Source organism: Lepisma saccharinum, chromosome 27, assembly GCF_977018435.1.
Source record: "Lepisma saccharinum chromosome 27, izLepSacc3.1, whole genome shotgun sequence".
Lineage (NCBI taxonomy): Eukaryota > Metazoa > Arthropoda > Insecta > Zygentoma > Lepismatidae > Lepisma > Lepisma saccharinum.
This window is the reverse complement of record NC_139255.1, coordinates 31,845,110-31,963,479: the sequence shown is the minus strand read 5'-3', so window position 1 is coordinate 31,963,479 and position 118,370 is coordinate 31,845,110. Positions and strand designations below refer to the sequence as shown.

General features: G+C 37.8%; 2 protein-coding genes across 4 annotated transcripts; both read right to left on the bottom strand.

Moving 5' to 3' along the window:
- Window positions 1-7,121: 7,121 nt before the first annotated feature.
- LOC145980283 (uncharacterized) lies at window positions 7,122-65,371 on the bottom strand. 2 transcript variants are annotated; one of them, XM_083113293.1, is made up of 9 exons: window positions 65,264-65,371; window positions 55,332-55,393; window positions 37,738-37,866; window positions 35,103-35,269; window positions 28,417-31,990; window positions 20,354-23,605; window positions 17,554-17,749; window positions 14,460-14,782; window positions 7,122-9,242 (listed from the first exon to the last, which is right to left on the bottom strand). In XM_083113293.1, the coding sequence occupies exons 3-9, from the start codon at window positions 37,862-37,864 to the stop codon at window positions 9,184-9,186; spliced, it is 7,698 nt and encodes a 2,565-aa protein (XP_082969419.1). In that variant the 5' UTR covers window positions 37,865-37,866; window positions 55,332-55,393; window positions 65,264-65,371; the 3' UTR covers window positions 7,122-9,183. The 2 variants fall into 2 exon arrangements, with proteins under 2 accessions (XP_082969419.1, XP_082969420.1); XM_083113294.1 differs by lacking the exon at window positions 65,264-65,371 and adding an exon at window positions 64,458-65,181.
- Window positions 65,372-90,687: 25,316 nt separating this feature from the next.
- On the bottom strand, window positions 90,688-117,592 carry LOC145979991 (cytochrome c oxidase subunit 6C-like). Of its 2 annotated transcripts, none has more exons than XM_083112935.1 (4): window positions 117,455-117,592; window positions 101,800-102,019; window positions 92,912-93,014; window positions 90,688-91,017 (listed from the first exon to the last, which is right to left on the bottom strand). In XM_083112935.1, exons 2-3 carry the CDS (start codon window positions 101,955-101,957, stop codon window positions 92,942-92,944), a joined length of 231 nt encoding a protein of 76 aa, XP_082969061.1. In that variant the 5' UTR covers window positions 101,958-102,019; window positions 117,455-117,592; the 3' UTR covers window positions 90,688-91,017; window positions 92,912-92,941. The 2 variants fall into 2 exon arrangements, with proteins under 2 accessions (XP_082969061.1, XP_082969062.1); XM_083112936.1 differs by having other exon boundaries at window positions 117,451-117,586.
- Window positions 117,593-118,370: the final 778 nt, after the last annotated feature.

Genomic DNA, 118,370 nt, shown 5'->3' with positions numbered 1-118,370 from the left:
TCATTTTCAGTCCATAAGATTTAAGGTTACGATTTTCTTCTTATCAGTTCTTTATATATAATGTCGTGTATATCTAAGGTTAGATTAATCACGGACATGGATAATTGAATATCATGTCAAGAACCTATGCACCGGTGCCCACAGGAAGTATTACTTGACCAATATGAAAAAAAAACCCTGCTTGGTCATTATATGTTCCTTCTCATATAATATTACCTTTACCTCTTTCTGTATTTGTATCTTTTCTCTAGATTTTCGTCTTCCTTCGTATGTCTTTGAATATGTTCTTATTAGTACTTTCTCTCCGATCACTGTTTTTACGATGTTTATTCTCTTTCGTTTTCACCTTTAATCTCGTCCTGGACTCTCTCTCTCTCTCTGTTAATTGCTTTTGCTTCTTCTTTCGGTCAGTGTTGCCAACCACACACGCATGTCATATGGGCTTAATTTTGTCTCCTGGACTGTTGTACAGTGGGATTCATGAGTATTACCATGCAAATTGTCCATCAAAATTTTCTTGCACTTTATTTGACCCAATAAGAGCTTCAAGAATTAAATACTCAAAACAAAATGTTGACAACTTCTGCACCAGCATAAACAAAAACCCATCGCTTAAAAACACACAGAATATAAGATAAAAATTAATGAAAATAGTAATGGACAATTTGCACGGTAATACTCATGGATCCCACTGTACGTACACATCTACGTGTTGTGGTGCAGTTTGTAATTTTGTCTTCGAAATTCAGTTCTTCAAAGTAATACATTCAAATGTATTTATGTGTCCCAAGAATTTCGGTTTCGACATTATTTCGAACTCTCACTCGCTCTTATTTCTGTTCCTTTTTCTCATTCTATCTCGAAACTTTTCAATTTTATGATAACCAAATTCAGAATACATATTTTATAATTAAATTTGGAATTACATTGAGTATATTTGAGCACATGCATTGCTTTTGCACAGAAGAGAGAGATAAAAATAATAACAATTTTGTTGTAGAGCAACGCGTACTTCAAGACAAAACTGATACAATTTTGGTAGAGATTCCTCCATGAGTCGAGGGGAGGTGAGTCGCCGAATTTGGTGCTATTCTCACTCCCGGCGCTGATATCTTTATAGCTATGGCTCTACAGGAAAGTGGCCCATTAAATAGTACAATATTTCCGTCAAAGAACGTCCTGAAATACCACAAGAAATATATTTTTAGGCTACACACTTAATTTAGCCATAACGCAAGGTTTTGCAAAAATTTCCAGGGGTTGATTGAATTGATTTACTTTACTTCGCTTTTCTGTCACTTCGAGCTAATCGTGCAGATGAGGATGAGTGGCGAAGGGACTCTCACAAAGATCGCCCGGGCCAGAATTCGAACCCCGAAACCCTAGTGTCCAGGATTTTCGAAGGGGGTTTACATATACCTTTTTAGTAGTCAGCCCTCATTTTGCCAGCTTTTCCTGCCTTTGACGTGACGTTCTTTCTTTACGAATACCAGGCCCGTAGCTACAATTGATCTCCGGGGGGGGGGGGGGGGGCCTTTGTAAACCAATTCCATTTTTCAAAAATTTAACAGTGTTAACCCTAGCAATGCCAAGGTATTTTTTTGTTACACGGATTACCAGGGGGGGGGGGGCTCAGAGGCCCATGAAAGAAAGTTCAATTGAACTGGACTGATGTGTGTTTTCTGTCATTTGTACACATAAGTTAACTAATTAGACACTACTTTCATGTTTTGCTATGGATTCAGGCGCGGCTCGTGCATTATTTACCCGGGGGTTCACTGAAGTGTTGTGACATATATTCACTTTCCGCAAAATATACTTCCTTCGCCCAACAAAAGGATGGGGGAGGGTTTAAAAGCTTTGTCAAGAATTCTTTTTATCTGGGAGTATAAGGTTTTGTTGTAGGGGTGTGCGAATAAATTTAGGGCTGAAACTACAATAAATTGTGCCTTTATGAAAAAAGTTGAGTTTTGTTGGAATATCATGGACGTCCTCAAGTAGGGGCAAGTAATATATTTTTTCCCCACGAGGAGCAAAAAACACTCCTTCAGTCTGAAGTTACTGCAACGCTTTTATAATAATTACCAAAAATTACTGTGACTGAAATTAAATTATATGCGTGTAATATATAATTTTTGGTTTACATTCAATTTCCATGGGGGGGCGGCCCCCTTTTCCCCTTCCGGACGTCCATGCTGACCAATCAGAACTGGTCCTACATTTGTTAAAGGGAAATGGCAACTAATGACATGCGCATACTAGAAATCGAACCTGAGACCCTTTCATTTATACGCGACAGGTTTGTTCAAATTTTGGGCTGATCGACCAGCACACGCTTTTTTTCAGTGGACAAGGAAGTTTGTTTACGTTAATTATGTGCATTTCTATCGGTCATTTCTTACCTGCGCGGACAGCAACGCCTACACTGCATCAAATGACATAACCTAGGTAAAGTCCATCCCTCGTTTCACTCGCAGCATCACTTAATACTTTCCAACAAGTATCCAAGCACTTCAAAAACTAAAAAACTTGAGACTTTGACACCGAGCGACAGCGAGTCACGTCTTCGCGCCATTCTTTCTCTTTCGCGAACCCGAAGTGTTTCCACCTTTAAGGAAAAACCTCTGAATGCATGCACAAGGTATTTTGGTAATGTATCTCCTTTATTTTAATTCATCGCATCTAATTCCAGCTTCTATTTGTTTCCACTCATCCATCTCTGACACAATCTTGCATTTATTCCAAGAAGTTCGGTGCAAAAATGATACAAGAGAAGATTGAATATGTAATGCGTGCGCTTCAAACTTGAACCGCACACAGCAACACTGGAAGGGAGGAAGCAGCGAGAAAGGAGCCTTGTCCCGCGGCTTCTGCGAGAGAACGAACTGCGCATGACCGTTGGGTAGAGACATAGGTTCTGGAATCTCATCTCCCATGTATTTTGTCCTATACCCTCCTCGCGCTTCTGCTCCCGCACGAAGCTTTCACAATGGCACGAGCTGTCCTGTGGGGGTTCAACTGAGGGTCTGTATCAGGGCGGCCGATTCGCGGTTTCTTCTTCTCAGCAAGAGAGTTCGCCGTGTTACGGGCACAAATACATGACTTATTGTGGGGAAAACTTTCCAGTTACTTTGAAGAAATGTCTTCCTAATTTTTGGGGATCCTGAATAGTTGGTAAATTTTGGTCCATTAAGTGTGCTTATAATTCTTTGTTTTCTCGACACTAAGCGCTGGAGTTTTCTTAGAAATGGTAAGTTTCTCACTCTCCTACTTGAAACACATGGTAGTGTTATTAATTCTATGTTTTCAATACTATCCCTTAAGGGTGGGAGTCCCAGACCAATTTCATTCCGGTACATTGTCGGAAAACCTCTCCCGAAATAACACACCCCAGGTGTTCTGTGGCAGTACTACATCGACTGAACCACCAAACAGAACTTTATGCTTTATTGAAAATACAATAATCGATTTTATAATGTTGTCCTTGTAAAAATGTTAAATACTGTTGTATTACACGGTATTAGGCAAATTCCTATGGTCATCCTGCCAGCGAGGGCTACGTCATTTGAACAGTGTTGGCAATGTATTAGCATACCCTATTCTACCACAGAAGCAATCAAGGAAGCTCTGTCATCGGTTGTGGCCGACATGCTTGGTTTCTTGCACGCACATAATGTAATGGCTAACACAGCACACTACGGCACCAGGAGTACTGGGTAGACAATATTAACAATTATTTATAAATATAAAATTTTGTTACGAATCTTGAGGTTGAAGTGGTTGTATATAACCCACACCAAAGAGGTCATTTCCCCATTTTCCCAAAAACCTGCAGTCCCCCCCCCCCCAAAAAAAATGTACGTCTGGTAACCTGTCCTGGGCGAGTCCCCCTTCATAAATGTCATTACTTAAAGTAACCTGTGTCTAGTCTAAGCATACCAATAGTGATGGAATGCTTACTACAGAATGTCTGCAATTACTGTTTGTGAAGGGGACTTGTGTGTTAACCACACATTTTAACTTTTGAAGTTTTAACTCCTACCATTGCAGTTTACTTAATGGTACAGTTGGGACACTTTTGGGTTGCAAAAACAATTCTGGAAGTCAACAAGATCATTATATTCCAGAAGTGTCCAAGAATATCCAAACGTTTCCATGAAAATTTTTAGAGGTCATAAAACGTGAACAATCATATCTCCTGGATACCTCTTTGTCATGAGCATATATGATATTATGTAACCTCCCCACACCACTTATAAGGTGCTACAAACATTCAAACTACAGTATTTTTCTCCAATCCAGACAGATCCACCAATTACACACACTGTGATCATACTGGTCAGGAAAACTTATTATTTTATCAACGGCTGTGATCAGACAACTCGTTCTCATGCCTGAATTAACATTTGTGTTACATAATACCCAACTTGTTAACATTTCTGTGCACGAGTTCCTGTTTCTTTACATTATATTCTCATCCACAAGATAAGAAGATGATAATACAGTGTTTTTTTTAAAAGGGCTGCAGGATTCTAAAAAGCTATAACTTTAAAGTAATAGATTACAATGAAATATTGTTGTTTTAAACAAGACGAAAATTTAAAATTTTGTTCTGCCCACACTGTTGATTGACGTATGTGCAGGTGATCACGTGATTCCAAGATGGCATCAATGCAGGAAAAAGCTCGGTGCATATTATGGCTTGAAGCTGCGGTAACTCAGTCATTAGGGCATCTGACTACCATGTCAGAGACCCGGGTTTGATCCCCAGTGGGGGGAGAACCAGGATAATTTCCACCTGTTCAAGCAGCTTCCGTGCCCACCCAACGTTGTATAAAGTGGGTACCTGGAGGAAACTCTTGGTGGTAAAGGTGGCCAGGGCCGTAGTACTGATCACATCACCCCTACCTTCAGTCGTGATCAAGAGAGTGTGGGGCCCTAAACTCCACACCCCCTATATGCCTTCATGGTATGGTGCAAAGCGCAGGGGAACACACTTGTGTTATGGCTTACCAAGTTAAAATCTTGTGTTTTGGTGCAGAGAAGGTTCCAAATGTTTGGAAAAACACATCCAGCGGAGACATGTATCTAGAGATTGTACGAAAAGTTTAAAGGTACGGGAAGCGTAGCAGATTTGCCACGTAGTGGGAGGGCAAGAACGAGTGATGTGGTGGATGCATTGCAGGAGAGCATGCAATGGAGTCTAATGAAATCTCTTAAATGAAGATCCTTGGAACTGGGAATGGCGAGGTCTACGTTACATATCTTACACAAGAAAGTGAAAGCCCGGTCCTACAACTTCAGATTTGTGCACGATCTGATAGAAGAGGACTGTGACATGAAGGATGAAAAGTGGATACACACAATTGTCGAATTTGAGTTGGACACAAGTGGGATAGCCACAAGGTCAATGTATGGTGTGTCATTTCCATGGACCACCTCATTGGTCCATTCTTCTTCAAGGAGAACACTGAACGGCCCCAGCTACCTGAACAGACATTCCTTGTCCTGGACCTTCCAAGGTTAGGCATCATCAATGAGGTTAACCCCCCCCCCCCCTTTCCTTGCCCTTGAAGTTCAAGTGTTTCTTGATGGTCAATTTAGGGAGATGGGTTGGTCGCAGAGGACCCACACCTTGGTCCGGAAGGTTAGCAGACCTTATGCCTTGCAATAGACCCAGGTGTATGCACAGAAACCGAGATATCTTGACAAACTGAAGTTCAAGATATGTGATGTGGTTCACATCATTCCAGACGAGAAACATAAGAATGCAATTCTCGGATTCAAACAAATATTGTAAGTGTGTTTAGACGTGAATGGTGCCCAGCTGACAATGAACCAAACCACATCGAACAATAATTTTGAAGTTTCCTCTGTATAACAAACAATATTTCGTTGTAAAAAACCTATTACTTTAAAAGTTAGAGGTTTTTACTATCCTGCAGGACTTTTAAAACATGCCGTATTATAACTTAACCAGTTTTATGTCATGTTCACTAAGTTCTATCATTCTGCAAGTTACTTGGAGCCAAGGCATCAGGAAAATGGGTTACTTACATTCCGACGACTCTTTGCACAAGTAATTGCTTTCACTAACAGCAAACACCAATGGATGAATCAGTCAAATTATATAATCCTGATGGAGAGGGGGCAGATTAACCTGAGAACTATTTGTGTATCAGTAAAATTATGGAAAATTTTGCAAACTATAATTCTCCTCTGCAGTTTTGCACAAAATTCTGCTTGTTAGTTTTTAAAAATTTTATGTACTCTGGTATCGTAAAGTAAAAATGTGTGTAAATAAAAGGAAATTCTGCTTGTTTTTAAAAAATAAATAAGCTCTGGTATCGTAAAGTAAAAGTATAAAATATCTTCTAGCAAGGCAAAAAATTATTAGTCACTGGTTACATAAGCAAGTTAATTAACAGAATGATCCATTCAAATTATTCGTAAAACATTATTAATTTTATATTGGATCAGTAGAATACTAAGTATTGGGAAATTTTATATTGTTACTTATTGGTATTAGCAAAAATGTCATACCAGTTTGATTATCATGACTAAAAAAGTTAATTTCTTGCAGCAGTGAAAACAAATTTAAACCTTGTGGCACAACAGCACGTTGAGGGATAAGGTTTGCTTAGCAACTTTTCACTGGTCAACTTATGGTCAGCACATCCAAGTCCTACTGCTGCAGACTTTCTTGACCAGAACTTCCCAATTGGTCTCACGATGTTGGGTCATCACTGAAATTTTTGGAGAATAACCACTAAAAACTGACAAAAGTATGCATGTGTTGCCAGATTCAAATGCAGGACTTGCAGCATCTAGGATTTGATGCTAACCACATAATCCTGCAGGCTGCACAATACTTCTTTCCTATTATGAAAAGATAAAAGTACCTTAGTTTCAACAATTCCCTCCTGCAAATGTGTGACATACATTGCTCTTCCCGTCGTCCATCTTTCTTTAAGCATTTGTGTAACTATGACTTACCTTTCTACCATCAGTAATTACGCACACTACTTTCCCCGGTGATACAAAAACATAAAAAGGAAAAAGGTTAAGGAACTCAACGTTTTTAAAAGACAATATATTTAATGGAATCTTGTTTTCTTGCTAGATGAGATTCGTCATTACCATCCTATAAGGATTTAGTTTTCTTGTCATGGCTCTAACTCCCCCAACATATATCGGAGGATTTGCACCTGTTCAATCCATATTATAAACTGCATATTATGTACTCCACATTTATACATGCTGCTGTTATTTAAATAAATGTACCGGAAATCTCAAGCAGATACAGCCATCATCTTTAATCTCAATACACACTTTTTTATTTCAGTGTTATATAAAATTAAATTTAATGTGCCTAAACACAATTCACATTCAAATATCCTAACTGAGATTTGAAGCTGTACCGCTACGTAAATATTTAAGATAAGTAGCCAAAAATAGTGAGGTGGACAAGCAAATTATTTTACACAAATTCTGCACAACTGTGACTAGATACAATTTTGCTGTGGCGAAGGAATTTCAAAATACTGATAATGTTTAATGATTAATATTATTAACGAATATCTTTTTAACATATGTACAGAAAAAGAGAGGAACAAATCTGGCAAGAGACTGGAGTGAATCCAAATTTAACTGGTAATTAATATGCAAAAATTAATTCGCACATGCCAGAGGTATATTACACAATAGTCTACATGTATAGAAAAATACAAAATACAGGTTCTGTGGAGACATTCTTGAAATAGAACTACAGCTGAAGAAATGCTTCTTTTAAACATTGGTACAAATCACCAAATCAGGGGATAGGAGGAAGTGTCAACTGAAACAGACCAAACTGATTCATATACTAAAACTATACACAAAATTATACATACAGTGTCTGTATTGTTACAATAAATCACCTTTCCAATATACAAACAACTGTTACAGTAAAACTTGCCCATACGAATTTGGAAAAGGCAAGTCCATAAAATAGATTGAATATAAAATTCAACTACAAGTCCATGGTCTGGTCTAAAGTTATACCCAAGACACAAAGAATGTCTTGTATACCAACAGCATGGTAAACATGTCAATGTCTGTAGCCAAAAGATTGGGTAATTACACATTTTTTCCTCTATTAACAGGACACTATAGTGAGGTACTGCAGCACTTTGCAAGAGTAGTCTTGATTTCATTGAATCTACAGCAGTACTAAAATACAAATACCCTAAAGTTTTTATCTGTACATTATACACTAAAACTAGTCATGAATATTTACAACAGTATTTACAATTTTCACAGACTCTTTTTTTTCCATAATAAAAATTGCTGTGTGGAAAAAGTACAATCTCCTCCAGATAGGGGCAACAGCTGGAAAAAATGCACTGGTTCCAGCAAAGCACTTTTCATACACAAGAATGATTGTTTCTGCAGAAAATATCACAACTGGAGGTGGGTCAAAAGTTCAATGAAAAAGAATAAAAATTAAAGACATTCTTAACATTCAATTTGCACATGCTTTTTTCCCTTAAAGCAAACGTATGCGATAGTTAAACTCTCTTCTCTATATAAACAAGTTTTCTTTTGTCACTATACACACTCCACTCAGCAGACACTCACGAAATATAACAACATGTAATCCATAGGGAAAATATTAAATACTTTTTTTTTTAATATTGCAAGGCAGCACAGAATTTATCAGGAGATAGAACAAAAACCTGGGAAACAAAGTAAATTCATCTGTCTTATGCTGTGTCAATGAACACAACTATTTCCTTGGGAAGTGGTTGTATTATGAATACAAAATACCCCCCAAAATAAACCCCCAAAACTCCATAAATACAATCACAAAGCACCAAGGATGCACTTTGGTAAAAATCATCTTGCTTGAAAATAAGCAACATGAATTTGTCACAGGTAGCCCTTGTACTGTACTGGCCAAATGTCTCAAACTTTTATACCAACACCAAGCAACCTTTTTTTTAATAACCTTTCCAGTAACACAATCAATAACTAACATATGTGTAATCCAACAGCCAACGTAATACAGCATTTCATACACCTTTGATTTCCAAACACCTCTATCAATATACTTTGGTACGAAGCACTCTCCACCGACGAGACTTCCTCACCAAATTCATTGCACATAGTAACTTCAATATGAAGCTTTCATGGAAATATCAATCATTTGTTATCCTTGGACAGCCTACGCCTCTTGTTAAGTGGTAGTTCAGACTCTGAAACTAAGGAAAAACAAAAATATATTAAAAATTGCAAAATATGATTGAACAAAAACTTGAAATGCATTTTATCAAGTAAAAGGAATGAGAATGATTAATTGGCAATCAGAAACTAATGTGAGAACTGATGAACGGATTTCCTTAAGGCACGGCTGGACCTTTGGCAGCCTTAAGGGTGAATTTTTTTTCCAAATTTTCCTCCCATTCAAAAAACCTCTTTGATATTTCAAAATATGAAAAATTACATACGCTTAGAATTCCTTCTAGAGCAGCGGCTCTTGAACTTTCCTAGGCCATGGACCCCCTTCAGAGATCACTCACCCTCGCGGACCCCCAAGAAATAATTTTCATTCTTTCATAATTCATTCTTAGCATAAATGCTCTTGTCTTAGTATTTTTCCGAGAGTTTCACGGAACAGTTGAAGAACCGCTGTTCTAGAGCATTGACTTGAATTTTCATGAAGTTTGCTTTCAGTGTTATCGAGATATGATAATAGTTTAATAGACTTACGTAATCGCGAAACTTTTGAGAATTTCTAGTTAACAGCGAAAGCAAACTACACAAAAATTCACGTCAATGCTCTAGAAGGAATTCTATGTGTATGTAATTTTTCATATTTTGGAATGAAGGGGAAAATTTGAAAAAAATCACCCTTACAGCTGCCAAAGGTCTAGTCAAGCCTTAATGCAAAACATGCTGCATGTGTCTGCCACCAGTCTCGGCACACTTTCTCAAATGTTTCAACTTGAATTCTCTTTTAAAATGTGAGTATCCAGACCAGCCGTTGGCCCTTGTTGTTGTTATCCCTTCCCACAGAGCATATACCTCGATTTTCAAAATCCCCCATATGTCAGTCCATGGGGTTGAGATCAGATGATCATGGTGGTCATTCCACAGGGGTCCTTTTCCCAAACTAGCAACCCGGGAAACCTATTTATGGCTGCTATGTATAATGATTATGACATACTGGTGCATGTTTGTATGTGTAAAATTATAATTTTACTAACCTAATATTTTATAAACAACATTCCGAGAAAACAAGTTGGAGCATGTTTACTTTGTAAAGGTGTTCCATTAGTCCTAATAGGAAACTAACAGACCAATCAGGTTGATTTGCTACAAAAAAATAATATTTGGCAGGTTTTGCATTATATCTACTTTTTCCTTTATATATGCATAATTTCTGAGAAATCAATAAGTAGCCTACTGCTGCATTTGATTGTCGAAATGAATGAAAAATAAATGGGTCAGTCAATAATATTCATAATCCAAATTCAGTACCAAAAGTTAAATACAAGGGGATGCTGAAAAGTTCATAGCCCGACCAAGTTCCCAAACTGTTTAGAGCAAGGTCGGATTATATCTTGAAAGTATATATCCTTGTATGTACATATACCAAAAGGCATTGCATAATTGACAGGCTTTCTTGTTGTTTCAGGTTTATTAAGTGACCATGTTTCTCCATGACAATGCCCTTGCCCATCGAGCAGCAGCAACACAGCAGAAATTGCGAGACCTGGGTTTTTTCAGTGTCTTGATCTGGCTCCATCAGACTACTTTCTTTTTCCTCAGCTCGAAAAACACATGAATGGACACAATTTTGCCTCAGATCAGGAGGTGATTGCTGCCACAGAACATTGGTGAGAGGAGCAAACTTCAGAATTTTTTTGAAGTGGTTTGCAAAGGTTGGAGCACCGGGCCAGAAAGTGCATTGAGCTTCGAGGGAGGTATGTTGAGTAACTATGAAGTTTCATCATTCCAAGTGCATTCCTTCTACGTCGGGCTACAAACTTTTCAGCATCCCCTCGTATATATTTCAGCTCGAGATGAAGACAGCATTTTTGTCAAATTTGTTAGTTAGTTCACAAAATTTCAGATTTGTATCTTGAATACCTCCAGAAATATTGCACCCTTAACATAATCCTTTATTGTCTTTTCAATGCTATGGAACCACAAAAAGGGACAATACCAAATACTAAACTGGTAGTACTTCCTAAGTTTTCAACTTCACAAAATTTTATCCCTACAGTTATATACAAGTCCCAAGATATTGATAGATCTCATACAATCAATTCTCTCTCATGGCCAGATGGTGTGATCAAATTAATTTATATTGAACTGAGTTTTATTCGGCACCAAATTTTATCCTCTTAGCATTTTCTGAGATTTGATAATCAACGTCGACAAACTCTCGGACACAATTGTTGCATACAGATACTTTCAGAGGAGATAATACAGTACGCATTACGAAAAATCTTCAAGCTTGGAAGGGCATTGGCACAGAATGACAGAAGATGCAGGTCTGATCAAAGTGAGTTGAGTTGATTTGGTGTTTTAAGTCCACTTTATGCAAAGTAAGGCTAATCGGACTGGACCTACAGTTTAAAGAGTTTAAAGTGGGATCCGAACCGCTTGTGCCTCCACCGGGTATCAAACCCGGGACCCCTTCTGATCAAATTGAGAAAGCCACAATTTAAGATCTGAAAGTATACCAATTAATCTGAATCTGCTCGATCTTCAATTTTTATTGTAAGGAACATGAATTTATTACTAGAACTGTAGGCATAGTTGTATAATTTTCTTAGTGAACCCACCAAATGATTCAGACTATAGCATTGTCATACTGCACCCATATCACTGACTACTATTTATGTTTGACATGGTCCCCCATTACTTCAAATGTAAAAACATGCCAGCAAGTACATAGTCTTAACTACATCAAAAATCAGGAAACAGGAATAAAACACAAAACAGAACAAACACAATAGTCTGTAATGAACTATCAACTGTTCCTGAATAAAGTCCCTGCCTGATTTCATTCTTCTTATCCTTACAACAAGGATGAGATATTCCTGAAATGTTGATAGCCTGTTGAAGATTTTTATTAAGTATTGTCTCAACTTTGTTTGTTTCCTCATTATAATATACGGCAATATATTAAACTTGAATATATTATAAGGTTCAGTTTGAAATTACATATATTTTTGCATACCCAAGATGGAAATTGTAGTATTTTATTGTGCAAATCTGATTATGGCTAATCTATCCTTCTGTGTACAAGCGTGTAGGTGAATTTCTTGAAAATTGCAAACCAGCCAAAATATAAGATCCCTCTTCCAAGCACGCATGTTCATGTGTTACTGAGCTATTCTGTTAATGGTGGGGTTATAATGGGAGGAAGAATAACAAACTGTGTAAGATTTGCAGATGACCTGGCCTTGTTGGTGGAAGTTGAGCAATGTTGTTTGAGGAATTTTGAACCTTAGAGTATAACCAAAATTTTGTTGGAAAAAAAAATGAAATTATGCATTTCGCAAAGGTTCCACGATAATTTTAATTTGCAATGTCACGTGGTAAATTTGTGGACCTAGTGAGACACATGCACTACGGAATAGTATCGGCTAATATCGATGAATTAATTCCAATCAATATTTTTGGACACAGTTACCAATACATCAGTATCAGCTCAGATCTTGTTCACTATGGAAGAATTCACACCGAAGAGACACGTGTCACTTGGAAGCCAACACTCAGTAATCAATGCAACCATTCGAACCGAAGAGACACTGCAAGATGCATGTGTCGCGTGTCGCTTCAGTTTCTTGTTCGCATATGCGCAGTGAATGCTTCATTGCAACAAGCTATATTTAGACTCTGGAAGATAGCCCAGCTGGGATCATATTTGAACCTCTAATTTGCTGATATAATAAAGTATCGATGTGCACAATATTTTAACAATGTTTTAAGATTTAAACACAACGTCCTTTTCGCTTTATCAAGTTTTTTGATGTAGTTGTCGGCTGTAATTTGCCTTCAACATCGTGTAAAGAGGTCGTGTTTTGGCAATTTACCTGACTGCTTTTATTTGAAAAAGCCAGCATATGGAGGCACTTTAGTCCAAAATATATTAGTCAACATGGTAAAGTACTCTAGTGCATTGTTTCTCAACCGCTGGGTCGCAACCTGATACCATGCCCTAGTATCAACTATACTTGCACAAATTTTACAACATGTAACAATGTATCTTGTTATTTTTTTTTCCAGGTGACTAATAAACTGATTAATGCAATTATATCTGTACCATCATGCAAACTGAACAAAGAAACCAGTGTTGCTTGCCGCGTGCATCTTGTCTCTTCGGTGTGAAACTTTCGTGTCGCATGTGAATTCTCCCTAGATTTAGGGATGGGTCGATATGAAATTTTGGCAGATACAGATATAAAATTTATGGATACTGATAACCGATATTCTACCCATCCGATATAAAATTCGATAATACATGGAGAACCTGAATGATTCATGAACTTCCTTAATAAATGCATTTTTCCAGGTGACTGCAGAAAATGTATATTTAGGCCGTGTCCTGATTGGCAAGCGCTCCATCCCGTTCTCTCCCGTTGCTTTCGTCTGATGTCAAAGTCGTCCGAATCTACATGTACCCTTGCAGTATGATTGTCACTTTCCCGCCAGGTGTCACGCCAAACGTCACTCACCATGCTCTAGGGCGTAGGAGTACAGAATGGAAGCAGAAGGCAGATGCCTAACACACGTTTCAATGATTTCCACCTATTTACTACTAAGATTAGAAATGTGACATAATTTCTTCATTTTCAATTTTTCTACATTCAGTTTTGTCGATAAAATGTCCAAGAATCACGGAGTTTTACATCATCTATTCAGTAAACGTTGTCTCCGCAAAGTGAAATTGCAATATGGCTGCCAAGCGCAGGGCCACAGCAAGCTGGAGCATGCATCTGTCGCGCCGTTCGTCTCTCCCCTCAGACTCCATGTCTGCAGCGAATTCGGACAACGAAGGTACCCGGATGGAACGGTGCTCAAGGCGACATCTGCTGCCGATTCAGACGCGGCCTTAGACACTTACTTTTTTAAATGTAAGGCATGGAGATTGTCCATAAAAATTATAACAAAATGGCACAATTTTGCACTAAATTATAAGATATTTATAGATATATCAGATTGGTAATTTTACCGATACACCCATATGACTATATCGGCCGATAACGATAAGAGTACCTATTAATCTGTCCCATCCCTAGTGTGATTTAAACTTATGCAATACTACTTTGTTTATACAAGAATTTGGTATTTCCATCCTATCCCTACAATGAATTTTATATCTGTAGCTGCTTATGCAGTTGTATTATATCTAGATGCCTTTTAACCCAATGATTAAAAACACAAACATATATACAACGTACCACAAGGACAATTTCCTGATGACCCGCTACTTCTTGTTTTCCTCCTTGTGTTAATTTCCAAATCAGGAGATTGCGCTGAGGGTGGTGGCTTCTCAAATGTCTCTTTAGTTCTGTTCCCTGCCCGTGTTTTTGGCGGAGGCGATTTCTCCTTCTCTTTCCCACTTTTAACGCAAGTCTGTCTGATAGATCGTCTTGTAGGTGTTTCGTCACGACACACAGAATCTACTCCACTACGAATATCGCGGGCACGCACTTCCCTTTTCACCGTCACTTCTTTGTCCTGGGCCTTCCCTTGTATCCTGTTGTTCACTCTGCTATTCGGTCTACAAACGAGAGATATTAAATGTGTTAGAAACCATTACTAGGAAACAAATACATAAGTACACAATCGGTTAAAACATTCCCAATTACATTTGTAACACCACACACAAAGCTTCATTTTCTTTCTTGAAACTATTTTTCTTAAAAAAATAATATCACTAACATTTATCTATTTATTAAAAAAAAAATAATATCACAGAGTTCAAACCAGTTCATATTGAACAGAAATAAATTTCCAGCATGCTAAAAAATGAATGACATTTCTTTGTATAATTATAAAAAGTACTGTTAGTGACCTTAAAAGTCTCAAAAACGGCATTATAATTTAAAAAAAAAATTATTAACGTGAAGTTTTAATTTTTCATAACTGACAAAATAAAGCCATGTAAAACTTGTGAACGCAACTGTACTTTTTATTTACATCTACCTGTAATGTTAAATCTTCAATTCCTACCTATCTTGGCCATTATCCGTACCCTAGCACAAAAAAAAGATGAATGCTGTATTTTGCCATTGAATTTGGAGTGAAATATTGATTTTCTGTTGTAGAATTTTAGAAGCTGCAAATACAAGTAAAATGTCCCTCACTGTGGCTGTGTGATCTAAGGTGTCAGGTTTTGGGCTTGGGCTGGTTCGAGTCTCCGGGGGAAGTGTGACAACTTTTCTCCTGATATTTCGGCCAGCGTATGGGAGATTGTGGCCAGCCAACAGCATGATGACACTGAAGAGCTACGAATGAGTAGCATAACCCAGTCAAGGAAACCTACAAGAACTAGGGGTTCATTGTGCTGACCACATGTCACCCTCTTACTGGTTGGATGATTGCCCACCTCTGCTGAGATGTGTTGGAGTGAAGCCGACAACGGTATGTAGGCCCTCGCCCTTTCAGACTGTTGCACCATGAGTTACATGAGTTATTATTAAATACAAGTAAAATGCCTGAGATAACCATGAAGGAGCAAAATGAGTCTGAAAATCCTCAAAATGATACAAAAATGTACAAAACACTGGAGCTATGACCATGAGTCCAAAAAAAGTCTAAAATTGTCAAATAAATGAATTTTAAGGTAAATAATCAATTATTTTCAAAAATATTTGTTTTTATTAGTTTATTTTATGCTTCCTATGTCCTTGTAATATATCATTTTACAGTATGAAATGCTCCAGTGATTTATGCTAATGGTTTTGGTTGCGTTGTTTATTCTTTTTATTTTAGGCTGCCAATCAAAATTGAATGTAATGCAGCAGAAAGTGATCATAATACCAACCATGCATTTGACCAAAGAATGGCCAATGAACATACAGCTCAACAATGGATACAAAAATATCAAAATGGAGATGAGATACTTGAAGAGGAGGATGGCCTGCAATTGGTGGCACCCAATTGGGGCCATTATTGAAGCAAACCCATAAGAAACTACTATAGAGGGCATAGGGGAGGGGAACTTAACATTTACCACTCAAAAAGAACGAAGAACAAAAAACTTCACTGCCACAGTCTGTTCTGCATTTCATTTCCGCAACAAGAATGATCCATTTCTGCATCACATTATTAAATGTGGTGAGTGTGACTGATAACCGAGTGTGTTCTGTGCAACTGATTGATTAAAGTGACAAATCAAAACACTTTCCAAATTCAAAGTTATACCAGAGAATCCAGGTAACCTAACATTACGTAAAAATTTCCAACACACACTACCAAACCATAACAACATTTTCCCCTCATTCCTGACCAAAAGATAACATGCAATGTTTTCATCATTTTTTTATGCAGATCGGAACTGCATACCTACAAAATACACAGTGTGGCAATTTGAAATTGGAACTGATTTTTCTTTTTCTGTGCAAGTGTTCTGTGGTGAGAACAAGTGAGGGATATCTCACAAATAATCGATGCAGAACTCATTGATCTTGGTACTGTTGAATGTGAGCACGTGCCGTGAAAGTGCGTCGTGATTTCAATGTGGAAGAAAAACCAAATAATCATGTTTTGTGCACACCTGGGTAAAATTGCTATGGATACATTTCACTTGTTGCAGCAATTTTATGGTGACAATTGCATGTATTTCAATGGAAGAAACTTTTAAGTGAAGGACGGGAGCAAATTGAAGACGACGAGCATCCGGGTGCAACAAGGACAGTCAGAACACTGGAATTGGTTGAGAAAGTGAGGACAATCATCACTGAAGACCGAAATTACAGACAGACTGTTACTGCTGCATTTTATCTTGGGGTTCTGAAACGTTTGATGTAAGAATAAAAAGTGTGAGGCCAAAGTATCAGGACGATGGCAGCTGGTGTCTGCTTCATGACAATGCCCCACGTCACAAGGCTGTGCTTATGAAGGACTTTTTAGCTAGAAAAGGAATCTGTATGTTGTCACCCTGCCTATTCATTGGATTTGGCTCTGTGTGATTGTTTTTTATTTCCTAATCTGAAAGGTTCCTACCTTGATGATGTATCAACAATCAAGAAGGCTACGACAAGGATTTTAAACAGCATTACATAAAACAAATTCCAGCAATCACTCCATGCACTCGTGGGCAGGGCACAATGATGTGTGGATGCAGAGGGTCCTACTTTGAATGATCCCAAGTAAGTAACTTTCTGTGAACACTTGTTTATTTTTTACAGCACCAGTCCCAATTTCAAATTGCCGCACTGTGTATAACAACCTGATTTGACATTAAGCACCAAATTAAAAAGTGCAGTCACATTCTGCAACTTGTGACGGCCAATCACTGTTGTAACTACACAGAAAGGGACAACTTACTTCATATCTTTCACTTCATTTCCCTCCTTGGAATCCTCCTCCTTCACTTGGTTGCAATTTCCTTTGGATTTTGATGACACTTTCCCACCAGACCTATCATCAGATGATCCTCGGCCGTTTTTTGATACTCTGTTCTTCCCAGCTATTTCTATCAAGGGCTCATCATCAGAGGACTCCTCTAAGGTCATGGAACCCACTGTGAAGAAAATGTTAAAAGTCATTAAAGTGTGTGTCAATTTTTGGAATAAACATATTTATTAACTACCTATGATTTTAGTATATGCAGGGTATAGCCCTGCCACAATTAAAAAAATTGTGTCAAATTCCAAATCTAAATTGTGAAACATTACACCTGTTCTATTAAAATACAAGGCAATAGCATTAACTTGCATTCTTTTAAATTATGTGAACATGTAAAGCAGTTGCACAGTGTCTCAAGGACATGAACTGAGTTGAAGGAGTGGATAAGCTACCATTCCTAAATTAAGATTGGAACTATCAGGGTGAATTGAGAACCAAGGTAAAGGTAGTATGACACAAATTTAACTCAATAACTTAACCTTTACTCTGCCGAGGGGGTCGTCAGAAAGTAACCCCGGTTTCGCCGAGGACTTTGATGTGAATTTTAAATTCGTACTTCTTTGACAAAAAAGGTTATAACTCGTAGACTATTTGACCAATCTACTTCGGGCAACTTTTGTTTTGCAGCTAAAACATCAGGGCATGCAACCGTGTAGAAATCAAAACGCCAAAGCCAATAAGAGGGGTTGGGTGGGCCGTGGCCCCTAACTTTCAATTAAAAAAATCATAAAAATGGGGAGTTTGTTTCACATATTCGATAATATAATGCACCCAGGAACATGAAATGACTTTCATTTGGTTGAGAAAGGACCATTCTTTGAAAATAAGGCTAAAGTTTGCGTCCCCTTCTCAAAATAGCAGGGGAAGAGGGGGCAAACTCCCCATTTTTATGATTTTTTCATTGAAAGTTGGGGGTCGTGGTCCACCCAACCCCTCTTATTGGTTTTGGCATTTTGATTTCTGCACGGTTCCATGACCTGATGTTTTAGCTGCAAAACAAAAGTTGCCCGAAGTAGATTGGTCAAATATATAACGAGTTATAACACTTTTTGTCAAATAAGTGTACGAATTTAAAATTCGCGCCATCTTCCATACATAAACTTCGGGGGGGGGGGGGGGGGGTGCATTCACATGACGTGCCAAAGCTTTGTTTCCGACATAACAGAAAAGTATCAAGATAAAAAAAAAGAACAGGAATTTTGTAATCAGCTGCATGGTCGAAAAATCGACCATAATACCAGTAAAGGTTAACCAATTATTTTCTGAAAGGTGGTCAAAAAGTGTTTTTTTTTTTTAAGTACTGATACTTAATATTTACTACAAATATAATGACGGAGAACTAGAATTAGAGATTTCATTGCACTAATTAGGATTAATTAGAGAGTTTGCAAAAAGCGTAAATTAGCACACACAATATATTCATTGCTGTCCAAAAGTAGAAGTACATGCTCTGCAATCAATACTTCATAATCATTTTCCACTAAAGAATGTGTAAATAATTGCTACTTAAATTTTGGTTTAAATTTAATTAGAACATTTTTTAGAGCTAATGTAACACTGAATTGTGTAATACATTTATCTCATGATATTCATAGAACGATAAATCAAGAAGACTTCGGTGCGCACGCCATGTAACATGCATGGGAGAGAATAGAACAGTTTACAGGGTTCGTGTTGGGAACATGACAGCAAGATACCTGTGGGAAGGTCATGAGCAGATTGGCCTTGCCCAGGGTAGAGACAGGTGGACACATATGTTGCTGCTGCAATAAAAATCTCAGGTTCAGGAAAGTCAGAGATCGAATTAAGAGTATCATTAGTAGGCTTAACATTTTTCCCGGTTTTCATTTTTTCCTCAGAATTTTAAAAAGGCACAATACTGTATTTCAGGGCATAATTGTCACAGATTTTATGCCAATTCTATTTGTAAAAAAGTGGGGTGTGACCCCTCTTTTTATGTAAAAAAAAATTGTGCTGGTATTACCGGTACTTAAAAATTATTTATTACTAATCTGTCTTTGGTGCAAGATTAGGATGCGTGGAACACTCGTGAATGTACATTAAAACTGAACAGTCCATTTTAGTTTAGTGAACATTTTTCCAGTCTGCAAAACAGAATTAACATGTTAGTTGTTAGCATTGTAATCAAAATACTACACTCGAGAAAATTTCCTAGTGTGTTGCAAAGTATGGATTTACATAATTTAACCTTCTGTGTCCAACGATTCTGTACTACTATTATTGGTTTTGTTATCTGGTATGTCGATTGGATTGGATTGATTTGGTGTTTTAAGTCCACTTTATGCACAATAAGGCTAATCAGGACTGGACCTACAGTTTAAAGTGGGATCTGAACCACTATGTGCCTCCACCAGGTATCAAAAATGGGACCCCTTCATTACAAGGCAACGATGCTACCACTGCACCATCAAGGCATGTTGATGTCACGATTATGCAATGAAAAGTTACAAACCAATTTTTTGACTAAAAAAACAAAACAGGGTGTGATGATTATGTGGTGAAATACAGTATATTTGGCTTTGAAGGTAACAGGTGAAGCAATGTGAGAGCAATGCAATGATGGGATAAACTAAATTTTGTGCCAAAGGACAATTATGACTGATAAATTTTACCATCACCATATTTCAAACTGCTCAGATGAAAAGTAACTGTTAATCAAGTAATAAATGGTAAATAAGTCAGAAAAACAAGAACTCACCTTTCTTTGGTCTCAGAACCTTCCTATCTGTATCCAACTTCTCGTCCTTCCACCCGGAGACTTTTCCCTTGTCGTCCTCGTACCTTCTCACTATGAGGCCAGACCGTTTTGGAGTATCTTCCACACCCATGCAAGCTTTGATGAGCTCCGCAGCATTTTCCGAACATTTCCTTTTAACAGGTCGAAGAAGGGAATCAACTTCCGGTGTTCTGCTTCTCCGTTCTTTCTTAATGTCGTCCGGTTCTTCTTTTACACCTGACGATGCACTGCTCTCAGATTCTTGTCTTTTCCGCTTGACATTCTTCAGCAGAGGACTCAGCTTGCTTGTTGTGGGACTAGCTTTACAAACTTCCTCGTCAGAATTAGTTTTGAATCCACGGGCGAACTCCTCCTTCACCTTCTCGCTTTTTACAGAATCTGGGCTAACTAGTCGTGTGGATGACCTTGTATTTCTCGTTTTCCTCTTATCCTCATTTTCTAATTCTGATGGAATTTCTATTAGAAGCTGTTCTAATTTCCTGTCTTTGGTTTTATTTCTAACGATAAAGGCATGATCACCTACAGCATCCTCATCAAATTCATCCTTTATTAACACATCCCTTTCGCTCTTTATACCCAAGATCTGGTTTGAATTATCTATTTTTTCTTTGGTTCTATCCTCTTCTATACAATGTAGCGTTTCTAAAGGTTCCTTTTTTGGAGACATAAGCTGCTCAGTTTCCAAGCTCAAGTCTAAGAGGTGTTGTCCGTCCTCTAAAGATGGTGATGGAGTTTCCCTATGTTTCTCAGGGTTGGAGTATGTATATAATGGTGGTGTGATTCGAATTGGCTGAGGATCTTCTGTCGTTGGAGATGAGAGAACAGAAGGAGGAGATTTTATTACTAAATCTTTTGCTTCACTGTCCGTATTCTTCTCACACTTAACTTCACCACACCATTGCAACCCTGACGAACTACTAGATTCACTGCATGCCGGGTGATTTCCAGATCTTTCATTTACATCCGTAGACTCAACATTTCTTGCCTGATCACTGCTAATGTCTCTTTCCAGATCCTTGTCCACTGCCGTGGAACTATGGGAAATTACAGGTAACTGTTCAGTGTTCACAGTCTGTGGCATGCCTAAAACAGATGGTGATGTTACAACAACCGATTTTACAACCACGGCAGCAACACCCACATTTGCAGATGGCGTTGCTTGCATAACACCTGGTTTCATAGGTGAAACTTTAGAAACTAGCACTTTGACAGGACTGGCAGTGGTTGGCAACAATTTAACAGCTCCAGGGCTTCCTTTTGGTGTGTCTGTCTGAGGAATGCTAACTTCTAACACAGTTTTACCTGATGGATTGTGTCCCTGTGGGTTTTTTGGAAGAGTAAGAAGTTTTATGGGCACCATCTTTGTTCCGGGTGGAACGTTGAAAGGTGTGCTGACCGACAGTGACGATGATGCTGTTATCATGGCTGGCTGGCTGATAGTACTACCTGACTGAATGGCGAAAACGGTTGTTGGCGTTAAGGTTCCACTTGTTCCAGACGATGACTGCACTGAAACTGATGTCAAAGATGAAACTTTAGTGTCTCCACCATCTGAAGGTGTTTTGCTATGAATCGAAGTAGACATTTCATGCGCTGATTCACCAACTTGTTCCTTAGAAGACAGGTGAAAGTTTCCTTCTTCACGAGATTTTGTTCCACTGCTTTCAAGCTGGTTTGTTGCTTCTCTCCTTGCTTTGTCCAAATCTAAATGATCACTGTTGGTCTCATCCGCTCCAGACTGCACCATTCTCTCACTTGAGACATGCGATAAACTATGTTCCGCTGCTGTTCCTCCCTCACTTGCTTCTACTGTGACAGACGATGCTTCTCCACTAACTCCACCTGAGTGATTACTAATTTTGCAGACAGTATTGGACTCTGGACTGTCTCTTACAGGTATACCACTATTCATAGGCACAGTTGTTGCTTCTTCGCTAACTAAATCTTGTTTTGCTAAGGGTGATTTATTGGATTCATCTGAAACACTACAAGGCACTATACATTTTGCTGATGTAACACTATTGCTATCATTTGATGACTTATCACAACAATTTTCATTATCTTTTTCTTCTTTTCTGCATGGACTCTCCCCTTGGTTTGGGCTTTTTTCTGATAAAGCGTCCATGGATTCTATACCTGAGTCTTCCCCTTGGGTATTACCCTGTTCATCCCGTGGGTTTCCTGCAGGACTCTCCACATGTTCACCTTTTACTAGAGCCGACAGTTCAGCAATTTGAGATGGCACTGTACAGTGAGAAAGGCATCTTTCTCTTGACGTTTCCAATTTATGACTGCACAAATCACTCCCTTCTCCAGGCACTGAACAATATCCATCACCTGCATTCACGTGACATTTCCGGCACACTTCCTTCCTGACATCTTCCACGAGAGTACTCATATCAGGTTCTTGCTTGAGTTTTGTACTTGAAATGCAAGTGTTCAACATGTCATCCGTCATTTCTAGATTACATTTCCTAAAGTTAGAATCGTCTAAAATTTGCTGCTTGTTCTTGGCCTCGAAGGTTTGGATATCACTTGGTGGTAGCAACGAGGTCCCTGAGGGTTTAACACTAGCACTGGTGAACGTAACAGATGATATATCCGGCTTGTCAAGAGTCACCGTGTTAACAATTGACACTCTACCGACCGAAATAACACTTGCTTTGTCAGTCAAGTTTTTCAAATTCCCCATGTTCTTTTCACTCAAAAAGTCACCTTTCTTACTTGGATAAGCGTCCAAGACCGACTGCTGTTCGTGCAGGTAATCTGAGAAAGCTTTATGGGTAATATCATTTGGAATTTGAAGTTTACTTATTGTTCTGTTTGATGCACTGGGTAAGTTATGTTTGGACTGCAAAACAATGTTATCCAATTTACAAGGTTTAGAATCACATGACCTTCCACTGGTACTATCTTCACTAGATATGGGCACTACAGTATCCAATCTGTCAGTCTTGGTTGAACCTAAGCTTTCCTGCACTTCCTTACCACTTTTCTTCTGCCATTCACTAGCATCAGAAGACACATGTTCTGGTATCACAGATTCATTTTGCAGTTTGAAACGTGATGGCACATGAAAACCTTCTTTCCTCAATGGTCCACTGGTGACAGCTGTTGATTCCTGAGAATGACTATGACTCACAACTAGGTCTGGACTAATTGCTGCAGATCCTCTGGGCAACACTTTTGTGGTTAACAACGCACCGTGAGAATCTGAAATAAAATAAAATTTCAGTAAGTACAAATTGTCTAGTAATAGAGTTCCTGAATATGGAAATGTTTTTCCTGGTTCTCAAGTTCAATTTTTTCACTCATTATAATGTTTCCTCTATATAAAGAACTTTGCATCCAGTTAATTCAGGTTACATATATAGCTAATTAAATCTTCAGCAACATAATGTAAGAAAACCCATAATATTTATTATAAGGATGGACCGATATGAAATTTTGGCCGATACCGATAAAGTACCAATATAAAATTTACCGATATTCTACCGATCCGATTTAAGATTAGAAATGGTCCTTGAAGAACCATAAAGGTTCATTGGCCTCCTTAATACATGTGTGTTTCAAGGTGACTGCAGTACAAAAGAAATTGCATATTTAGATATTTACTTTTTTAGAAAGTCGGGCATGGAGAATATCCATAAAAATTACAAAAAATGGCAGAATTTTGCACTAAATTATAAGATTTTTATCGATATATCGGATCGGTAAAATAATCTGTAATTTTACCGATAAACCGATATGCCTATATCGGCCGATACCGATAGAGTACCGATCAATCGGTTCCATCCCTAATTTATTACATGTTGCTTATGGATTTTAAAATTTTGAAGATCCTCCTCCACCCAAAAGAACTGGAAATGTAAATACACAGTCTGTCATTCAAGTAATGAGACAAATTTTCTGTTATACCAAGTGTGAATTCTACCTGTGGAGAAACATGTTCATAATGTGGTGTTCTGCATGATTCAGGGGTAGACGAAAATAGAAATAGTTGTGCCAGCCCCTTTTTCTTAGGTTTTTTGGTGCAAAAAAGGCCAAGAAAGATATGATTCCACCTTAAGATAAGCTATGAAATATATAATTTATTAAATAATACAAGATTGAATTAAAAATAATTAATTTTTGCACCCAAATGGGATTCCTAAAGAAGGATGAACTTGTAACAGCATGAATAATTATGCAATGCATTCTAACATATGGCAGACACAACCATATTGCTGCAGAATTTAAAATTCGGCTAGCAACAGTGCCGAATGATACACATGGTAAAGAAATCACACAAATATTTTTTTTCTAAATGCATACAGTACTCATTATTTTAAAAAAAGGTAATGGAAATTTTGGCAAAACTTGAAATATTTTTTTAAAAACATTTTCAAACTCAATTTAAAAATTCAGGCACCTGTTGAAAATATTTAGGTGCCATGATGAAAAGGAATCCTTTATTTTTCTACCCGTGTGCATGATTATGGAAGAAAATTATCTGTGTCCAACTTGAGTACCCTGAACCAAGCGGTTGATTTGATTACTGCTCCACAATTATGCATTTTGTCTGTGAGCAGTGTAAGAAAGGCACGGGTGATCCCACCACCCTCTAGTCTTCAGACTAGTGTTGTCAGCCTGTGTATAAAGATTACAGATTCTAGGCTCCATGAATACATACATAAAATTGTATTTTTGCTCAAATAAATTAAAACCTCTTCTTACAGCAAATAGGTTTGCTTGCTGAAAATATGTATCAGTCACAAGTTCGTATACTTTGAAGAATGTAGTTATGCATGTGAGAACACAGGGCAGTAGGTAGTGGTAAGATAAATCACGCCAATTCTCTTACCACAGGCACTGAAGTTCTGCTTCAAAGCAGGTATTAATTGTGTATTTCCCTGCAAAGACAGTTTAACGACTTCAACTGGTATAATAAAAAATAACATGAAAACTTATCTATTCAGAGCTAGTATAAAATGTTTATGTGGGACCTACCCAAGACAACTCGGGAATAATAGGGGAAGTGGCTGAAGTTAGGCTAAGCAGAATTTTGAGGTTATATCTGTGTTAAGGTGGCGACACTGCACATACTGACTCACAGTGACAGCCAGCAGTTTCCACGGTTCAACGGACATCGCTGTGCCACATTCATCTTTACTCCGTTGGATAAAAATCTGTATAAAATCGGTTTCGCAATGTAAATTGACAACGATGATGGAATTTAAAAACATATGGGAAGAGATGCAAAACAATACCAATAAGAAGGTTTTATTTACCAATTTTAAAGATCTGAAGCAGTTTAAAACTTTTCTGCCTGCACCAAATTAAAATTTCACACCATCGGACCACCCTTATTTTCTTTTTTAAAGAGAGCGATTCTTCGCAAAACTAAAAAACAAAAAAAAAGAAACTTTTTTGTTCTCATGACAATAAAAATAGAAAGCATTCTGGGAAGAACAATTGGTTACCATAGATTAATGCAAAATTAAATAAGCTAAATTTTGATGAAACTAGTTTTTATGCAGGTCTACTCGTTAATTTTTAATTGGAGTCCAAACTCACTTATCCATAATTTTTAATCAGACAGTAGGCAGTAGCAACCATCACAGCCATCATGTTATGATGAACATTCTTACCACCATTGAATGTCTGTCTGTGTGCAAGTCATAAGTGGAGGGAACGGTCTGTATTACATTGGGCTGCAATAAATGCACTTGCATGCATTCATAAACATCCGAGTATGAGTATATCTGTAGAATTACACATAGAACGTTTTTCAATTACAGTCTTGCTGAATTGAAACTGAGAGTCACTTTTGAGACAACCAAAAGTAATCTGATAAATGTAACCTACACTCATAATTTGTTTATTTCACTGGAAACATGAACATTAACATCTGTTAACATTATTCTAGTGAATATTGCACAGTAGTTGGCACCAGAATAAAGTAAGCTATAATACGAATTTGTGTTTGTGTGCGCGTGGGGGTGGGTGGGTGGGTGGGGGTGTGTGTGTGTGTGTGTGTGTGTGTGTGTGTGTGTGTGTGTGTGTGTGTGTGTGTGTGTGTGTGTGTGTGTGTGTGTGTGTGTGTGTGTGTGTGTGCGCGTGCGCGCGCGCGCGCGCGCGCGCGTGCATGTGCATCCAATCACACAGAAAAAACCCTGTTTATCTAAATTTGATAAAATACATGCCAATTTAAGATGAATTCTGGAGTATACTGAAGTGAGCACAGTCATGCCAACCAGAGCAGTTCACTACTACCTAGTCATATCATAAATTCTGTTACAAAGTTTAGACGGGATGACAACACTGGTTGGCAAGGTAACCCTGCAATGTTGGATCAAACAACAACCAGTATCATTGTGTGTTTCGTTGTGGTAGCGGATAGGTGAATTTCACTGCGAGTCGAATGGAGTGTGGTGTATACAAGAACCGTGTGGCAGTAATCGCACTGCACAAAGTTGGCAAATCACCATCGGACATTTTCAACACCCTGAAAAAGCTGAATATCAGCAGGATGTTCGTTCATCAGACCATCAACAGATACTGTGACACAGGGGTAATTGAGGATCGCCCCAGGAAAGGTAGACCTCGCAGCGTGAGGAGCCAGAAGCTCATGAAAGCAGTGGCGGCCTGGATTCGACGACATCCTGTAAGGAAACAAGCAGTGATGGCTCAAGAGCTGTCGCATGTGCTCCGAAGTGACCTAGGACTCCGCACTTATCGGCGAGGTATTGGTCACTTCCTCACTCCACAGCTTAAGGTTTAGTGGGAGCAGAAAACAAAGAGACTCCTTCAGGGTTACGCAAATGGTGGCCACAGGAGGATCCTTTTCATGCACGAAAAAATCTTCACGATTGAAGTGTCTTACAATCGTCAAAATGACTGTGTTTATGCCTCAACATCCCAGGAAGCTCGTGTAAACATGCCATGATCCTCAGAGGCAGTCATCCTGCCTCAGTGATGGTTTGGTGGGGGGTTTCGTATGATGGCACAACTGACCTCCACTTCTGTGAACATGGTGTGAAAACATCTGCAAAAGTGTAAAAAGTGACAGTGTTGGAGCCACTTGTGAAATCGTTGACCCGCACCATGTTCAACAATGAGCCGTCAGCTTCCAGCAGGACTCAGCACAGGACCACAAGGCAAAGACCACACAGGAGTGGCTTCAGAGGAATGTGCCTGATTTCATTGCTCTGGCTGATTGGCCCTCCAGCAGCTCCGACCTCAGCCCATTGGACTACAGGCAGGTTGTGGCCAGTTTTGGAGGGCATGGTCTGTAGGAAGAGGCATCCAAACCTTGTGAGTCTCAGGCGTTCCCTTGTGAAGGCAGTGGTGGACTTTACCCTCGAGACCATGCATGCTGCGACTGGCATCAGAAACTTTGGGCCTGTGAGAAGGCCAGAGGTGGCCATTTTGAACAGTGATTGGTGCTCTGTGCTGGCAAGACCTGTACCTTTGTAACAGAATTTATGATATGACTAGGTATTACCGTAGAGTGTGATTACAGTTGACAGATGTCACAATTTTTGAACCCTTTTTAATATTGATACTCTACCGAATATGTTATTAATAGGATTACAGTATATTTTACTTGTATTATATCATGTGGAATCACTTGTGAACCCTATTAAATATTAATTATAGCAATACAGAAATGTTTTTGTGCATTTTTAATTATTTTTTTTTAAAAAAAAAGAAACCTTTGGATGAACAAGTTTTTCAAGGATACACACAGTGGAACTCCTATTTTATGTTCCTGGACTTTACATTTACCTTTATTATACATTAAATCTTGATGGCTCCAACATAGCAAAATGTTATAAAATTTTCCAAGATTTTACATTTTCCTACATTTTGAGTTTTTCCAACTTGGTCCCCTGAAAAATGTAACATCGAGGTTCCACTGTACATACATTTTAAATAAACCATACGCAAAAGCTTGCACTAAACTACAGATGTGATGTAATTTATATCTATATTCTAAATTGTAATTATCATGTTATACAAATACCAAGGACGTTACTAACCTGCATAACAGAGATCCTTATCAGGTAAATGACTTTTCACAGGCTGCGAAGGAGCCATCTCCTTCTCATCCAAAGATCTCACTTGAGAGGACACGGTGTCGTTCCCGTGGGATCCTTTCCTCAATCCTGATACAATCCCATCTTCAATAGACATTAACACATTGTAGACTTGGTCACGCGATCCACTTTTTGTTCCGCAATTTTCCGCACTCGTCTTTTCTGCTGTCCGCTGCAAACTTTCACTCTTAACTTCCCTCTGTGACATTACACTTGAAGCCTGAGATGACCCGCTTCTGGAATTTTTCACTTCATGGTCACTTTTGTGTAAATCGAGAGTTCTATCTGCATCACTCTTATTATGCCTTACCTGAGGAACCTTAACTCTGAGATCACTACACACATCACCTTGAACACGGGAAGAGATAGATGAGGATGTGTTCACCTTGCTTTGACTTCTTGACCTTGAGGAACTGGAGTCACGTTCGCATTCATCACCTATTAAACCGCCACCAGAAAGTAGATTCTGTTCCCTCTGAGGAACGAATGGACTGTCTGGTCTCCTACCAGAAAGTAGATTCTGTTCCCTCTGAGGAACGAATGGACTATCTGCTTTCTTTCTGATGTCTTTCTTCTTTGTCTTAACATGTAATGATCGATATTCTAGCTCGCTTCTTGGACTGTTCGGCTGTGCATCGTCCAAACTTCTTGCCATCCTAGAAGACAAGTCTGTTTCTTTGAATTTATTTCGAAACGGTTCACCAACGTCCCTTTTAATTCGAGTTTTTAACGGTACGTCATCTAAATCTTGACATTCTTTGTGTTTCGTCCTTACTTTTACACTCTCTATCCTTTCCACATGTTCAAATTCTCTCCTAATATCATCTAGGTCTCTTGCACTTTCTCTACTACCCTTGAATTTAAAAGGTTTTAAAGGCTTCTTCAACCTTACACTATCCCCACTATCACCTTCTTTAATTTTTGATCGAACAATCTTATTACGCTTGTTAACTTTTTCGGAATCCCTATCCAAAGTACTTTTACAACTTTCCATATCACTCCTACCAAGAAAATCCTTTTCCCGAGATTTCTTGCTTTCTTTATCTTCCTTCCGTGAGCTCACGACCACTGCAGCATTTCTGCCCCTTAAAGAAATGTGCAATGGAGGCACTCTAGGTTCATTGCTCGAACTTGATGACGGGTTGCTGTTTGAGCCACCAAACAACCTACCACTTCCGAGTTTATCCACTTTCTTAACCGGTGGCACATTGACAAATGACACATCAACTTTATATGCAGGTTCGCTTTTCTCCAGCTTCAGGCGAAGCTTAATCTTCTCCCCAGGACTTCCGCTAGACATTTCCCTGCCAATGATCCCTGAACTGGACTCCTGAGATTTTAATATATCTTTCGAAATCATCCTCTTGGATTCTGAACTGGCAGATGATTTTGTTGTTGCCTCCGAATCAGACTGGTCAGTTTCTTTACGAGACATTGTACTAACGTTAGATTCATCTTCATCCGAGAAAACTGAGTTTGATCGTTCATTGAAAGGAAAGAACGGTTCATTCTGCAGTTCAGATTCACTTTCTGAACTGCTATCGCTTGACATTGGCTCCAGATGACCAGTCAGTGGATTGATCAAATATTGGCGACGTTTCCCTGAAGATGTTAAGGGAGGGGAAAATGGAGGTGGTGTCGGCTCCTTCTTCTGACTAGTTTCAGTTTCACTCTTGTCACTGGTTACACGCGATGAAGACGACGACGTGCTACTTATGAGTGAGCCTGCGGCATTTGCACTACCTTGTGATGTGATACCCATGGGTGAGGTATACCGCCGTTGCTGAGAATTTTCTAACCTTGCCTGTAAAGTTCGTACATTGGACAGCTGGTTCGGTACACTCGGATTTCCAATCCGCGAGTCAATGTTCGCATTTGCATACCTGTACTCTGCAGTAACCCCACCAAACACCGAATTTTCATTCTGGTGCGACACAATAGCATTCTGAAACGTGTTGCTTCCTGACGGTTGGGATACCACGTTTCCGGTTGCAGGTGGCACAGAATTCGCCGACTGCGCTCCACTCCCAGGACGGGCTACACGAGTAACTTGTTGCTGCAAAATAGGGCTGGATCCTTGCTGCTGCTGAACCCCTGGATACGGTGGAGGAGGAGGTTGAAGCAGGGTCTGGGGAGTCCCACTTGCAAGCGCTTGCTGCTGAAGAGCAGGATGTCGTAATGTTGGTACGGCAACAGTTCGTGTTACACTACCTGGTCCTCCTACAGCATTAATTGCGGATGATGCTGGTCGATTAATACTGTGCACATTCTGCTTCTGCTGTGCCACTAGAGCAAGCTGCTGTTGCTGCGTTTGCAAACTTCCAACAGCCTGTCTAGACTGTACAACAGGTGACTGGTATGCAATGTTCCTCTCAGCAACCGATGCCACAGATTGTGATGTAGAATTCTGAGGGAATTTCTGTAGATTGGAAGTTACAGAAACGAGGGAGGGAGCCTGGTGAGGTACACTTTGCTGTGCTGGCACTGCTACATTTTGCTGCACGTGCGATGGTGCAGTTCCTATTTGATGGGATGGATTATCAATAACGTTTGGTCTACTTTCAGGAGGAGGTGGCGAGAGATTTAAATTCGGGATGTTAGGCAATGAGATATTGAATGTATTTGATGGAAAAGGCTGCGAGTCTGATGAAGGGGTAGTGGGAGTAGAAGGATTTGAGGAAGGAGAATTAGGAGACATTAGAGGAGATGTTCCAGGGGATAAACCTTCACCAGGTTTCCCCGAATTCCTCTTCTTTTTCGTTTTCCTCTGCTTATCAGATGGTGGAAGCATCTTGCTGCTCTGAGGCACGGAACCTCCTTGGTCATTCTGCAACAAGTTCACTAACAATGGACTTGACAAAGCTACGTTTGCAGAATTTGAAGATCTATCCGCAGGCAGTTGAGTCGGAGTACTATTTACAGCAGCAGAAGTTGTACTTTGTTGGTTCACTACTTGACGCACACCTGAACTATGAACACCACTTACACTTGCACTAGCAGTTACATTCTGGTTCACACTTTTAAATCCAGTAGCAGCACACGATGCCTGATTAGAAAACTGCTGAACAGAAGAATTCACACTCACGCTACTTGTGCCTGGATATGGTGGAGGGGGTGTAAACGGAAACCTTGAAGAGCTGCCCTGCACGCTTGAAGTTCCTTGGTGATGAGACTCCCTGTTTTGTATAGCATGAGCTGCATGAGTCATGCTTGCAAATGGAAATGGTCCATAGTTTCCAGCAGGTCTAGCTGCAGCGGTGCTGTTCTTTGGTGGAAAGGGAATAGGGTCACTGCCGGGAGCCACGACATTTGGACTTCTGAACTGATTCACTTCGCCACTTGATCCAGCAGCTTGCGCCAACACCTGCGTCACATTATGGGCAACGCTGCTTCCACTTGGGCCTGGATCTGATGGTCCTATTGACGAAGAGCTACTGCTGCTTCCAGCACTATTTTCAGTTTGAAGTACTATTTCCTGTGGCTCACTGTAGCGTCCAGCGATTGTAAGGGAGATCACCTGAAGTACACAAATGCACTTATAAGTTGAGCTCCATTAATCAATAATATAATAAAGAGCAAAAGCATTCTCCTCTCAAAAACATATATGTTGTTCTTAAAAATTTGCATAACCACTTTTTGTAGATGCAAAATAATCTAACACAGTTATTTTAGTGGTTTTTACTTTATCTGCGACGTTTCGTCCTGGTTTCCCAGAACTTTAGCAAACTTACCCAAGATACGTATACAACACATACCACCTCTCATGGCTAGTCACTTAGGAACTTAGGATAAGATAAAAACCACTAAAAATAACTCTTAGATTATTTTGCATCCTCTCAAAACTAACATATATTTTAAACTTACAACAATTAAATGTAAGTATTAACAAACTAAAAACATTGCTGTCCTATTCATTACTAAGTTATAACTTATTGGAAAAAAGTAATGATTTAATATGGTAGAAAGGGAAGAGCTCATAATAGAATTTCAGCATGGAATTTTAAGTTAAAAAAGTACTAAGACTTGCATTGTTGCAAATTCTAGACTTCTACATATATCTACATTTCCTCTTTAGTTAATATGATGAGATTTATTTACATTAAGTCACATTTTTGTATTAAGAAACACTGACACAATGTAATTATTTTTGGATATGAAAAAATACTGATAGTACCCATGGCCAAGGACGTCCGCAGGATTTTTTCCAGGGGGGCAAAGGAGACATATTTTTCCCCATAATAGTGATGCCCCCTCAAAAAAAAACTATTTCAGTCTCAAATTATCACGTTTCTTCAATGAACTTATAATAACTAACATATATTACTGTGACTGAAATAAAATTATGTGTGAAATATATAATTTTTAGGTGGACATTCATTTTCCAGGCCTTGGCCCCCCCTGCCCCTGCCCACCTTCCAGACATCCATGCCCATGGCTCGCACTATATTTCTCACGCTCTAGGAATTGCCATATATTTATTAGTCTTTTATTTTAGAGCAGCCAGATATCTTTGAAAACTGGTCTGGTATTGCATATAAAGAAAACTAATCAATGCATTTCACATGTCATACCATGTTTCATGAGCTGTAAACAGAGGATTTTTTATGGATTCAGATTTATATTTGAGTAAAATAGACCCATTTCAATATGGTGCATTTTACAACCTACAACAATCAAACTTCAAAAATACATTTAGTGTAATTGGTTTGCTGATTAACACTCCATAAATACCAGTTATTAAATCTTGCACTGCAAAAATTATGTTAAAAAATTTGACGAATCAATGGTAAGTAACAGGCTTTAACTCATAGGGAAGGAATACCGTATTTACACGTGTATAGTGTACGTATAATGCACATCCTGGTTTTTGATGGGTAAAAGTTACAAAAAATTATATCTCGTATATAATGTGCAGTACAATCCAGTTTCAAGAAATGGCTTCTTAGTTTTAGGTCTTAAAGCTGTTGCTATGCTGATCAAGAGTGAATAACATTATACCTATTCAATGAGTCAACTGTTGCTATGTGGACCAAGAGGAGAATATCCTCTTGTGTAAACAATAAGTCTCCAACTCATGACACCTCCCCCTTCTCCCTCCACTGTATTTAGCATCCCAAAGCTTTCACTCTTTAAGTACCTTATTTATTCTGTAATAGTAGAAAGAGATCAAAATTATGTTATGGATTTGAGTGCTCAGGAAATTAAATTCTATTCTTTCTCACCCAACAAATACTGCTGATATGCATCCCATGTGACGGAAGGTGCATGCTCGAATTCTGCCAGAGTTGCCTGGCTTTTCTTGGTGTCTCAGAACATTACAGTACAAAGTGAAAAATTGTGTGAAATGGCCTTCAAATTTTTATATGTAGTTTTGCTCATTCCTTCTTTACTTTTTCTAAAAGAACTTCAAAATGTATGCTTTTTCCGTGACTAATGTAACATTTGCACGAGGCACATTCAGGACCTTCAAACTAGCAGTTAGCAGCACAAGATTTCATCCATTAAGGAATTTATATATATATATATATATATATATATATATATATATATATATATATTATTACTTGGCCAGTAATACATTTTAATTGTTGTTTTCTTTTTCCTTATGTTTTCTTTCGTCCAAAACACCATAGAAATCAGAACATTCATTCATTTTGTGATGAACTTATTTCAACCACATTTCACATTAGTGTAATTATCTTGAATGGAATACTGGTTGTCATATTCATAAACTGCAGGATTTAAGCTTTACAACGATATATAACATGATAGGGTTCCGTAAACATGAAAAATCTATGGAAGTGTCCCAAAATCATGGAATGACCCTGTAGTTTCATGTTGGCTGTCTGAATTATTCTGTGCATAATACACACCACAGTTTTCGGGGGTACACATTTTGGAAAAAAGTGCACATTATACATGAGTAAATATGGTATATCTGAATTTCTGTTATTTTGTCACATTTCTGCCACTTTTGGAAAATTGCAGCCATGAGGATGAATGTTGATTAAATGAAATTGATGAAGGAAAACACAAATAGCACCTATGCCCAGGGTGGCAAACTCAAAAGTCTACAACTTACGTGTTTGACAATATAGAATGCTACAAAATGAGTATATATAAAAACTTCTGTTAAGTCTATTGAAGCATTATGTTTGTGCATATAATCTCAAATTGAGAAGAGTTCAATGAGCATCTGGTAAGTAATTACTTCCCCTTATCATCATCACATAGTAAGGTGAATACATGTGTTGGTTAAATGTAGCTGAAAATACAGTATGTATTTTTACTGTATTTTCTAGCATTGTCATTGAAACATACAATATTACATATACTGACAGTTTATTCTGCTTCTGCACTGCATTGCACATTCTACAAAATGTAGCCTTTTCGCTTAAATGCATCCAAGGGCATGTAGAGATGATATGTAAATTTTCCTTTAATATCTCTCATTAAGAAGTTACGAAAAAGTAAAATTTATTTTTGTTTCCAAATCCTAGCAATTCCAAAAAAACATTTCACATTTCCTTGGCTTGAAAACCTGTACTAGCATCAAAATAAGGTGGTACCAGTGAGCCCTACTTCGAAGAAATCCTCAACAGTTATAAAAATAATTAAAATTGCATTACCTGATCCCCTTCCACCTGAACAGAGAGGATTCCCAGTTGTCTTAAGGCATTGTCACCCTGCTGGGCCAGTATCCTCAGACGCTGAGCAGCCTCCCGAGGGATTGTAAATGTGACACGCACAGAGTTCCATGGTTCCACTTTAGACACCCGAAGTGACTCGCCTTTACCTGGAATGAAATCATTGTGTGAAGGTTTACAAATTAATAAGTTAGGAACTAATTCTATGTAATGTGAATGGAGATATTACAAATAATTTATTACTGCATTTTACTTACACACACACACCAATACCAACAGAGTACAGAGTTAGCATATCATGTCATGTAATACTTGGTATACATGTTAAATGAGGTTTAACCTTTAGCGAATGGAGTGCTGCACGGTTTATGCAGTGGATTTGGAGTTATAGCAATGGACTCCTTTACACAGAAATAAACTTGAAAATACTCTGATAACTACATAAATGTGCTAGTAGAAGTGAAATGTTAATTTTGTGTAATAAGTGTAGTTTTTAAATCAAATTTAGGTTATAATTCACCATTTTAACACCGATATGTATTTTTATATACCACTTTTCATCCAATTTTTAACCGCTATAACAACAAAATTTTATTTTATTTACCACTTTTGAACCCGAAATTGACTCCATTTTTGTACCGAAATTTTGCTTTTTTATTTACCAAAAATATGTACCTCTAATTATAATATAAAAGATCATTTTTTTAAATTTGAATTCGAAGCTGACAGACTCCCTGACCTCATTGGAAAGTATATTCCATGCTCTGGAGAGAGAAAATATAAATAAATTTCTCTAAAATGATGTCTTATGAGAAGGAATGGTTAGTGGAGTGTTTGTTGTCTCACAATGCATAGCGTAAGATTGGGATGTGCTTAAAGGCTGGAAGTATGAGTGAAGGGGATTCTTGTGAATGAATTACTTTATAGAATGCCAACAGTATGGAAATGACATTGTGTGCAACTTAAAATGGGGAGATAGGTGGTCAAACATTTCATACAGTCACTAAATTGAACATATGCACACATGCATTTTGTACCATTGCAGACATTTTGTAAATTGACATCAGATCCATGAACATTAATCATTATGTGACAGAACTAGTGATTCTAAGAGTCATTTCTTGATCTCTTGTGTTAGCCTGGTATAATAATATTTACAATAAAGAAAGTCAAATGCTAATAATAATAATAAATAACCCAAGACTTTGTATTCTAATATAGATCACCTAAATATCAGTGTTGGATAGTTACTACATATTGAGAGATAGTGGAGTAGTAACACATTTGGCTGTAATGGTTGAATGTCCCATCTTGCCTTCTCCCCTCCTATTTTCAGTGAAGATATGTACTGTTAATTTTAGGCATCTCACTTAATCTAATGGAACTTTCACACCAAACTTACAAGCGAGATAACAACAAACTGCATATGTGAACCCCACAAACCAAGTGCACATGATATATGCAGTTGACTGAGTGACATACAAGAGACATGTAGCATTGCATGTACAGCTTCTTGTGTCATTCCAGTATGAAAGGCTGCATCTATTTCTGAAGATTCGTTAAGGTATAGGGTATCTGAGCACATATCATAATCTTGAAGATGGCTTTAGAAACATACTGTACCTCAGATAATGTTCCAAAGATTTATGTTTGAATTGATTTAAGAAATTTAAAGCATGTCATTAATAATTTGATTGTTGTCATTGTCATAAGACATAACTGATGCCCCTTTGCATCAACGTTGTACTAACTCTCCTCCAGAACGATCATCTTCTGTTGCACCAACGTGTAAGGTGCGATGAACATAGCAAGTCACGAAACTCTGGATTAACCCTAGGAGGGTAGCTAGCCTCAAAGGAAGTGCCTAAACATCATACAAATGGCTACTCCTTTCGAGAAGGCATAGTTGGCAGGGTTCTACACGAGGTGTAGTAAGGAAACAAGGAAAGGAGGTAAGTAACGATACCTAAACAGTGACAAACAACGGGCATGAGAAAATTTCAAGCACGGATTAAAGATGGGGAAAAACATTAACGTGAATAAATTATGATATATTAGTGCAGTTTGCAATCGTGGTAAGTAGTGTTACAGTTAAATTTGTAGTAGATTTTTATATGTATCTATCTGAACGTAGCATTCACAATAGTTCTTTATAGCTAATCAATCTGAAAGTAGCATTCACGATTGTTTTTTATAGCTAATGTTTACATTGCTACGGGCAATTTTGCAAACTATGTACTGCAGAATATATACAGTTAACATCTCCCAAAGTATATACATAGTAAAATACTATGCGTATATATTTCTTGCTTTTGAGATGCACAGTTTGAATCTATTACTGCCTATTTAACATTTATTTAGTTTTGAAATTCTGAAGTGATGCATTGCCGGTTGCAGATGGCAGCCATTACTCTGCTGCGCGTGGGTTAACTCCGCTTATACTTGTTGATCTCGAATGGTAAAGTTTACCCTCTTCTTACTTCCAGTTTACCTGGCGTTTCTGCAGATATAAAATTTCCTGTCCCCTCCATGATTTCAACGGTAAGACATTCCCCCACTTCATTATGAAAAGATATGAAGATAAAAACAGCAGGACGAGCAAAAAATATACACCTACCAGTACACAAAAGTCCTCGCAACTTCTGCACAATAAATTTGAATCGGCTGGGAAAGTGGGGATCTTTTAAATCTCCTTCACAGGTGACAACAGTTTCAATTAGATCTCCATCACTGTCTGCGGCCATCTCTGGAAGAAAAGAAGAACGATTTGTACATCACTCATTTGTATTTATGCTATCTTCTCATATACATATAATAGTCACAAACGTCAAAAACCATAAGAAATTTAATATAACACCAAACCACATAGCATCAGGCAAGCACTGCCACAAGCAGAAAGCACAATCTTAATTTTAAATATGCAAAATTGACCCCCTCTACATAAATTTTCTCTTCTCTTCAGAAACATCAAAATCACAATTTTTCTTGGAGGAAGAGGAGGTGGATTATTACTATTTCCACTCATGTAAAACATTAACAGAAATACATTCATTGATTGATTGAACTCATGAAAATTAGGAGGGAATAACAGATAATCAAGATTACTGATAGAAAATTGTACACTGCAAAAAATATACAAAATATGGAAAGCAGTGTTATTACAAGAATTTTGAACTGCTAAATAATAATAGGGACACATTAATTATTTCTAAGCCAAACTTAAATTTTGACAATGGCTCTTTTGGGGGAAGTGATTATGTGATGAAATTAAGGAAAATATATTTCACACTAAATCACAATATCCTGCCAATCCTTCCACCTTTTTACCTATTTCACCAATGTTGGTTTTTTAAAACATTTTAAACTTCTCAGAATGTTTAGGAAACAGGGCTGAAATATGGTTTGGATTTTCTTATGGTGAAATAGTGGTTATGAGAACATTCAAGAAACTGAAAGCATATTTCATAATCTAATGAGCTTGCATTTAACATATAAACTGAATATTTTGAAAATCTATTCATGTGGCAACACTGCATCAGGCAATTTGTATGGTAAATGTCAATTTCTATACCATTAAACAAAATGACACATCTTAACAATTTTAAAATTATGAAACTGTTATTTCTTTTCAAAAATATAACCAAGGTTAATAAAATAAGTGAAACCCATCAATATTACACTTTTATAGGGCTAAGTAGACACTGGAATCAATTCAAAATTAATTACAGATGGTGGTTAAAACTTTTTTCGCAGCCCATGCAATCTGCAAGATGTACAAAATAAGTACCATCAATTTCACGGATTTCAAACATTTCTAGAATTACACAAAATCGACAATTATCATTAATTTTACAGTAATTGTGTGTGACAAACTGGTTTCTGTAATTAATATGTGACTATTTAATTTTTTTTTTGTAAGAGAAGCTAGAATATATTCAAGCAAAATTCTGTTCTGATTTAGAACTGTTACAATGTAGGGTGGGAGACATCCAGTACACAGTGCTGTAACCAGGGGCAGACAACACTAAAAACAATTCAGGAGCCAGTATATATATTTTATATATATATATATATATATATATATATATATATATATATATATATATATATTAATATGGACTAAGGAAGCCATGAATCCAACTAAGATACTCTATGAAATGTGATCTTAAAACATTATTAATTAATACAAGATTCGATTAAAAGTAATTAATTCTTGCACTAGAGTGGACTAGGGATGGACGATATTGGAAATTTGATATCGCGATGTATCATCACAGACTATACATATGATATTTTTTTCCGTATTGTGACATTGGCGATATTTTGTCTCCACGATATATATTGCCAAATAAGGTCACGATATATTGTCTGGACGATATATCACCCAACACTAGAGTGGACTTTCTAAAGAAGGCTGGTAACAGATCAATAACTATGAAATGATATATGGCCAACTCTGCCACATCGTAGCAGATTTTAAAATACAGGTACCCACAGCGCAAAAAAATATAATGACATGTTTACTTTTCTGATTTAATGGTACACGTGATACAGAAAACCCACAAAATTGAAAAACACAATACTGTACTATAATTATTATAAAAAAGTAATAAAAAAATTCCATAACCAATCTCGAAATATATATATATTTTTTGTTAACAGAATGTGAATTTTCAGGTGTCACAGCAGCATCAGGAAATACAAATCTTTTTTGTTATTGGTAGTAACAGTAGCTCAAGGATCCATGCAAGTAACTTGCTCACAACTATTTTCATTCACTACTCTTTGGAGGAATGGAATGAAATTATACAGATTAGCAATCAGGTATCTATCACTAAAAGGTAGATCATAGGAATATGTCTATAAGTTTGCATCAAGATAATAAATTTGAGTCATTGGACAGGTGTATGCTTTAGATTTGATATGAAATGCATTATTACTGTATTTTAGTTACTTTATGGTAAATTGCCTTTCTATCCTTAATCATGAAAATGTTGATTGATGTATAATTTGGTGGTCCGATCTAGTCTGATAGCGATATGTAGTTTGAAATGCACATAATTTTATTGGTATGTTGCAAAATGAAAACTCTGTTCAGATATGTATCAGCTCATGCCAGAGCCACCCAAGTATGGTCTGCCTTAGTAGTTACTTAAATCTCTTCACAATCTTTCAATCTATAATTTTTGTGTAAATATATATTATTATTAGGGGTGTGCGGAATCCTGAAGCCGGGACTGGGAAAAAAATTTCCCGTCCCGATCCAAACTTTGGGAACTGACTTCCCAACTTTTCAGGATCCCGAGCAGCCAGAAAATATTAAATGGTCATTTTAAAAAGTCGTTAATTCTCGACATTTTCTACATTGTAAGTGTCTGGAACTTATCACAAATTGTTAGTTTTTATTCCAGAAAAAAAAAATTGCTTAAAGTGATGATGACTTTTAGAATTCGAGATTTCCAGAGCTTAGGGAAATTTTGAACATATCTTAAAAATTTCCAGTCCAGAGGAAAAAAAAATCAGTCCCCCACAAGCATAATTATTATATGCGTCAGTAGTTATTAGCCCTGGATGTAAAGAAGTTTGGATGCAATTGGTCTGCACTATCCAAGCAGAAGGTTGTAGCTACTGGCACTAAAACATCACAAAAACTTTATTTAACTTACATTTATTCTAGAGATGGGACAGATTAATCTGCACTCTATCAGTATCAGCCAATATTGGCAACCAGTTTATCGATAAAATTACCGATAATTTATCGATCCGATATATCTATAAATATCTTACAATTTTGTGCAATATTGTTCCATTTTGTTATAATCTTTATGGATATAAACATATAATCTCCATTGTGTAATTTTTTAAAAAGTAAATGACTTAATATGCAGCTTCTCGTGTGTAGAACAAAGTTGGTTCAATTGCTAACATACATTTATTAAGGAGGACAATGAACCAATTGAAGTTTTATATCAGCTCAGTAGAATAGTAGTAAAGGAAAAGGTACAGATATCCCTGAGCAGGTGCAGACATGAAATGAAGGCATATGAGGTGATGTGTAGGTAGAGCTCCACATATTCTTGAACTTGGCCATAATTTGGTTGATCATGCCCGGCCACGTTTACCCCTTTCCCCTCAAAACCATTGATAGAGGCTGGGTGAGCCTCAGAGCCACGTATAAAAAAAAAGGTAAAGTGTTCCCCTGTGCATAGCACCACGCCATGAAGCCACGTATAAACAGGGAAATAATTGGAAAAATTCCTGGTCCAAATCAGCTGCCCCGGGATTCAAAACTGGGTCTTCCGCATGGTAGACAGATGATCTACCAACTGAGCTACCGCAGCCCAGTTATTGGTATCGGCGAAATTTTCATAGTGCCCCATACCTTATTCAGTAATATTGGTAGGTATACTCTTCTGGCATAGTACAGCTACTATAGCTCCTTTCTACTCTTATGGTGGCCAGTCCTAATTCTGGCAAGGGAAGTGGGGAACGGGAATTACGTCGCAGACCAACCAGACAACAGCGGTGGTGCCAAGAGTTATGATGAGGCAGGAAGAAGTACTATGCGAACCTCGTTCTACTTACTGCTGTGTTTCTTATCATACTGATTGGTCGATTCCCCGCTCCCCACTTCCTTGCCAGCATTAGGATCGGCTGCCTTAACAGTAGAAGAGACCTTTAATACTAGTGAAATAAAGTATATGGTTCTCAGTGTTTAGTGTCTGCAGTTGAGTAGGATGGCTAAAGATATCAATTCACCTAAAGTATCAACTCGTGTCAAAGATGCAATTTTTTGCACCTCAAGAGCTAAATTTTGGACATCAAATTCACACACTAGTGGAAACCCTATACAAATCACAATAAAAATGCAAGTGTAACATCTGTCAATGTTAGGTGGCTCTCAATCATCTGAAGTTTATTCAGCCAATTTTCTTATCTCCTCTGTTTCAAAGAAGCTTTTGCTTCAAGTACTTACTGAACCTCGAAATACAAAAAAAAAAAAAAAATTGACCTTCAAATTGATTATTTGTTCTTGTTTCCAGGATGCAAAATGGCCGTATGTGAAGATGGAATTTTCGTACTTATTTTTAAGACTTTCGCCGGACAATACATTGTGAAAGGTACACTCATAACTTCTAATGCACAGAGAGAGCATGCACACTTGAATTAAAATAAAGTATAATATTTTTATATTTTACTTGAAAATACAAAAGTTATCTTGAGTTACTATAGGTTTGGCCACGGTGGCTCAGTCGGTAACGCGTCTGACTACTATGCTAAAGGTCCCGGGTTCGATCCCCGGCCGGTTCAAATCCAGGAACTTTTCTAACGGTGGAAGCGGCCCCGGCGCACACCCAGCGTCGAATAACATGGGTACCTGGGGGAAACCTGAGGGGTAAAGGCAGTCAGGGGCGTGATGCTGATCACATCACCCCCTCTCATGACCGGATCAAGAAAGTGTGGGGCATTACCTCCACAACCCCTATACACCTTCATGGCGTGGTGCTATGCACAGGGGAACACTTTACCTTTTTTACCTTTTTTCACTGCTATGTCCAGCAATGATATTTATAAAGCAAAGGATACTGAAAATATTGTGAGACTAGCATGGAAGAAAAGGTTTGTTACTTTTGGCTAATTTAGTTTCTATGTGAATGCATGGTCCAGCTGTTAATGGATCATCTTGTAGCCCAGTCGCAACATGTAACACGTCCATGGGCATTGTGAAATGGGAGTTCCCTATTTCACTATCAGGTGATGCTCAATACATATAGCAACAGTGCAGGGTAACAGTGATTTATTTCTCTTGTAGTCTACAGTTATTACAACACAATTTTTTGTTGTGATGTTTCAGGAGAACACACTCCCTTCATCAGACATTTAAATTAGTTTGACTGAAGATACAGTTATAACAATGGTTAAGAATTTTTTAAACAAAAAAGAGAATATGTTATACACTGGATGTTGTCAATGTTACATTGTTGTAATATAGCAACTTAATTGTGAAAAACAAGCAGTCTGTTTTATTTTTATTTCAGATAAAAATTTTGATCACATTATTTTTTTATTTAAAAAATTATGAATCTCAAATATCCAAATAACCGTATACTACAAGAGAAATAATTCTACAATGCAAGCAACGCGTACATACAAGAAAAACTATAATGGTGATTTGTCCACAACCCCCCCCCCCCAAATTTCAACAACCTTCCCTAAACTTTTTCACAAATACCCAATTTATGGTCATTTTGACTCTAAATGGACCCTTACATCCACTCACCCTCCTAAATAAGACCTTATATCCCCTCACCAGGGAAACATAACTGAATTTTGATGTGTTTATAATTAATCTGGAAGGAGGACCAATCTCTGCAAGGATGCATGCTGGGTAAATACTACCCAACACCCAAATTACTTGCTTGTCCGAATTATAATCATTTTAGAGCATTTGAATAACATACCTTTATTAAGTTAATTTTATTAATTTTGAACATTTTTATTTCATTACACAATTGATAAAAATGAGGAAAAAATTAACATGTTGAAACATCATACTGAAATGTATCTGGTGATGAAAACTAGTAAAGATAGGAATGATCAAATTAAGCATTTGTACATTCAGTTTAGATTCCATAATATTGACAATATCCCTGAAAATTAGTGTTGATCTTTCACGGTTCCGCAGTGTGTATTTTTTTAAAGAAAGTAGCAAGAGAGGAAGAGAAAAGTGAAATACTGAAGAACTTCAATGGGGAAATACAAACAAGGACACCACATTCACAATCAAAGTGCATCTGAAGGAGGAAGGAGAAGGAAAGGCATTGGAACTAGTGAATAAGTATTATTTAATACCTTAATGCACATTAATTTACCTTGAAAGGTTGATTTGGTGTTTTAAGTCCACATTTGTCCCCTAAATGGGACTGGACCTACAGTAGTTTAAAGTGGGATCTGAACCACTATGTGCCTCCACCAGGTATCGAACTTGGGACCCCTTGATTGCAAGGCAACGATGCTCCAACTGCACCATTGGGGAGGTCCAATTTACCTTGAAAGGGATTTCATAGATAGTCTTTGTTTCCCTGACATAAAAACATTTATTGCATTTTAACTACTTTTCACTATTTTTATCATCATCGTTATTATCAATATTATTATTTAATCTATTTCTGGTAATGTATTTCAATCTTCAACTGTCTTGCTCAGGATTACTGTACTTCCAATTGTTCCAAGGTCATAAATTATATATTTTGTGAAAAAAATCTAAATAGTCAATCTTGTATCAATTCTGCAGTAGAAGTGTTCATTTTCCCTTAAAATTGCTAATCTTACACACTTGAATACATTTAGGAGTTAAATTGCGAGCTTCAGGTTATTGTCAATTTTTTGGGGATTCTGGATCACATAGAAGTGGTCAAAATTCTTACTTCTGAAATTCTTTGCTAAGGCACAGCACTCCTTTTACACACATTTGTGTAGTGTGAGCAAAAAGGCTGTATGCTCCTGCCATAATCACTGAGTAACTGTGTGACTGGCTCTTTCATGGATTCAAACAGAACTTGTCACTCAGCCCAGAACCAAACCATGAGATGAGGTATACTTCATTTCTTGTTAAAATCCTTTAACCTTGTAGCACATACATACCTAAGAAAAGAACATTTTGTACGAACTCTTGTGTGGACACTATGTAGTTGAAACTGGCTGTTTCTGAGTGCAAGATTAAATCCACATCTGATAAGTCCTTCTCTAAAAAAGAGCAAGAGAATTTTGCTTTCAAATGTTTTCACACGTGGTGTTTCACTGTTGACTGAGGAATATAAAACTCTGCATCATGCTTAAGAGTGGACTAAACTGGGAGGATGGAGGGTCAGATAATTGACTGTCCATCAGCAGCACACAAATCCAAATGTTTACCCAAAACTTAATTACCTACTTCATACCAGGGACACTAAAATGTATGATGGCAGGTGCATACCAACTTACACATTACTCATCTTGGTTTGATCCACGGCATCAATTCAAGGTCAGAGGTTTTCTTTCTTGTCAAGTTTATAGTGGTTTTAATATGAATGAATACCTGTTAGCGCCTTCAATTTATGTCCTCTTGGTTCATCATGGGTGAAAATTATTATCAATCATTACATCATGTTCAGATAACTTCAGCATTCTCCACCACAGGGTGGTCAAAAATTGCCGAGTGTATTTCATATAATTTTGCATCTGCTACTCTGCTACAGTAGAGTAGCAGATGCAAAATTATATGATGACTATTTCAGTAATTAATAGTAGAAGAACCAAAGAACTTCTCCAATTATATATTATTGCACAGGGTGAGTTAAAAGTTCCTTAACACTCCATTTCTCTGAAACTACAGATGATATTTCATTTCTGTCTTTTATTTTCTTTTACATACATGTGATGATGTGACATCCCCTTTAAAGATATGTCCCGGTATCCCGAAAAATGTTCTGGGGGCGCCCGTATTTAGCTAAAGAAATAATAAGTGAATGAGAACAAGTAATGTTCTGAATTTTATAGTAATGCATTGGAAAAAAATGTCCTCTTAATGGACGCCAAGAGTTCACTCAAATATTAGTATAATCAAAATGTTAAAAATTATGGATTAAGAACGCTTTAAACAGAAATTGATTTTGTAATGTTTAAAAATGTTATAAAAAATAAATTAACTACTATATCCATGCCTATATAATCTGCATGTCCCGTTTTTTTTAATTTTAGAAATTAGGCAACCCTAAAAACAATATGAGAGTTTGAAAAATTGTCAAAAGCTGCTTTTAGTTTCTACTTGATATGAATTTCAAAGTGCATGCATCTCAAATGTATAGGCATTTTGAAAAATTGTAGAAAGAAAACTATTTGTCGTAGAGTTGAAGTTTGTTTTCTTTTGGATGGTATGGCTACAGCATTTGAACGAAGTACAATATTCATACTCCAACCTGACATGGGTGCAATTAAAAGTAGAGAAAAGGTAATTTCCTAAATAAATCCCTTCTTGGGAAAGTGCTGCAGCCCCACATGAAATCGAAGTGAATAGCAAAAATTATAAAATGTGCTAGGAACAGGGAAAAAGTAGTGTTGCCAACTATTTCTAAGTAATCTATTTGTCTGGCAATGGGATATGTAAGCAAGTTACTTCAATTTATTTACAACCAAAGACCATTCTTTGAGAAAATAGTTATATTTGGATACTTTTTTAAAAAAATATGTAAAATAAATATATACATAAATTTCATGCTTCCCTCATGACCTACACCAGGCACCTGAGAACTTTACAACCTTGGAGTGCTGATCTTCCCTCCCCTTGCTTCCATATCCTAGTCCCTGCTATTCCATCAGTCCATATAGTACCCCTCAATACCCACCTTGAATGTAGAATTCCATTGCTCATACTATTTTGTTAAGTAAATGAAATAATATATAATAACCAGGGAACGGATTTATATGTAAATACATATTTATGTATGAAGCTGAAATCAGTTATATTTTTGTATTATCTTTCTGCATCATGGCATGTAGACTCTAAACATACAGATTTTATTTCCCATATTAGGTTTTGCTCATATTCTTTTTACATATTTTACTTATTTTTACGTATTATTTCCATATTTCTCAACATATACTCCACATTTGCACAATAACTACATGTCCCCATGTGGCTGAAAGAGTTGGGTGATTTTCTTGCAAATAACTGACAAAATCAGAATCTACATTAAACAAAGGAAAGTTTACAACCTTCGAACAATAATGTTTTTTCTTTCAATTTTACATCTCCCAAATGTTTGCTTTTGCTATTACAAAACACATGAAATTCCTGATTATTTACAAATAATTGTCAACAATAGAGAATAAGGGTTCAAGCATTGGCTCCTGCTTGTTGCAAATGTTACTTTTGGCAACGTTGGAAGGGTGTCCCAAGTTGAGCAGCCCATTGCTAACTCCACCCTCGTTACTATAGTTCCGTGCCCGAGAGCAGCACCAGAAGAAACAATCTTGTGGGGCATGTACGGGATTCGCTTCTGTTTTCTCTTCAAGGCAGTCACAGTACTATACTAATGTCCAAAATTAAAGCAACAAATGGAAATTCTTTCCCGTGTGTCCTATTGACCACATCATACGATCAGGCGATAGTAATATTTATGTCGTCATAGACAACTGGTTTAAGATAGAAAATAAACTAACCTTAATGTGCCAGGATTTATCAACAAAAAAATCACAATAGCAACATGTTAAAATTTATCACAAAAAAAAATATCACACGAGGAAAGGATTTCTGTCCGTTGCTTTAATTTTGGACACTAGTGTAGCTACAATGCCGAGAGAAGTTCAATCAACTGTCTTAAAACTCAGAGAGTTACATACGTAGTGTCATATATTATTAAAAATAACTAAATATGTACTTACATATTTAGCATTTTAGTACACATAAATCCGTTCTCTGATAACACATACATCAACTTCATCATTTAAAATAACAATGAGTGTTTTTATTGGCCTATGCTGTCAATTCCCATGCGATCTCGCTAATCTAAACATTAGGACTAGTTTACTTAATTATGCCATTCTCATTGCTGCATGTGTTTTGAATTGAACTGAGGATGCCAGCAACAGGATCCAAGTGGGATGCTGATCTCTTCGGGTAAGAATTTTTACATTTTTAGGAAATCTTTAATTTCCATTCATGCAGGCAGTCGCATAAGATTTAATCATGAAGGAAGGTTTTGGTGGTTCAGGGTCTACAGCCACTGCCTGATCTTGGTATCACTTTATCAGCAAAACACATTTAGGGATTCACGAAAGGTTTCTCTTAAATTTATTAAAAATATATTTTGAAGGTTTTATTATAAATGTCAAGATATTTTATTATTAAAAAATATAACAGTTACTATCTAAATGAATTCTTTAAGTTGACAGGTAATATGTAGCATGTGAAATGACTACTATATTGCTTTTTTAATTGTTCCTAATGGCACAAATTACAATCAGGTTGTGAAAAGTAAACAGATATTATTTACTTCACATTATTACATTTGTTTCCACAACCTGGTTGCGTGTAATAAAACTTTTTGGAATTTAAACATTTTGTTCCTTGAGAAAAAATAAAGAAATCAGTGATGTCATAGAAATGAGAAAGTACCAAATTTAAAATTACAATGTGCAGTAAAACATTTTTAATGAATTACTCCTATGTAAATTTCTAAATATTTGCAAATTCTTTTGTAAACTTTCTGACTTCGATTGAAAATTTATATACATCGATCAAGATAATAAATGTCCCACATAATTAGCACTCCATATTTATTTCAATTCATGAAGTATTATCTTTGCATCAGTAGAAGTTGCAAGCAAACAGATATCAAATTATTCAATTAAACATATAGACAGCCTTTTCACCCAGAATATCAACATAAAAACACACCGATCCAGGTGCTGTATCATATTGCTAAGTTGCATTACAAAAGTATTCATTAATTTTTGAGTATGATAAGAATAAAATCTATGCACTCCCTAAAAACTTTAAAAAAAAACCTAGACTTCAATTTTACCTTGGGGAACTGAAGCACCTACTGGAGCTACTTTGTTGGAAAAAATCATTGAAATCAACAATCACCTATACTTATTAAGAACTGAAGTACCTGCCAGCTTTCAATTACCTTACGAGAAAATGGACTCTTTATATCAGCCATGGTAGAGATGGTGAAATCAGTTCCAATGTATTATTTCCCCGGTCGACTAAGAGGCTGGGTAGGACTCAGAGTTACTTAAGCAGGGACACATGGGCTTGTCAGACTTGATAAATGCAGCTAAGAATATATTCGGACAATACAACAAGAAACTTTCACATTATTTAGAGGGTATAAATCAACAAATTTTCTAAATGACATTTTTCCTTGTTAGGGTGTTGTTTTTGAAGATGGGAATGCTTGAAAAATCCTGTATGTATGCAATCGTGTGGCACAGATTCACTGTTTTTATTTTTTGTCCGAGATTGAATTAAAACAATAGTATGGCATGGAAACATTATGATGCCAGTTGATGCAGTGGGCTGAAGTCAAAGGGTATAGCACGTTTTCCATTAAGGAATTGCTGTTTAAATTTTTGTCCAACTGTACTCATACTCTACAGAGCAACCATTCCACTGATTAGTTAAGACAGCTTGCTCATAAAATACTAAATATTTGCAAGTCTATGAAAGAAAATATAACTGTCAGTGGTATCATGCACACTGGATGGTCAATTTTTGAGAGCTCGTAGCATTGAAACAAGGCTTCAACAAACAAATCGTTACTCAGAAAAGTTGTTTGTGAGAATAAAAGTAGATGCACCTCAGTAAAAGAAAATGCACAACATTGAGTTGAGTGAACACAGAACAGATAAGGATACTCATAAGAAATCTTGCAAATTGAATGTAGTCAATTCCTCTTTCCTTATACTTTGATATGCACGTTAGGATCAGAAGAAATTAAAATAAATTATTCTTATGTTTGCAAAGCGAGGTGTGTGGGGGAAGGGGGAAAGATCAGTTTTCATAAATGCTATATATGTGATTTTTCTTTTATGTAGAAAACTATGGGAAAAACTCAACAAAAATAAAATGACACACCAATAATGTTTATTGTTCAAACCTAACATCTGAATTAACTATGAAATGGACATCCATTTTCAACTGAAAAATCTTATGACATTTTAATTATGAATCCCAAATTTTACAAGTCAAATAAAAATCTTAAAAGTCCAATAAAAATTGTAGGGTAGATTATACAGCTCAAATTTACATGAATAATAATCTATTATTTACACAACGACCTCAAGGCTGCAACACTAAGCAAGTGAGCTTCAAAATGTCATTTTCATATTTTAAAGATGGTGCCTCCCGTACACACTTGCACCAGTGAAGAGGAGTCGTTCCTTGCGCTCTGTCAGGCTAGAACTTACAGAACTTTCTCGGCAAAAGAAAATTCAATATCTCTGTGAATGCTTAACACACCGGCAAGTTTAGTAATGGAGGAGAAAGTTTGACAATGGTCTCAGATCGCATTGAAGGCAGATGGGTGGAAAGGCCTTCACAGTGGCTCATAAGTGATTGCACGTGGACAACAAAGACTTATTCTTCTTAAGGTATACAGGCACTAACTCAAAGTTGTAGATGTAGATCAGTAATAGGTTTGTCCATAGTGCACCACCAGCTACTCGCATGCTTCACCTTGGCAGGGAACTAGGGCTTTCAACGGCCACTTAAGCATAACGTGTTGGTGATTTTAACATGTTTTATCGTGAGTTTTAAGGGTTTTTAACAAAGGTAATTTTAAATTTGTGTGTGTTGAGTGCCATGAAGTGTTTTTAACCCCAACCTTTTAGCTAGTATCCTCGTATGACACTTCTCCGACATGGCTTGATGTTCCGAGCCTAAAATAAGACCACCTGAAGAAAAAAGCAGTAAAGCTTCCGAAACGTAGTATACAACGAATATATACTCACGTAAGTAGACAAAATTTAATACTTTTAACATATTTTTGTTTATGTTTACTTTCAATTGTGTGTTCCGAGAGACTGGTTTTAGGAATCCCTTCCCTAATATCTTTATCATGCTCCCCCATCCGATTCGCATGCTCCTTCCGGTTTACCCAACATATTCCCTCCCCCATTCGCACACAATTCTGTAGACACCTTTCTGCCCTTCAAGGCCTCCTTAGCCCCATCCCTCTCTTTCTTATATTCCGTAAAGCACTTTAGGTATTTATTCTTTTAGAATTCTACAATGCTGCAGTATCAAGTACAGTTCAAACAAATCTTCTTTACAACTTCATAATGATAATTCTTTCCTCATTAACTGTAAAAACTCAACCAAGTGTGATCAAATTGCTTGTACTGTTCTGCAGAATTTAGAAGGGTGTTTTAGAACATCAAGGTGCATGAATTATATTTACATTCGTAAATAAAACAAATTAAATGGACTTATAGAATAGTATTATTCATAATAAGCTTGAAAGTCATTTCCAGTTGATACAAACCAAATATGAATAAATGTCATATGTCTAGAATTTTTGGATTTTTAAAATCATTCTATACTGCACTTCAAGGAAAATGGAAGTAAAAAAAATATGCATACTACAATATTCTAAATATTGTTACATGTATATGCTTGTGTACATGTCTGTACACTAAATTTTGCTTATCAACCCAGCTCTTTTTTCAAAAGAAATGTACAAAAATGCACAAATGTCACTGAAAATGTGCAAAAATAAGCAAGACTATAAATACAGACCTACATTCCGGACTTCTTTTAAATAACTTTCCACACCACTCTAAAGATTTAACATGCAAATTAATACATATTATGTCTTCCTCCTCCATAGTCGAGCGGGTTAAGGCGTTCACTCGTCTTGAGATCGTTCGCTGCGGGACGGCGTAGGTTCGAATCCGGCTCTGGTCGGAATTTATTCAGCCTACGTATAGGGCCGGTGGCAACCCACCATCGTGAGGAAATTGGGAAGCTCCGAGTGAGTGAGCGTAACCCGGTCGAGAAGACCTACAACAACGGCTGGGGGTTCGTCGGGGCTGATCACCCGTCACCCCAATACTGGTCTGAGACCTCCACGCTATAACAGGTGATGGAGGAACAGTGTGGGAGGGAGACCAGCAGTCGGTAGGTACAGTTGGGAGCTGAGAAGACTGCCAGTGCGGGGTGAGGTTCGGGGGTGAACGGGGATGTAGTGTGGGGAGGGAAGCTTCGACTTGGTGTTCAATTTTTCAGTGTTGCCAGACATGCAGAAGTCCCTGTAGGAAAGGGTGAGAATCTGATAATGGAATCGGGACTTACAGTGTGAGGTGGTCTGGCGTTTGGAAAAGTTCGGAACCATTCGTGAACCTCCACGGATGATGTCAGCCACGGGACATCTCAAAGACCAGCAACGGCATAGGAATTCACACTTCTTCCGTGTTTTCCGATATGAATTTGTTTTAAAAATCGAATGAATGTTCTGGCGTGTGTGTATAAGTAAATGTATATGTCTAGAGCAGACTATATCTAGTAAACTGGATCGCTGAAGGTTAACTATCAATAGAATTAACATGCAACGAAAAGCGGGAAAGCCGACTCGGGGGTTGAGCAAAGGTTGATTCAGATTTATTTTTTATTTGAGGGGTGTAAGTTTGTGTTTATGTGTGTGAAAAGATATACTTAGAGCCAAAATGACCAAAAATGTATTTGTCCTTTTATAAAAATTGTGTGGGGTGTTAGCATGGACGTCCGCAGGATTCTTTCCAGGGAGGGGCAAGCAAGGAATTTTTTTCCAGGGAGGGGCAAAGGACACATATTTTCATCTAAAATAGTGATGCCCCCTCAAAAAACACTGTTTCAGTCTGAAATTATCATGTTTCTTCAACAAATTTATAATAATTAACATAAATTACTGTGATTGAAATGAAATTATGTGTGAATTATATAATTTTTATGTAAAAATTCTTTTTCCAGGGGGGGGCCGTGGCTCCCTCTTGCCTCCCCCCCTTGCGGACGGCCATGGGTGTTAGGGCGTAGTTGGTGGATAAATCAATGGGGTCGAGACATTACAACTTCATGTTCCATAATCCGAAAGTTGCAGAAAAGCGATGCTACATACCAAAATGTAAATACAAACGAGGGAGAAAATGTACTACCCTGCATAAGTTAAAATTAATTGATCCATGTCCAGGAAAGAAGCATTAACAAGACGCTAGGAAATACACAAAAAGCACGCACACACCCTTACTTTCTTAGTCACGTTGGAAGCAGATTGCTTTGATTTGTGAAGTTTTATTCCATTATTAGTATTGCTTTCACTTGTTATTATGTAATATGTCCCATTCATTTGCAATGCTTTTTCGTACCATGCCTTTTTTATTTATGTCGCTGCCACCCTGAAGGGAAGACGAGCTGGCTGCACACGGCGACAACAGGCAGGTCAGTTTCGCATTCCTCAGCCTTGCAGTCTTCTCAGCTCTCAACTGTAAGCCAAGGCCCGCCAAGGTGCTGTAGAGCTGTGGGGTTATGTTATGTCTTCAATTATGCATGACAATAAAACAGATTATATTCATTACTGTTAAAAATAATATAACATGAAATATTCCAACAGTTGGAAAGGTGAAATGTGCCCAGTTTCCAATTATGGCAAGCTGACAATAAGTTTTCATAACTTTGCCATGCATTCGAAATAAGTGGAAACCCTGCAATAGAGCATTTCCTTTCCACATCAGTTTTTCTACTGTTGTTTTAATTGTGTTCTCCAGAGATAGCTGTAGCAAAAACAAGTTTCCCACTGATCTATTTGTACGTACCTCACAGTGTATGATTATACCCTATGAGCAACTACATAAACAAATACAGTTGACACCCCGCACCCGAGAGAAGCCGCACTCCGCCTTCCAGCGAGAGAGGTTGAACTCTGCCTTTGGCAAGAGAACCCACTCCACTTTCGAGTGAGAGGCCCCGCTCCGCTTGCTGCGAGAGGTTTCCTCCCACTATCAACCTGCGGCACCCTGCCAGGGTAGTGTGGCGTTGGGTTTCTAGGCAACCGCCGAGAAGGTAAAATTACAGGTCAGGTGAAATACTACGGTTATCGTGAGGGTGACCCTAATAGATGCCCCTTTGTTCCCCGAAAGCCAACAGTTACCTGTAAAACCCTGGAGCTACAGAAGTCGGCGCTAGTAAAGGACTGCACTTCCTGACGATTGTTGGAGCTAAGGATACAACCCCAGATGGCAGCAGCAGCGGTGTATCTGTTCCCAGTTTACGGCAGTTTGCAGAAGCCATTATCCCCCCCATTGTGTGGCAATATATTGGCCAAGTGAGTGTAATATCCTACACGGGCGTGTGCTAAACTTACAACGTTTCTAGTTGCATAAGTGTATCCAGCTACATTCATTAAACTTTCTCTAATGTTGGACAGTGTACTTATTCCCGAACCCTGAGTGAAATAGAATCTCATACCACCGCTGGAGAAAAGTTTAGCATAATGGGTAAAACTTTGCAGAGCATAAGGTGCTACTGATTGGTCGTGGCCAAGTTAGTAGACTGCACACAACTGCACAGCTCACTATGTACACAGGACGATGTCTCTTGGCACACTGACTAATGAAGATTGGTGCTCCCTGTGCCTGTGCATGCAGCCTTGCGCTGCCATCTGTTGGCGTGTTACAGAACTAGTCTCGAAACATTTTGATACCACCTCGTATTAAACTGAAATCTACTTTATGCTCTGATAGGCTAATTGAGACCAAATCTACAGTTTAAGAGCAGGAGGGACTTTTTTTTTTTTTTTTTTTTTTTTTTTTTGCCACATGCTAGGATCCTAAATTGTCCTTCCCCACCAGCTTTTCCCCATGATGAGCTGGGGAAAGAGAGATTTGTACACTGGATGGTTGTCAAAGAAAACTAAGCATTAAGCTTATGGGAGTATTACTTTACTTGTTCTCTTGGGAATATCAAACTTTGGATGGCACAGAAAAACAATGAATGGAAAGAGAACAGGTTAAAGATCTGATGGGCAGGCAGAAAAGTTGGGAAGAAAATCATACTCTCTTGTTTGCCATTTATTTAGTAGCATTGCCAACTCTTGACAATATTGAAATAAATGTACAGCCGGCAGCCGACGAGAAGATCGCTGAATGAAGGGAGACGGGGCACAGAGGGAAAGGGAGGGTCAGGTTCATTTGCAGAATTTAGGGGTGGTTGGGGGTGGTTGGGGAGAAGGAAGTCTTGTTTTCTTCTTGGCGGGTCATTGTCAAGCTGACGAGAAGAGTTCTGGTGGAAGAGCACCTGCCCCACGCGAAAGAGTGGAGTCGCCTGGCAGTATGTCACACCTCTTCTGCCAGCGTTCTTCTCGTCGGCTGCCAGCTGTACACCTGGTGTCAAACTGTCACTCTTTGCCTTAGAGTGGAATCTGAGCCTCTGTGCAGTGCAGTGGTGCATAAGTTTATAAACCAACTAAAGGCTTGTTCATGTAATGTAAAATAATAATAATAAGTTGTGATGTAGATTAATTGATTAATAGTATTTACCACTTAAAACAATAATATACTGAATAAAAATAGTGCACATCCATTCAAAAATTTGTCACTCTTAAAACAAAATATTAAAGGAAGATAAGGCAGGAATTGGTTTATAAATGCTTGAATAACAATAATAATAATTATTATATTATATACAATACTCACATGCTTGCCAGATCACATTCACAACTGGACCAACAAATTTATCAGATTTTCTGCTAGGTAGCCTACAAATGAAGAAAAGGGAAAATATCACTATTTTAGCCACAACAATTAGAAAAGAACCAAATGATTGTACATTCATATATTTTTAAATACTACTACTCCAGTGGATGCACCCAAAAAAATTAGGTACAGAATGTGATTATATAACAAATAATATTGATAACTTTTAATTTTTAACTGACCAAAAATCTTTAATCTACTTGACCTTTAGAAGTATTGCACATACAACTCAAGGAGTCAATAATAACAAAATGTTATTAATATTATTAGTACGACAACTGTGGTTACACAGACCATTCATAAAGATTTAAAAAGATAATTCACAATTCAACAGACTTTCTACGAGAGGCATATTGAAAAGTAATGAGCAACTAGAATCCATCAATACACGAAAACAAAGCGAATCATCGCAAAATACAGACTAAACTGAACACGTTGAAATATTCATAATTAGGAGAAGAGAGATGCAGTAGAAGATAAATACGCACAGTGTACCTAGGGGCTGCCGGAGAACTACGAACAATAGAAGCACGCCAAGCAACAGTACAAGTTTCGAGGATAAAGTGAGTACTAGTTTCTCCATATTTACATCGATGTAGTGTGAGATCATTAGCTTAATAGCGTAATTCCTTGTTAAAGAAGGACTTCCTACTGCTGAAATTCAGTATAGACTTCAGCATGCATATGGGGAAGTATGCATGGGTGATAGCAGTGTTAGAATATTGGTGAAACATTTAAAAGTACTGCCTCCACGGAATGCAACATGGAAAGAGTTGAGAACATCATTAAAGAAGACAAACAGGTCACTGTGCATACAATTGAAGCAATACTTGAGATAGGACACAGTGCAGTGCAGAAAATGATTGCAAGGTTAGGCTATTGGAAAATTTGTTGCCGCTGGGTCCCATGTTTATTGACAACAGACCACAAAGTATGACCTGCGATGATAGCTGATTCCATCATTAGAAACCAGAAAAGAGGTGGTAGAGTATGGAATTGCACCATCTTCTGGGATGCATTCTGGTTGAATTTCTTGAATCAAGGGTAACCACAAATGCTCGCCGTTATAATCAAACACTTCAAAAGCTCTGTCATGCATTCCGGGATAAACGCCCTGGAAAGAAAACCATGCTTCAACACAATAATGCATGCCTGCATTCTGCTTAGTTCACCAGGAAGGAAATTGGGAAAATGGGGTGGGAACTTCTGCCTCACCCTCCCTACAGTCCTGACATTGCACCCTCTGACTATCATCTGTTAGGTTTTGTGAAGGAACAGTTATGAGGCCAACGCTAACAGACAACGGAGGACTTACAGAAAGCAGTGCATCAGTGTATGTGAATAGCTGGAACAGAGTTCTACCGTAAGAGTATTTTCAAGCTTCCAGAAATGTGTGCAAAGAAATGGAGACTTTCTTGAAAAGTAAATAAGCCTGTAGATTATGATGTAGTATGTTCTTCTTTGTGCGTGTGTGTGTGTAGTACAATATGAAGAATGTCAATATATTGCTTAAAGTTTTATTTTCAGAAATCATTGTTACAGTCTCCTCTTGTATTGTTTGAATTTGTAACTTGGATGGTTCAAGGCAATATTTTCATATCAAATCCAAACAGTAAGTTGCAGAGATATTTAGCAAAGTTAGTTTTGCACAAGAAATGGTTCCGTATGGATTATCTCAGCTAAATTTGCCACTACTTACAAGTGTCCCCCTCCAATTTCCATGAAACGTGGCAGGTGTATAGAGGGGCCTAAAGGTAGAAATACGTGTTTTTTTTGTTTTGACTAAAAAACGTTTGTAGGGGGCAAAACCCCCCTCAAATGTCAAGATGAGGAGAAATTGAAGTGGGGATCTGACCCCGAAACCACGTAAATATGGCATAGGAAGAACACGCACATTTAATTGGAACACACACAGCACAGAACTGTAGGATTGTCAGTACCAAACGCAAATCTTGAAGGACGATGGCGGTTGAAGTTCTGTGTTAATAGTACTGGCAGATACACAAGTGAGACACTTGAGATATAAAGTGCATATAGCTGGCAAACACAGCTCCGTGCTGTGTGTGTTCTTCCTATGCCATATTTATGTGGTTTTGGGGCCAGATTCCCATTTCAATTTCTACTTATCTTGACATTTGAGGGGGTGTTGCCCCCTAAAAAAGTTTTTTAGCTGAAACAAAAAACAGGTATTTCTGCCTTTGTGCCCCTCTATACACCTGCCAAGTTTCATGGAAATCGGAGGGGGACACAGGGGTCAGATCCCCACTTCATTTTGACATTTGAGGGGGGGTTGCCCACTCAAACAGTTTTTTAGCAGAAACAAAAAAAATTTTTTTTCTTTGGGCCCCTCTATACACCTGCCAAGTTTCATGGCAATCGGAGGGGGAGACTTAGCTATCCTACCTTGTTAGTGAATTTAGTACAAATGCTTTTTGGCTTGACCATGAAGATACTCTCTTGTGCCCTCCACACTGCTGGATGCATTAAGTAGGTTAGGTGTTAAAATCGATGTTCGTAGCATTTAAGGCAAACATCTTCAGTGTTGTTTTCTCAGGTGATAAGCATGCACAGCGGTAAGAATAAAACAAGCAGCCAGAACAAATGCATACAACAGAATCTACAAAAGTGGTATTTATGGGACAATTTGATTCATTGACTCGGCTTATATTACTTTGCTTTTCTGCCACTTTTGGCTAATTGCAAAGATGAGGATGATATGATGAAAATTGATTAGGGGATACTCAAAAAGAACATCCTGTCCAGGCCAGGATTTGAACCTAAGACCCCTTGCAATATACTTTGTATACTAACTGGTCTGTACACTCCGCCACACAAGTTGGCTGGGGGGGGGGGGGGGGACAATTTGGATAAGCATTGTTAGGTTATATGGATGCGAAGTTGTATAATGAACCATACTACCGTACTAGTGTTTATATATAGTTTTGTTATCTAGAGACTCAATTAAGTTATAATATATTTGGTATAGTTGCAATACATTGATGTTACATTACACTGATAAAATATTGTTCACACCAACAATGATCCGGGGTAGGCAAATACCTGGTCACCGTGGTGCCTGAAGTTTCTAAAAAATATTTGAGTTCACTTATGGACATTTCCATTACTTTTCTTTAATAACGAGTACAGTAAGTGTTTGTGTTCTCTGTATCACGTGTATCAGAAAAATAAACAAGCAATCATAATTTTTTGCCCTATTAAAAATTACAACAATATAGTAAGAGTCAGCCATATATTATTCATGCTGTTACTCTTAGAAAGGCCACTCTGGTGCAAGAATCAATTACTTTTACTCTAATCTTGTATTAATGAATAACTTTTAAGGTTCTAAGATCATATTTCAAAATGTGTAGCTTTATCTTAGTTGGATTCAAACCTTCCATAGTCCATATTCACAATACAAAAAGGCTCATTCCTGAGAAAAAGATGCCGGAGCCTAAATTATTATTACTTTTGTCTACCTAAGACACATTTTGAACTTACGGCCAGTCTATTTCCATTTCAAAAACTCTACCATTTCCCTCTAAATTTCTAGCTACCACATCTCATTCTTCTCTTGAACGTACAGCTCTGGATCTTTACCACTGAATTACTTACTACCACTCACATGATAGTTTTGGCCTGCCCAAAATATTAAGCCGAAGCCCATGCAGAGTGGTTAGCACACTATGCTACGATGCCAGGGATCCTGGGTTCGAATCCCAGCCTGGGCATGTGCATTCTTGGTGGGTGTCTCTTCAGGAATCTCATCACATCAGTCATCCTAGCGATTAGCCAGAAAAGTTAGTTAAACCAAATCAATCAAAACAAGTAACTGAACCCCATAAAATTTTGAAGAAAAATGAAAAATTGCCAAAATATAGGACCCTGTAAAAGACTCAGACCCCATCACTCACACTGTTGCTATTAGCTTTTGTTTCCTTGAGCTAATTGCAAAATTCTTCCAAAAATATAACCTTTTTTAAAAAATCTAACTGAAATTTCAGCATTGAGGATAAATTTTCTTGTGTATTACATAGAATATATCTCACCAACAAGCTGGTTCAAGTTAAGTGGAATCTCTTTTCATTCTAAAATTCTGTCAAGAAGGAAAAAAAGGGTTTGACATATTTTCAAAATTCCATGACTGTTCCATGCTATCCAGGTCAGTGGGTACCTAAGATACGTACAGAAATAACATAATTCTCAAAGTACAATCAAAAGACAATTACTGCAATGAAACCATTAAAATACCAACTAAAATTGCCAGCCAGATATTAGTAAAAATCGTGAAGGAATGCAACAATGTTTTTCAGTAAGAGCAACTGTACCAAAGGTAACATATATAGGGAAAATAATTTTCTGTGCCTTAAAATCATCATACTGTTAGAAGAAATGGGTCAGTAGGGAACATATTTGAAATTTTATGGGCATTATGCTATTACTATTATCTTACATGGTGAAATGGGTAACATGGTTAAAATCTACATAAAAAAATTTAACTATGAGGCTAAATATCAATATCCCAAAATTAGCTGGAGGAAGAGAGAGAAAGAATACTGAAAATTGTATACGTTAGTTATGAATTTGGTGAGAATGTAAGGTTGGCTTCAAGCTACACAATCAATATTTTTTGCACATATTACCCAACTCAAACTTGTCAAAAGACAACGATCCAATTAGCACATCCATCAGTCATCTAGGGCACCAAACTATTTCAGGAATTTCTGTAGTGAATGATTACACTAACCATACTATGTTCCAAAAATATTACACCTCAGGAGAGAGTTATTTTTTTTAAAAAAAAGTATTACCACTGGCCAAAATACCCATTAAAGTTTACAATGATGTGATTAATTACATTCTAATTTACAATTACACCTCAAACAAAATTCGGAGGGTTAACCAGACTTATATTCACGATGTTTTTTTTTTTTTGTGTCATGTTTGAGTCACTTTTGCACCACACTATAAAAGGATTGTAGCAACTAGGTAACTGCTAAGAATACTGAGCAATTATTATCCTAACATGCATTAAACTGGATATAACCACCACCAACTGCAAAACTCACTGGCCCCATCTAGTGTGCTGCACTGCACTTCTTGCCACTACATGTACAGCTCACCGCTCACGAGAAGATCTCCAAATGAGGGGAGAGGGAATGTAGAGGGACAGAGGGGTAGAAGGAAGTCTTCCGCTGCGGTCATTGTCAATGTGGAAGTGCTTCTGCGTGGGTGTTTAATTGTGATTTCTCATGGTTTTCGTGGTGTTGTAAAAGTTATGGTAGTTGTACATTATTTAGCCGTGTTGTGTCGGAAACGTTTGAATAAAAGAAATGATCAAAAGTGTTGATATGAAACAATCATCCCGAGAATTTTCATGCCAAACCTAGACCGACAAAGTAATGTTTACCATTGTTGACATTTGTAGCTTTGCACATTGTAAATGCAAATAAACGTTCTCTGCTTTCACAACTCTTTTTATCTTTGCCATTTGCTTCGAACGCCAGTACTGTAACAGCCAATTCAGTCGTTGAAAATATCTTAAACATTGTAGTTAGTACAATCGTCAGGTTCTTTATTAAAAAATAAAATCAAAAGAAAAAATCTGTGTACTCTGTCAAGAAATCAACACCAGATTAACGATGATCATACATTTACTGCTAATGTGGATACCCCTGACCGTGCGCAGACAGTGATTTGAGCGTAAATGTGAATCAAGCCTTAAAGCTTACAGCGAGACCACAGTGCTTCTTTCTGAGCCAGGGTGCACTCCCCCAACCTAATAGTGGAGTAGCCTGCCGCTATGTCACTTGACTTCCATCAGGGATCTTCTCCTGAGAGGTGGGCTGTAGTGCAGGTGTAAGGGGTGTTTACCCACTGTACCCTCTCGAGAATTACATCAAATTTCCTTTTAATTGACAGATTTCAATGTTTTATGTAATATAAAAGTAGTTCCAGCTTTAGGAAAACACAAATAACTTAAACTGTTTGTATGCACACTAAAATAGCAAAAGAACAAGTGGAAAATAACTATGAGTACCAAAACTAATAATCCTAACCTAACTATGTAAAATTATAGCTGCTGTTGTGGAAAGTCGCTTTGGGTGCTATATTCACTTGCGCAAAGCCTTCAGGCTGTTCTTCTACATGGTAAAGTAACAAGCTAAGTTAAAAGATGTACTTTACCTCACAAGAACACATTTCCGAGAGCTAAAATCAACTGAAAACGTTCATGAACAACAAAATCTTCATCAACCATGCAAAATATTTCACATTCTCCAGGGGGTACAGAGGGTCAAGGGTACCCAGGTGTATACCAGTGAGACTCATGCACACTTGTTCCACCAAGTAGACGCAGCACACAACAATATTGGCGTTCAAGTTTAGAAGATTAACAAAATAACATACGATTGGTTAGCATGTATCTCGTGATAATAAACCACACTGCTGTACACCACTCCAGGACATACTGCAAATGGTGCAGACACCAAATCAACAAAATGGACGACTTGGTGATGCACTTTGTAAGAACTAGACATGTGAGTGTAACGAGAGTTGACAGTGCACTGAATTAGATGGGGCTGCACACACAAGCGAGAGAGAGAAATTCCCTAGCCAAACAGTAAACAAAATATATAACTGGAAAGTCACTCTGCATGTAATTCGGTAACAGTTTCATACATCGGAGACACATTTCTTCAACTTTACACAAGAAACTACTTATGAAAATGAATTTCTCCAAGGTTTACAACGTTCGTCGAGGTATTTTCTTTTATCATGCAATAATTTAAGAGAAATATCTTACCGATGCACAATTGCCATTGCTTTCATTTGCTTGCCCTACAACAACCGGATGCTGCGTATGTTCGATGACGTAAACCCCTGCTTACTATGCTTGCCTAACGTAACCAAACCTAACCTTATCGGACATGGTTCATGGGGCTATCCGTGAATGGAAACATTGCATACCCAATACAGTAGTCAAGAGAAACGGTAAAAATTTACTATCCTTCGGACACCTCTAATTTTTTCGTTTCGTCAATTTTTGACATTCGTACTTACGTATCTGCTTCGCGGAACATTCCTGAGGGTGTATCAACGTTGTTTTGATGAAATTTGAACTATGTTTCCTAGCCTAACAGAACTAACCTAACCACGCGCCAATGGTTCGTGGGGCTAGCACCAATGTTTTGCAATTATTTCCAATTTCTAGATCCTGATACTAACATGACACCAAATTTTAACTATGTTTCCTAACCAAACAGAACTAACCTATCCACGTGCCAATGGTTCGTGGGGCTAGCTATTCTCAGTCGGAGAATTAATTTTCAACGAACAACATGAATTTCAGCTATGAAACATTCCCACATCACACAAAACACCTTCCCAATGTATGACACTGCTACAGGAACTTATTACGGTAAGTAGTTTCTTCTGTAAAAATAAATAAATGTGTCCGAAGGATAGTAAACAAGTACCAGAGAAACAATGCATGCCGAATACGGTAGTCAAGATTTGCCCGCCATTTTCTGTGTTCTGGAAGCGAAAAAAGGAGTCAAAGAAATTACTCTCTATGTGAAGATTTTTTTTCGTGTAAAAAGCACAATGAACTATGTTCCGCAATACACAATTGGTAAGTACGAACCATGCGAAACAAAAAATATCCGATTTTCATGTGTCTCCGATCTATGAAAGTGGTACCTCTAATTCATGTAACATAGCACAGGCCCATGTACATGTAAAATACTAGAATTCAGCACTAACTTAATAAAAAAGACTAATATGAAACAAAATTATTTACAATTTCCACTTTCATATTTGAAAAGAACTATATCTGCTCCCAAAATTTGCCATAAAAAGTGTGTATCGAGTACATACATATCCACAACCCTTCCTTCCAAAAGTAGCAGCATAATAAATGCTATTTAGATTATTTGTACATTTTATCTGATTTCATGTTAGATCAAATGCACTGCATACGTCCCATAATGCAGACAATTACAATTCAACAAAAATCTAGACACACAATTGTCAATTAGATAATTTGGCTACATGGTATATTGTATCGAAAAAAACTAGCTTCACTAGATGTTGACGCCAGTTCTTGACATATTTTCATCAGGTTTTAAATGGTGTATGTACTCAAGAAGACCTGCAGCGTGGCCTGGTCTGTTACCATACACATTTTGGTGTGAGCCACCAAACTCAGCCTTGGAAATTATATTGTATTTGTAAACACTATAAAATGCATTAACAAAACAGTCTCCGTGAAGCGGTGCAGTACTAATGCTATCACCTTACAATTAAGAGGTTCTGGGATTGATCCCTTCTGGAGGCAGACTGCACAATAGTTGAGATCCCACTTTAAAGTGTTGCCCTGAACATAAGGTAAAAAGGTAAAGTGGATTTAAACTTTGACAACAATATCAAGTCACCACTTACCTAAATGATGGTTGTTTGAATTTGAACGAACTTCATGCCATTAGCAAAATAGTTTTATTCGGAAAAAAATTATAAAACATGCAAACTTTTTTTCCCATGCGAGATATTTACAATTGCAGTGTAACATATTAATAAAGAATATAGGGAGCATATATTCACAGCATTAAATTAACCTTTGGAATTCACTAAGTAGTTAGTGTAAGTTAGACCTCTGCTATTATCAATAGCACCTGTATTGTATAACTCACGTGAGTTGGTAATGTGCTTTCTGTCTATACCCTTACATTGAAAGAAAATAAATACTGCATAAAACATGGTCAAATTGAATATTAAATAATCTTCAGAATGGTTTAGTAAGAACATTATAATTAAAATTTTTATTTTCTTATTATGTGATAATGATCTATTGAAACTTGCCTACCAAGGTTTCGAAATATGAAAATGGCTTGTAAACAAACATTTTTCCAAAAAGGAGATATACGAGAAGCTTTTTGAATTTATGCATTTTACATGAATTATATTGATAAATTTTCCTGCAGTAAGAGTATGATCAGAACTGCATGTGCAATCCCAATGTTTGATCAGAACTGCATGTGCAATCCCAATGTTCTACTGGTAACATACCATATCCAAGTTACGTGTGTAATATTCATGCCGAAAATATAACTGGAAGACCATTCACTTGCTAATTAGTGTAAGCGAGCCTCGAAAAAAATGCTTATTCATATTATACAGTTAGCAAATTGTTCACAATAAACTTCACCACAGATTCAAAAGGGTTAGAACTGTAGCAATAACTAACTTCCACACTCTCATTTCCAGCTGTAATGCACATTAAATATGATGCTACATTTAAAAGGGCAACTTAACATCACTTGCACAGGGGCCTAGCCCCACTCGACGTTGTGATTTGTAGTTAATGTAAGAAATTCATCTGAGAATGCAAGCGCCTTATAAATACGATGTTGAATTTAATAAGACTATCATACGCAATAACTTATAGAGCATAGCTTGAAGCAAACATTTGCCTTGCGTCAGGCTTGCAAAAAGCCACCGAAGGGATCTCGACCTCCATTTTGTGATATGGGGGAGTGGAACGGTGTTGCAGCATGGTTCAGAACTTCTGATAAATATCGCTATAAACATGCGTCAAAATCATCAATAACACAATTGCCCACAAAACCAATATGTGTACTATCCTACACCATGCAAGCGCCTGTTTGAACTGCAACGTTAATCACATATTTTACACAAAATTTATTCCTTCGGGGAACGAAAAGTGATCCCGAGGAATCGGAAAATCTCTTCCATCTCCAATTTTGGTCGTCTTTACTCGGATGCAATAGTCCAGGCAAAACACTCGCTCCAATTTATATATAATCTGCATGCTATAACAATGTCTAATTCTTTGTTCTTCTTTTAAAACTTACCTGAGAATAAGGAAAAATCAGGCATAATTTGGACGAAGTCATAAACGCCATGGAACAATAACAAGAGCCGCCATTTGCAATGCACGAAACTGACATGCGCAAATCAATCAACGGAATTATGGGTAGCCTTCCCGCCACCAGCCATGTTGAACTCGGCACATACTCTTCTGTCATTGGTTAGAATATCTTCAAGTAAGATCCGATTGGGCTGTGAAAATTAGAGGATGTCCAGAAGAAATTCATTAATGACAGGAGATTGTTTTATCATTTATGGATAGAGAATAAAAAATGTATTCATATTGGTGACTTCAGATAAATTCTGAAGATCGAGTGAAATTGTACATTTGCGCCCAGCAGCAGACAGATTTAGCTCCACATGATAGGATTTGTGTTCGGTTTTAGGTTGGTTTGTGTCACCCGTGTCATGCTAGTTGACATGCTCGAGGACGACCTTGTTGTGTTGGCATTTGGTAGAGTCCCGTAAAAGAACAGTGTGTGTACAAATATACATAAAAATTGCTATCTCTACGTTGCTATCTTTGAAATCCAAATGTTATTTTTAAAAAATCTTAGGAAAATCATTAATCTCAATATCGAATGTAATAGAGTGCATTAAGTTTCGACGTATTTGTTTGTGTATGCTGGCAAATAATTTCTGTTTTTGTGCCAACAAGACTTAACATTCGTGTAGCTGCATTTCTCCCAAAAAATAAAAGTAAATTGTAAACTGGTTCATTAAGGAACAATGGTTGAATAAATAATACGAAATCACCTAGTTGATATATGTGCGTTTATTTTATATTTCACGTACGGTAAAGTACACCTGCAACATTGGAGTTGAAAGGCAGTGCAAGGCTTCTTTCTTAGTTGAACAACTGGTGCTGACGTATGTATTTTACGTACATTAGTGTATTATACAATACTTCACATTCTAGACTTTAGCATTTAGGTATATTTTCAATTTGAATGTAAATAAAAACAAATCAAAAATTAGAAACCAGCAATTACGTGTAAAATTTTCATGAATATTTTCTTGTTTTCATGTGACCTCTTTTAAAAGTGTAAATATAGACTATGTCTGACCCTTATGTACTTTGTGGCCTTATACAAAAGCTTCATACAGACCAGTATATTGGAAATCTTAAATTTGTGGTTTATTTATTTTTGCAGAGTGGTGAAGCTAGCTTTTGAGTTTTCACCAGATTTTAAGCTGCGCATGAGCATGATCTACAACCTGCCATGTCCTGCTACACAGATGTGTATACTATTTTTTTTAGTTGTATGTGTATGAAACTTACATACATCAGTGTGCATTTACCTTGTGACTCTTGCTTGGTTCTCCTGTTTCCACATGTAGCTATCACCACCATATATCACTGAATTTCGTATCAGAGTGGATAGCACATTGTGCTATAAAACCAGGGTTCCCGGATTCGAATCACGGCATTGGTGTTTGTGATTGTTCATCAATTTCATCACATCATCATTCAACCAATCAATCCATATCTGACTTTGAGTTGACTATCATCAGGAGACTAGTACTTTTTTCCTGCATGTTATGGAGTTGAAAAAATGTGTTCTGATAAGGACGGGTGCTGCTAATATGTCACATGAACTAAGTATGAAGGGATAATATGTTCCTAAATGATTTTATTGTTAGGTTAGGCAGGTCAGGTTTAGGACTATTAGCATTAAAATACTAGAAATACTTCTCTGCACCCATTTTAATATTAAATAACTTCTTAGCAGTAACTATAGCAACACTGTCAATGAATGTAATAAAATATAAAGTTAAGGAGTGATTCAGGTAATTACTTTTCTTGGTGAAAATAGCCCCATATGCTCTGCTCACCACCTGGTGAAAATAGTCACAGCCTTAGTTTTTGTAGCGAAAATTATTTTTGAGTTCAAATTTTCCACAGATTCCGGGCTCCGCCCTTGGGGTAGTTGACCTACCGTGGCCCCGCCTCCACTCTGGCTACCCGGCTTTGGCTATAAGAGTCCATGTTAAAGGCAAGTTAGAAATTGGTTCTTGCCAGTTTCTTCAGAGAAAATAAAAAAACTAAGGTATAAATTTACAATACCGGAAGTATCTCCGATTGCTTTCAAATTCGGCACACTCACTAATTTTGGCCTCGTTATCATGAATCTGTATTTAAAAATTGGCAGTCACTTCTAGAAATTGCAAAATTACGTGCAGATATTACCGCTGAGATTGTCGATACAGTAATATGGTAACCATGTTTCATGATGTGAACAAGTGAAGTTCGCTATTCGTTACGCTGTCTGAGGAAATGTTTGCCCCCGAACCATTCACGGTTAGGTTAGGCAAGCATAGTTAAAATTCAGGGTCATCATAAAATGTTTTGAAACGCTAATCATTGCAAGAAATAGTTGCTTTCTTCATAAATCGAGGTTGTTTACTCCATTCACGGACCCACTTATTTCTGCTTATTTTCCAAATTGTAACTGCAGATTCGTGATTACGAGGCCAATATTAGTGAGTATGCCGAATTTGAAAGCAGTACAAAGTCTGCGGGAAACAGAATTTCATCAGTGGTTGACTGCCTTTTCTTTGGGAAGTTCTCTTGTTGACTTCTAGCCACATTTAAAACCTTGCATTCTGCTTTTTCTTCCCCTTTTGCCTGTCAGGATTAATGAGGTTTTACTTGTTAAAATCCTTGTTACTGAAAGTTTAATTCTTCCCATTTGTCAATATAGCCTATATGACAGTGATCTAGGACAATGTTTCAACAATGAATTTGGCTCATCAAGGAATCATAGCTATTCAAAATGAAAAAATATGGTTTAATATCAGAACATCCATGACCTGTAAGGTAGTGTTCTGTTACAGTACTGATGTGGAAAACAGTAAAACTTTCCATTTGTACTCTTACATAATTAAATGGTGGCACTGGGAACAGGGGTGCCCATCCAGCCAAGGCCCTGGATGCATCCACCCAAAGTCGTTCATCAAAATCCCTCCCAAAAGAATTGTTCATCACAACCCCCCCCCCCCCCACCTTACACACACACATATAGTTTGGATAAACACACAGCAATTGATTTTTGTTTGAATGTCGATGAAATTTTCAGTTATTAAGCTTCACACAATGAAAACTGACAGTATTTTACAGTTATTCTGTCACGTAGCACAGGAACACTTACAAGTGAAGCAAATAGGGCCTGAACTCATCCAACACAAACTGAAGTCGGCATGTAGGAAGTTACGAGCCGACTCGCAACAACCACAAATACAGGAAATTGTGTTCTTGTGGATGTTCTTAAATCATGAAGTATACTGTAGATGCTGAACATAACCATAATTAAACATAAATAAGTCAATCAAAGGAAACTATATCCCACCCCTCATTTTTGTGTGAAGATATGGTAGCTAAACGTTCCCCCCCCCCCAAAAAAAATTCCCATGATGCAAGTGTCATAAATCCGCCCTGACTGGGTTGATGGACTACTTGAGGTTTGTGTTCTATCATCAGTGTATACAAAGAAGGTAAAAGGAAAAGTTCACCGTGTGTTTAACACCATGCTATGAAGGCAAGAGAATGCCAAATGTGGCAGCCCAGTTTTCCCCACTTTTTTTTTTCCAGAATAAAAATCACCAAAAAGCGGGATTTTTCAGAAAATGTGAATGCTTGCGATTTCTACGATTGTCAATGGTTTGAGGAAATTTGTAAGATAAAGGCTTAGCCAAGCTTATAATGCTCAAAATAATTAATGTAGTGCAAGTCACAGTGGGGTTTTCAGGATATTTTTTTCACATGATGCCAGAAATTTACTTTTAACAGAAATAATAACATACATCCAACGAAAATGTGTACGAAATTTTTAGCTAAAATGTTTGAATTGATTGATGCAGTATACTTCAACAAAGCTTATAATTTTGACATGTGATAGCACTAGTCATCAGTCACTTCCCTATGTGGGGAAAACACATAGTTTCAAATGGGACGAGCAACTGTTAGAATAAATTTTTTGTATGTATAAAACTACAAGGGATAATTGAGTACATTTTATTGAAATGTCGTGTATGAATAAAGTTAATTGTGGTATAATTAATCCGGAACACTTTTTAAATGATTTCTCAAAATATAAAACATGTGCATATTTTTTTCATGTTCTGTTTTCTTTCCAATGCCATGCACGGAGACAGTGACCCCCTCCCTCCAGTTCAGTGCATTGATTGAATGTTATGGGTTGCTTGTCTATCCTAGGATAAATTTAATTTATGGTTAGGAGTTGTATGCCAATGTAAGTCGTGCATTCTGATAATCTACCACAATTTCATTTTTTTTAGTGGGGTGTGTTGGATACTCAAGTAAATACAATGCATACATCAACTTTCATATTTTGACCATTTTTTACATTTTCTAATCTTTTTATAGACTACAGTTTTCAGCTTTGTGCATGAAACTTACAGGAGCATTATGACATTACTTGCACTGTAATTTGACAATAAAATTATTGAAATATAATTCACGATTGAGGAGGAGCACGTGTAGGGTGGATGGGCAAAGAAGGACAAGTAATATATTTAGTAACTATGATAACGTGTTTATGCAGCAAAAAAACGTGATAGACTGCAGTGGTTTTACATGAGAGTGAAGTCAGTTTCAAATCTGTGAAATGTGTTTCAAGATGGTGTAAGCTATGAAAAACTAATTGTTCTCATGCTGCGTGCTCTATACAATGCTCTTTTTTTAGAAAACTGTCTAGAACGGTGGTTCTCAACCTTTTTTAGTCCGGGACCCACCTTGAAGAATATTACAATACATGGGACCAATAAGCATGGGTACCGGCAGAATTACTTGTAGGGGTGTGCACCCAGTTTATAATCATATTTTTGCTAACATTGAGTACTTTAAGAAGCTCTCTTTTACACTTGCTTAAACAAATTACACTTACTTCATTGCAGAAAAGTAAATATGTAATTTAAAAGACTAATTTACTCTAACATCTAACTAAACACACGTTGAAATTGAAAACATTTTTTTACTCTCCGAACTAATGTGCAATGGTTGAACATGAATAACACGAATGTAGAGTTTAGATCACGTACAACACAGGTTGAATGGCTTACCTTATTTAGAAAATACACCTCTCACTGACTACTTTTTTTTCTGGTGGTATGTAACACTTTTTCTGGTGGTATGTAACACTACGCTGTACCAGCACCATTAACAAAAGAAATGTGTGTGTTTGTGTGTAAGTACATAGGTGCACACTTATTTATGAACATACTACAATTTGACTAGTTCTTATGATGAACAGTGTTACAAAACCAATCTGAAGAGTATCGAATGAAAGCACTGTGTATGCAGCCAGTATGACTTTGGTGTTGTTTTGGCCTGGAAACAACCATATGGACTTCATTGTGTCTGCTTCTTTTTAACCCTTTTACCTGGTTTTTGCTCTTGCTCCATTTCTGCCTTGAATATGTGAGCAAGAAATGCACCCTTGAATTCGTAGTGTACAGTGACAGACGTTCCACTCTATTTGTTTCATTTCCAATGTTGTGATGAGAAACCTTATCGCTACAAGAACAAGAGACCATAAATGCCTCACCTCTTCCAGTTTTTGCATGACAAACGTTCGGAATTTCAGTAAACAAGTATTCGCCTTTGCTGTTTCATATATTTAAAGGATATCTGTTTGGCATTAGCACACGTTGAACATCGAAAATTCATGGGAATTACACATAATGAGGAGGTTCAGAAAATGTGGTAAGTGGCATTTTGGTCATTTTTAAGTTACAAAGTAAAATTTGCCATCCTTCAATTTTCGAGAGAAATTGCCATACCATGCAATTTGCATTGGACTCAGTGAAGCCTTCTGAAATTGGTAAACACAACACAAAAACAATTTGTCTACAGTATAGCTTCTAATAACCTTTATTCTTAATGAACTCAGAAATAACCACTGTCACTTACCATGTTTTACACCTGAGCCCTTCAAATGTAATGTGGTAAGTATATCAACACATTTGGAATAATTATTACAATTTTTAGTAGCGGAATATGAGGGCAGTATTTTGAACAAGAAGGCTATTTTCTGTTTTCTTTGCATACTCCTCCTATGATGATAATTGTTGTGATCGTTGATGGGTACAGAGATTTTTCAAGTGTCCAGTTAATTTTGGTACCTGATAGCTACATATCCAAATTGTCTGGATATCCTCAATTTGGATTTATCTTGGTGTGTTTTTGCAAGAGTATCTGATATTTAGATTATCCACATAGTATCAGTGATGTGCGGTGATGTTGACACTTGGGGTAGCAATGAGTGGCATGCCCAATGGGTCATAATCCCCTTTTAGCCCAGTATTCCTAAAAGAAGAACGTGAAATACAGGAAAATTGCAAAGTTAGGAATGACTACAAAAAATTGTACACATAACTTCCACCCACTTTCGAAAATCAAAAACAATTTGATTTGACTACTGAGCCAGAGATGCCGGGTTTGAATCTCGGCTTGGCAATGGTTGATCTGTGTGTGTCCCTTCATCAATTTTATCATATCGTCTTTGCGATTAGCCAAAAATGGCGGAAAGCGAAGTAAAATAAACAAAATCAAACAATCAATCAATGAATGATTTGATTTGAATCGCTTTTTTGATACGTTTGGTTAATCGCGAAGATGATACGACAAAATTAATGAAGGGACAAACACAAAGAACACCCATGTCCAGGTAGGGGTTCGAAACCGGAACTCCTGGTGTTGTAGTGCACTGTGGTAACCACTCCCCCACGGTTGGTTTATTTGATGGTTGATTCGATGTTTTAAGTCCACTTTATACACAGAAAGGCTAATCGGGACAAGACCTATAGTTTAATGTGGGATCTGAACCACTATATTCCTCCATCGGGTACAGATGGTACCACTTGCACTCCCCCACGGAGGTCGGCCAACAACAAACATGTGAGGAAGGCGCTAACTATTCTGATACATGGGTATTGGTAAAGCAAACTGCATTTTTCCTGAGTAGTAATTTTCAATTGAATTTTTTGGAATACCATCTTTATTTATGATTAACGTTTTTTCAAAAATTTGGCATTCCTTGATTTCCATAATTTCCCCATCTCACGATCTCTTTACTGAAGGATCTGGACTCGAGCCCTGGCCTTTGCATGAGTGTTTCTTTGCAATCACTCTTCACCCGTTTAATTTAATCAACGTTCATCGTCATGGCAGAAATTAGGTAAAGTGGTGGAAGAGAGAAGATAATACAAATAATTTCCTCCCAGTGCATCTGCAGGGCACTGTGAAATCAGGAGCCTAGAATTCTCTGTTTATGATTGTCCATCACGACTTTCCAAGCTCTTAGCTACTGATTCCGATTAAATCTATACAGCTAGAAAAAGCGATGGGTAACAAAACACACCTTTAAACAAACCTATTTTCTACTTTCTTCAATGATATTCATTTGGCTTTTTGAGTTCTGGGATATATTTTTCATTTCTATTTTTTTCATTATTCACTGCAGGCAGAGTACAACACACAAGAACAAGAATGCACGGTCGTCACGAATTCCGGCCTGAATTGTTCTTTGTGAGGTCCCCTCATCAACTTCATCATATCACTCATCCTCATTTTCGCAATAACCAAATGTGGCAGAAAAGCGAAGTAAAATAAACCAAACCAACAACAAGAATTAGAGCGTGCGTTCTCTTGGCCAAATAAGTACATCCGTATTTATGATTGTTTAGCTTATCCATATTTTATTGGAGGCCAAGAGATTAGTAGTATATTTAAATAAAACACTACTAAAACGAGAGCAAGAGAGAGTGTGAGCAAATATTTGTTATTTAATCATTATATATTCCATATTTAAAAAAAAGCATAAAAATTTTTGTCTGCACATAAGACGTTCCAATTGCATAAATAATAAAAGTACATCCCATATTATACATACATATTGCACAAAGTGCAAAAAGTAGTGTAAATACAGAGAACAGAAGTACTGCAGAAAAAAATCTCCTTAGTTCTTTAGAGGATTTACAAAGGAAGTTTAGGGAATCCAATCCCCTATCTGTCCTATAGGAGATACACTGGAGGACCTGAAAGCACGGGCTTTCAACCATTCGAGCGTGGGCGAGGGGGCAAGGGAGGTAGAGGCAGAAATCTTCCCTTTCCCTTCGAAAACCCGTTTCTACCTGGAACTGTGAGGCAGAGAAAGAGCGAGCTAGGCTGCTGAACGCACCGAGGGACGAGAAGCGCGTGAAAATAAGTGTTGCATATGAACTGTGGCTTCAACAAAACAATAAATATTGTGATTTAAAATAATAAGAGATTTGAGATTGATTGATCTATACAACTCTTTTTTTTTTTTCACGCGCTTCTCGTCCCTCGATGAGATCAACAGGCAATACTGGACTAGCTGGCTTTTCCTCCACCTCACCAGTTCCACGTAGAAACTGCCGCCAGAAGGGAGAAGGATGATTCTTTCCTCTACCTCCCTTGCCCCCGCTGCGTGGTTGAATGGTCGTGGTTTATGGTACCTCAGTCTATCTCCTGTAGGAACAGATAGGGGATTGGTTTCCCCTCGATTCCTTTGTAAATTCTCTGAAAAACTCGGGAGAGAAATTTCTGCAGTACTTATGTTCTCTGTAGTTACACCACAACTTTATGCACGTTGCATCATATGTATGTATAATGTGGCATGTAAAAATATAGTTTTATTGTTTATGAAATGGGAACGTAATATCTACAGACAAAAATTCTTGGAAATGTTATTCTTTTTTATTTTTTTCAAATATGGAAGATATAATGATTAAATAACAAATATTTGCTCTCTCTCTCTCGTCTAAGTAGTGTTTTATTTAAATATACTAATATCTTCCAATAACAAAAACGATTAAGTTAAACAGTCATAAATACGAATGCATTTATTTGGGCAAAAGATTGCTGCAACATTTGGTTATCACGGTAATTTGAGGATGAGTGATGATACAATGAAATTGATTAGGGGACCTCACAAAGAACATCCATGTCCAGGCCGGGATTCAAACCCATGACGAGCACAAATTCTTATTCCTATGTTTTGTACTCTGCAGTGAGTAATGAAATAACTTGGAATGAAAAATGTATCACAGAAAGAAGCCAAATGAATATTATTGAAGAAACTATGTACAAAATAGTGTATTTTGTTACCAGTTTATCCCCCTTTAATATATTGATTTTTTGCCACCTCCCATTACTTTTTTCTAGCTATATAAATTTAATCGTGAAAAGTATTTAATGAGCTTATGGAAATCATGAGGGACAATCCTGAACAGACAACTCTGAACTCTTGATTTTGCAGTGCCCTCCAGATGCCCTGGGAGGATTTTTTAGTATTTTTTTAACGTTGCTCTTCAATCACCTAATTTCTGCCATGACGATGAACGTAGATTCAATTAAAACAGGTGAAGGGTGGATACAAGGGAAACACTCATGCACAGGCTCGAACCCGGATCCTTCAATAACGACATCGTGAGATGGAGGAATTAGGAAAATCTAGTAAAGCAATTTTTTTCAAAAAACATTAATCATATACAAAGATGGTGTTTGAAAAATACAACTCGGGGAAAAATGCAGTTTACTTTACCGATACCAACGTATCCAAATGGTTAGTGCTTTCCTTTCGTCTTTGTTGTTGGCAGATGTCTGTGGGGGGAGTGGTTATCACAGTATGCTATGACAGCATGGGTTCTGGGTATGAACCCCGACATGGGTGTTCTTTGTGTGTGTCCCTTCATCAATTTTATTCATATCATCTTCACGATTAACCAAATGCAGCAAAAAGCGATGCTAAGTACAGGGTTCCCACACACCTGGAAAACCTGGAAATCTCAGGGAATTTGAAAAAAATACAAATCTCAGGGAAAATCTTGTAATTGATTAATGATTCCCAATGAAGCAAAACTGAGGGATTATAATATGCTCCTGTCTGTGGATAATCCTGGCTGTTGTAGCATTTCTCTTTCAGCAAGGAACTCGTTGTTTCTTGTTTTTAAATGTGATTCCAGGGCTGGTGACCAAGTGTATACCCTCATAAATTTTGCGCTTTTTAAAATTTAATTAGCCGATTTCGATCTTTTACATGACGTAAAATATATTTCAAGATGTGGAAAACACATAATAAAGATAACCTGATGTCCAAAGTTAACCAGTGTTCATCTGATTTCCCTTATTAGGGAGTAGTTTTAAGTTTTTTCTTCCTTTTTTTTTTACAAAATAGTAAAAAAAATGGAGTGTCTTGTTTAGGGAAATATTTATTTTCTGCCATCTTTTGTGTACAATATTGTTGATTGTGTATTTACTGCATTTAGAACAGAATTTTAAATACTTACTTACTAGTGCCATAGATGAATTATGTACTGTTCATAAATACTTGTTCATATTTTAAGTTTTTGATCATGTTCAACTATTGTTATAGCCGTGACATGACATGTGAATTTTTACATGCCTCAAAAGCTCACATATGTGTAAAATGGAATTGCTTGTAGGACCAGCAGATCTACATTAATATCATGTAGTGAAATAGTTTTCTCAACAGATATGCCAGTAATTGAATATCATGAAGTGAAGGCCAGTCGAACGGTGTATACTTAACCCTCCATCTCACTTGCACTTGCAACTGTCACTGTGGGTTTTCTGTAAATAAGCAGGTTTTTAATAGAAAACTTGAAAGAAGAGTCTGTTGTGGCTATTCGGCAAGTTTATGATGCAGCGAAAGTAGTAGGAGGAGTGTCAAATGTAGAAGTAAGCAAAGATATGATCCAGAGTGTTACAGGTGCACGTATTAGATACGACGAAGCATTGCAGAAGATGAGAAAGAAATGTGATCACAAAGACGATAAAAGGAAATAAATGAAATGTAAAGCAAGTGAGATCCGTGCTTTACAAGCCAAACAACAAAAGATGCAAGAAGAAGCAAAGGCTATTTCAGAACAATTAAAAAAACCTTGAAGCTTCTGAGAAGTAAAGTTTCTTAATTTGCTGTATCAGACATTAAGTACATTTCTTGTTTTATATTTCAGTCTCAGTAACTTATTATTCCTTTTTAAATTGGTACTAATAATTGTCACTGCAGTAGCTAGATTGTGAAACATCTATGATGTTATTATATCTTTGAATATAGATGTTCAATTGTTTTGTTGATTTGGTTTGTCAAGCATCGAGTTAGCCATGTTGTATGTATATTCTTAGTTATGGATTAAATTATAATTTTGTATAAAATCGAACCCACCTGATTTATTATATCATATTACCGTGGTTTGGTAATACAACAATTTGGCGACTATGTATGGGATTCAAGGACAGATTCTGGAACCTTTCGATGTGGATAAAGGTAATATTGATTCGTATTTGGAGCGGTTTGAACAGATTTGTGATGCTAATGGTATTCCAAAGGAAAAGCAAATTAGTCATTTTATTGCATTCTGTGGAGGAAATTTATATGATGTTTTAAGGGATTTAGTTACTCCAGATTCTGTTGCTAGTAAAACATACGAAGTAATAAAATATGTATTGTTGAATCATTTTCAACCGAAGCATAATGTTGCAGAAAGATACCGTTTTCATCTTCTGAAGCAAGAGTTAGGTCAACCTGTGTCTGAATATATAGTTTCTCTTAAACATGCAGTTACTAAGTGTAACTTTGGAGCTTTCTTAAATGATATGCTAAGAGATCAGCTGGTGTTTGGAGTTAGCAGTGAAGTTACAAGAAAGAAATTGTTATCAGAAGGCGACGTTTCCTTTCTTAAAGCTTGCGACATTGCCGTGAATATGGAAAAGAAGGTTTTGCTACTGATTATAATGTACATAAGCTTCATGAAAGCAAGTCTAAACCTTTCCAAGCTTTCTCCAATAGGAAAACTAACTTTAATAATCAGTTTGAGAAGAGAAGAGTTAATGAGAAACCTGGAACTTCAAGACAATGGATTTGTTATAAGTGTGGAAAGACACATAAAAAAGGTAAATGTCATTTAAAGCAAATTAGATGTAATTATTGTGGATTCTTTGGACATATTCAGAAATTTTGTAGATTTCGTAATAAACAGACAGATAAAAACTTATCAAGTTTACAAAGTAAATCCGCTGAATCTAACAGTTGCTTAAGTAATGTGTCTCTTGATGTAATTTCAAAAGAATGTAAAGATTCTATTAAGTCGAATGCAGAAAAGGAACATCAAGAATTGTTAATTTCACGCGAGACCTTGAACACTTTCCAGTTACCGTTGTACAAGTATGGTTCTACTAAAGAACGGCAATTTGAATTCAACTCTGTAGTTGGAACTTTGCATAATGCTGACAAATGTACAATTGATTTGAATTGGGATGGTAAATTAGTTAATTTTGAGATCGATACTGGAGCTTCTGTAAGTGTGTTTGATTTCTCGATCAATCTTTTCCATATTTAAAGATTCAACCTGCAAATATCAATCTGAAAAATGCTTAGCATTAGAAGGTCAGGTTATGTTGGATGTATTGTGGAAAGATAAGAAATATAATATGAATGTTTTTGTTTGTAAGCAAAATCTGCCACAACCGATTGTAGGAAGAACTTGGCTGGACATTTTATGGCCTAACTGGAGGCAAAATTTCATGTTACAGTAGATAGGAGTTCAGAGTTGTTCTAATAAGGAAGTGGTGAGAAATGAGACAAATAAGAACAAAGAATTACCATCAATCGGAAGTACAGTGTGGCCAAGAAATTATACATCCAGATTTCCAAAATACGTACGAGCCACAGTTACGGGTCATTTAGGAAGACGCTTGTTATTGGTCAATGCCGGTGGAACAACGGTAAGGGTACACCTGCATCAAGTGATGTTTAAATGTAACAGGTCGGATACAGACAGTGGAGAAGATAACTTTTGGATCTTTGATGGTTCCGTGTTGGCGCAGGACAGGGCGTGTGAGGAGAGACTGCAGACTGGGCGAGAGGAAGCTGTTACCGCCTCCGCTGAGAACAGTCCACAACCATCTTTTAGAAGGAGGAAACCACCTGACAGGTTGCAACTGTCATTTGGAAGAAGGGGAAAGTTGCAGTAGCTAGATTGTGAAACATCTATGATGTTATTATATCTTTGAATATAGATGTTCAATTGTTTTGTTGATTTGGTTTGTCAAGCATCGAGTTAGCCATGTTGTATGTATATTCTTAGTTATGGATTAAATTATAATTTTGTATAAAATCGAACCCACCTGATTTATTATATCATATTACCGTGGTTTGGTAATACAACAGTCACTTCATTTTTATATGTTTTAAAAATTCCAATAATTTGTTTGTCTTAACTATTATTGTACGCATTACAGATAAATTGATATTGTATCCATTTATAAACATGTATGAAAAGTGTGAAAATATTTCAATGTTCTATATCAGATATGTTAGAAATTGTTTCAGAGTTGTTTAAAGTTCTAGAAAACTGGTCATCTTTGTTCTTAATTACATGCAAAGAAGTGTAATTTTATTTTATTATTGAACTATTTTTGTTATTTGCATCAGAAAACAACAGTAATAAAGAAGGTGAGGATGTATGGCTATGAGGGAAATGGAGGAGCCCATTGTAAAATTATAGTAGTCATTTACTGTGCATTCAATACTCTGGAAAAAATATGAGGATTCTGGAAAACTCAGGGAAATCTCAGGGAAAATGGATTTGGAGTTTGCATGGGAACCCTGTAAGTAACAAATTTCAAAATTTTGTTTGGTTTATTTTACTTTGCTTTTCTTTACTTCACTAATAGAGATGATCATGCGATAAAATTGATGAAGCGACACGCACACTAAGAACACCCATCACCAGGCTGGAATTCGAACATGGGTTTTCAGGCTTAGTAGTCAAATCAAATATTTTTATTTTATTTTAGGAGGGGGGGGGTACATGTACTCTCTTTAGTTGTCCTTCCTCAAATTGCAATCTTTTCACACCTTTGACGTTCTTTGTTTTAGGAATACTGGGCCCTAAATGGTGCCTCCCATCAACTCCCCTTGGACACACCAGTGTCGACATCACCGCACATCACTGATATATATACAACCATGTAGTAACAGCATCTTTGAGTTCATCAGCCGTGGCAAAGTAGCATTCATCATGTCCATACCGTACACTTCATGACACACTGCACCACAGGATTCTCAATTTTGTTGCACATGTTGAGGGCTCACAGCTTGATTCCGTACATTTCTGCACTGTCTCCTTGCTTGGCTCAAAGGAAGGAGGTGGAGTGTGCTACAGTTGAATGTTCCTTTTTCCGGAAAGCACTTTGCCACGGCTGATGAACTCAAAGATGCTGTCACTACATGATTGAATACATTCGCGGCAACCGAGTACAATGGTATCGGATAATTGCTTGAGTAGGTATGGCAAATATGTGAAAAGGTAGTGTAAGGTATGTATTTTCTGTACCGTAATTTTGTTGCAAACTTCATTTGTCATTTGTTTACACCAAAACATTCCTTTTTTTCTGGATGACCCTCATAATTCCCATTCTTCTCATGTAATAATTGGAGGGGGTTGCAAACCCTCATTTTAAGTACATGCATGACTATATCCAGAGCATTCCCTGACATTCGCTACGAGACTCGGCGATAGTCGCTTATATTAAACCTCGTAAAAAAGTTTAGAGTAACAGGGTCAGTTCTGAATAAAAGTGGAAAGAAAAATGGGGAAATAAAGTATACAAAGACAATCCGCACACCATGCGTGAATTAAAAGAGAGTATTGTACGAAAAATCGGGAGAATTACAGTAGACGAACTTGCACGTGTAAATGCCAATTTCCTTGGGAGATGCCAGGAATGTGTAACAGCAGAGGGACATCCTTTTCAACACCTTCTGTAGTCAAGGTTAGTACATAATATGAAAACTAATTTTAATAGCCGACTCTAGCGACTGTCGCTGACCCGTTCACCGGGAAAGACAAGTGCTGATGCCGGGCAGCTTGCTGCTGAGTCTTGTAGCAAATGTCAGGGAATGCTCTGTAGGTAGGAAGATCACGCAGACTATGAAGCTAGGAACATCACAAATGCACTGCATCAACCAGTTTTAGTTTTTTCTCCATGTGTCCATGTTACTAGCATTACATGGTTCAGGCATAAGTATGAAATACATGAATTATTTACTGATAACTAGAGCCCGGATTTTAGGCAAAATGCCTATTCGTTTTAGACAAAAATTGAACACAAAAGTACAACGATCTGAAGGTTCTTAACATTCTGAACAATACTTTGTTGCCTTTTCTTGCTTATTTCACCTTACACTGCCTTTTTCAAACATTTTTGCCTCTTTTGTCATTCCGACAAGGCATTTTTGAAAATTATATTTCTTTTCTCTTCGATTTTGTTTTTCAATAACCCTTGTTATTCAAATTATTATTTGTAAATACATTTTTAAAGATTTAAGGCCTTCTCTTCAATTTTTAATGCCTCTTTCTGAAACTTGACTGCCATTTTTAATACTTTTCAGTGCCTGAACATCCACGCTCTACTGATAACATTTACAAATGCAAGACATCAAAAATACATGACACCACCTGGCAAGGCAAGTAGATTGTACCTGTGAGATATATGCTTTTGATTTTTCAGTAGTCGTGTGATCTAACTTGAGACATTTGCTATCTTGTGAATACTTGCTGTGTTAGAGACTATCTACGTATTCATACGGTTGGTAGTAAACCAGAATGTTTTTTTCTTTCACTTGAATTTCTAAATCATCCAAGAATCACGAGTGTTGCATAAGTCTTCAATGAAGTAAGCAACTAATTATCATCAAATTTTGTTGTTTCAAACCTCAGAACACACGGTTATAAGTTGTTTCGTTCATTTGGTTTATTTTACTTTGTCTGCCACTTTTGCCTAATCATGACTATGAAGATAAGTGGTAATATGATGAAATTGACAAAGGAAAACTCATAAAGAGCACCCAGGCCAGGATTTCAACCTGGGACTCCTAGCATCTTGATTGCTCTGCTACCTACTACATTGGAGGTCAGCCAGATATTACTCCCTCTGTCCCATAATTATAGTCCGGTATGCCAAAATGGTAACTTTTTATTTATGTTCTTTTGGATACTTGATCGGCCAATTTGTACTGATCCTTGAGTAATAACGTTGTATGACTCATTCCAGTGTTTCATTTTCTTCTTCTGTATACACCAATGTCACAGTTTGCATATCAGACAATTATTATGTGACAACAAACAAAAGTGTACCGGACAATAATTATGGGACAGAGGGAGTATAATTTATTGATTGGTTGTTATCATGTAACCTGTTAATTTCAACAGGTTTGAATACTTGTTTTGAGTAATTGGCAACATCTGCTTCTAAAAGTTCACTATTTTGAAGAGAAATAAATGGGGTTTCCAATTTTGGAAGTGTGTTGAAAGGGCTCTGGGTAATAACCCATGGTGTAACACCCCATTGAGGGTCTGGGCCTACCTACAGACTGCCAGCCCCCCACCCCTCCTCATTGTAGGTTTTCATCACTGGGTTATGCTACTCATTTGTAGCTCCCCCAATTTCCTCACGATGGTGGGTGGCCACCAGTTCCAAACACAGGCCGAAATCTCAGAAGTCTCCCCCAGGAGACCCAAACATCCCATAGACAGAGCCCAAAGCATGGTGCCTTAGTCCGGAGGGCCATGGTGGGGGACAAAAGGCTCCAGGTGTAGTGGAACCCCAAGCGAAAAAGCCTGCGCAGACCCCCGACTCCTGTGCACCATGCTTCTTTATGGCAAGAGTTGAACCTAAGAAGGGGGAGGTGCACAGAGACTTTTCGTCGAAGGATCTTTGTTTGTGGTCGCTCTATACACTTATTTTTCCCACCTATAACAGATGAGACGACTTAAGAAAAACTAGGTGAAAAACTTAAGGTTAGGAAAGAAATAAGTACACTTTTGATTACAGACTTTTTTTCAATATAAGGCAGTACTTACAAGTGGTTCAGTTTCCCATTCACAGCATTCCAAATGTCAAAACCTCTTCAAAAGTCTGAAGAAGGTCTAGGTGAATCAGTAAAGTAAAAATTCCTATTGAAAGGATTTCCTTTTCTTTCATTGCTTTGTATTCATGAGTGTTTATTTTTTGAGTAATTTGTGATGGAATAAAAATACTGTACAATTTGAAGGGTGATTTTTTATTATTTTACTAACCTTTCTCCCAAGTTAGAAAGAGAATGCTTTAATAATTGTTTTTTTTTCATGACATTCCATGGGTGTTAGTAACTGGTATTATAAATTTTTAAATTACGAACAAGCAATAAACGTTTGTTGATAGTCAATAAAACAAACGTTAAGTTAATTGGGCTACCACCTTCCGTACTTGTATATAATACAAAACGAACACTCGGAAAGCGTGGAGGAAACTGATGGTGACTCATCGAACAATACAGCCTTTCACTGTTACACTAAACTCCATCCCACCTCCCCTCTCACTCCCTGCTACAAGTACACGTACATATAAGACTGCCACAACAACAAAACAGGCAAATGGGCCAACTATTAAACATTTACCGTGAGGCTGGTTTTTCGTTGAACGCACTGTATATTGTCTGCATGCTAAAGATGTGTGTAAAAATTAGTGGGCCATTACTGGACGAAAATGTCAGCATCTGCACCATGCCGGCTACATGCTATCTCAACCCAGAGCCAAAATGAACGCACTGTACCATACTATCAATGGATAATTCAATGCCAAAACAACAAAGTCCACAACCAGACCATCTCAGAATTTTATGAAACTACTATTTGGTAGTCTTCATGAAGATATGAAATCCCGAGAAATTGTAGCTTCCAGTGTAGCGTAGTTGGAGAGTTTCGGGGCTCAAAAATACAAAAAAACATCGATTTTAGTATTTTTGTTACTTTGCTTTTCTGCCACTTTTGGTTGTCATCTTGGCCTGCGGTGCATACGAAAGGGCCGGGGTCACAACCCGTGCCACATTGCAGAATGCAAGACCAAATGCCGCAAACTGTACGCAAGACACTTGGCAGGGTCAAAATGGAAGACAGTTGTCACATTGGATGAGTTTTACATTTATCTCATGTGTAATGGTAACATTAGGGCAATTACATACCGTGACACCTCTAGCAAGGGACGTACAGAGTTTTACAGCCAGTGCTGAGATTCCCGCAGGGTATCATGATTGCCACCGGATACGGTTACGAGGGGAAGTTGGAGATCTGTAAGGTGGGGAAAATCATGAAGGTGAATGCTGCCTACTTCCAGGAATTCATTATGGTCCCAATCTATCGGACAGACATCCTTAGTTTGTATGGAGCCAACAAGAACCAGGTGCGGATCCACATGGACAAAGCATTCAGCCACGCCACTAGATCATCCCTCCGGTTTTATCAGGACATGGAGCAGGAAACAGGAATCTGTGTTATTCCCTTTCAGGACATTCCGGTCAAAAGCCCTGATGCCAGTCCGATGGATTTCTGTGCATTTGGACTGTTAAAACGACATCGTCGCCACTGCACCCTCACTGGCCTATGGAAAGCCTGTAAGGAGGAATGGGATGGAATTCCTATGCATGTGCTCCAACGTAGTTTGTTGCAGTGGAAATTGCGGTGTTGGGCGATAGTCCATAATGCTGGTGGTCCCATAGAACATAACCGGTGGTGGCAACATGGCTTCACTTTACATTTTGGTCGGATATATCCCAATCGACCTATGTACCTGTTGTATTGTTTGCAATTTGTTGATCAAAAATACAAAATTTATATTTACGTTCCAACACAGAAATTTTCCATTTCTACTATTTATTATATCTGGTAGATTATCAATTTTTGGGCATGAATAGTTGCTTGAGTAGAGAGGAAATTGAAGATACATTGGTTGAGATCCCTTCCATTTTGGCTTCAGAAGCCAGCTCTAGTCAGGGTGAACAAACCGTGGCACTAAGCATGATATTATTATTCAAGATCCAAGTTCTGTTCACGAAAATAATGATGGCACACAGTCATAAATACCAAGAACTGCAGAAAGATTGGAAAGATATAAAAAAAATCCCTACCTTACCAGCTTTTCTCTCTCCAGGAGGTCCATCAGCACACGTTTAGAAGTGACATGTAGTGACTTCAAGGGCACAAGCAGGTATTTTCTATAATTTCAAACTAAGGTTTTACCATCTCTCACAACCCACATACACCTGTGCGATTCCGATGAATCCAAAAATTCTAATTCAATTCAATTGAATGGTACATATATATAATTTAAGGTGCGGAGTTTACATTTGTCATTTCACATAACTACTCAGACTATAAATACATCTACAAACAAGTCACAAATGTTATGGGAAATAGTAATCTACGAAAAATTGTTAATTCTATAAGAATTTCAAATTTACCTAATAAACTTAAAGCTATTCTATCTTGCAATAATCTTCCGTCCATCAGAGAGATTGTTCCCCAAAGGACTAACACAGCAAACGGATTGAGAGAATTCTGTTTTATTTTCCACGCAGCTTTCTTTTCCTTCCTTGATAAAAATGAAATTGGGATTTTAAAAAGTTGCAATTTTTCAAGTGTACAGAGAAAAATTCAAGCAGAATTCACACATAATTCCTGGAATTCAAGGATTTCCCGGTGAGTAGCCACCCTGATGGAGTGATGCGATTTTTAGAGGGAATGAATGTCCAACTACTGAACACAACCGATTAATAACATATTGTTATGAAATTTGAAAGTAATTTGTTATTTGGATGACGAGACTTGGACCTGGGTCTTACCTTATGACTTCTGCTTCGACTCGATCGGAACAGACAAGTGCGACAAAATCGCATTTGTAAAGTGTGCTCACTGCGAGATGAGCATTTGTCTGTTCTCTGAACTTCAAATTGATTGTATCTCTCTTTGAATCCAATTACCATTACTTTTTCAAATAACAAAATGTGTTATTATTTGGTTGTGTTCAGTAATTGGAGATTTATTTCTTCTAAAAATATCATCAGTTGGACATTCATTTCCTCTAAAAATCTTATCACTCTATGTTTGGAGTGAAACACTAGTGCTTTAGCGTCAGTTGGGGACGGATTTTAGGGTCTTCCATAGACTCTGTTAAATTTGAGACCCCTTACCTCCTTAACCTCAGACCCATTGCCCCTAATACTTCACCTGTACTCAGTGGCGTAGCGGCCGCCCCCGCAATGCAGGAGGGGGCCCCACTATGTTCTCTCTGTGCTATTGAAATTTTATATAATCCCAGAAATTCAGTCGGTAGTGTTGATTATTTAAAAATTGGATTTATGAAACAGAAATCTGGTTCCAAGTAACATATCGTATGACGATGTATGCGATAATAAGCAGTGTCGTATTGTCTCAGCCAGAAGGGCCCGGGCAACTTGGCATTATGGGTCAAGCCAGAGAATGGCTTTTTGGGCTGAAGGCGTATCCACCTCTGTCCAAAAATGTAGTGTTTACTATCCTTTAAACAATTTCGCCAAACAGTATTATTTAGACATATGTGTATTATAGGTATGTAACATAATTTAAAAAAAAAGTTTCGAACAAAGGATCACAAACAAATTAGTTGGCTGTGTGAAGCCTCCAGCCTCCTTTAAAAATAATTCTAGCTGTGCCACCACGTTGAAGTAAGACAAAATATTTTTAATTTCTTCATCCAATTATTTATCAGAGATACAGACCACCCTGATTTAGTTTCGACAAACTACTAAACTGATATATAGCCTAAGTCAGTGACAAAAAATGGGAAGGCAGGGTAAAAGTTCATTCATTCCCACTCTGGTATCATATCGATATTGTTTTTTCACTGAGGGACCCCAATATTTTACTTGCAGTGGTCCCCTAGAGATCTGCGCTACGCCACTGCCTGTACCTTAGTTAAGATTAGTACTTTCCAAAAATATATGCATTACCAGGCAACTTGTTTCACTGTAAGTGACCCTTTACTTCTCAGAGTAGTAATTGTCTTTAAAAGTTATTTCATTTCAAAAGCCAACAGAGCATGTGCTGCATATTGGTACACGAAATTGGGCACCCAATGCCGAAAATACCCTTCTCTGGTAGGACAAACATCATCACTAGGGAACGGATTTTAAGGTGCAACACCTTTCCAAAAATATAGGTTTTAACACAGATCATTTTGAGGTATGTATTTTAGGACATTGAATCAAGAAAATGAACACATCTTGTTGCACCTTTTTGCGAAATTAGCACATTTATCCCCTTTTTGCACCCTTTTTGATGCTCAGCACCTTTTCCCTTCCTTTCCTAATTGGACAGAAAAATAAATGATTTTCACTCCTCTACATAAAATCCCATAGTCTCATTTTGTAGAGCAGAACGAGAGCTATAAAATGGTATAATACAGTGCGATCGAAAAGTCCCCAAACCCAAACTTCAAAAATTTCTCACCGGTCGTTATGATGAATGTAATAATTTCTGTGGAAGCTGGTTTGCGAAGGTCTTGGCTGTACACGACACAAGAGATGGCGCTGGGGAGTGGCGCTAGCAGTCATGGCGATGAAATGAACTACGAGCAGTGCTGGTAACAAAATAATCACGCCAGTTGCAAGGATGAGTTTGTCGGTGGAGGAGCATGTGTTTTTGTTAGAGGAGTATTTGAAAACGACATCATACAGTGCTGGGAACGAGAAATTTGAGAGGCGTTTCGGGCGTTCTGTGAGTAAATCAACTCTTCATGCATTAATCAAGAGATTTCGTGAACATGATAAGCCGCGTAGTGGGGGTCCTTTAGTTGTGACGAATGATGTTTTGGAATACGTCGCTGCACGATTACAACAATCACCGCAGAAAGGACTGCGGCGGCTATCACAGCAGTTGGCCGTATCATATGGCTCAGTACACAAGGCAACAAAACAGTTAAAATTATGGCCATACCATGTGAAAGTTGTTCAGGAACTGCGACCAGGTGACAATGGTGATCGAATTAAGTACTGTCGGTGGTTTCAACAATTCACTCGCAACAATATTGCTGTCCTTGATAAGGTATACTTCACGGACAAGGCCTGGTTCCATTTGTCAGGTCATGTTAATGCACAGAACACTCTCTACTGGTCCACAGAAAATCCACAAATCTTACACGAGGTCCCCCTCCACTCGCAGAAAATTGGTGTCTAGTGTGCCGTGTCCAGATCATGAATTATTGGCCGATTTTTTTCGAAAACCGAGTCAACTCTATTGTGTACCAGGACATTATACAGCAGTTTATCGTACTTTTGGATGCCCATGAACGAGATGTGTGGTTACAACAAGATGGGGCAACATGCCATACGTCCAATGCCACCATGGCATTTCTGCGTGAATTTTTTGATGACCGCCTGATTTCATCAGGGCTTTGGCCGGCAAGATCACCTAATTTAACCTCACCCGATTTTTTCTTGTGGAGTTATTTGAAGGGGAAAGTGTACGAAAATAATCTCCACAATTTACATACCCTGAAAACCAACATTGCCAGTGCATTACTGCAATAGATGTACCTATTCTACATCGCGTAGCACGAAACATGTGCCGTCGCATACGTTTATGAATGCTGCAGCATGGGGGACACTTTCAGCATCTCTTGTGATGTGCCTACATCCAACCAGATATCAAATGAGAAAGATCTACACGATCACGCAGGTAAGGTCCACTTGTTCCTTGCTTTCACAGTTTAGGTTAACTGTTGGTTTGGTTTACCTGATTATTTTGTTACCAGCACTGCTCGTAGTTCATTTCCTCGCCACTCCCCAGCGCCATCTCTTGTGTCGTGTACAGCCAAGACCCTCGCAAACCAGCTTCCACAGAAATTTTGACATTATCATAATAACGACAGGCGAAAGAAATTTTTGCCCAAATAGTTCCCAAGATAATGTAGTTTCTCCACATATAAGGATCTCCCGAGTTCAAAGCGTCAGCTACTTACATTCAAAAACATAGACATGTTGAGCCTAATCCAGTATAACAAGTTGCTTGAAACCCAGTAAATGCCACAATTGCTTCCTAAAATAAAGGCATTTATGAGCATATTTTGAAAACATTTTCAGAAACATTTTTTCCCCCCTAAGGATCACAAAGTCTACACTGTCTCGGGAATCTCCGGAGCAAACAAATGAAAACAAGTCTCCAGGCAAGTAGTGACTTGAGGGGGCTCGACCAATGAAGCATGATAGGGGGATGAGAAAACATGGCTGCAGCTACCAGCAGTTTCCAGCAGTAGGCACTGCTTTGCTCCACCCATTGGCTTTGTCCCCTTGTCTACCGTTATGTATGGCCTTGGTCCATAGATTCCTCTGAGACAGGGTGTAGATCATATTTTGCTGACCTCAGTTATCACGTACAACAAATTTATATGCTCATCCAAAAATTGTCTGTGCGATATATACCTCTAAAATATCATGATGATATATCGCCGACACGATATATATGGTCAAAATATCATGACATTCCATCCCCGACATGATATATATCCTCAAAATATCATGATATATCGCTGACACGATATATATTGTCAATATATCGTGACAATATATTGCCTAATTGATATGACCTGGTCGATATTTTTTCAATATCACGATATATCTTCTAGTCAATATATCGTCCAACACTACTAATCATGACTGGACCTACAGTTTTAAGTCAGATCCGAATCACTGTCCAATGTGCAGCATACCATGTTGTTTTAGTGTGAAAAAAATATTTAAATTGATTAAAAAAAATTGCTTGCGTGGATTTTGGCATTATACATATAGATATACATGTTTTTTTATAGAAAGGCTTTTTCTAATAAACAAACCTGTGAAATGTTTGAACAGTTTAAAGCAAAAAAAAAATTATATGTAAATAAACATTTTTCTCATTGTATCTACAGATATCTGTTTCGCGGTCACGCGGAGAAAATAATTTACTCGGATAAGCTTACTTTTAATTTTTCCGTGCAAATTTTCTTCGCGATCGATTTCTCCACCCGTCTGGTAGCTTCGTGAAGCGTGTACTGTCTTCCTGTGGGCGACATGGTTCCTTATTCTTCCACTTGTGCTCATGGCGGTGCTAGTTGATGCGGTCCTTTCACTTTCTGCCATTCTGTAGTGCTTCCTTCTTTGCCGCACATCAGGGTTTTGGTGCTGTAGGCGTCTGTTCTCGGTCTCATCTTCGTCCTAGTCGTCTGATTCTGTGGAACGGCATTTGTTTGAATGCTCAGATGGGCTTTTTTGCAGACGCTTTAAGGGCCGTGCTTGATTTCTTGTCCTGCGGGGTGAGCCGGTTGGGTGGGTGGGTATATTCTTGATAGCAGTAAGCCAGGTTTTATTGAGGGTGTTAGTGTTGAGATCAGCGGGAGTGGTCACTATTGCGTAGGTTTCTTTTCAGAACCTTTCCAAGGTGGATTTCACTTGCATTACTATTTTGGCAGAGTGTACGTTATGGTTTTTGTCTATAAGGTGGCAGGAAAGGCCTGTTCTCCTCCAGTCGGTGGTCACCATCATGCTCAAAATGAAAAGTAAGCTTATCAGAGTAAAACATTTTTCTGTATCCAATACTGTATGTGTGAACTTACTATGGAAATGTTTGTTGAGTGTGTTAATGAAACTATAATCAAGGTAAAGTGCTCCCCTGTGCTATGCACCATGCCATGAAGGTGTATAGGGGTTAGGGTCCCACACTTTCTTGATTACGGCCGAAGGTGGGGGTGACGCGATCAGCACCATGCCTCTGACCGCCTTTACACCCCAGAGTTTCCTCCAGGTACCACCGCTTTATACGACGCTGGATGGGCACCGGAGCTGTTTGAACAGGTGGAAAAAATCCTAGTTCTCCCCCGCCAGGGATCGAACCTGGGACTCTCGCATGGTAGTCAGATGCCCTAACGACTGAGGTTCAGTAACTTTTCTTCCAGGTAAATAAAACATTCTGGGTGTATTCTATAATTGTGACAAAATATTTTTTGTAGTCTTTGTAGCTGAATTTTGGCAATTTTTTTACAGATAGTTAGCAAAATATCACCTACCATGTTTATTTACAGTTTAATGATAAAGAAACTATTTGCGGTTTAACATGATTGGTATTTTGTATACTTTTCTACACAAAATGTTTCCTATTTTTGCTTATAAAATTATTGGATTTTAAATCAATCTACTTTCCTGACCACTATAATGAGGATAAATGGATTAACCATGCTGTGGTCAGGCTTAAAACCCACTACTTATAATTTCAAAACGAGGAGTTAAACATTGAACCTGCAAGATGGTTGAGACAGCTTACTAATGAAGAGTACTGGGGGAAAACAAAAGTAAACTCTTGGTGAAAATCTGGATTTTTATACTATTATAGGGGTGGAGCACTAGATTTCAACATGCCTAATTCTACTGAAAACACTCACAGTCCCACATAAATCAGCATCGAAACGATTCATATAGAAAGAAGCACAAGTACAGACAAAATAATATTCATGGAATACTGTTCGCAATGTTTATAAATCAATTCTTTTATTTGCTTTCAGTTTTAAGGTTCCACATTTCTTACCTACTCAGTATGTTAGTGTAGATTTTCTGTATAGAATGAAAAGCTTCATTTACATGTTTTACTGCAAAATTTTACTGGCATCTCAACTTTCAAATGCAAAATTAAACAGTAAAATACATTTTGAACCTTTTATAACATGAAATGAATTATGAAATTAAATGTAATACAAGAATCTTTCATTAACACGTATTTTACAACTTTATACATTTTTAATCAATTCAAATGGATGTGTTCTTCTAACCCAAGGAACTCTTCTTCATACCTGGAAAAAAAAAAAGTTTCTTTAAATCAAGCAGAAGATTCCTGTAATACTGTCATGCCAAAGCCATGAATGTGCCAAGCCTTACTTTGAGATAAAAGCATTTTAATTAGGGCTGAGCCGATACTGATGCCGATACTTTTACCGATTCCCACTGATGCTGATGCTTGAAAATTGCAATAATATTTTTTTTTCCCAAAATATTGATCAATATTGGTGTGTAAATACAAGGGGAAGTCAAAAATTATCCACACTTTCACCATAACATTTTAGGTTGGCCACACTGCCTTAAGAGCTCGTGTGCTGAAAGGTGGTACTGTTGTGGTTACGTGGTCGAGGTTTCATATTATCACTCCACTTTTCTTTCTTTTGTAACAAAGTAAACATGGCCACTCCGCTGGCAGTGTGCACCAATGCAGAACAGAGAACAATGATCCGTTTCTCTACTCCGAACGTATGTCAGGGGCTGATTTTCACCTTAGGCTTTCAGTACAATACGAGACAGTACTCTACTGCGTAGAAGTGTATGTGAGTGGATCGAGAGGTTTAAATAATTGCCGGACAAGTGGGAAGCACGAAGCGGGAGCAGGACGCCCATCAACCTCCACCACTGATGGGAAGATTCAACAAGCTCGAGAGGTGATTCTGACAAACAGATGGGTCACAGGGTGGCAGCCAATGAGGCGACATGCTCTCTGCAAATTGGTCATCAGTGGCATGCCTGATTGGGGGGGAGGGTTGGTTAGGGTTATAACCCCTCCCCTTTGTCCCAGAGTTATGGTGAAAAGTGTAGATAATTTTTGACTCACCCTCGTAGTCTTCTCCAATTATATGCATCAATTTACCAAGAAATTTGCTTCAGAATATTCAAGAATTGCATCAGAATATTAAAATAGATATTATGGAATCACAAAAACATAGTTTTTCGTGCATATAAAAAGAAAGTATGACTTTTGCATAATTTCCATCCAGGATAATTCAACTCTGTGAAAGTTTCGCTGGCCATTTTTGTGGACCCCGTGAAAGACCAATATGCCGGAAAAGTATCGGCTGGTATCGGTACATGAATTTTAAGCGATACTTTCCGATACCAATACATCGGCATCAGTATCAGCTCAGCCTTAGTTTTAATATTCAATTTCCTTAGAAAAAACAAGTTTTAGATTTGGATAAATATTGTCATTGGTTAACATGTGTACCTACTTACAACTCTTGACAAGGCCATACAAGTTAGCATAGGAATCGATCAAGAAAAAGTGGCCATAAACTGCACTTAGGTGAAAAGTAAAAATTTGCCAATTGTGGTTTTGGGATTGTTGCAACGAAATGTGAATACATTAATGGCAAACAATATCTTTAATAACGCTTTTCAAAAAAAAATTGCATATTTTTTCATACTTAAATTATATAGTGCATGCTTTTCTCCCAACACATCTTTCATTAGCCAACTAATCGATTTTAATTCTATTTACTTGAAAAAAGAAAACAACAACAATGTTATTTACATGCTTTTTAATTCATGAAAATTAAGGTACTTTAGTATTATATGGACTACCTAATTTGTCTACGTTTATTGCTTTCTATTATTGTGTACGACATTCATTATGATAGGTGACAATGTTGATATGGAACCTAACGTAACCTAACCAGAAAACAGACAGTCTGAAATCAGGTAGTCCGTATAATACTAAAATACCAAAATTACTGCAAATAGTTTATTTATAAAGAGTTAATTTGTTTAATGAGACTTAAGAACTTAACTCAGAATGTATGGGTTTTGAATTAACTATTATTTCGCGTAAAATATAGTTTTAAAAATTATACATATAAAGAGGACCAAACTACAAAGCATTTGATACATGCTGTTATCTAAATGTTAAAAAAACAATGTACTTACCAACACTACACTAACAGAGGAATTCACTCGTTACTTTTGTGGCCCAGACTGCAGCAAACCTGCAGCAGCCATTCTTTCATATGCTTTCTCTGCATCATAATTCCTGTGGAAGAAAAAGTACTAATTAATTAAGTATATGCACAATGTTTATCATAAGTTTCTTTTGACAGCTTACTAAATAATACTATTAGCTATTTTAAGTGTGTTTTCAGTTTAAGTTCGGCTCGAACGTATGGTCGATGCCCGGGCAGCAATTTCCAAATTTTTGCTCCCAAAAAACTGCTACAATATTCCAAAATCTGAAAAATTACATATGCTAAGAATTCCTTCAAGAATATTCACATGGTTTGCTTCTGCTGATGCCTATACTCCGTCTCAGTTATCTCTGAATGAAAACAAGTCTCTGCGCAAGTAGTGACCTGAGATGGCCCTACCAATGAACACTTGAGAGAGAACTCGAATGCGTGGAGGGAGGGAAAGCGACAGCAGTTACCAGCCTTCACAGCAGCATAGTGCCTCAAGTGCCCACTCGATCCTCCCCTCCCTCTGCCACTATGCTTGGTCTTGCTCCAGATATAACCGGAACAGAGTATAGATATTCTTAATAGCTAAATGGCAGCAAAAGCAAACCACACGAAGATTCACATGAATGCTCTAGAAGCAATTCTAAGCTTATGTAATTTTTCATATTTTGGAAATAATAGCAGTTTTTTGAACGGAGAGAAAAATTCAAAAACGGCTGCTCTGGGGTCAGCCAAAGGTCCAGTCCAGCTATAAACATTATATATACATAGGCACAGGAATTGCTAGAATACAAACTGCATTTTCTTTTACATTTTTACACATGTAAGCATATCTGCATTTTCTTTTACATATGTAAGCATATCTGAAAAGGAATTGCAGTTCTTCAAAAAAAGACGCTTGTGAAACGTAACGGCTCTGTGACTAACATGCAGCAATCATTGTGCCTCACGGGTGTGTACACTCAGGCATGTAGGAATTTATTGAAGAGATTAGCATTGAGCAATCAGAAGTTAGACCACTGCAGAAATGAGAATGGGTGATAAACTGATTCAAGATCAAACATAATGGAACATCAATATCTTATCTGGATTTTCCAACGTGAAGCAATCAACCAAATTCATTGTACTGATTTTATACATTCCTTGTATAAACCTATGTTGCTTGCTTGATTTTTAAAATATGGGCACATCAGCACATAGGCTACTTGTGTCCATGATGCCATACAAGGACAAGCCCCTTGACTAAAACGTAACCGAGAACAGGATCCTAACAATCAAATAAAATGTCTTTTTTTCAAGTTGGTACACTTCTTTCACAAAAAGTGGCACACCCGATTGAGTTGAAGTCCAGCTTCGTGTCTGGCAGTACAGCCGAAGTAAGTGTTCGGAAAGCAGCAGTGTTGCTTATTATCAATCATTTTAACAGCATGCAGGGAATTTTGTCTCTCTCAGACTCAACGAAAATATTCGTAAATATTAATTAACTGGACTGTCCACGTCTACAATCAAAGTAATGTAAATGTGAAAAATTGCCTTTGCTCAGCCAAGGCCTCAGAACGCTGATAAACACAAACCACATGACGCATGCTAGCCTCGAAAAGCAGGCACCGAACTGCGAGTAACGTTGTCTCTACATAGAGCACATGAGTCGTGGTGCTTCACTTTTGTGAAAGGAACAGATAATCTCTGTTCTTAAGTTCGAACCCTGCTAGGATCAGTTATTTTTTTTTTATGCAGTAGAATGAAATGCCTAACATGAGTAGACATTTTCATATGTGTGTGTAATTTAAGTTTGTCTGATTGTATGGCCAAACATTTGCAGCAGATAGGAAATGGCTTTATGCTTTCACTACTTAAAATAGTGTTAATTAAAGTAATGCAGTTGACACAATATGCATATAACTGTGCCACACAAAAACAGCCTCCCGCTAGTTGTTAAAAAACCAAAAATGTGCAAATTCAATTCGAAATGGGATCTTACAATGTCTCATTACATGAATAATTTTGAACACAGTGTAAAATTTCGGACACTGTAATTACGAGGGCTATTTTTTTTTTTTTATCAAGGTCCGATCGGTCGCGAAATAAAAACCACATTGAAAATCAGATGAGGCTGTGCGCGGATGTGTTGCGCAGTCTCTAGTATGCCCGTTAATCGCGTCACATCACACGTGTCAGTTCGGAGCATGCAGTGAGCACGGAAACATGCCTAGAACATTTAGAGTCGCACGCCAAATGTGAAGTGCATGCAGTCATTAGATTTCATCATGCTGAGGGGTGCAATGCAGCCGAAATTCATTGACGAATGAGTGCAGTGTACGGTGAAACTTTCATGAGCTACAGCAAAGTGCGGGATTGGTGCAGGAACTTTGAAGCAGGACGTACAGACGTTCATGATGCAGGCGGTCAGGGAAGGAAGCAAGTGTCAACCGATGATCTTGATCAGCGAGTGGATCAGGCGACTCGAGAAAATCATTGGTTCATAATTTCTGTGTTGAGTGAGTAGTTTCCAGAAATTTCGAGGTCAGCTCTCTATTCCATCGTGAGTGAGAGACTTTAGTACCGCAAACTCTGTGCGAGATGGATTCCCAAGATGCTGTTCAACCAGCACAAAAAACAGCGAATGGGCGCCGCCTTAACGTTTCTTCAGCGCTATCATGATGAAGGAGAGGATTTTTTTAAAACAAAATTGTCACAGGGGACAAGACATGGGTCCATTTCGAAAATCAAGAAACAAAAGAGCAATTCAAACAGTGGATGCATTCCCATTCCCTGAGTAAACCAAAGAAGTGCACGCGAACCTTCTCCATCAGAAAGTGTATGGCTACTGTGACAGAAAAAGAGTGTTGATGGTGGAATTCATGGAACGTGGCACGACCATCACTGCAGCTTTATACAGCGTGACGCTTCAACGTCTACGAAGGGCAATTCAGAACAAGCAAAGAGGAATGTTGTCATCAGGCATTGTCCTTCTTCGTGACAATGCTCGGTCGCACACTGCAGCTGCAACACAGACGCTCCTGCAGTGTTTTCGATGGGAGGTGTTTGATCATCCACCTTACAGCCCAGACTTGGCTCCCTCTTTACGCACATGGAACGCTGGCTAGGAGGACAGCATTTTGGCACGGACGAGCTGCAGACCAGCGTAGAGAATTGGCTGAAAGCAACCTTCTATGACGAGGGTATTGGAAAGTTGGTACCACGCTACGACAAATGTCTAAATCTGGGTGGCGACTATGTAGAGAAGTAGCTGGAAGGTGTAGCTAAATGTTGCAAATAAAAACATTTTTGATTTCATTGTGGTTTTTATTTCGCGACCGATCGGATATTTTTTAGAGCTTCATTTCCTTTTAATAATCAAAGAGAATAAATATTTCAAGCACTTTTACAGGCTGACAAACACGAATTCCATTTTAATTGGTTATTTTATTTACAAGACAGCTTTGTATACTTTTAACACCCCCCCCCCCCCACAACCAGAGTGGAAGGCATATCTTGATGTGATAACTTCCGTACAAAATATTGTGATATAGAAGCGAACGTGCACCCAGACACTCACTTGTGTCTATATATCTACCTACATATAGTATGTTCGTGTGTCTGGGTGATCGACATGCTGATGCCACGTCACCCCATTACTGGTTGAAGAACTCAACACCTCTAGGTAGAATTGTGGGAGGCAAACTGGCAGTCGGGAGATAGGCCAAGGCCCTCACAGGGCTGTCGCCCCAAGGAGTGTTGTTATTATGTGCACTCGTGTGTACATTTCCAAGAGGAGAAGGGCACATAGATAATATCCCGGGTTTTATTGCTGGTAGAGGAAAATGTGGTTCGGATCCCATTTTAAACTGTAGGTCCAGTTCCGATTATTCTGTTGTGCATAAAGTGGACTTCAACACCACACTCAAACAAACAAGAATATTGATGAAGAAACAATATTTCTATGTAACTATTTTTTTTCTCGTTAATTTCAACGACTCATCTTCCAAAGAATATTGAAAGTTTCATCTTCAGTTTTATTTCACAAAGTGTATTTAGTATTGATTATTGTAAGCACAGAGTTTTAGCCGCAACAGGATGAAGAAAAACACGCTTTCAACTAAAATATATCTATAAATGCTCGGCCAAGGCACGTAGTGGGTTGCATTCCACTTTAAAAAAACACAATGAAATAATCAATGTGTCACAAGTTGGTAAAAAAAAGCGACCACGAGGGGATTCCAACCTAGGTTTTTAGCTTAAAAAGCTGACCTTTAACTGACATGGCCACAAGCCACGGTGAGGAAACTAAGTTATTCGGGTAACTTTTTCTATAAGATTGCATCTTTTCCTGTCCAGCTCGAAACTTTTGATGTCGGTTCTCGCTAATTACATTCATTTGAAAGCAATACACTTCATCATATAGTGTTTATATGCTGTGCAAATTGCTGACAGAATACAAGTGAAGCTTGTGTATGAAAATTAATGAAGACATTGGGAAGTCATGCTTTTGTGGAAGGTTAGTGTTGCCAACCCTAAATGACAATCATGATCTACCTTCAGTCAACATAGTGGATTCTGCTATGTGACGACGAATCTAATTAACCAACGGCACATACGTGGGTGTACACTAATTTTTTTGTGAACTTATTTATTCACAATTTAAGTACAAACCTTCAATCCCCTTCAAAGTACTCTCCACTTGCATTAAGACACTTGTCCAATTTTTGATTCCATTTTTCAAAACATTTTTGAAAGTCATCTTTTGTGATGCATGACAGCGCCTCCGTCATTTTTTTCTTAACATCAGCAAAATGCATTCCTTTCATGCCTCCTTTCATTCTAGGAAACAGAAAAAAGTCACAGGGGGCAAGGTCGGGTGAGTATGGGGGGGGGGGGGGTGAGGAACAGGGGTCATACCATTTTTGGTCAAGAATTGTCGTACAGACAGGGCTGTGAGAGTCGGGGCTTTGTCATGATGGAAAAACCAGTCACCCGACTGCCACAAATGGGGCCGCTTCCACCTCACACGGTTGTGCAATCGTTTCAAAACTTCCAAGTAGAAAGCCTGGTTAACTGTCTGCCCCTGCGGAACAAACTCTGAATGGACGACTCCTCTCACATAAAAAAAAAACAAAGCAGCATTGTTTTAATGTTTGATTTCACCTGACGAGTTTTCTTGGGGCACGGTGGCTTGATTGTTGCTTCGATTCGGGATCGTAAGCATAGCACCACGTTTCGTCACCTGTGATAATTTTTGAAACAAAGTTTGGATCATTTTGGGACTCTTCTTTCAAAGCACAGCATGCTTCCACGCGACCTTGTTTTAGTTCAGCAGTCGCACGAATTTGGCAGCCACCGTTTTTATTCCCAAATCGTCTGTCAAAATACGCTGCACTGAACTCCAAGTCACTCCCGACAGCTCTTGTTCAATGGTCCGTCGTTGATCTTCGTTGATTTCATGAATTTTTTCAACATTGTCATGTGTTCGGGCCGTGGAAGGATGACCAGAACGAGGTTTGTCATCAATTGACATTTCACCATTTTTGAAACGGGAAAACCACTCAAACACTTGAGTTTTCCTTATAGCATCGTCCTTTTACGCTGTTTTTAACATATCAAGAGTTTCTGTTCCCCTCTTTCCGAGCAAAAAGCAGAATTTCACCACCTCGTGCTGTTCCCGAAAATCAGCCATTGCAAAAATGACGATCACACAAAACAGCTGTCACTCTAAACTCCGCCGAAACGTGTCCTGAACTGCTTCAGCGATGGCACTCGGCTTACGGACTCAGGAAGATTCGCTTTATGTGCTCCTAGTGGCAGAATGCGGTATTACAAAAGCAGTTGGGTTTCTTTTGGGTACGCCCACGTATATTATATTATTTTAAACTATTTTTTTCAAAATGAAGAGTCATTATCCTGGAATCTACGAAGGAATTCATTCAGTCGGCAAGAATTTTACGAGTCATCATTCTATTTTTGTGCTCCATTACGAAACCAAGGTGCAAATGTAAAAAAAGTAAAGCCCGACAATTTTTATTTTACAAAAATTCCATTTACTGTTAAAGTTAAATGAGAGGACAACCATTGACTTATTTTTAATAGCCTGGATGACTGATGTGTCCCCTAAGTTGTGACAAACTCTTCTTCCTTTCGGATTTCTATTATTTTCCCCATCGCATATTCAGTTCCAACTTTGTGATTCTGTTTGCCAAAGTGTACGTGGAAGGAGTTTTTTTATTCTTCAAGCCTTCTCCTGGACTAGGATAACATTATTTCCATCTCGCTTATTCTAATTTAGTTTTTTTTTTCTTTTCGTTATTTAGTGTTGCTATTCTTCCATTTTTGGCTACTCGCAACGATGAAGATAGACTCAAAAAGAACACCCACGTTCAGGCCAAATTCGAACCCGGGGCCCTCGCATTCTAAAGGATTGTGATAACCATTTCATCACAAACGTCAAAATGCATTTTTTAAATATATTTTTAAGAAATTTTTTACATTTACAATACTTTGATTGTAGACGTGGACAGTCCAGTTAATTAATATTTACGCTGCAAACTTTTCGTTGAGTGAGAGACAAAATTCCCTGCATGTGGTTAAAATGATTGATAGTAAGCAACACTGCTGCTTTCCGAACACTTACTTCGGCTGTACTGCCAGACACAAAGCCGAACTTCAACTGAAACGAGTGTGCCACTTTCTCTGAACAGAAGTGTACATCTGTCATAAGAACACATGTAAAACTGCAAGATATATTCATCAAATAGTTTCTCGAATACAGTTGCCAGAAGCAGATGTGTTATGTACATTCCTTAAAATGGATAAAATTTAATATCATGCAGTGATAAAGTTCTTTGTAACCTTTCTTTCCATCTTCTTGGTCGTTTTTTTCACCTTTTTCTCAACATTTATTTAATCGCCCCCTACTTAGGTATAGTTAGTTTTCAATGAAAAATACCTACCACAAAGCCGGTTCAGATGAAAACTGAAGCTGTACTTTGACAAGAGAATTAGACTTGCTTTAATTATTAATGCATGTAAAATTTAATGCTTCAGATTCATCCTGGGGAAATGGTCACATTATTTAACATTTTTATAAAACTTCAAGCATACAAGAATGTAATTCTTATGAACAGAATGAACAGATCTTAATTACAACTCAATGCAATTTTATATTTCTAATATTCAATTTTATCAAATCCCGGCACAGATATATAACAATGTAAGTTTACTATGCTGTAAAAAAAAAAAAAATCTTGACCACAAGCATAATTTCTTGACTTTCTTGACCCACTTGTTGATTTCTTGATTGGTAGACACCCTGATGAAGGTTTATGGGGACTACTACTCTTCTTTCTCACCAATTAAAAAATAGTCAGCTGAATTTAAATGTGGCCATACCACCCTTGAAGATGATACACATGAAAGGTGTCAAAAAGTGCAACAGTGGAAATCATTCAGCAATGACCAACAAGTTAAAGTGCATGAAATTGCTGAAGCTGTAGGTATTTAGAGCTATACTTTGCATGAAGAAGTAATTGCATAAGAAAAACCTTCGCACAAGATGGGTGCCACGTATGCTAACAGCATCTCAAAAACCCATTGAAATGAAAAATTCTAAACAGTCAGTTTTAACAAGAACAAAACTGATTTTGTGCATAAATTTATAACTGTGGATGAGACTTGAATTTGCCATTACACACCAGAATCGAAAGAGCAGTCAAAAACAGTGGTCCCCCCAAAAATAACTTCAATCAGTAGGAAAGGTTGTGGCATCGGCTATTTGAAATGCCAAAGGGATTTTATTTACTGATTATCCCAAAAGCATAAAACAATAACCAGAAAAAACTCTTCCAATCGTTTAAACCAACTAGATGAAAAAATTCAAGAGAAAAAACCATGTTTGCAGAAGAAAATAATAACTTTCATCAAGATAATGCACCTGCCAACAAAAATGTTTTGATGATGGAAAAATTAAAATATTTGAACTATTAATTATTGGAACATCCATACTAGTCCCAGATTTGGCCCAGACCACCAACTTCTATCTCTTCTGAAAACTAAAACTCTTCCCCGCTGGTCAGTAGTTTATATCGAATCAAGATGCAATTGCAGATGTAGAGCAATATTTTGCACGCCTGACAGAAAACCACTTCAGGTACAGGATAACGGCATTGAAGCATTGCTGGAATAAATTTACTGATCTTAAGGGAAATGTTTAAAAATAAATTTGAAATTATAAATTCATCCTTTGTTTGTTTGGCTGAGAACTTAACAGACCATCCTTCTAAAGGGGCATTCAGCAGATGTATGGACAAAAACAGGACAACACTACCCCACAGAGGTTTATATTGGCCATGGGGTCAGGCACCAGAGCTGCACTGACCTGCAAGACTGCAGTTACTTGCGTGTACTACGTAGAAATGTGGTTGACTTTTTGGTGTCTTCTCGGAACACCCATTTACATGCCCTTGTGAACCTTGCAAACAAGGAAGAAAACTTAAAGTACCTAATACTCCCTCTGCCCGATATTCAAACTGTGACATTGGTGTATACAGAAGAAGAACACGAAACACGGGAATGAGTCATACAACTTTATTACTCAAGGATCAGTACAAATTGTGCTTTCCATCTGCCTCTTCGTCTGTCATTCCTGTACTACCATTTTGGCATACTGGACTATAATTATGGGACAGAGGGAGTACAATATTAGGACTCCTGCCAATATCATTCACAACTCTTTATTTCTGTTTATAAAATTCTCACCTTGAAAACCTGTAAACCATGATACTTTTATCAACAAATAAAAGACTGAGAATTTTCATGCACAAATAAATTAGTAAAAAGATAGTGGCACTGCAGGAAAAACTATATGATACTTACTTGTAGAAATCTGCATACTTTTTCTTCTTGACATCATTGTAAAGTGTTTTGAACGAAACGACTGCAACTACACATAAAACTCCTGCTACAATTAAATTCTTCTTAATTTGTGAATTGAGCAACCCTCTCAGCTGGGGTTTTGCTAGTTTTGCCGACATTTCTCTGGCACTTTAAATCAAGTCCACAGAATTTGCCTTTAGTGGCTTGTAACTGCAATGCTCTGAAATAAATATTCACGTGTAATTAAACTAACAGACATTATTATCGGTATGTTTTGTAACATTAGTACCAAATTATATTTCTGACCTTATTTCTCACCACCACAAAGGGCCCTTCTCAGGACTACTGTGTGTAGCTAAACAAAAATGTTGGAAAGTATGAGGAAAGTCGAGAATAGAATGGGAGCAATTCCCATCTGACATGGTTACCAAGAAAGGGAGATGATTTCAGAAGATAGTTCAGGGATCTGGTTTGGATATCTAAGGAAATGAAAGAGAAAAAAAAGAGGGGGGAAGTACAATTGCAAAAAATTAGGCTTTTTTGAATGGACGATTCTTTTTCATAAAAAGCCAGCTTTTTCGGGGTGGGCCTGGAAATTTTAGCTTTTTTCCAATTTCAGCTAACCTATTTCACTTGAAGTTACTTATGAGTAGGGAGACAAATTTATGGTAAATAAAAACTGAGGAGAGCGGTAAATAAAATGTTAGTTCAGCGGTATATACCAGCGGTGGGAAAAAAAATTGGCACACACTTTTTCATTATGAGAGGAAACAACATACAAAAGAGCTATAAATTGATAAACTACTTAATTTTTATATACTGTACACATGCACAAGTACTTAGCTGTCCAACCAAAAAGAAAACATCAACACAAAATCACTTCATTTGTAAATTGCATATCTCAAGTGATTTATTCATTGTATGTATTTAAAGGATATCCTTGCTGTCCAAGAAATTAAATAATCACTACTGCACATACACAAACACATGAAAATCACATGATGATAAACTAAATTCATTTATGACTGAAAACCAATGACACCGTTGTTTCCCTTAATGTGCGGGAACAGACTAATCTTATCACTGCTACAGCTAGCAAGTTCAATGAAACTGGAAGTTGAGTAGACATTCGGGGGAAGAAAGGAATGCAGCTTGACAGGGAGTGAAGTTTTCGAACTGAGATTATATGCATGGGAAATCCCAATTTGCAGCATCTTCCTGATGTGATCGAAGATAAAACGTTCTTCAGCTACAAGTGGCAGGAGACTTTAGGAAAGCATTTCGTTACAAATCGACAGTTTACGTGCACAACCTCGATTGCCGGTTTTTGCGTGTTTTCTACTTAATTTTGTGATATTTCACGGTTATTTAGCGAAAAAGCGATCATTTCGTGGAAAAGCACACATTTCGCGAATTTGCGCATCGCGAAAATTCAATGTCCCTACTTATGAGTTTACAGGTTTGTAGTGACATTTTACAACTAGCTAAAAAAAAATACACGTGGCAGCCAGGGGACAGATATTGGCCAATCCCAGTGGACATATATTACGTAGTGGTTCAAATACAATTTTAACCCTAGCTTACTGGGGGGGGGGGGAGGCTTGCATGCCCACCACCTCTATTTCTTAGGATTTTCAACTGTTTTAAAATAAATTACATAGTTTCCTAGGATGTTCCCATTATTTCTTTATTACTATTGTTCATAAAAACATAAATTTGTAATTAGGAGGCAAAATGCACTTGGTGGACATATCAGGTGCCCTCTTTGAATGTGTCTCATTCGAGACATTCATGCCAGTGACATTGTATAATTGGTTTGTAATGATGGTAAAGGTAAAAAAAAGGTAAAGTGTTCCCCTGTGCTTAGCACCATGCCATGAAGGCATATAGGGGGTGCGGGGGTAACGCCCCACACTTTCTTGATCCGGTCTTGAGTGGGGGTGATGTGATAATTATTGTATTGTTTATTACAGGGCACGAAATTTCCGGTCGCCAGGTCGCCATTGGCGACCAAAAGTTTGGGGCTGGCGACTAACATTTTGTTGTTTCAAATGTGTGTCAAACAAGCCCGAACATCTCAATCCAACATTCATACATGGTTTTGGAAAACGAGCCGATTGAAAACCCCGTGTCCACTCAATGCCGACCCCATCTTACAAATTATTTAATATTGCATACTATGTAGCTAAACATGAGAAGCCATTTAAAGACTTTGCAGATCTGCTGTGTTTGGCAGGTAAATTAAGTGTGAGTGTTCTACCTAAGTATGGCAATAAAAAGCAATGCAGAGAATTTATTAATTTCATAGCTGAAACTTTGAAGTTAGATCTAGTGGAGAAAATAAAGAAAAGTACATACATCAGCCTTCTGATTGATGGATCCACAGATAGATAGTCAGTCGAGCATGCAAATGTGTATGTTCGATACGTGGATGCAATTGATGGTTACATCAAAGAGGACATTTTAGGAGTAATAGAGCTCCCAAACGCTACTTCTGCTGGTCACTTCACAGCCATAACTGATAATTTAGTATTTAGATTGGGCAATAGGTTCAAATAAATACAGAAACAAGTATTACATTGTAGGCTTGGGTACTGATGGTGCAGCAAATATGGTTGGGCACAAATCAGGATTGGATGTGCAAATGAAAAATATTTGTAATAAAATTATAAATATTCACTGCCTTGCACACCGTTTGCAGTTAGCTGTGTTGGAGTTAATATCTTAGAGCATTTGATTCCATGATTAGGAATATTTTTCAGTTTTATCATGGCTCTGCTAAAGACTTCACCTCTTGAGAGAAACGGCAGAAGTTATAGGAGAAGAAATTCTAAAACTGAATGATATCCACACTATTAGGTGGTTAGACAGCAAAGAAAGTGCTGTAAGAGATCTCTTGCAATCATGGAAAGCTGTTGTGACCCATGGAAAAGACAATGAAAGTACTAAACCTAAGGGTTTGCTGAAAAGTTTGAAGCGATTTAAATTTGTTAAGCTTCTGTACTTCCTTTTGGATTTTTAGATGAAACTGAGCCCTTTAAGTGTGGCACTACAAAATAAGTGTCTTTTGATTTCATCTCTGAAAATAAGAATTGAACACTGTATTTCAGTTTTGGCTTACCTGGAATCTAATGTTGGACCAAGCGAACAAGATTTCTTGGACCATGCATTCATTTCAGGAAAGATCAGGGATGTGCAGCTCACAAACATTCAAAATAGAGAGCAAGAATTTCAGACTGTTAGAGGAAACTTAATTAACAATGAGAAGGTGTACATCACAGAAAGATTGCAATCTATATCAACAGATGTGATTGCATCTCTGCATGTTTTCGACACCTTGGGTTGGCCTCCCAAAGAAAATGTTCTTCAGTTTGGGATAGAAGAAATAAAGAAGCTCTACATGTACTTGAACCCGAGCCTTTATAATGAGAAAATGGATGTTCTGTTAGCATAGAGGACAGAATACAAACTTTTGTTTCCTTCTCTGACTTTGAATCAGATGCTGGAGAAGATTCACAGTGAGGAGTGTTCAGCAAGATTCCCCAATTTGCTCCAGATTTTGACATTTTGAGCTGTTTACCAGTGAGCGCAGCTTGACGTGTGAGAGGTTTAAGCTGTTACAACAGACTCAAGACTATTTACAGGAACTCTCTAAAGACCGAGACACTGGATGATTTGCTCAGAGTTTCCGTAAATGAACCCCCCCGTCAGTGTTTGACCCAGTAGTTGTGATTGTTAAGTGGTACTTCAGTGCTGAACGACAGCGCTATATAAACATTAATTCCTAAGGTATGTTCTTTTTAATAATTGCTCATATTTTTATTATTTATAAATATAAAATAGTGGCGACCAAAGATTTTAGTCTGGCGACTGACTTCAAACTTGAAATTTCATGCCCTGGTTTATTATATTTAATAAACAACCGCACTTCTGCAAACTAAAAAGCATTAATAAAAAATTATTATGGATTTTGTGAGTTTTAGTGAATGATAAAATATATATGTGACACATGGAATAATTGGTTATTATTTTTTATTAATGATAGTATTTTTGTAATTTTTATACGAGGGTCATTCGGAATGTAACAGTCATTTGGCTGTTAATAAAAAATCCGCATCCATACAACAAATTTTTACTTTGCATCTGAAAGGTACAACTGTCCTCTAATTTTCAACATAATCGCCTAAATTCAAGCATGTGTCATAGCATTTCACCAACTTACAAATCCCTTCTGCATAAAACTCGGCCGCCTGGGAATTCACCCAGCCTGTCACAGCATTTTGAAGATCCTCATCGTCAGCGAAGTGCTGTGCCCCAAGCCAAGCACAGAACTTCCGGTGACAACCTCGTGCAAAACAGTTTGAGAAATGTTCTGAAATTTTTCAGAAAGTTCCGAGATTGTGAATCGACAGTTCTCACGAACTTTATTGTCAATTTTCTTGACGAGATCATCACTCACTACAGAGGGCCTACCACCCCTAGGTTCATCATGAATGTTTGGGCCGTATACAGCACACAATTCACGATGAATGTCTGCTGCTGACAGATTTTTTGCCCAAAGAAATCTTATCACTCCGTGTACATCGCACTTGGCGGGATTTTCGATGGCAGCACACATTTTGTGACGTTATAACCAGCACACCTGCGGTACTGCAATGCTCTCACTAGCACAGCTGGAAGTTTAATGAATCACAGATTGCGTGATGTAACCACGGTTGAGCTCTGCCCACTACTACTAGCGCCACAAGGGCAGTTACTTTCCGAATGACCCTCGTAATTAATAAATAACTGCACATATATAATCAGCAAAGGAGGCAGTGATTAAATAATAAAATGGTTTCTTGAATTTTAGTGATAAAAAAAGTGTGGGCCTGTGAGCTGCCTTCCAGTATGTAAGTTTCTTGTACGGCATGGCTACGCTAGGGTTAAAACTGAACGTGTAGTCTTGATGAGCACATCCGACCATGAAATGGACTTAAAACAAGCCATGTTTGTCTCAATTTAAATGTTGGTGTCATAAAATAGGAAACAAAGGTTAATATCAAAATATTCGATGTTTCGAGACAATTAAAAATCTTTACTCTTCACAACACATATGCAGAAGTATAAGTATTATGTGAATTTGTGGTGTATATCCTGTTTAACAAAGCTTTGAGACGGAAGCAACATGTGACTCATGGAAATCAACCCTTAGAAGTAAATGCAACCTTTCGAACCGAAGCAACATAAGCTGCAAGTGTTGCTTGTCACTTGGCCTGTACCGTTTTCCCAGGGAACTTTCAGACTGAAGCAACTAGTCACTAGACATGCGTCACTTGGAAGCAGACCCTCAGTAATCCATTCAACCTTTTGAACTGAAGCGCAACAAGAAGCTAAACATGTCACTTGCATGTTGCTCAGCCTATACTGTTTTCTCAATGACGTGCATCGTGTCGCTTCAGTATGTTCTTCTTGCTGCATGGTGAATGTTTTGCTTTATACTGAAGAAGTCTGTGTCACTTGTCATCTGTAACTTCAGTTTGAAACTTCCTTCTCTGGTGTGCATCATGTCGTCTCAGTCTTGCTTCTGCATGCATGGTGGATGCTTGCTTAGACTGAAGGGGCCCATGTCACTTGTCACTTCAATGTGACACTGTCATGTGTTGCTTCCGTCTGAATGTTCTCTATACTTAACAAGATTGTTAGCTACTTCATCCGAGATTAAGATTTAATTTAGCCTGTAGACCACAGAGAACAAATTGCAAGTACTGTTGATGGAAAAAGGCCAGCTTTTTGATAGAAGGTTCCTTTTATAATCATGAATGACCCTCTGGAGTGGAATAAAGTAATGCTGTAGCCTTGTAATAAGAAGAGGTCTGAGGTTCAATCCTCTGTGGAGGCAGAGTGCTTCGGATCTCATTTGAAACTGTAGGTCCAGTCCATATTTCTTGAATAGATTTTTTATTTTTTGCCATTTGCGGAAAGTCTTATTTGGTTCTACTTCAGTTTTAGTGCAGTGTTTTTCAACCGCCAGGCTGCAAAATGTCTATTGCACCCAAGGGTTGACGATTAATTTAAATCTAATTTTATATTTGACAGCAAGTCTATACATAATTGAACTAAGATTATGCTATACTTGATATACTAATATTAATTAAGGTTGCATATTGATTTCCATATACACTTTAAAGATCAGAAATGTATTTATGAGTGAAATTGTTGGGATCGCATCGACTTGTAAAAAAAAAAATGGAGCGAATTTACAATATAGAGTATATCCAATTTCGTTAATATTTCGTATACTAACTCATTTTGGCCTTCTAATAACGAATCTGTTGTTAAAATGCAGGGGTCACGTGTGCAAATCAGGAAAAAATGTCTGTGAGTGGAATATATATTTTTTTAGAGCTGTATCACATTGTCTTATGAACAAAATTTTAACTAAGCTTGCCTAACCTAACCGGAAATGGTTTGTGGGACTATCCGTGAATAGTTTGTGGGGCTATCCGTGAATAGTTTGTGGGGCTACCCGTGCATGGTTCATGGGGCTACCCGTGCATAATGTACAATTTCTACACGTAACCCCCGCATTTTAACAACAGATTCGTGATTAGAAGGCCAAAATTAGTTAGTATATCAAATATTAACGAATTTGGAGATACTCTCTATATTGTAAATTCTTACCAAAAAAATTTACTGCGCTGTGGTCTCACGAAGGTTGAAAACCACTGCACCAAGCAACCAAAATACATCACTAGTTGCTCCGTGACCAGGTTTAGCGGGCATTTAACCAAATTATACATGATGTACTGGAAAGCCAGAATACAAATATATTTTACTGAATACAAAATTTAATGTAAAGAGACTTGATACTAGATTTTCAAAAGATAGAGCAGTATTCTTTTTCATGTACATGTTGGTATAACAAATTCAAACATTGAAAATCATATCATACTAATCATACTATTAGGTTCTATTAAAAACACATACAAAACTACTCTACTATATATGTGAATATGTTTATACTACATAGATATATTTAATAAGCCTACCAAAATATGAAGATAACACTCGGAAAGAACCGCCCATTCAAAAAAGCCAGCTATCTTGAAAACACTGTTTATGTCTAGCTACGAATTTCATATTGTAAATTGTATTTTATATTTAGAAATGAGTGTATTTTACGGTACGGAGATAAATGAAAACCATGGAACAAGAAAAATACTGCCAACTCCTGTATTTTCATTGATTTGAGACACTTTTGCAAAAAAAAGCCCAACCAAAAAAGTCACAGAAAAAACATCCCCTCCCCCAAATGCAGTTTCTTTTTCCCGACCACTTCCAACTTTAGAAAAAAGACACATCGAAGTAAGTTCAAAACTGAATAAATAAATGTCAAGGCTAATTTCCCCTGTGTATGCGCTAACGCCTAGCGTAGCAGCAAACTTCAGAGTTTAAAATTACACTAAGTTTTCAATAAAAATGTAAATCTCTGTAAATATGAGTGATAAGAGTTACAAATTTTAGCTTGCTTTTCAATGCAGATTAGGTGGAGTTCGGTAAAAATTTACTATCCTTCGGACACCTCTAATTTTTTCGTTTCGTCAATTTTTGACATTCGTACTTACGTATCTGCTTCGCGGAACATTTTCCTGAAGGTGTATTGACGTTGTTTTGATGAAAGTAAGAGCAATTTTTCACATTACCAGTACTTCTTTCTCCTAGCCTTTCCGCTTGCCTCACACACAATATGGCACGTACACCTTCCTACATAATGACACGTCGGGCTTGTCTTTTATCGATTTTCAATTGGTATGCAGTGTTTCAACCTTCGGAACCCAAGAAAAACCCATGAACAAAGTTCATCAGATCTATTTCTTTCTTTTTTTTTTTTTTTTGGCGTTGATTTACGAACAAAATTGTAATCTCTCGTGGGGCTATCCGTCCTGGAATAAGTGGGAAACATCTAGAAATTGCAAAATAAGCGAAAATAAGGCATTAGTTTTCAGAATGTAAACTGTAGATTTTCGCGAATTTTTTTGTTTCACAACCAAATATATATATTCCTGATACTACCACGACACCAAATTTTAACTATGTTTGCCTAACCTAACCAACCTAACCACACGCCAATGGATCGCAATTATTTCCAATTTCTAGATCCTGATTCTAACACGACACCAAATTTTAACTATGTTTCCTAACCTAACAAAACTAACCTAACCACGTGCCAATGGTTCGCAATTATTTCCAATTTCTAGATCCTGATACTAACAAAACACCAAATTTTAACCATGTTCCCTAACCTAACAGAACTAACCTATCCACGTGCCAATGGTTCGTGGGGCTAGCGCCAATGGTTTCCTTTCTTCACGAACCCGTGTTAAATTAGAAAATCCACTGGATCCTCCACACCCCGTACAAACTTCACCATGCATCCAGGACACGTCATCCTTCTAACTCTCGTTGCAAACGCAGATAGTTCGAAACACTGGATACCCAATGAACATGAACAAAACACAATCAAGACGCATGATGGTGTACGAAGGTGTACGCGCCAAATGCTATTCTCAGTCGGAGAATTAATTTTCACCGAACAACATGAATTTCAGCTATGAAACATTCCCACATCACACAAAACACCTTCCCGATGTTCGACAATGCTACAGGAACTTATTACGGTAAGTAGTTTCTTCTAAAAATAAATAACTGTGTCCGAAGGATAGTAAACAAGTACCCATTCTGAATAATGGACAATTTTAAAAGCTGAACTAAACATTTCCAGAAATTTAATGGTGATATTTTTGTGCGCACGTTTTAAGAAATTTCTGTGAGACAGCAGCACCAAGCACTACAAGAATCTGAGGGTCCTGACTAGATGTACACCCCAAGGTGGGTCTAGCGAGAGATATGAACATAGCCATTAGTCCCCTATCAATTTGGTGGTTATGCCAAAGAAGGGGGGTGACACAGAGAGACGTGGTAACCCAGGGTAGAAGGGTGATAGTATCCAGGAAAGAAGACAATGGACGGTGAACAGTTGCCTATGAGATGAGGTGAAGTTACCATAAGATTTGTAGTGGCTATGCAAACAGGTCAGTGAACGCAAAATTGTGTTGTGGAGAGGAGTATTATTAGCCTGCCTGAAGTGAATGCAACTGGGAATTAGTTACGTCACAGTAAAGTGAGACTGCCCTGGCAGGATTCAAATTCCTGGCCCACGTTCACACCTGTCTCCCCAGTGCTGGAGACACCAGAAACAGACATATACAGGTATCATGTGCACAGAACCATCCAGCAGGAAGGTAAAATCTATCTTCATTGACTAATCATTGAGTGATTGATTCCATCATATTGTTTAAGATATGAAAAGCATTAAACAGTAAATGGGGCACAGGAGGAATGTGTGCGAAAAGTGTAAAATTTTTCCTTTCAATGCATCCTCTTCAAAGACGATGCTCGTGTCCATTGGTTAGTGATGTAGACAAGCAAAATTGAATAATCTTTGATCCTTGGCAATATTCTCGCCATTGAAATTCTTATACTCTGATCTACCAGTGTCTGCCAAGCTACAGCGACAACCATGCATCACAGGGCTTTGGCATTCTGCTGTCATTTGTTAACCAGGTAGTCAGGTTTCGTCGATGGACGCGCACCTTAAATTCGTAGTTTTTTTTTCAGAAATTGCCAAAATTCAGGTGCATCTCAGATTCGATGGCGTCTTCGATTCGAAGAACTACGGTATTAATAAAGAACAACAAAATAATTAAAATACTGCATTGTATAGGGCCTATACGAAAATAAAACATCAAATATGCAACATTTCACATAGAAAAGAATACTCCATCATGTTCATATGCATTATCACTGTGTGAATTAAGTTATTTGCTTTGGAGGAATGCCCACTCAGTGGCATATTTGTGATATCATTTTGTGAGGTAGCTTTGGGGGGGGGGGGATATATGTTACCAGATAGTAAACTGAACTACTGCCTTGTGGTTCTAAGAACCTTAGTACAGAGGTTCTAACATGGGTAGTTAAATATTATCATAACATTTACATGTAATTTAGGAACACTTAGTATTTTTACATTCTAAGAAAATCCTAACTCATAGCCAGGGCTCGAAAAATCCCGGTAGTCAGGTCGCCAAGGCGACTAAAATTTTCAGCATGGCAACTGGATCCTTTTGCTGTAATATTGCAGTCTTTTAAGTTTGCATGTACGAAATTTTGAAGATTGTGATGATTCTAAGTTCAAATTGCAGTACAGCGTAAGTTAGCAAATGATTTTTTGTCAACGTTGTGAACATTCCATAGAATCAGTAACAATTTCTTACACTTTGTCCCACAACCTTCCATTTCCAGCTATCTCACATGATTTAGCAATGTTTTGAATACGGTGATGCTCAGCTTTTTATAGACTGATTGATTTGCTTTATTTTACTTCACTTTTTGTGCCCTTTTTGGCTAATATGCGAAGATGAGAATGAGTGATGATATGATGAAATTGATGAATGAACACTCACAAATATCAACGCCCATGTCGGGATTCAAACTCTGGACCCCTGGCATCGTAGCACGATGTGCTAACCACTCTGCCATGGGGGCCAGCTCAGCTTCTTATAGTATGCACAATTGCTAGGTGGTTTCCTGGCACCTAGCTGTGAAGAAGAATTTTCGAGCATTGCTCATACCCAAAAAGAGTTATCAAACTAGTAACACCAAAAACTTGACCAAATTTATATTGCCAAGTTTAAACTTAACGTCCATTTAACCTACCTACAAGGCCTTTTGTAAAATATCAGATCTATACCATGAAAACGTAAGTGGAAAAAAGTCTGATGTTGCATCAGCTGGGTGAGGTTGGTCAGTTGCAGAATGGTGTCATTCTATAATCCACAAACCACAAAGCTGAATACTTTTCGCAAAGGTAATCTTTGATGAGTGGACCATTACTGATCATGAATAATTTTTCAATTGTGTTTATTACATAGTTGAGAAATGGCACACTATATGCTTTCAATTGTATTTTCTATGAGAGGGATAAAAACATCCCTGGCAGAGATGATAATTTTATTTTGCCAAGGATAAATCCTTTTGTGGGGGGAAAATCCCCGGCATGCCCGTTAATTTGCACTCTGTGCAATATCACCAATAATGGTGTTGATAGCCACCAAACTTATTTCAGGTAAGTTTCAGTCAGAGTCCCATTTTGGAGATGCAATCAAGCTTGTTGTATTGTTCTGTGATATAGTGGAACCACAAGCATAAAAACCTGTCCAGAACCGCATCGCGCCTGCAGCGTGGCCACGTTAGTGTTCCCAGCCCTATTGACTTCTCGGGAGAATTCCTTAATAAACTATTGCTATGGAACCTCCAACGGCCTGCTCAAAAACACATTTCATGCTCATCTTACTTGAAAATGGAGGGGAGAGGTAGAGTGGAACTCCATTCAGCAGTGAAAAGTGCTGTTTGAACTGTGAAATTATGCCAAACGCTACTCATTTGCGGTAGGACATAATAATAATAATTATTTTATTAGTATTGCTATTTTTACATGGTTGTATCCATGTTTAGCACCATTCTTACAAAGTATCTGTGACTTTTACACCATAAACAACGCACGTCACTGCAGTAGGGAGCTTTTTCTGTGACCCTTTGCTCTGCGACTCTAGGTTATTCACAACCTATCTCGTCTCTGTGTCATAGGTGTTATGCACTTGCTATAGTTTTAGTTATTAAATGGCTTCCTACTCGTCTAGTGCATCTGGAAGGCCTTTAAGGGGCCAAGCGCGGGCAACACTATTACGGGGTTCTATGCCTCATTTACCTGCCTGATAAAAATACATTGTTTCCCTCTCACTGGAAAAAATCTGCGGATGTCCTCTTGCCCCCCAGTGTGCATGCCTATGTCGCCCCCACTCAAGAACGTCTTTCATCCGCTACTATTAGATCATTGGATTTTGTAGATCTTCTGGTTTCCCCAAGGAACAATCTCCAGATTTTTTCATCTGCCCCGAGCACCGACAACAGCAGGGAAGATGCGAAGTTTTTTAGAACAAGTTTACAATACCGGACCACTCTCCAATTTCTATGAAATCTCGTCTACTCACTAATTATGAACTCCTAATCACGAATCTGCATGTAATAATTGGCGGTAGAGTATGGAAATCGAGAAAAAAACTAAATAAACTGTTTTCTTAACGTAACATAACCCTACCATAAGAACAGCAGCTCCACGGAACATGCCATTTTGCCCGAATGGTTGTCACTTATCGCACAACACTTTAGAAGCATTGTGTTCTGACATCACGGGAGAGAGCTTTTCATGTTAGGCAAGACAAGGTAACGCGTCTCTTAGCGAGAATATTATTTTTCTTTGTATTTATCCTAATGGAACCTATACTAACCTCGTAGGCATTCCTCGTCTGACGTCAATATTCAAGGTAGCCAGATTGTTGTGCGTAAAGGAAGACCATTAATGAATTGCGAAAGAAAGATGGTTCTGAATTGCTGTGTATGGACAATCACCGTGGTAAATCGCAAGGTTATTTTACAAGTTCTATGAACTACAGATACGTCATCAGGACACCAAAATTAGTAAGCAGGCGAAATTTTATAGAAATTGGAGCGTGGTCCAGTATTGGAAACTCATGCCAGTTTTGTTTCCTTGTGGTCGAACTATACAGACATATGAAGCTCTGAGTTCTTTGGTGTGCTTCTTCATTTGGGGTGAAAACAAATGATCTTATTTATTTGACGTTTAGTTACAAGTGTTGGATTTAATGCCATTAGCATTTCCGTGCAACCCCCCCCCCCCAATTTTTTTTTTAACACATCAAAATTTATTGATTAAAAAATTTAAAGTAATTTTCAAGAGATGCTCTGTCACAGGTTCCCTTCTGAAACTCGGGGAAGATAGATCGGTAAATTTCTCGTATTGGACAAACAGATTTCTCACATTGTTCATTGAATTTTGTTGGTAAATCATCTATTTTTCGATATAAATGTGTGACCGATGCACAAAAGTTCATGCATCTATTTACTTCCAGGTGGATGTAGCCTGTCTCTGATGACGTAATCCCGGTCAGTGTTTCCAAACACGTGTTTTTGTGGGTCGGGTACCCTATTCTACACCCTCGAATTTTGAATTTTTTTTTCTTTCATTATGAAGGTTATGTGATCCTATTTCTGAATAAAAAAACATTGGAGCGCGGAAAGAAGTATTTACGACTCTACAGCCGTTTGAAGTGGCGATTTTGTCGTTTGCAATAGTTCGGACGTATTTTTAACTATGTTCGCTGCGCTTTCTTTTTTCGATGAATTTAGGGGTGAATTGAGTGCTAATGGAACCTAACCTAACAGGCCTAACCTAACCTTGTGTGAATGGTTTGTGGGGCTATCCGTGGATGGTTTTTGGGGCTACGAGTGAAAGGTTTCCGGGCGTTATCGCACATTTACCAAGGCATTAAAAATTAGCCGGTGTCACCTGCCCCGAACACTATTTCTCACTTTTGTCGCATTGACTCATGAAGAAACAAAAATTAGCCAAATTTAATGCTGAAAGTAAAGCTGAGAAGTTAACTTACCTCTTTTCCCCAAGGACAGGCATTGCAGGTGGAAGTTGAAACTAAAAGTCGTTAAGTGCAGTCAGTCGTATGCAATAAGTCGTCTTTTTTGTCCTTTTCCACAGAATATTGCCCTACCCCGTCGTTCCATGATAAAAATAAGAAGTCGCAAATTATCCCAGCCCACAAGTCATTCAGAAAACGGCCTACAGTTGCCGAAAAGAAATGTGCACGATGTTCCACAAGATAACGTATAACGTTAGCCAATGGTTCGTGGGGCTAGCTCCAATGGTTTGTGGGGCTATCTTTTTAACTATTGAAACTTTTGCGTGGCCCTACTAACCTATCCACGTGCCAATGGTTCGTGGGGGCTAGCACCAATGGTTCGAGGGGCTAGCGCCAGTGGTTCGTGGGGCTATCTTTTTCACTATTGAAACCTTTGCGTGGCCCTACTAACCTATCCACGCGCCAATGGTTCGTGGGGCTAGCGCCAATGGTTCGTGGGGCTAGCGCCAATGGTTCGTGGGGCTAGCGCCAATGGTTCGTGGGGCTATCTTTTTCACTATTGAAACCTTTGCGTGGCCCTACTAACCTATCCACTCGCCAATGGTTCGTGGGGCTAGCGCCAATGGTTCGTGGGGCAGCAGACCATCTCCCTGTAAGTCAAGTACAATGTCCCGTATGTCTCGTCGAACAAAGTCCTCTATGTCCTTCATCCGTTGAACGTGTGTCAATCTCATATTTAGTCCTTTTGTATTAATTCAATGTCACACAAATCAATTCCAATGTCTAAAGTCGCACAAAACAATGTCAATGTCTCAAATATCCAATCCGCCAATAAATTACATAAATAATATATTGAAATCGCAAATTATCCCATTGCACAAGTCATTCATAACAAGAAAAAATTGCAAATTATCCCATTGCACAAGTCAAAGATAAGAAGAAAAAGAAAATGTTCAGACGTGCGCCTGTGACATGAATCTGAGACGCCATGATTATATCCCTGGAAAACCGTTTCGACGTTACATAAGGAATTTAAATATTGAAAAACGTAAGTTTCCTAGCACGTAGATCTAAAAAAATTACTTTCCGCGCTGTTTAGAAACATCGTTTCTTATGAAGAACTAATTTTCGTAACGAGAATATTTGAAATGTGCGAAAAATCGAGGGTGTAGAAAAGGGTACCCGAGCCGTTTTTGTAACTGAAGAAGGTACGTTTCCGCAAATGGTTTGTGGGGCAATGTGCCAATGGTTCGTGGGGCCATGTGTCAATGGTTTGTGGGGCTATGCGAGAATGGTGTGTGGTGCTACGCATATTTTTTTCGAAATCAATTTTTAACAATTGTAACCTATACGTGACCCTACCTAAACTTACCAGAAATGGTTCGTGGGGCTATGTATGAATGGTTCGTGGGGCTGTGCATCAATGGTTTGTGGGGCTACGTAGGTATTTTTGGGTGCAGTGGGGTGGAAACACTGCATGCCGAGTACGGAAGTGAAACTGTAACCGCCATTTTGCATGTTACCGAAGGCAAAAAGAAACGAAGAAAACTTACTCGATATGTCGCAAATAGAGCTTATTTCCGTGAAATAAGCGAAATGCCACCTTCAGCAACGTTTCTCAATGCAGAATACGTAAGTACGAATATTCAAATTAAATGAACTAGCAAATTTCAGCCGTTTGGCCGATACGAGAAATTTACCGATGGATCTATCCCGATACCTGTATTACAACCTTTCTCAACAAATCTCCATAAAATACCGACGACGAAATCAACAAACAGATTGAATTTGCTCAGCAAATTGCTCACATGAAATTTCACTCGTTAAGAAGAATGATAATCGTTCACTGTATCAGGCACGAGGAAAGTTTTATTAATTAAAGAATTTATATAAAATATAGACCTTACTATTAGCTTTTGCTAATCGAGTCGGTCCTCCATTGCTGGTAATGGAGTGATTTGCTTATACTTAACTATTTTCTAGCAAATGACCTTCACAACCAATTACATACATATATGTATTTAACTCATATCACTTTGTTTCTTCACAATAAAATATTTTTTACAAATAACATATTAAAATACTACATCCAATATACCTGCCTTCTGCTACCAAACCGATTGCAATAAAGATGGCGTTACAAGAACATATTTCGTCATTCCTTCCAGAAACCCTTTTTCGGTTCACGATATATTCTGTGACTGAAATCTGCAACACTTTGTAACATACACATTCTTGTTTTGAAAGAGGGGAAGACAACATCAGCGAAGGAAAGTGATCTGATTATTATATTTTGCAATATCTTACGATGAAGAACTTCTTAGCAAGCACTAAGTAATCACTGTTTCGAACAAATTTTGCATGCGAGCTCAGCCATGTTGATTCTGAGCTGGGATTTTGGATACATCAAATATGTAAATTCAGTTTCCGCGCCCAAATACCTTTGTATGTACCAATGTTAATAACAATCAATTACAAATTATTATCGTACATTAAAATTATGTCACACTTTGTAGAAATGTATATGCAATAATTCAGAAAAGGAATATATTGGCTATAACTCATAGCCATTCATACATGAATTTTCTTTAAGAAAGCACAGGTACTGATTTCTTTAAATTCCCGTGGAAACCACCGCTTAGGGGTTTCCGTTTTCCAGGTTTTCCAGATTAAAATAAAAACCTTTTTTTGGAAGGACGTCGGTAGGTTGGCCGCTTACCATTACGTCCTTATAATGAAATATAAAACAAATAATAATTATTAAAAAAAAATGTTACTACCCTGCGACTTTTAACAAGATCACGTGAAGGTCTTCTGCTAGAGTGACGTCAAAAAGGGGATCCCTCAGCTGCGGGCCGCTTAATAACATGTAAAATCATATCATACAAGTTTATCGCCTCATAGAGGCGATTATAACTCTTGGGAAGCAATGTTTATAACATATAGTTCTTCTTCACTGCTTTCCCGTACCTTCTCAAGTTAACTGAGGATGGCAAACGAACAAATTCATGCTGAATT

What these genes read in the sequence shown, in the direction of transcription:
- LOC145980283 (XM_083113293.1), bottom strand. Translation starts at nt 37,864, where the DNA reads ATGGCCGCAGACAGTGATGGAGATCTAATTGAAACTGTTGTCACCTGT. An exon ending in TTCAGGTGGAAGGGGATCAG is followed by an intron (nt 31,991 to 35,102) that starts GTAATGCAATTT and finishes TGTGTACTTCAG; the next exon opens with GTGATCTCCCTTACAATCGC. An exon ending in AATGAAGTGAAAGATATGAA is followed by an intron (nt 14,783 to 17,553) that starts GTAAGTTGTCCC and finishes TCTCGTTTGTAG; the next exon opens with ACCGAATAGCAGAGTGAACA.
- LOC145979991 (XM_083112935.1), bottom strand. Translation starts at nt 101,957, where the DNA reads ATGTCGGCAAAACTAGCAAAACCCCAGCTGAGAGGGTTGCTCAATTCA. An exon ending in AAGTATGCAGATTTCTACAA is followed by an intron (nt 93,015 to 101,799) that starts GTAAGTATCATA and finishes TTTCTTCCACAG; the next exon opens with GAATTATGATGCAGAGAAAG.